This window comes from Pongo pygmaeus, chromosome 7 (genome assembly GCF_028885625.2).
Source record: "Pongo pygmaeus isolate AG05252 chromosome 7, NHGRI_mPonPyg2-v2.0_pri, whole genome shotgun sequence".
Classification (NCBI taxonomy): domain Eukaryota; kingdom Metazoa; phylum Chordata; class Mammalia; order Primates; family Hominidae; genus Pongo; species Pongo pygmaeus.
In genome coordinates, this window is record NC_072380.2 from 122136417 (window position 1) to 122280595 (window position 144179).

At 39.0% G+C, this 144179-nt stretch overlaps 1 protein-coding gene across 8 annotated transcripts; it reads right to left on the reverse strand.

Moving 5' to 3' along the window:
- Window positions 1-623: 623 nt before the first annotated feature.
- On the reverse strand, window positions 624-74388 carry SYBU (syntabulin). 8 transcript variants are annotated; one of them, XM_054499887.2, is made up of 8 exons: window positions 71492-71710; window positions 70222-70302; window positions 68311-68512; window positions 45251-45448; window positions 12662-12764; window positions 6436-6639; window positions 4508-4657; window positions 624-2648 (listed from the first exon to the last, which is right to left on the reverse strand). In XM_054499887.2, the coding sequence occupies exons 1-8, from the start codon at window positions 71708-71710 to the stop codon at window positions 1541-1543; spliced, it is 2265 nt and encodes a 754-aa protein (XP_054355862.1). In that variant the 3' UTR covers window positions 624-1540. The 8 variants fall into 8 exon arrangements, with proteins under 8 accessions (XP_054355862.1, XP_054355861.1, XP_054355866.1 ...); XM_054499886.2 differs by having other exon boundaries at window positions 68311-68515; XM_054499889.1 differs by lacking the exon at window positions 71492-71710 and adding an exon at window positions 74301-74388 and having other exon boundaries at window positions 817-2648; window positions 68311-68515.
- Window positions 74389-144179: the final 69791 nt, after the last annotated feature.

A 144179-nucleotide genomic window follows, 5' to 3' on the forward strand; every position in this document is an offset into this window, starting at 1 on the left:
CAATTAAATTATTATTGATTATAGGTTCCCTGTTGTGCTATCAAATTCTAAGTCTTATTCTTTCATTTGTTCTAGGTTGTCGACATACATCTGTGAACAAAACAGAACACAGATCCCTGCCCTCATGGAGCTAATATCTCAGTGGGAAAGATGGGTAATAACCAAGGCATTGTAAGTAAAAGGGTGGTATATTTAAAGGTGTTAAGTGCTATGGAAGAAGAGTTTCTGGATGAGAACTTAGGGTATTATCCAGCCTCTTTATCTTCCCTTTGTGTGGCAAAGTAGAAAAGGCATTTGCTTTTGCAAACACTTGAAATCGTGGCTTCTGGAGATGAGCTCTGAGATCCTGAACATTTTTCCTCTCTGAGGCTTAGTTCCCTTATATGTGTAAAATACTAATCTCAAAATTTTGGTGTAAGCACTAGATGAACATAGATCAAATACCTTCTCATCCCTTCCCAGCCACCCACCCTCATCCTATCATTCTGGGGAAGGAAGCTATATGGCACTACCATATTCTCCCTCTCCTGAACACCTAGCATGCTTAGATCAACCCAATGTTCCTGAAAACATTCAAGATGTACTTACTGCATAAACTTGTGGACAAAATAGTGTATGGGCAATTTAAAAGTAAACAGATAAAGCTACTTTTATTCAGAAATGATGTTTTTTAAGTAAGGGTAGGAAATCATCTTTCTTTAATAACTCTTTTTCCCTCTTCCTAATTTAATTCAATTTTTACAGACCCTATTAATAAAGATGTAAGATCTGCTATTCATTGTCTTCCTTATACATAGAAGTAAAATCACAGAAATAATTATTTTATAGGAGGATAAAACATTTATTTAAATGGAAACACTGATCTTTATTTTCATCATGCTGAAGTGTGTGGTTACAATTTCCAATAAAACACTATATATAATAAGCAAAATAAGTTAGTACATTGTAAACTTATGCACAGTTTCATCAATTAACAGTTTAAGAACAAACAAGCCATTTAAGACTTTGGAGCTACATTTAGTAAAAAATTGCAAACACTCAAATCTTATCAACCCCAAGTAAGACAGTAAAGAGCTATTCAAGACTTCTGCAAACCAATTACACAAATACATGTTTATTTTTGGTTACAGTCCCCTGCTATGCACAAGACCATTGGAATGCTGGAACAATTACACATTTTAAAACGGCACAAAGCAAAGCAAGGAGATAACATGCCAGCATTAGAGAAGCTGTCTTGAAAGTGCAAACTGCATTTTCTCTTCCTGAACCACTAGATAAGAACGGGTACCTCAGACGACACGGCAGGGTCATGAGCATGCTTTCTATACCCCACTGGTGGGACATTTACTGGAACCAGGTCTCCATGCCTTTGAAGATACCTCCGGTTTTAAACAGTGAACAGGCTTCAACTAAATATAGTGCAAATCAAATACCAAGGAGCAAAACGACAGAATAGAGACCGTCACAGATTGAATTCCTGTTTCTCTACCTGGCACAACCCACATGGGACACATTGGCACACGGTAACAACAACTTCTATTTAGGTTTTGATATGGAAGGCGGTGCGGCGGAGCGAATGCAGGGCAACCACGCAACAGCCTCTGAGCAAGGCCCCGATGTTATAGACAGGATCCGTTCCCCCTCGCTGAGTACTGAATGCCCACAGAACCGTGGGGACTACTGGGGCAGCCACAGCCAGGAGATCCACCAGGAAGCTGCTGCTCCAGTACTGCCTCACGACGCCCCCGCGAGCCAGTGGGATGACACCATCCAACCTCTCTTCCACGCAGGCTGCAAAATCCAGCTCTCTCATGAGGCGATTTGCATGAACTTCTGCATCCACATTGGCGTACGGGGTCTCCACGGGAGACAAAAGGATGGCTGAGTTTGGATTTCTTGGAGTTAAATCAACCACTAAGGCAGAGAGGGACTCTGGGAAGCTCTCCATCGAGTCTGCTTCAGACTCATCAGGGGACGCCAAGCTCGAGGGACAGGGGTCCTGGAGCTTCTGCAGCACATTCTGAATGAGCTCCGAGATGGCTGGGCTGTAGGGCACCACGTCGGTCTGAACGGCTCGCTCCACCACCACACTGCCCTCCTCCTGACCCATGACCATGGGCAGCAGCTCCAGGACGTTAGCCCCAGGGGTGGAATGCACAAGCTCCAGGTCACCAGATTCTGTGGTGGTGGCTGTCACTATCTCATCAAACAAATCTGTGCCGTCGGCTATGCTATCTCCTACCAGTAGCTCCCTGTCAGCCCCTTCCCCCATGACCTGCTCTTCCAGAGATAACCCATCTGCCATTGTGTCAAGAGGGGGGTTGAGGGTTAAGCTCTTCTCTGGGGAATCACATGGAAAGTCTAGGCACAGTTCGTCCCTCAGAGAGCCACTGTGTGCCATCTCCATGCTCTGAAGGAGAGACTCCAGCTTCTTGTTTTGGATGTTTATGTCCACAAAATATTTCTGAATGCCTTTATCTTTATCAGCCAAGCTACTCCGCATGGTTTCGATGACCTGTTTGAGCTGTTTAATCTCTTTCCTGGCTTCTTTGAGTGCCAACTGGGCCTCTACCCGGTGACACTCCTCCTCAATCCAGTCCTCTCGCATGCGGGCCAGCTGGGACTTAAGCTCCACAATTTCACTTTCCCTAGAGTGCCAAGACAAGCATGGTTAATTAAAAAAAAAACAAAAAGCAAAAAACAAAAAACTTTGAACTGGGCAACAGGCAGTTCTGGCACAGAGCCAAGAGCTCATACTCTTCCACTTGAAATACAGATGTGAAATCAGTTTTCAATGCGGGGAACTCAAGAAAACACAGAAAAACTTGAGAAAACACTCCAGCCTAAACTTAAAGAAGCAGTACATTTTCTCTTTGGCGGAGATTAGCTATGAACTTTCTCTTTACTTGTAAAATGGCTAAAGTAATAATAGTAATCAGAATCAGAATCAAAATAGCTACCACAATTTTTTCTGAGTACTCATTATGGGTCAGATATTGCAGTGTGTTACAAGTCTTATCTTCTACTCAATCCTTAATATTTGAAACTTTATTATTAGAACATCTTAGCATCTGTTAGCCTATCTCCATATCCTACCCTTTCCAAATGTCTATAGTTTGTGGAAGGCCAGTTCACTTTTAATTACCTATCAAAGACAGAAGGTAGACTGATAAGTTTTAGCCTTGCTAAATTGTTCGTATGGTATTCCAATGATAAACATTTTTGAAATCATAAAATGCTACACGTGGCAGGGACTTTACATGCTGACAAGCTGCTTATTCTATCTCCTCTCAGGCAGGATAATATTGAATTCATCCTACACTAAGGAGAATCTATCCTATTTTTCAGATCCTTCACAGGACAACCCTATTTCAAGATCTTGGTATATAAATTCTTTCTTACATATAATTTTTTCATATTCAGTCCTTACATTCTCAGTGGATATGAAGATAGGGTAGTCAGGATCCTCATATATATGAAGAGACATCAATATTGCTTATTTAAGTTTAGGCTAGAATATTTTCCCAAGTTTTGCTGCATTCCCATTCCTTCCTCCCTTGAGTGCTCCAATCCTCCCATGGACTCTGCAAATCACAGATCAAACACTTCCAGACATAAGGTCTGACTAACCCCAGAGGACAGTTTGGGTCTCAAATCTGTTTCAGACAGATGATGAGCCAGATTAATTCGGAAGATGAAAAATGTCCCTTCCTCACAGTCTGCACCCTTATCTGCCCACAGTTTTAGCAACCAAGGTCATTGAGTTTTCTCTATGTCTTTGTGGCAGCAGAAGAGGAGGTTTGGGCTGATCAGGTAGCCCAGACTCTTAGAGAATGCACATGCCACCCTCACCCTGAGCTCACAGCTACCCTGGTCAGAGCTTTCCTGGTCTGTTCCAAAATGTTCCAGGGGAAAATCATCAAGCAGAAAAACTGGCCTGCTGCCCAGATCAAAAGTCTTCTCCCTCAGATAAGATCTCTTAAGCATGGGCTTTTTTTTTTCAACCTTAACACTTGGCCAAGAACAATGAGCCCCTTCCTTCGGCACAGAAATAGCATGCAGGAATCACAATGCACACAGATATCCATTCGTGCACGGATATAAACAGGGCTTAATTGGTCCACGGTTGTGACCCATTCTGCTGGAAGTATGGGATTGTTCCCGCACGTGTTTTTGCCATTTAAAAATAGTCATGCACATGCCCAATTATTTCACATCAAAGCTGTATACACTGCAAAACAACAACAACAACAACAAAAAAACAAAAAACGACAATAACAACAAAATCAAAGGATCCCCTCTAACCTACGGGCCTCCCTGAACTCCTGAAACAGCCATATCACACAGAGTTATGAAATGACTCTTTTCAGAGGCTGACTTTAAAAATTTGACCAAAATTGAATACAATCATTTTTTCTTTTCTATCTTTCTATAGTTTGGGTTCATATTTCATTTTATGGAGAAAGAAGTTGTCCTACACCCCCCCGTGCAAGGAAGGCAGATTCACCTTTCATGGAGTCGGCGCTCAGATTCCTTCAGCTTGGTTTTGAGGTGTCTCACTGTCACCTCTTTCTGCTGCAGTGGAGTCAAATACTGCTCTGGGTTTGGGGGTCTGACACCATGATTTTCACCGCAAGACATGTACCTTCCAGAACGCCTGAAACAATCCAAGTAATGAAGTGTTACTTTTTGCCGTTTCCTTTTCTATAAAAAGAAGAGTAACACAGAGTGTTATCAACTGAATGTTTGTGTCTCTCCAGAATTCATATGTTGAAATTCTTACCCCAATATGATGGTATTAGGTGGTGACGACTTTGGGAATTAGCCCATAAAGGTGAAGCCTTCATAAATGGGATTAATGCTCTTATAAAAGGAACCCCAGAGAGCTTTCTAGCTTTCTTTTGCCACCCTGTGAGGATACACTAAAAGGTCAGCAGTCTGCAGCCCGGAAGACAGCCCTTCCCAGATCCAGACCTTGTTGGCACTCTGATCTCAGACCTAAACCTACAGTATGTAGCCCATGGTTCTCGAAAGATTTGGACCAACATCTAGAGTACTTTGTTATAGCCACCCACATTGACCCAGACATTGCTAACAGCTTGAGAAGGAATGGTAGCTGTGTGCTGGGGTCTTAAACCTCAATAATGGGTGACCTCACTTCAGAAGGTGAGCTGTAATAGAATTGCCAATCTTAGGACTGTTAATTAGTTTGAAGATTGAAGGGGGTATTGGTGTATTTATGGAGAGAATAGGGACCGTGGAGGAGGAGAATTTTCTATGGCTTAGGAATGTTCTCATACAAAGTAATGCACCATTGTCCAGGTGCCTGAGCTGTCAGTTCAGAGTAACATGGAGCACAATGGGTGAGGGTCAGGGGATGGGCCTGGGCAGAAGAGAAGGAAGCCAGCCAGAGGACCTAACTTTCTGCACAGTGTGCCACTGCCTAAAGATCCTGATGGCTATTTGCTGAATGCAAGTTGTTCTAAAATCAATCCCTGCTGTGAGTATGCCAGTTTGGAGGAAATGGAAAGATCCTTCTTCTGAAGGGAAGGAGTTTCTTCCTCTACTTAACTCTCCCCAGTGTGTTTTGTAAGACAGGCTCAATGTTTTACAAAACAGCCCTTGCTGGAATCTTGGCCCCTCTCAGGCCTGGCTGGGAGCTGGGAATCCCTGCTGTAAGAGAGCTGACTGACGAGAACAGGGATGCCCAGCAGGAAGAAGGCCGAAGGAGGAGGGCGGCCAGCAACTTCCCTGACTCTGGACCCAGTCCCAGCCACTGTGCTGCCAGCTCCCTGAGCACCTGCCTGCCTCCAAGATGACCTGTGTCCATGCCCACCATCCAGTCCTCGTGTCGTGGCCTCTTTGGAAATGCAGTTCCTTCTTTCTGCTCCACACTCCCTACAACCTCATATGAATTAACTTGTTGCTTGCTCTTCAGACCTCAATTCCATTTCACTTTCTCAGGGAGGCCTCCCCTGATCGCTCCAGACTGAGTTGGACACTCTCCCCACCTTTCACACACCCCTGTAGCAACAGGTGCCTACAGAATCATCTTAAGTTGTTTTTGTCTGTTTGTTTGAGATGGAGTCTTGCTCTGTTGCCCAGGCTGGAGTTCAGTGGCATGGTCTCGGTTCACTGGAACCTCTGCCTCCCAGGTTCAAGCAATTCTCCTGCCTCAGCCTCCTGCTGCCTCTGTGGCATTTTCTCTCCCTATTCAGGAACTGCTTAGATTGCTGTGCCTTGTTAGAAATTGTGGCTTGTGCTCTTTCTGCAGCAGCCCTTGAGGAATGAGTCAAATGTGGGAAAGAAAAATGCAGTGTCTTGTAGAATCAGGCAAGGGATCAAGAGTTGTATAACTTTTTTTTTTTCTTTTTTAAAGAAAAGCTTACCAAGTAGGACAAACTAAGATGCATGAATTAGGTGAGCAGGACTCACCTCATGATGGGGCTACAGTCGCTTCCTTTGTAGGAGCCTGAGTTGCTACTGCTTGGGGAAGAAGGTGCATAACTGGGATGGATATTGACAGGGCTCAGCTGATTCCTGCACAGCATGGACAGAAGGTCCTTTTCCCGCGGGGATGATGGGCTGCTGCCAGGCTTGTGCGACGAAGCTCCATTACTCCGCCCATGAGGACCTCGACTGGGAGAAAAGCATGAAAAATGTTAAAATTCTTGGGGCTACAGATGCCCAAGGGCTAATGTCTTACTCCTTAAATCTAAGGAAATCCAATTTATAGAGCTGAAAGGGGCAATACAATTATTCGTGTAGACTGTCCTTAGGAGTGGCCTTCTTCCCACCTGCCTGGTATTTTCTCTCCTTGTGTCATCAGCACAAGCAACCTCTCCCTCTGTTGTTCTTTCAAATAGTTTCTGACCATAAAGCTTGTTTTGGATTACACCCAATAGCCTGCTAAGAACATACACAATGTAGAATATTGATTTAGCTCAGGTTTATTTTGGAGGCTGTTTTCAAGAAGTGGTTTTTGTTCTAGTCCACCTAATGCGGTTCATTTGGAGGATGGGGGAAGGTGGTAGCCCATAAAGGAGGAGGAGAAAACAGGGCAGATAAACAGAGCACATATAAATGCATCATCGGTAATTTAGATTAGTTAAAATTTTTTTTCATTTTTTTCTAGCCCCAATGACTTAAGACAACCTTTGTCATTTAATTGCTGAAATACTGTAACAGCCCCATCTTGGTTCTCCTGCCTCTTGCCTCGCTCCCTCCAGTAGAAGGTTGGCTTGTGGCTGGAGTGGCCTTTCAAAACGGAATCTGATTCACTATCCTCCTCAAAGCCTTGCGATGGTTCCCCACTGCCTCCAGAACAAAGGCCAGCCTCCTTAAGATGGCTCACAAAGTCCAATCCCACTACTCCATCCAACCCCATCCTCCACCACTCCTCCCTTCTCCCTCTGTACTACAGCATTCCAAATCACCTACAGTTTCCTGAAGGATCCATTCTTGACCATCCTTAGGTTTTTGAACTCATAATCTCCTCTGCTTAGAATGTTCGCCTGCTCCCTTCTCTAAGCCCCTGGATACCAAGATACTTCCTACTTTGAGACTGATGGGAACCTACTCTAAAAAGCCTTCTCTATATTCTTCCTTCCCTAGGCCAGTGTAGGTGCACTCCTTAATGCTCCCTAAAACTCTGTGCAAACTTCTACCATTGGACTTATCACATGGCGTCACAACTGCATACTTATTTGTCCTTCCTGCTAGGCTAGGGCAACCTTGAGGGCAGAAACAGCCTGTTCTTTCTATCCTCCTACTTTTGATACATGGTAAGTGTTCCCTAAAGGACTGCTGAATAAATGAACCAGGTGTGAGTCATTGGCACTGCCACTTAGTAGGAACTTAGGCAAATGAGCCACTTAACATGGGGATCAAAACACACACACATGCACACACACGCCCCTTTCCTACCTTCCTCACAGAACTGATGTCAAAATCAAATCAAAGAATGCATGTGAGTACATTCCACAAGCTATTAAGGGTAACTCAAATGTAGAGTATTATTAGAGGATAAACTTGTTCAAACTTCACCATTAATCCTGACAGAGATTTGACACCCACTAGTGCAAGGAAGCATCTTGAGAATGTCGAAACTACTTAAACAGGATAAAGTTCTATGTCAGGAATATTACTTGATGGCAAAAAAAGAGAAAACAAGATAGCTTTCATATAGTAGTACTGCTTTCTGACAATCCTTTCTTTGCAATTTTAATTACAGCTGTATCCAACTGACATCTTAATGAGAAATGTGTGTAAATGTGAATGCAAGTGTGCGTGTGGGTATACTTGGCTTCAAAACCATGATTACTTATTTACAATCAAATATAATTTCAACTGTCAACCTTGCAAATCATACATAAATAAAATGTAACCAAGTTCTAAAGTTAAAGTTATTTCCTTTTGAAATCATCCAAATGAACGCCGCTCTTCTCTTCGTGAGAAGAGGACACTTTATACGGAACAGATGGGCTGATGGCTTTGTGACAAAACCAACTTCAGCAGCCCATGGTAGAAAGCACTTCATGAGTAGCTGAAAGGAACATGTACCCTGGTGTGCATTTTCTTTTCCATGCTTCACTTCTAAGTCTGGCATCAACCAGACTATTTCTTAATCTGATTATGAGAAATATGGAGGATTAGCCATTACATGTTAGGCGGGAATGTAAAGAGCTGTCCCATATTTTGACCTGGGGAATTTTATTACGAGTTAACTTCCACTGAGGACCTTCTGTGACCCTAGCGCTGTTTCAGATGCTTTCTGAATATTGATCAGGAAATAAATTATCAGACAGTTTGTAAGAGCTAACTTTTTAAAAAGAAGCAACATGCTTAAAAATATCAGTTCTCTTTATTTAGTAGTTCAAATGCTAACATATATAGGTGCAAACTCATTATAGGCATTGATAGGAAACATTTTCAAAGGAGACACTGAGATTCCATGTTTGTCATGGCCATGAACTGTCAAACCCAATGCTGTCCTCTTCAGCCCATCCCAGATCCTTCGGTCTGGTGGACAAGAAAAACACAGTCCACAAAGAGGAAAGAAAATTCTGCTGACCCTGAACCCTTGTACAAACCTGAATACATAACTAGAAGGTCAGAGACAGAGGAGTGAAGACGAAACCTCATGAGTGACTCAGGTGGATTTTGATTCCCTGACCATGGCTCTGGACTTCAGGTAATATCATTATCATTATCATCATCATCATCATCATCATCATCATCATCATCATCATCACCATCATCACCATGATCTAGGGTTGAACTGTGTCACCCCCTGCAAATTGATACGTTGAAGCCCTAACTCCCAGTACCACAGAATAACGGGGCTTTAAAAAAGTGATTAAGTTAAAATGAGGCAGTTAGGGTGGGCCCTAATCCAGTTTAACTGGTGTCCTTATACAAAGAAGGAATTTGAACAGACATAAGCAGAAGGAAGATGATGTAGAGACACAGGGAGAAGATGGCCACTACAAGCCAAGGAGAGGAGCCTCAGAAGAAGCCAACCCTGCAGACATCTTGGTATCAGACTTCCCTTTTCCAGAACTGTGAGTAAATACATTTCTGTTGTTTAGGCCATCCAGTCTATGGTACTGGGTTATGCAGCCCTAGCAGACTAATAATCACTACCACCATGATTACCACCATAACCACCACCAGCAGCAGCAGCAGCAACAGCAACAGTACCATGTCTCTTAGTATTACTTTCACCCCTACTGACGAAAACCACCTTTTACCAACACTTTCACTAAGTTCTGGGCATCATGTCAAGCACTCACACATATCATCTCATTTAACTCAGTGAAGTAAGATGCTATTATTATCCCATATCCCAAAACAGGAAACTGAGGCTTGGGGTCACACACCTGATAAATAATGGAGGCTAACCTCAATCCCAGGTCTGTCTGACTCCAAATCCTAAGGGGTTTCTTTTTCTGTCTAATTTTTATCTTCCAAACAGATTCATGTTTTAGTTTAAGAAAGATAATTCCTTAGAAATGTCAGCAGAGTTGCCCTTCTATGAGACAAGATAATCTATAAGCCTTTAAAGTTTTTGTTTTAAAAATAACTTGTCAAAAATATTCTCACCAACTCCACCTGTTCCTCACATTTCCCACTGATTGACCAATCTTCCTGTTAGGCTTCCCTCAGGGAGCTAATTCTCCACAGAGAAAATTCATTCACTACATGGGGAAGCAGCCAATTGAAAGGATCACAAGCTACTACAGTTTGGCAGAGATACCCAGCTACTCTAGAGGAGCCGCCCCCCCCTACGCATGGCCCTCCAGAACACAGAATTTATGTGAAATTCCTGAGATAGTCCATGACCAAAATCTACTGATGGTACTCTGTGCCTGGGTGAGATTCTTTTATTTATTTATTTATTTATTTATTTATTTATTTATTTATTTGAAACAGTCTTGTTCTGTTGCCCAGGTCTGGAGTGCAGTGGTGCGATCTTGATTCACTGCAACCTCTGCCTCTCAGGTTCAAGCAATTCTCCTGCTTCAACTTTCTGAGTAGCTGGGATAACAGGCACCCACCTACATGCCCGGCTAATTTTTTTTTTTTTTGTATTTTTAGTAGAGACAGGGTTTCACCATATTAGCCAGGCTGGTCTTGAACTCCTGAACTCAATTGATCCACCTGCCTCGGCCTCCTAAAAGTGCTGGGATTATAGGCGTGAGCCACTGCGCACAGCTGAGATTTTTAAAAACTGAGGATAATAGATAGAGCGCTGCCATTTTCAATTTTCCGTCTATTAATTTTTGTTAAACCTTTGAAGTCTATTATTGCTTGGCTATAACAGATACTAATATAAGCATTCATCTGATTTGCATATAATTATATTTGGCTATTTTATGTTTAATATATCAAATTTTGACCATGAATTCTAGACTAGAATATTTTCTCTTAGTCACTCTGTATTACTGACACAACCTTGGAATTTAACCACAAACACAAATTCCTTTGAAATATTTAAGTTGGCTTCATCTACAGGCCTTCCTTTTTTATCTTTTTGCTTTTCTATATTGTTTGATACTTTGTTCCATGTGTATGTCATAACTTCTTGAATGGGTTATATAAATGGTTTATTCTCAGAGCAAGCCACATCTGATTTACACAGAATGTTTACATTCATGTCCTATAATCCCAGAGGCACTTTATTGCCAAAATGGCGGTGGTGGGTGGGGGCTGGGGATAGAGCAATTGTGCTTTATTACTGTGGACTTCATTCTTTTGTTACAGGTTTGTCTGGCTTCAGCTGTATTTTTAATGATAAAACTGTGCCCTGGGGGTCTCAGGTTGCCTTATAAACATCTGCTAAATCTTCAGCTCACCCAAGAGAAATAGAAAATATTTGCTTGCTGAGTCCCGGAAAGGCAGGCTTTTGGAAACTAAATAGATTTTCTCCAGGAAGAGACCTTAAAAAGTCACACAGTCCAACTGTCTTTTGGACACCGTGGCCCAGGAGAATCAAGTGATGTGACAAAGTCGGAAGCCAGATCCCCTCACGTTCTGTGGCTCCCTCCATAACTTTCTTTAAGTCTCTGCTCAGAGCTCAGTTCATCACTGAGGTATCCTAGGACCCACCAAGCTAAAATACACCACAAACCACATTACTGTCTATCTCCTTCCCCTGAGTATTTTAAAAAATAATTATATTATTTTTCAATTTATTGTCCTTCTTGTCCTACTACGATGAATATAATTTTGTGGAGTTTTGTTTCCTCATAGTAGATGCTCAATAAATACTTGTTAAATGAGTAAACAAAGCCACTGGTGGCAAGCACAGAATCCTGGGGCTTACAGTCCCTCCCACTGAATGTGCATAGTGGCTCCCATGTCTCATAGTCCTCTCTACCAATTCAAATAACATCAATGGAGAGCATTGGTTGATGCTTGCTATGCTCCATGCTCTGACTCAGCATTTTACTTTTATTAACTTGTTTAATCCCAACAATAAACCCTCTGAGGTGGGTAGGTCTGTTTCACAGATAAGGTAAACAAGGCATGGAGTGGTTAAACAACTTGCTCAGAGCCGCACAGCCTGGAGTTGGTGGTGCTGGCATTTGAGCCAAGGCAGCCTGGCTTCAGAGCCCACACACCCAGCTAGTGTGCTCTATGGGGTGGCCACCATGCCTATGAACTTTCCTACACTTTCTTCACTCCTTCCCCAGGTAAATGCTGGGAGTGGTCAGGGAGTAGCTGCTTCCTTCACAGAGGTGAAAAATGGAAGTCCAGCTAGAAGAAAAAAAGGTGAAGTCAGAGGCTTCACAGCTAAGAGACTCATAGATTCACGGAGGGGAGGTAGGAGGGAAGTGGGAGACCACTAGCTTCCTATGCAGATGAGTACACAGGTGAGTGAGGGAAAGAGAGAAGGGACAGAAGGAGGAGTGGGCATAGAGTCAAGGGCTGGATGGGAGACAGCCATGGATGGACGAACACAGCTGAGCCATGTGACCACAGTTGGCAAGGCAGGAAAAACTACCAATTTAAAATCACCGTAAAAAAACAAAACAAAAAGCCTCACTGAATAATACAATATGAATGGACAGTAATCCGGGTGGTTCTGTGGATGCATAGGTGCAGGTGAGTCACCTGTGTAAAGCGTCTTAATTACAGAGCAGGAGTTGGTGCCTACTTGCGTGAAGAAGAAGACCGCTTGCTTCCCGCAGTCGACATATGGACCTCAGGAGCAGAAATGCTGCCTGTGCTGCTCGAGGAGCTAAAATCAGCTTCACTACCTGAAAAACAACAGGGGAGAGAGAAGCGTGAGGGAAAGGAAACCGGAGAACACACTGGCCAGTTCCCTGCCTTCCAGGTCCCTGCTCCCTGCGTTTGCACACTATTGGCAAGTGCCAAGATTCCAGAGCTTCCAGGCTCACAGCGTTTTCCTGAAAGCAGTCAAGAGAAGGCCCAGCACAAGGACATCATTTCATAAACACAGCTAAGATGCACAGTAAGGTTGGTTTCATAAAGAGGCCAGTCTTTCTGCAGACACTGTCAACAGTGACCCAAGTGCGTCAAGAAATGCACTGTTCTCCCGTATGTGAGGCTCTCACTCCACAACAATGGGCTCACCCTACTTCAAGCAAAAGAAAAATAAAATACTTATCAGTCCAAGAGTAGTTTTTCCAAGAGAGTTTATCTTTGGACTTCTGTAGTCAGCTACTCATACTTCAATTTGGCACGTTAGGTTTGGAGACAGTTAACCAGTGAGAGGCAGTCAGGAAAGAGCAAAGCCTGGGCTCCCAGACTGCTGCACTGGCACTATCTGAGGACTGACTTTCTCTGACTGTAGTTTTGGTTTTTCTTTAAAGAATAGATCCTTAACAGAAAAGCAGAAATTTAACAGTGATAGAACCTGTAAATTACACTGCAATTTGGAATTTTAGCTTCAGGGTGGGATTACAAGTAGCGATGTTCATTAGTTTGCAAAGATCACATGATACTTTGAGTACAGACTACAGGTGGGTGTGTAATTATAATATAAACATGCTGTGCAGTAAAATAATTTATATAAATTCATTCTAACAAAAATATGTAGTTCTGAAAGAGTAATAATGGAAACTTTCCCATACACTGCCTGGGGAAGTGAGGAGAGGTCGAAGAGGCAAGCTAGAACAATGAGAAGAAGAAAAATAATTTTTTAAAAACGTGAAGTACCATGTGCTTTTGAAAAATAAGTCTAGGTATACAGTTTAATTTGACCTTGTTGCTCAACCCCTACAAGACAATTTGTGCCTTTTATGGTCTAGAACCCAGAGCCAGCTCACATTTCTGAGCTGAAGAAAATATGAATAGCTTAAATCCTTGATTTTCTAACAAGCAGTGAACAATAATTATCATAATAATGACTATTTTTTGAGTGTTTACTAGGTCCCAGGTCCTGTTCACGATGCTTTCTATGCTATTTATTATTTAATATTGACATCTTTGTAAAATAGACATTAATCTCACTATTTTACTATTGAGAAAACTGAAGCTGTTTGCCTGAAGCTTATAGGTGATGATGAATCCTGTCCAGGACCAAATCTTCATGCTACTTCTCCCATACTATGTTTTGTCCTCAGAAAGGCAGTAGGAAGAAGCAGGGGAACAGGAGAAGTTCTTAAAGAAACTATACATTACCATCTCCCTAAAAGGCTAACATGAACCACAGGTACAAGATGTGGCCAGACTCTGGCCTACTAAGGAACAGATTTCTCTTTCTGATGGCCTCTATTAGTTTTGCTAGAGAGGAAGGTAGGTAATCACAAGGCAGAGAGAAAAAAAAAAAATCCTTCCCCTGGTTTCCAGGAGCTTTCAGGAACTCCAGCCTCTAGGAAGTCCAGGACTCTACGAAAGAGACCAAGAATGACCCATTAGCCAAATGACAGCAGTGACTCCCGGCTCCCAGTAGAATTCTGGGAAGATTAGCATGGCAGTTTATCAGAACTGAGACCAGCTATTCCTTCTGGATTGCAGAGACTTTGTCTAATGATGTAATGAGCTCCTAGAAGCTCCCCAAACTTAATCAGTTGACTCTAAGGAATGCACTGGTTAAACTGTAGTAGTTTACAATCTGAAGGATTCATGACTGGTAATGCAGTCCAGCAGCATGAGATTCCTGACAGCCTAACTCAACCAGCTTTGTTTGCTAGTAAATTGTCAGGTTGGTTATTAAATGATAAAGGTAGGCAATTTTCAAAAATAGATCCTGCAGTTGCAGCCATCAGGTTTAAGATATTATTTTCTAATGTGAAATTATTACTCTGAAAAACACTCGGCTTTCATTCCTTTCACAAAAGCCCATTGATTATAATTGAACTGCTTGCCTGAAAGCAGAAATTCTAGAACAGGAACAGATAATTGCGGAAAATCCATTGTTACCCCATGGTGCTTCTGATCTGTGGTAATTATGTTCTCTGAACTGAAAGGACAACTTTGTTCTATATTTTATTGCTACTGGAACTAAATATATTGACTTTTATGTATTTGCAGGGCCTAAGGTCACTTTGTTTCAGCACTTTCCTCTCTTACCTTCTGTACATCTGAAAGAGATTAGAAGGCACATTTGGGTCCCTGCAGCTGTATTCAGGCCCATTTGAATAGTACGATAGTGAAAAATGTATATACTACTTCACAACTATTTCAGTTCATGAATTTAAAAAACGTAACCTGGTTAATGCAGTGTAAAAATCAGTGAACTCTTTTTGAGGGATACACAGGAAAGCTAAATGTAATACATCATCTGATATACTTTCTTCATGTACTAAGCAAAATAACTAAGAGAAAAGCTGGAGACCTAATCACACCCCCGGCCCCCACCGCCATTTATCTATTAGTTGGCAACAAAGATACAAGGAAGGAGAGGCATTCTTTATTCATTTCCTTTAAACAGTGTATGCAACTAAGGTATTGTTTTCAGTGCTCTTTTGGGTTATTAAAATCACACAGAGTACCTAAACTAAAAACGTAGAAACTCAGCTGGGCATGGTGGCTCACGCTTGTAATCCCAGCAGTTTGGGAGGCCAAGGTGGGTGGATTACCTGAGGTCAGGAGTTCGAAACCAGCCTGGCCAACATGGCGAAACCCTGTCTCCACTAAAAATACAAAAATTAGCTGGGTGTGGTGGTGAGCACCTGTAATCCTAGCTACTTGGGAAGCTGAGGCAGGAGAATTGCTTGAACCAGGGAGTCGGAGGTTGCAGTGAGCCAAGATCATGCCACTGCACTCCAGCCTGGGTGACAGAGCAAGACTCCATCTCAAAAAACAAAACAAAACAAAACAAAAACAAAAACAAAAAACAAAACAAAAAGAAAAAACATAGGACCTCAGCTAGACAGCCTGGATTCAAAGCCTGCCCCTAACCCATATTAGGTGGAAAGTTTTAGCCAAGTTACTTCACTTCTCTGTGTCCCAGTTTCCAAATTGGTTAAATAAAGATGATACTCATAGCACCTGCTTCATGGGTTTCTTGTAAAGAATGAATGTCATCCTCATCAACAGTCTTTGTTCCTCATCAATATTGTTTTCGATCAGCTTCCAGGTTAGTGGAGTGTTAACCCAGGACTGAACAGACAGGATGAATTTGATGACCTTTAAGATAATGCTCTGATGCCAAACGCTTGGTGACTAAGCATCCTGCTGCAGAAGGCACTTTTCCAACTCTCAAGAAGCTATGCCCAGTGGCCTCCAGAAGTTCTGGAAGTTTTTTGTTTTCATAGCACTGCTGAACTCTTTTGAGAGATATTCCTTTTATTTATAACGTTAGGATAATAAGCGTTCTGTGCACGTATGCTAATGCCAGGGAATTAGAAAAGGAAGGAAAAATGAAAACAAAAAGAATACGTGCCCAAACTGATAACTAACTAGACTTATTTTTAAAGCACTGCCTGTAATCTGGTCTCTTAGGACATTATTAATTTTGCCTGTTTTCAAGATATGGAGCAGTCCTCATACATCAGAACATCACAGTATAGAGCAATCCTGAGATCTACTAAGCAGTATTAAGCCATTCTAAAACACTGATTTAAGTAACCCCAAGCCCTCTCTTATCTTTTATCACTGCAAAGCTATCAAATTAATTCAGGTTGGACCACCTCAAATAGAGGCAGTAAATTAAAAAAAAGAAAACCCACCTAGTTCCCACCCCTTCTCTCCCATCCTCCTTCTCCACCCATCCCCCCAAAATACACAAATTTTTAAATTTACAGGTCTCCAGGGAGGAGAAAGGAACCATTTTCACTGAAGCTAAGCACAGCTATTAAGGAGCAGCAGGAGCAATGGACACATGCAATTATAGAAGACACTATTAAAAGAAGCTGCTCTAAAGTACATTCAGTAGAACTGACTCTTAGCTGCTGAGGCTTGGGGGGCCCAGCCAAGGTATCCAAGAAACGCTTCACAGCCTAAACAGGGTTTTTGTTTTAGTTTTTGCAAATTACTTTCCTGAACCCCGTATAGGTATTTATCTCAGAAAGGGAATATTTGGTTAAATGATCAATACATTGATAAGATACATATACAGGTTTTTTTTTTGCATTTGAGAATAAAAGTATTCTTGAAAAGTTGTAAATGTAATTTCCATTTATATCATAGTTTCAGAAAATAGTTTTCTTCATTCTGATTGATGCTTAATTGACAGAGCTGCCATATACTTAAAATAACACACACACACACGTAAACAGCTAAACACAAAAGAAGAGAAGTTCAAACTTATTTAGAAGTGAATAATTTGTATTGATAAGTACAACTATATGAAATGAAACTGCTTATGGGAAAATAGCAAGGTCAAAGACAAATAGATACACTGAAAAAATATTTCCAACACATGATAAAAGGTTAATCTCCTTAATTTACCAAAAGCTCATAAAATTAGGAAAAAAAAAACTAACAGAAAAATGGGCCAAGGACATATTAGGCAGATGACAGAAAAAGAAAAACAAATGGCTGATATTCATGAAAAGCCATATAATCTATCAACGCCACTAAAAATATAAATGAAGGTAAGGAGACTTTTTTCATCTATCTGATAGGCAAAAAAGTCTGATAATACCAGCTCTGTTAAGGGTTTGTGAAAACAGAGTTAGTAAGAGTGTGAATTATGCTACATGCATAAAAAAGAAAACTGTACTGCTAGGAATTTATTCTGCACATAAGGATCCAAAAAGACAACCTAGTCGTCCATCAATAGTGACTGGTTAAATCCGGTGGTATAGCAGCAGCCTAAGAGAATACTCCACCATCGTGAAAAGGAGTGACATGATCCTGGGTGTGTCGAAGTGAAAAGATATCAAACACCTGTTAATAGATGAGAAAAATAAGATGCAGAAAAGTGGGTATTGCAAGTCTGCTTTTTTTTGTAAATAAATCTTTACATAATATGTAACCTGCCATATGCACAGAACATTTTTCTTGAGGGATAAAATGATCTGTTAATAGCGGTGTCTCTTGGGAACAGGAAGTGTGGATATAAAGAGACTCTTATTTTCATTTTATTATCTTTCTGAGCCATTTGGCTTCTCTAACCATGTGCACATTATTCGTATTATAAAATATACATAGGAGTGCACTGATGTATGAACAATCCATTTTTTCCTTTTAAAAAATGTAAATTTTTTAAGGAAAACCTTTTATAATAAGAGTAGTCACATCATATTATGTAGTATTAAAAGAGTTCTGGGGTTGAGACACCTGGGTTTGGATCTTGGCTCCTCTACTTGCTCTCTCTGGTGCCTTGAGGAATGAATTTACCCTCTCTCTGCCTTACCATCCTTATCTATAAAATAGGGATGAGGTTATTAATATTAAGTATTTCTAAAAGATTATGGAAATTCAGGTGAAACATGCAAAGAAATTAGAACAATGCCTGGTATACAGCAAGCCCTTAATAGTACCATTTTAGCTGAAACTACTGGTACAGTGGCCCAAAGGCGAGAAGATGGCTTCTCAAAAAAGGTCTTGATTACATCTATCCCTTAAAAAGACCTATAATAGGAAACGCTTTTTTCTACTCATACATTTTTATAATTACTCTTTACAAAAGGTGGTTTTCCTTTTGCCATTGTTCAGCAAAGAACATGTTTCTGTTTTTTAATTCTCTTTCTGTGTGTGTGTACAACAGGGTGTGTGTGTGTGTGCACAATAGGGTGTTTCCAAAGATCCTGATTCTAAAAGAGACTCCCCATGGATGCCTCCAAAAAGTTCTAGAGTCTCTCATGGTTTAGAACTCTGTCTTCTGAAAGTCCCAGGGGAAATACGAGTAGGTTTACTACAGCTCTCATCTTTGCAGGGCCCAGTCTCCTGAGCTAGGTAGTTTGGAAGGTCTGAGAAAGGGAGGAGGCCTTAAGTAGGCCAAGAGGGTCAGAGGCAACACCACCCAGTTCACTCCTGTACCTTGGGCTGGCTCAGCTACCTGTCTAAGCAGAAATACAGGCAACCCGTCTGCTGAACAAGAAGAGTGAATCAGAGGAATGATAAGCAAAGAGGGTGTAAAGAAACTTCAATAAACAAGAAGTGAAAGTTTCTGACCAGAAGTAGCTATAAAGCCCAGCTCCACCTGTCACTAGTTGTGTATCTTGACCAAGTTTTTTTAACTTATCTAATCCTTACTTATATATGTATACACATACATTTTAAAAGGTTAATTTATTATTTATTTAGCAAAAAGTTATTGAGCACCTGCCATGTGTCAGATCCTGTTTTAAGTGCAAAGATAATGATTCCCATCCCATTGGGTTGCTGTGAAAATGAATTGAGTTAATGCATAGAAAGTGCTTGACACACTCATAAATACGAATCTTAAAATTATTATTAATAATGCAGTGGTTCCTAAACCTAAGTGTGCATGAAGATTATCTGGGAAGTTTAATAATAGTGCAGATTTCTGGGAAACTCTCACAAAAATTCCAGTTCAGAAGATCTGGGAGAAGGGTGGCCCAGGCATCTGCATTTTTGATAATTACTATAGCTGATTGTGCAGCAGGTGGTCCATGAACCATATTGTGAGGAAGAGAGCTCCAAAGGTAAAAAAGTGCCTGGACTTTCTCTCCAAGTCCTGTCAAATTGCAAGAGCTTTCTTCAGTGTGATGTGAACAATGAGTGAGCAGAAATGAAGACAGACAGGCCAGCAAAAGGAAGAGGAAGAAATTCACGTGCAAAGTGCACAGGAGAGAAGAATTTAATTTACAGAATGATCTGTACCCCCACGGCTCTCCAGGAACACTTGCCTGGAGTGAATACATTATCAGAGGACTGGAGGGAAAGACGGAATGTACATAAGGCACAGGTTGTTTGAAACTGGGCCAGTTCCAGCCAAACTCATGTACACAAATGTTGGTTTGCAAAGCTAGTGGGATACTTAACAGTTGGTTCATGGTTCAAAGTCCTCATAATCCTGTTGTAAAAGAGAAGGGGCCAACCAGTGTGCTGTTGAATGTGTCAAATGCCATTCAACAGAGAAATAACATTTCACAATCCAGCATACACTGCATTGGGGTTATTCCATCAGTGCCAACCTGAATTTTCCGTGGCAGACATGCTTCACAGCATCAAAGGAACCACACACAGGCATTCATCATCTCCCACACTGACTCAGCTCAGGAACCACTCCAGTGGCAGGCATGTCCAACGGGCAGCCCTCCCCCAACTGCCTTTCACTCAACAGGCCTGGGAAAGGTTACATCCACCGTGGTCATAAACTTCATCCTAGCTCATTATGTTGGGGACCCAGTAATAACAGAGCAAATCCTCCCTGAAGTATTTTACAGACTTGTACATGTTACTTATCTTTGATTTCTTGTCAAATTTACTGAAGTGAACTGAATTTCTGCCCCTTTAAAAGAACTAGCTGGAAAGCCTGCTGCTTCTATTTAAGGAGAAGCATTTATCCAGTGTTTACCAAAATGAGATGCCTGCCCTCCTGTCTGGCAGGAAAACCTAAATCAGGAAGAGCAGCACTAATGGTGGTGCTGGGTGCGGAGCAGGGGTGTCATTGCAGGAGGCATTCATAGGGGAGGAAGGAGGTGACGAAGGACTGGGAGAGAAAAATGGGGAGTGAGACACCAGGAAAGACAGAAGGTCAGGACAGGGCTAGGATTTAAGTCTATGACTCAGTCCAGAATATAAGGGAGAAGGAAAAGATGAGAATGTTTTGGAGTCACCTCATTCTCCACTCTTCTTCATCTCAGTGAGGTGGAGCTGTCTGCTTGCAATTCTAGACCACAAATGGAATAAAACACCCACTTACTGGGAAACAGATGACATAATTCACAACTTGTTGCCAAGACATCCAGTGGGGCCCTAAAATAATTTTTTTTAAGACTCACTTCTGTACTTAAACATGGCTTTTCTTAATTGACTCTAAGACCTAACAACCTTGACCATTCAACCCCCATCTTCATCCCCACTGTGTGACAACTTCCAGGGCACACCATCTTCTCAACTCACAGGTTCCTTCCTTCCCTTGGCAGTGGCACTCAGAGTGTCAGGAAGGTTGCATCCGTCTCACACGTGGCTCACTCCCTGGATTTTCTCAGTAGCACTGACCTCCACCTCCACTGCATTTAAACAGAGCAGAGTTCTGACACTGGACTCAGCCATGCTCCCCTTCCAATATCTTGACGTGCTTTCACCCTCCTCTCTCTTTCTCACTTGTACTTTTCAGTCTCTATGAAGTTATTTCTCTTTGCCTTTTTAAAAATAATATGGTTTAGTAGTTTCAGTTACTAGCTGTGTGACCTTGGGAAAGACAAGCTCTCTGAGCTTCATTTTTTTCTATGAAAGGAGAATAATAATAGTATCTATTTCATAGAGTTGTTGTAAGGATGATGTAAGATAATATATGTAAAACATGTAAAAATAGTACTGGCACTCAGTAAGCACTTTAAAATTTCACTGTTCTTTTTATTTTTCTTCTTATGATTACCCTCTTTGAACCATATCTAGGTCCCAACACATGTGAGGCCAAAATCTGGAAGAACTTAGAAGAGGGACAAGGAATGAGGTGAGGCTGTTGTGTAGTGTGAGTGGCAAGTAAGGATTCAAAACAAGCATGAAAATAAAAAAAATAAAAGATGGTCCTTGCAGAGGATGGTAAAAATTCTTCTTTTAGATTATAAGTCAGTGAGTAAATCCTCCTTAGCTGTATTGACTGAATATCCCAATTTCACAGGAAGGCCTGCAGCACACTAAACTACAGGGAGCTAATGACCCAGCCCTTCTTATAGGGTCTGTGGCTCACAAATAACACATGGTGAGAGCTGTTATCTCCACATCAGTTCATATTTGTGTGTTCTCCAGCTCTTTGCTAGCATACGTGGGCTGAGACCATAGTCCTGCCTTCAGAGAGAGGCAAATGTCTTAAGAGGGACACAAGTTAGGTGCTAAGAGAGGTCAACAATGGGAAAGACTGTTTCCTGCTGGAAGCATGAAGACTTCATGGAGGAGGCACACTGAACTAGCCAGATTTTGAAGCCATTTACAACAATTCAGGACTGTAGCATGCAGAGCTGTGGAGACAGTACGGTGTGAAGGGAACAGCATAGAGACGGTAATGCTGAAAGAATTAGAAGCAACAGCAGGGAACGAGGCAATAAAGGGAATTTGGAGGCAGGCGAATTAAAAACCTTCCTTAGACACAGGTCCCAGTGGTTGCCACTGGTCAAGTTAAGAGTTGCTCATATTTGACACACAGGTCTTTTTTATTTTCTAAAATTCCCACTTTCACTTCTCTAATAAAATATGCAAACACCTTACTCAGAGAGGTGAAAATGAAAGAAAAGGAAGCACATATTTTTCCTATTCTAGTGATCCTACAGCCACAATTCTGTCTGAAGTGATTCCACTGACAACCCTTAATGGTCTACTGATCCGTGCTCTTCATGATCTCCATTTAGAGGCTGAACCTGCTGACATGTGCGAGGAGAGGAAGTGGCAGGTCAGAGAGTGCCGTACGAAACTAAGTATGGAACTATTTTTCTATATGTGAGTGACATTTCATTATTTTCTCTGTGACCTAGAAAGCTGTTCTCTCAATGTATTTTTTAAAAGAGTCTCAGATACAAAGAACTGGATGAATCACAATTCTTGGTTTTTGACATTCTCTCATCATTGGCCCATGCAAGGCTATCTTTATTTATTTACTGACTGCTCTGTTTAGGTATTTATGTTTTATGTTTAATATAATAAATGAAGAAACCACCAACCCATCACAAAAACTAGAACAGTGACACTAACTTACATGCATCTATGTGGTCTTCCTTTATCTTATCCCCTGTTCACCATTTCCTTGCATTCACTTTTACAAAGAATGATCACATCTATGTATTTTTAAAAGGTAGAATTTGAGGATTTTTGTTTTATTGGTTTTTAACTTTTTAAAATAAATAGGTTATCATGATGTACATAAAATCTTTTGGGACAATTTTCATTCAATATTATATTGTGAAAATTCTCCATGTAGTTGTAGTGCATTCATTTGACTGCTATATAATATTAGAGTGTGTGATTTTTATCCATAATTTATACTTCATTTTCCCGATAATGAGAAAATGAGTTGACTTTATTCCAGTTACTCATTTAGCTAGATTTTCCATTCTGATAAACATGTATTTGCATTTCCAGAGTCTAAGAAGAAAAATCAAGAGGAAATCTACTCTTAATAATATATTCCATAGGCAAAAAGTAATGCTCTGTGGATCACCTGTCCTTACAGATTTGTACTTATACCCTTCTTCCTGTCATTATGAATAATTAAAAGTAGTTATGAAGAGTAAAAGTAAAACTAGAATCTCTGTTTTACCTTATTCCAATTTTAGGGTCCAACATGCCTAAGGTGACCCATTGTCTCATGGTAGCTCCAACCCTGAATAGCCCTCAAAGATCAGGAATTACTTGATGCCCTGTTGAGTCTGGCTTAGGTCACTTCACAACCCTGTACTTAGCCTTGGCAAGGAGATGGGCCCATGAACATGAGAAGCTGACCCAGAGTTGCTGGATTACGCATACAACCTCATCGAGGGAGAAACCTCTTGTCCCAAAATGGGGAGGAAGAGTGATGGGGGAAAGCTTCCCTGACGGTACGTGCTGGTGTTTAATGCAGCCCAGAACTTGTTCCTAATTCCAAGGCCTAATTCCAAGTTGCAAGCGAAGAAAAGATCTTCATTTTAAGGCAAACCCCACTGTTTTGGAGAAGGAGAAGACACCATGTAAGTCTCTATATTAGAGCTGGGTGCAGTGGCTCCTGTCTGTAATCCCAGCACTTTAGGAGGCTGAGATAGGCAGATCAATTGAGCCCAGGGGTTCAAGACCAGCCTGGGTAAAATGGTAAAACCCCATCTCTGAAAAAAAATATATACAAAAACTAGCCAGGCATGCTGGCATGCACTTATAGTCCCACTACTCGGGAGGCTGAGGTGGGAAGATCAATTGAGCCTGGAGGTCGAGGCTGCAGTGAGCCATGAGCATGCCACTGCACTCCAGCCTGGGTGACAGAATAAGGCCCCGTCTCAAAAAAAATTTTTTTGAGTCTATATGAGGAAGTAACTGCTATGCTTTATAAATGTTACAGGCAAAGTAAAAATTTCTATCTTTTGATTTTTATCTAAGCATCTATGTGTTAGAGCTGATGACTTGTCACTTCAAAATGTCTTTGTGAAGTTAAATGTCTGTTGAGCGAGTCAGGCAATTATGGGATAGATTTTAAACCATCCTCAGTGAGTCAGAAACATGTTTCCCAGGTGGTGCTGATGCTGCTGGTTTGGAGCCACTCTTTGAGAGTCACTGTTTCAGAAGAACGAGAAGATGACTAATTTAGGAGCAGAGATGACATTTTGTAAGATTAAATAACTTATGGGTATAGGTGAGACCCAGTAATATAGGTTTTAATAAGCCATCCAGGAATATGGACACTAAAGTTTGAGGACCACTGCCCTAAGACAGGCCTATGCCTGAGATCCCCCAGCAGCTTCCTGAATGGCTGCCTCTGACAAAGTGAGAGCAGCCGGCTTGACTGTAATTTGACATACAGATACACACTGTAGTATATATTTTGGGAACATTTTTACATATTTCACATCCAAAATGAGTGAACTGCTTAATTTACTTGGCATAATACTGAGTGGTACTAACCATGCTGCATGTAATTGACAATATGTTTTTAACAGCTGTGGTTAAGAGCAGGTGCTAGCATCAGCAGATTCAGGGCTCAAATATCCACTCTTTCATTAACGACAGTGTGACCTCAGGCAATCACTTAACCTCTCTACGCCTCAGTTTACTCACTGTAAAAAGGGACTAAAAGAGTACCTATCACATGGAATTTTTGTGAGTATTAAATGCCATAATATGAACTACTATAAGTGCACAGTAAATATTCATCATCATCATCATCATTAGCCTACTTATCCATGTGTTTGGTATGTGTGCTGCTAAGCACTAAATTTTTCTAATAATTCTTGCATATGGGCACTGTAGACTATTTAAGTAATGTGATTTAAGAAGGAAAGGTATTTATTAAGTGACTAAACTCTAAATACAAGTGATAAGTTATAGATGACCTGGTTTCTCTCAGGAATAGTTAGAAATGGCTTGTTATGTTCACACCCTGTTCAAAGTGCCTTACAGGCATTCTCATTGAATCTTCATATCAAGCATATGAAACAGGTAAAATTATTATTCCTATTTCACAGGTGAGGAAAGTAGACAACAGGTAACTTGCTGAAGGTCACACAACCCTTATGTGGGGATCTGAAACATCACAATAAGATTCAAAATATGCCTTAAACACCAGGAAAGTATACCTGCATGGAACTTCAAGACTTGGGGCAATTTTGCCACCCTCACCCCCCATCCCACCCAAAGTGTTTGCTTGCTCTTGCAAGGGGCACACTGAAACCTTTGAAAATACATTTACAAACAGTCTGCAATAAAAAGTCTTAACAAAATCATCACTACTCTATTCTGTATCCCCTACCAGAGAGCAAACAATTAGTGAACACCGACTATACTAGCAAGGAGACTGCCCTTGCACAGTAAACCCTGGGGCTGAGTCATTCATCTACTTTCAACAAAGATGACAGGATTGAATCTTCATTCTTAAGCAAAAAGTTAACATAATAGAAATACATTTTAAAGAAGTGTTGCCATTTGAAACATCAAATAGATAGGGTTTTTTATGGTACAGTCTGAGGACCACCTGCATCAGTATCACCTGGCCTCTTTGTTAAAAATACAGATTCTTGACTCATACTCCAGATCCGCTGATTGAAATTTCTTTAAGTCAGCCTCATAATCCATTTTCACAAATTGCCCAGGTGATCTTCTATGCACAGTAATGTTGTGAAATCACTACAACAAATGCTTCTTGTTTTCAAATCTGTCTGTTTAGTAACTGTGTCATCTGTCTGCTCGTTCCCATCCTGAATGCTCCACCTGAGGCCACCATCATTTCTCACCCAGAATTACTGAAACAGCATCACACTGTGCCCAGCTGCTCCTTGTGGCCCTGAGCAGTTTGTCTTCCACACTACTCCAGAGAAGAAACCTCATTAGGCAATTCCCTTGTTGAAACTCCTCAATGGCACCCTGTATCCATAAAGTCCAAACTCTCTAGCATGATTTACAAACCCTCCATAATCTCTTCAGACTGTCATACTACAACCACTTCGAATGGAACCCTCCATAATCTCTTCAGACTGTCATACCACAACCACTTCGAAGGGAACCATTCACAGTTTCCTGAAGGAGGCACGATAGCCTCTAGACTCCCAGTTTTCACACATGCTGTTCCCTCTAGCTGGATTATTTTCCCGTCCCTCTGGGCTTGGCTAACTACTACCTGTTCTTCAGGTCTCAGTTTAGCCTTGAGCTTTACTTCCTTCAGAAAGGGGATTAGGTGGCCCTCCTTTATCTGACCCCACCCTGAATTTAACAAGTATTTATCACATTGCACTGCGATTGCCCGTTTGCTTTAACATATTTTCCAGTATGCTTGTCAGCTCCTTGAGGGTGTGTTCTTTTGTACCCCAGTGTGTCACGCAGAGTTTAGCACAGAGTAGGTGCTGTCATTTCAAAATGTTATTTCACAGCATTAAAAGTTTCTCCACCATTGGCATTTAGGGATAGCTCTTCTTTCTCCTATTTTGCCCTTTAGGATGGATTGACAGACTGGTGTTATTTCCAATTAGGACAAAAATACTCCCTTCCACTCCTACTTCCAGCCTGTATGCCCAAACCTCTTAAAAGTCAAGTTTTCAGCCCAGGAAACCAGCATGCAAAAACCATGCTAACTGCAAAGACCTCTGTCTTGTTCATCACTGCATCCCCAGAGCCAAGAGCACAGAGCCTGGTTTACAGGAGACTCAGAAGAATATTTAATGAATGAGGGAAGAAAGGTACCAAAAGAACTTACATATATGATTGCAGAAATGGTATCACTAACTTTTGAGAAACTGGAAAGGATGGGAGGTAGCAGATTGGAAATGGGCAAAAAGTCTGCACGTCATGAACATAGAGAAAAGATAAATTCTGAAAATCACAAACTGCTGTTTGGTGTTGATCTCCAGTAAAATTGTAGAGAAAGTCCTTTAATAAGGCAAGAAGGAGCCAGCAAGAGTTCACTGGGTCAGATGTGAAAAACAATCTGCACTTCCTTTTCTGACAGAGTTATCATGGCCACATACATCACATATTTGGAGTTCAGCAGACGTTTAATGCAAACACTTAGGATACTCTTATGAACAAGGTCGACATGTGTGCACTGGGTGATAGCACAGTCCAGTACCCATGGGATGTTGACAAATGGACTGTCTGTCAACCTCCAGGGAAATCTCTAGTAACATATCACCTGGCCCTGGTGTTGTCCATATCCTATTTAACATGCTTTATTAATGACATGAATGAAATCATGGATGGTATGGTGTTGACAGCAGACTCCTGATTACACAAAACCTTGAAGGGATAACTAATGCAACGGATGACAGCATCAGATAATAATGCCACTAGCCACTGTGGACTCAGAGCCTACTCTGTCAAGAACTCTACAGCTGCTATTTCCTTTAATACTTCCTCCCAAAGACATACAAGTAAAGACCAGAAAACCAAAGTTCTGAGTGATGCTGAGACTCACCCCAAATCACAGAGCTAGTAAGCAGCAGAGCTGGCTTGTCTGACATCACTCTGCTTGATCCTTGTGATCAGAATTCACAAAGATCTAAGAACAGGAAACCAAGACAACAATGTTCAATCTAGTCCATCTCAACTATGCGTTAAACACTTCCTAGGCTAAGGCACTGGATGGGGGAGGCATGGAGAAACACAGTTCCAATGCTCAAGGGTTTCCTAGGAGGAGTTAGGCTATACAGACAAACAACCAGGATATAAGGCAGAATACAATGAGTGCAAACAGAGAGGGAGGGCACCCAGAAAACACCGAGGAGGAAGAAATCTTCTTAGCTACGGTGAAGGGATGAGGGCGGGGAATATGTCATGGGAGAGATGACACTTGAGATGGCCCTGATACACCAGGAAGAATATAGTGTTGGGGGCGTGGACAGGAGTTGACCTTGGGTGAAAGAGATCACATGAACTAAAACACAGAGGAAGAAAAGCACAGGGCATGTTTAGTATATATATGGAGTCCCTTGTATGTCTAGAATATAGTGATCAAATGGGAAAATGCAGCCAAAAAGGTGAGTGTAACCAGAGAGTTGAAAAATGTAAAAACTATGCTATGGGCAAGAGGGAACTATGACATACTGAAGGCAAGAGAGAACCATAATGAGTTTTGTTTGGGGTGGTAACATGAACAGTGATGCTTTATGAAGACAGCATGACAGCAATATCTGAAGGAGAGACTGGAGGCTGGCAGGGAATTCAGGTGACTGTTACAGTTTGGAGATGGGTCATAAGGTAAGGGAAAAGGAACGCTGAAAAAAGAGACCCTTTCCAGGTAGCTCTTAGGTTCCACAAAATTAACTGTATGGGTTCAAAATCATTTGACACTCCAGGTGGACAAAATGATTAAAAAAAGAAAAAGGATAAAGTCAAGTTAAACATTAAAAAACACCTTTATCTTATGCCATATGCTTGACTGCAGTGCTACCCACATAAAAGAACAATTGAGTGGAGATACGTATGTTTGGAAAAGCAAACAAAATGGGAAATATCTCAATCAAATGAAAAGAACAATGTCTCTTATATACTGCCTGAAGAATTTGTGAAGAATTGGATAATCTGATAAGAATGGATTGAGGTACTCCAAGATCAATACTAGATATACCCTCTGGGTAATTTCTTTTTCTTTTTTGAGACAGGGTTTCACTCCCATTGTCCAGGCTGGAGTGTAGTGGCACAAACTCGGCTCTCTACAACCTCTGCCTCCCGGGCTCAGGTGATCCTTCTGCCTCAGCCTCCTGAGTAATTGTGACTACAGGAGCATGCCACCACACCCGGTTAATTTTTGCATTTTTGGTAGAGACAGGTTTCATCATGTTGACCAGGCTGGTCTCGAACTCCTGACCTCAAGCGATCCACCCTCTTTGGCCTCCCAAAGTGCTGGGATTACAGGTGTCTGTGTAATCTTTAATGTAAATTTCGTTTGCAAGCACAAATGTCAATACAATAAAACAAATAAGCTGGGTAAATTCTGGCAATTTCTGGCATCTGTAGGGAGTGTGAGAACAAAAGCAAATGGAGAAATGGAGGGCTTAGTGGCACTGGGGTTGTTTTTAACCCTGACATGTGTTCAAGGAACTCAAATGAGAAAGGGAGAAACAGAATAATGAAGTCACAATAAAATATTTCCAAGATAAGTCCTGGTAGCACAACAGAGAAATGCCTGGATCAGGTGATGTGGTCAGAGGAAAGCAGGTGGAAAGCAGGCGGAACAGCTCCTGCACGCCTGCCCTGGGACACCTGTGCAAGGACCACAGAGCCCAGTGTCCGTCCCAGGAGGGTACATGCACTTGGGATGCCTTGCTCCTACTTCTGTCTTCCTTCTCGAGCTGGGGCGGAAGCCAACAAGAGGCAAAGAGCTTGTCTCCAGCAGCAAGCAACAACATTTCACCTCATACTATTGTCTATCAATTGAAAATTATTCTAACTCTCAAGCTTCTGAACAAAATGTTTTTGAACTCCCACTCATCCTTCCAAAAACATTTTCTACGAATCCTGGTGTGGTTTATAGTACTTAAAATGAACGAAGCATACTCACAATTGGATTTTGCTCTGCTCACAAATTGTGCTCTGCATTTCCTTGGACTCCTTTAGTGGAACCTTCCCCGGGATCTCACTCTCAGTGACATCTGGCACAAAGCACATGTTCCCAGGCCAACCCTTTGCTTGCCCAGTTACTCTGCCCCACCTCCCTGCACAAGTTAACTTTTAAATTCAAGTGTACTCAGTGTTCTCTACTTTCTCCACCCCTTCCCTCTCCAGCCCACAATGTTCTGTGAAAAACCAAAATAAAATGGAAAAGCAAAGCAGAGTATTACAAAAAATAACTCAAGGCCACTCTTTCTAGGACCATCAAAGAGTGTTTGCATGGCAGTAAGAACAACAGGGGAATAAGCAGGCTTTGGAAACAGTCGTTTTGAAAATACCCCCCAACATATTGTAAAGGGCACATATCTAAGCTGGTAACATTATTTTTAAAGTGCAAGGAAATGTTAAAACACACATTTCAGTACAGTGGTTACCCCTGGGGGAGTCAGAGAATAGGATCTGGGAGGAACGTGCAGGCAGCTTCCCTGGTGGTAAATCTTAAAGTGGAAGGTGAAATCACAAGTTTTGCTTTATTATTATTCTAGCCAGCTCACGCATATGTCACATACATTCTCTTTATGCAGCACATTATATGTAGTATAAAATAGTATAAAAAAATTATATGTACTAAAAAGAAATAAGGGAAGCAGCAAAACTGAATTTAAAACAAAAGTTAATATAATGCTTATCAGAGAGAAATAAAGAAAGAGAGAAGGAAAGAAAAGGAGAAAGGAAAGAAAAAAGAAAACATGATCTTATTCCTAGAGAGGTTCACATTCTAGCGGAGAAAAGAGCCATCTAAAAAATTATTATTAAATATAACATGGTTACCATAACAATAGAATTTTATAAAAACACTGCCTCTAAGGGCATACATAGTATTTAAGTTAACAACGATTGCATGTAAAGTTCAAATCCCTAAGTGTCTTTGCCTTAAAGATACAGTTTTACCCTTTATAAGTATCAATATTGCATTACATTTCCTGGGACCCTTCCCAGACCCCAGAGTCTAGGTAACATGGTTATCCTCTGGGCTCCCACTGGACACTACGCTTCCTCCTGAAACATATCACAATGTACAGGGATCCCCTAGTTTATTGTTGTACCCAGTGCCTGGTCACTGCCTAGCACATTAATAAACATTCGTTTAAAAAAACAAATGAGTAGCATTACCAGGTTCAGTTCTTTTAAATGGTAGCTGAGACTGAGAAGAAAAGGAAGGGTGGAAATGCTGAGCTGGAGAATCTTATCCAAAACTTGAAAATGACCCAGTGGTGCATGGGAAAAATCCCTTTACTGTCCCTGGTTCTCTGGGCTGGGCAGTATAGGAGGCTATGGCGCAATCTGCAGATTCTAAACCATTGCCCTCTATGCACTAGTGCTTCTAAGCTCCCGGCTTGGATCTTTCACTTCTTCCTCTAACGATGAGGGAAAAGGCGTTGGATGTCAGGCAGTAACCCAGTATCGGATACAGGCATAGCCTTCCTCTTTCAAGAACAGTCAGGCCCGCCAGTAGTCTCGGCAGAAATCAGATCTTCCTGGCAGAGGCTCACAGAGTCTGCCTATCTCAACCTCAGAGGTGAGTACAAGAAGCCAAACACTCAGGAAGATCCAGTTTCCCTGAATAATGTTGCTGCCATGTAAGACAAGGAAGCATCCCTTCCTCTGAAAGTGCCACAAATTCTCCTGACGGAAAAGGATGCAACAAATAGAAACGTCAACTGAGATCTCAGAAAGCTCCCCAGATATGACCCGAATATCATGACAGAAGCACCAGGTACCAGCAAACAACTGATGAACTGTGCACCATCACAGCATGTGCATGCGTGACTAATAACAATGGAATAGAAAGTGGGGCATTATTTTGTTCACAGACTAGCAGAATATAAGTAAAAGGTCACCATGCTAGTGGGGATATTGCTAAGGATTTAATTGTTTCATTGCAACTTTAAAACAGAAGGCTTATTCTAGCTAGGCCATCTGAATGATATTGCATCTGAAATTATGTTTAGCTAAACATATTCAGCATGTATGAACACACATTGATTCCAAGTTCCCAGCCTCTCAAGACCTCATTTTAAACCACATCCTACAAATGCTACCCCCCTGCTCCTTTTTTTCATTCAGGTGACTTGGTATAGTCCTTGGTGCACATGCCACGTTCTTTCCAGGGAAAACAGAAGGAAAGAAGAGAATATGCCAGAAGAAGTGGAAATTAAAGTGGCATTAAAATAAAAATAAAGCTGCAAAATATAATCTGGGTCAACTCTTCATGCGTTTTAAAATAAGTACCAGCAGGCTCAGCACATATGGCACTGGTTTTATGTATTTTTTTGGCTCAGATGTCACACAGAATTAGTGCAAGAGGAAAAATCCCAGCATGGGGCCTATTTTTATACAGATTAATCAATCATTTCCCATCTCCTCCTCTCCCATCATTCCCCAAACTTTGAACCTAATGAAAAAATGAAATTGCTTTTTTTCAAACTACGTCATGGAAATCCTTTCAGGAAAAAAAGGAACTTAATATTTGAACCTAGATTTTAATCATCACATTTTAAATTCAAGTTATAAATATTAACTAGACTTATGCTATGGCTCAGACTCTTTTATATTACATATTTACTGTGGTATCTTACCCATTTTGTTAATAGCAAAACAATTTCATATATATACATACATACACATAGATATAGCTATTTAGCAAAACAACAAAGCCACACATTTGAAAAGGAACAAGAATCACTACTGTATATTTCACTTTTTGTTAGGTACATTCTCATGTACATAAAATCCCACAATTCCCATCAAAATGTTAAGCACATAGTAGATTCTTAGTAAGTACTTGATAAGAAATTTGATAGGCTGAATCAAATTGAAACAAAGAATTGTTCAAGCTATTAGCTAATGCCTCCCTTGACTGCCAGGCATTGTAAAAATGATGATAATGTTTATAGTAATCACAATACAATAGAAGTTAATTTTTTTGTATGCCATATGCTATTGATTATTTCACTGAATTTTCAAAGCAGCCTTATGTGAGGGGTACTCTTACTATCTCCACTACATAGATGAAAGAAAAGTTTTAGAGAAAAGAGTCAGATATTTTGAGGTTAAAAAGAAATCCTATACTATGCTGGTTTTTAGAGGTGGGCAGGGGACTTCATTGCAGATTCACTGAGAAAGGGATATGGGGCTTTATACTGTTAGTGCAGTAAAAGTTTGGAGAAAGTGTCATCCACATGGTTTCCAGGGCTCCAAAATCATGATCTCTATAGAATTTCTCACACACCCATGTTTGTCTGCTATTCCATCTACTGTAAGAAATTATACTTATGAAATATTAAGTTAATCACCTAAAGTTTGATGCCAGTGACAAAGCCAGGGACAGGGTAGTCCTTGGTACATTCACATTCTCAAAGGGTGGTATCTTTTCACTGTTCTGGGCAATTAAAATTGAGCCATGACTAACCGTTGGAAAAGATGACATAAAAACAGTATGTCCTTTGCCTAAGTAGTCATGAGCATAAAAAGTAAACAAAGTTAACAATCTAGCATAATGCTGTGTTCACTTTTTTATATGATTAAAGATGAATTTCTCTTATACTAATATAGTATATGTTTTGCTTTTTGTTTAGAGCTGCCAGATGTCAGCTATATATGTGAACAATCTAAATATCCTAATTTTACACAATTTTAAAGTTACCGAACTAAAGTTGGAGTTACCATAAACATAGTCTTTCTTTCGTTTCTACTAATTAATTTTACCACCACAGGCATTAATCATTTGCCCAGCAGATGAAAAGTACTTTAAGATGACTCATGTGTTTTACAACAATACAAACCCAACCTTTATGCTCTCGGAATGTACAGTAAAGAGGAAGTGTTAGGTCAAATCAGTTAGTAAAAATAAAAATGTTCCGCATCCCAATTCCATGAAGATTAACTGTTTCAGAATTTCTACTGGATGCCATGTGAGAAAAGTAAATTAAAACTGGCCAGAGAGATGTGCTCTGAGTAACTTTCATGGTAATCAGGCAGACATGGGTATTCCCTTTCCTAATCACACGAGCAGGCTCTCTCTTGATAATAAATACATCGTGTTTCAGCCTACACAGAGGCCCATTTCAAACTATGTGCAGTGCCAATTAGCGTTAATTGTAGCTGTGTTCATCTATTCCCTTACCACACCACTGGTAGGGCCAGGCTTTTCATTTACAAATGCAACATGCAATGCTCATGGTTAGAAGAGCATTCTAAATGTAATTGCCAATGGTCAGTCTTTTTCATTTTGGCATCAAATTGAGTTACAATTGCACAAATCGACTTATAAATGACAAAGAGTATTTAAAATAACACATGTGTATATTTTTAAAAGTTTAGTTATAAGACCATGCATTCAGAATATCTGAGAGGTGAAGATGAAAACTTGTTTTAGGCTCCATTTTGGCCTACCACAACTAACTTACACACACACACACACACACACACACACACACACAGCCTAGCCTCTGTGATCCAATATAATTATTTACTTACTGTGACTAATACTACTTACTTAGAAGGTAAGCTCCATAGACTTTCATGGCAAACATTGCCTCTGCAAACAGCCTCCCAGCACAGGCTGGGGTATATCTTTTGCAGAAATACAGTGTGTGCAGCTCATATCTCAGTAGAGTACAGTCTCAGAGTGGGGTATCCATGGAGACTGAGCCTTCTGCATGTGCAGGGCAAGGAAGTTACTCTGCTGGCACCATAGCAACAGGAGGCAGAGGGAAAGCCAGCCTATCAGGGAAGAGCACAGGGCCTTCTCCCTGGTGACTGCAGTGTTCCAATGAAACCATCGCCCTCATGAATGGACACAAAGGATTCGAAGAAATACCAAATTGTCAAATAGAAGTAAATGCCTACACAACAGTCAAGATGAATCCTTGGACAATATTGGAGCAAAACGTATAGAATCTTTCCACATTGATTATAATATCCCAATGGGCAAGCAAGAAATTATATCAAACCCCACACAGCCCTAAGTTTTATGGGAAACACAACACTTTGAGAAAAATGCTTGGTGTACTCCATGAATTCCAGCTATTTAAATATGCATGACAATTCACAACACTGCCCAGAAGAAAGGAACAGGGGAGCCTGATTATTCTGAGGAGAGAAAATGGAATGCACAGCTCTCTGGAACAATTTAAGGCAGATTCCCTCTAAATAGAAGTTTACTCAGAAAAAATGTTTAGTAAGCTTCCACCAAAGCTCTCTACTATTTCAGAATAAGTCTAACTAAGAAGGCATCTGTGACAGAATAAGACTAATGCAGATGAGATGCTGAGTGGACATTCAAATGCCTTAAAGTTGTGCTATTCATAAACTTTCCTTATTTCCCATTTTATAACAATAATAAAAGTGATCATTTATTGAGCACATACTGTATGCCAGGCAAATATTGTCACTACAAACACAGCTCACTGTCAAATGCCAACACCGATTTTTGCAAAGATAGAGGATGTGCGTGTTTACCTCTCAGTGTTGTGTAGTATTTAGGTAATGCATATATTCTGCTACATATCTAACACCTTTCATGATTTTCACAATAATGCAAAGAAGCTTCATATTAATTATCCCCTCATATTGCAGTTAAAGAAAAAGAGAGAATATTTCCTTATGTTACCAAATAAACTCCCCCCGACCCGCACTGCTCTGCAGGTGACCTGGTGCAACCTACCTCAGTGTCTAAATATAAGGTGAAGAACACCTCCTCCTGCAATTACCTCTCAGAAAAGAAGAAATCCCCTTACATTAGAGTCCTTCCAAAGCCTCTTATTACAGGGCTCTCTCCTAATTACCTTCTTTGAACAAAAAGTGCCATTTGCAAAAGACATATCCTGAACTGGCTGCAATCAGTGCTAATTTTGCTTCCCTTTGGAGATTCAACTGATGGAATTGTTTAAAATGGAAGAGACAAAGAAATTCAAAAACAGATTTTGTAATTATTCCTATGGTATGACTCCTCCAGCCTTTTAATGATCACTTTAAATAGAAATACTGTCAGTGGTTAAGCTGTAGCAATCACAAAAACCTATATTCCTTTTTTGCTCTCTGAATTCAGTGACTGAATAGCTTTTGATAATGAAGGATACTCATATATGTATACAAGAATATATGAATATACAGAAAAACCAGCTGTCCCATGCTACCCAGTGACAACCTGCTTGCTAGTTGTACACTAATGTCCCTCTCTATTCTCCTTTTCCATAATAAGCACCCATTTGACTCTGATGTCCTGGCTATAACTGGAAATGACATGTGCCATGGAGTTCAAGGCTACAGTGAGCTATGATCACACCACTGAACTCCAGCATGGGGGACAGGGCAAGACACTGTCTCTCTAAAATAATAAATAAATAAAACACCTAAAAATCTCATTAGGAAAATTAGGGGATCTTATATATTTACTGTCTCCCTATACTTTTCTGTATTTCCACCACCTCCATCCTAGGCTAAGCCATCCAAATTTAGTGTCTTGCTTCCAGTTTCACCTCGTGATAATCCAAGCTCTACAGAGTCGCCAGAGGGATCCCAAACATGTAAATCAAATCATTTCTCCCTTCTTAAAACCCTCTAATGTCTTCACATTACTCTAAGGATATAGACTTCAGCTGCTACCACTCTTCTCCTTTCCTAACTCACCGCTCTGCCCACCACCTGCCACCCCATCCCCAACCCTCCCTAAGCATGGAACAATAAGGTTAAAGTCTCAGCTCAAATGTCACCACCCCAGACACTCCCCTGACCATCCCCCATCACTCTCCAGTTACCTTGTTTTACTTGTCACCATCTAAACTTATCTTGTTTGTGTGCAGGCATCAGCCATCTCCCCCACGTTAAAGGTAGGCATCTTGTTTTTTCACTCCTCTATCCTTAATGCCTGGAACAATGGTGTCAGCATAGAGGAAACACTTAATAAATATTCATCAAATGAACAAATGAAAGCTAGTAAATGTACAGCCAGGAGTCAAACCTATGTTTAGCAGAAACCTCTTCTTGATTACGTGGTGAAATGAGGGTTCCCTTTCCTTTAGACTCCTTCAGAGCGATCACCTTCTTGCAATGTTACAAATATGCCAGTCTATGTATGTTGGAATACAAGCCTATTGCAGCTGTGTTGCTGAAGCATTACTCCACTTGACCACAGTCGGCATTCATATAGCTTACTTGGCTGCTCTCAGATACAGGTTTAGGTGATGGAAGAAATTAACTCATCGAATTGCCCAAGTGAACATACTATGCTGTTCAACAGGTAACTTTCTGTAAATAATCCTACAGTTCACCAAAATGCCATGCAACAGATTGTACCAGCAGACAGTGAGGTCCAGGTATTTATCCCTCTGGCTCCTTTTCTGCTGGTGGCTGCATTCCTCTGCCAAAGTCCATAGTTCCTTCACAGGTGGCCTTGAAGTTCTTTCTCTAGGTTGGTTAACTCTACCCTCCTGTTGCTCCTTCAGGATGCAGGAATGGCCCCAAGCTGTTGCCAGCACGCAGTATTTTACCATACTTTATCGAATCCCCTTAATCATGCACATACCTTTGCAGGCAGTCTCTTCAATAAATGCTCCTCAATTAGGGAGGTGGGGAAAGCCCAACCTAAAGCATATATCCGCATGATCTACCATGCTTGGTTTAGAAGTCTGTGTGTAAAAGAAGTTTCCAGATTTATTTCTGTTATGCTGACAGTTGATAAATATGTTGAATGGTGGGTATCTGGTCTGCTGGAGCTTCCACTACTTTTGAGAGACCTATAACGCTTCCTTCTCAACTCATTAGAATACTGAGTAAGCTTACTCATTAGAGTACTGAGTAAGCATTTGGCAGGCCCCCAAATCAGTGGCTAAGAACACTGTGCATGCAATAAATCCCAGCAGACCCAGGATCTGGATTTGGATGGCAGTCACCTTTGGAAAGAAGAGGATTATAATTCACTAATTCTTAGGGAAAAACCATTAAAGGGCCATTTGGCACCATTACATCAATTGGATGCATCCTCGAAAACACAGATGGGAGAAAGGCATGAGAGAAAATATGTAACCCTGCCATAAAGATAAACACGTAAGTCCACTTATCACATTTAAGCTTTATTTTATTGGTTTGGTCCCTGCTGGGAAGATGTGATAAACTATAAAACCGCCTGCCATAAAACGTGATCTGCTGTATCCTAGGGGAGCATTCTTTCTCTCAGGTGAAAGAAAGTTTTAGAGATTGATTTCAGTATAAATACAAAAGCTCTTGCTTAAGCTGACAAACTCTAATGATTTTCATTTAAGAAAATATTAATGATATGCAGGGTAGCACATAAAACATTTTGACATGTGAAGAAAGGACTAGCTCATGATTAAGTAGAAAACACTGAAGACCTTAACATTTTTTGCTATTCATATCTTTATGGTTTATTTTACTGATTTGCATCCAAATGGCCTTGTATGTCCAACTTTCTGTACTTCATTGCAGTTACATTGAGGCTCACTGATTTTGTTACTGGCAACTGTCAACATAATGTACATATGGACTGTATCAGCTAATTTATAAAAATTAGTAGGAATTTTTAGGGCTCTACAAACATTTTTAAAAACTGTGTTTTATATCAACACATCTTTCTTAATTTTAACACTCTCCTAGTGCAATTAAAATTACTCCTTTGAAGGTGGACTTTACTCCTAAGGCAGCGGTTAAGAGTTAGGAGCAAGGCTAACCTGTTTAAAATCCATTTACAAGCTGTGTGACCCTGGATGAGTTACTTAACCTCCTTGTGCCCCAGTTTTCCTATCTGTAAAATGAAGGATAATGATATCCATTTCTTGCACTGATATTAGGATGAAATGAGTTAAGTGCTTGGAATTTTGCTTGGGACAGGCAGTGCTCGATAACTATTCGTTTTAAAAAACTAATCAAATTTCAGAGTGTTATTCAAGCCCACAATTACATCTAATATATCCTTCCAAATATTTTCATAAGGCTCATAGTATCTGAAATAGCTTATAGCCTGTATTTGAGGACGGGGTTTGCTGCTGGAAGACCTTAGCTTATAACTGGCAAGCTATTAGAAAAATCATGCCTTGCCAAAGTATGCAGAATGTTTTCATATAACCAAAATCTTCCCTTTTAGCACTAAAATTTTAATTTTTTTCCACTCTATGGAGACATTGTTAAAATGCTTGACACATTTTTCTGCCTTCATATACATTGTGTTTTCCAACTTCACCATCACATTGATGCAATCTGCTTTTACATCAATTACTGCACTAAGCGCTACAAGTGATAAAAGCTGTCAATGGCCTAAAACACTTAAAAGGCCACCCAGGCCGAGTGTGGTGGCTCACGCCTGTAATCCTAGCACTTTGGGAGGCCAAGGCAGGCAGATCACCTGAGGTTTGGAGTTTGAGACCAGCCTGACCAACATGGTAAAACCCCGTCTCTACTAAAAATACAAAAATTAGCCAGGCGTGGTGGCAGGCACCTGTAATCTCAGCTACTTGGGAGGCTGAGGTGGGAGAATTGCTTGAACCTGGGAGGCAGAGGTTGCAGTGAGCTGAGACTGCGCCACTTCACTCCAGCCTGGGTGGAGAAAGACTCTTAAAAAAAAAAAAGAAGAAGAAGAAGGAAAGAAAAAAAAGAAAGAAAGAAAGAAAGAAAAAAAAAAGCACCACCCAGCTTTTTAGTGGTCTCTGTCTGCTCACTTATATTTTCCCATCTCTGTTCATTGCCAGCCATCAGCTGTAAACTCATACTCCTGTCTGTCCTCCTACAGCAAGTACTCCTCTCCTTTTATGTGAACTGGCATAACATAACCTGCTAGATTTTTGTTCCAATTACACGCAAATTGTGTGTGAGAGTTTTAGGAGTTTTCCTGTACATGAAGTGTACAGAATGTGTGGCATCTATTTTAAGAGCTACAAATGACCACCAGTAACATTTACTGAGGAATTACTTTCTGCCAGGTCCAACACAGAGCACTTGATATTCATTAATTTCACCTATTTAATATTTTCCACAACCTTTTTTACAGATGCAGAACACAGAGTCTCAAGAAGACAACAAGTAGCTAAAGATCACACAGCTACAAAACAGTGGTATAAAGGCTTGAACCTAGTAGGCTGGACTCTAGAGTCTGGTGGTTAGAAAGTCCTCCTCCACCCCCACCCAATAACACAAATGTACTTTTTTTCCCCCAAGATAGGACAAGTTGGGTAACCTGGGAGAGGCTGTGTAAATCTACGCTCTCAACTCCCCTCTAGGTTGTTCAAGTTATTACAAGAATGGCCTACTCTAGGTAAGTTGTCTAGCTGTTTTATTTCACAGAACCAACTTTGAAGTGAAAGTGATGCTCATGATGAGAACAGAAACATCTGTCTGCTTCACTGTGTGTGCATGAGCCTCTATTAAGGGAATCAGTGTTGATTAACCACTAATCTCGTTGGTGCCTTTTGAGTTTTCTAGCAAATGCTTCTGAATGTGGGAAATAAGGTTTTTTAAAGTAACCAATCCTCTGCTATTGTTGTAAGGTTATTAGAGTTCAGCTTAGCTAGGTCTCCAATTTCAGTAGCAGGGGTAGTGTCTGATGACAAGGGGATACTAACTTAGTTTGAATGCTAAGGAGATACAGTGACATCTTTCACATGCAGATTTTAACATTTCAATTTCTAAATGTGGATTCTTTTAAATTTTAGTGACCCTAACCATTTGCTCTTTACCAGTCTCCTTAATCGCCTCCAGTGCTTTTCTCCTTTCACACTTTCTACTTATTTGTTTAAATTGTGTAATGGTTTTCCCATCTCTCTAATTAACCTTGTGGACAAAAAGATTTAGTACTTTCCTTTGTAAAATAATGACATTAGATCTTTTTCTTCCTTGCTTTAAGATATTCCCCAAATAGGAAGTCAAGCCTTAAATGAGGCCCAGCACTGTCATTTAATGTTCTAAGGAAGTAATCCAATTAAGTAGGTCTTTCATTTCTGGGTAAAAACAGTTTCATCAGGAAACTGACTGCAGACTAAATACGGGAGGAGCACCTGGGAGAAGGAACACCTCAGATTCCTAAAACATTTCCCAGTTGTAAAGCCTTCATTTCTTTTCTTTTAATCTGTACAACAGTCCAAACTTATCATACAGTATTCTGCCTTAAATTACAAGCTCCCTAAAAGCAGGGATGCTGTGGAGGAGGTTCTTTGTCACAAGTTCCCCACGCTCCTCCCACACAAAACATAATCTCTTGCACAAAGTATAAGCTGTACTTCTCATTTAAGTATTTATTGGTCAGCTTTAATACTTTATGACAGACACAATATTAGGCTCTGCAGATTCAGCCTTGCGTGTTTTGCAGAGTTGTAGATGAAAGGGAAACATGAAAACACAAAGCCACCATCCAACTGGACTGTAGGACTGTTTTCTTTTGCTCCTTGCTGGCAATTTTTAATTAAATCTGCATAGGCATTAAGTGATAGAAGCCAAAATGACAGAAGGCTCACCGCCTCCAAGAAGTTTCCAGAACCAGTTCCTGCCTGGAAACAGGAAGGGCTTTCCTGCTGCGTGTGCTGCCGGGCCCTGTTGGCAAGGTACAGGCTTGCTCGGCTCACCTTTCCAAGCCCTTCCCCGATGTCCTGTGACATATTTCCCTTCTTCTTCTGCATCATACGCTCAGGGAACATTATTAGCTCTTTATCTTAATGACCAAAGGGGCATTTTAATAACTCCTTCCTCAGGTGAGCAGCAGTGTTCCAGAATCTAGAGCAAGAGAACTAAAATTAAATGGGCTTAGGTTACTTAATGTTACAGAGTCCCTGAGCCTCTGTATAAGAGCCACTAATTGCTTGCTATTTTAATAAATTGGTATTGTTATTAATGAGTTGACTTATTTTTTAAAAAGTAGAGCATGCATCAAGAGTTGAAGATCCATTTTAGCTGAGAGGAGATGGTCGCTTGGGACTATGGAGGAGGCAGGACATTTTGACCTGACAGCAGTATCCTCTTGTGTTTTAACAGATTATGTCTCTGGATTCTATAAATTTTAGAGTCATCCAGGGGCCTCGCTTCCAGGATTTCCTCTCTTCATATTTATGAGACTGACAGGTTTGTTCTGCTAAAAGTTCAGAGAATTAAAGGTCATGGTGCAGATTTTTGTCAAAGAACTTAATGTACAGAATTAGGTCACACTCAAAAAAGTTGTAGCAACGTTTTCAGTGATGACATTAGAAATTTTAGGCAACTAAAAAAAATTAAGCTTTAGGGACCCCTTTACCTTTAAATTTGAATAAATAAAAAGATCACCAGCTAAAAACTGCTCAGGTGATATTTATGCCTCTGAGCAATTACATTAGAAGCAGTTGACAAAGTTGACAAAAGTGGTTGTTTGAGGCTTTGGCTTTGAGGAAGGGTCATTGAACTAGGATTCATAAATGCTAACAAATGAGATCCATGAAACCTTTGAAATGGTATGTGATATTTTGTGCATATGGACACTCTTCTGGAGTATGGGTCCATAGTTTTAATGATTCTCAAGGATCCATGAATCAAAATAGCATTAAGAAAAACTGTTTTTGTTTTCCTCCCTTCCTTCCATCCTTTTATCCTTCCTTTATTCCCTGTAACTTCTTTTCTTTTCTTTCTTTCTTTTTTTTTTGAGACAGAGTCTCGCTCTGTTGCCCAGGCTGGAGTGCAGTGGCATGATCTCGGCTCATTGCAACCTCCGACTCCACGGTTCAAGCGATTCTCCTGCCTCAGCCTCCTGAGTAGCTGGGATTACAGGTGCACACCACCACGCCTGGCTAATTTTTGTATTTTCAGTAGAGATGGGGTTCCACCATGTTGGCCAGGCTGGTCTTGAACTCCTGACCTTGTGATCCACCCACCTCAGCCTCCCAAAGTACTGGGATTACAGGCATGAGCCACCACGCCCGGCCTATTCCCTGTGATTTCCTCATGAAGATGGAGAGCCATAATACTTCTCATCAAGAAGAGTGGCTGCTCTTTAGCAAATGAATATTTTCTACAGGATTAGGGAATTGCTCAGTGTGAATTCTGTATATATACGCAGAATTTTTAGTATTTTGTTAACATATAATTATTATGATTATTGAAACAAGGAAGGGCCATGATAATATTAACTCTCATATAAACTTAGTTTATTCTTACTGTGCCATACTTGTCTACTGTTTCACTGTTTCCTTGTATTGCCGTCACCATAAAATGTTTTGGGAATGAGGTGGTGGGGGTAGGATGAGGATAACAAAAATAAAATCATTACAGGTTATGTTCAAACCCTACAATAGCTTCATGATGAAACACTTTTTTTTCAATCTATGAAGCTGACATTCTTTCCTACATCATTTTATCTTCTGAATCCCACAGCCTACCTTTACTGTTGAGGTCGACAAATGTTGACTGAGTCTCTAATGTGCACTAGAGCCTGTGTTCTGGGAATGCAAAAAGAGGATGGTAGGGCCGGGCACAGTGGCTCATGCCTGTAATCCCAGCACTTTGGGAGGCTGAGGCAGGCAGATCATTTGAGGTCAGGAGTTTGAGACCAGCCTGACCAACATGGTGAAACCCCGTTTCTACTGGAAAAAAAAAAAGTTAGCCGGGCATGGTGGCGCTTGCCTGTAGTCCCCGCTACTTGGGAGGCTGAGGCAGGAGAATCCATTGAACCTGGGAGGTGGAGGTTGCAGTGAGCCGAGATCGCGCCACTGCACTCCAGTCTGGGCGACAGTGAGACTGTGTCTCAAAAAAAATAAATAATAAAATAAAATAAAAACGTATGAAGTACTGATGCACACCACATGGGTGAACATTGTAAACATTATTCTAAGGGAAAGAAGCCATGTACAAAAGCCCACATACTGTATAATTCTATTTGTTTGAGATGTCGACAATAGGCAAATAGAGGCGGAGAGTAGGTTAGTGCTTTTCAGGGACTGGGGAAAGGGGGAACAGAGTGCTGATGGACTTGGGGTTTCTTTTTGGGAGTGATACAAACTTTTTAGAATTAGTAAATGGTGATGTTTGTGCAACAGTTTGAATAGACTAAAAACTATTGAATTGTACACTTTATAGGGTGAATTTTATGGTGTATGAATCACATCTCAATTTTTCAATAAGGCAGTTGAGCTAAGGGAGACAGTCCTGGCCCTTGGGTATACAAGGTAATTGTTTTATTTCTTGGCTAAAATTTCATGACATTCTTTAACTCATTGCCTCTTTCTTAAATATCAAGGGTACTCAACACCCTTTGTATCATCCCCATTTTTCTCATTTATAGGCTGTCTTTCCTTCTTCATTGTGTAGCATTCCTTTTCTTTTACATATTATTCCAAAGTGGGAGACTGTTAATGAATTCATTATGACTAACATTTATCAGGCACCACTAGGAAATAGAGGATTTCTTTTTCACAGTTTAAGTTTTCCTTGGTGACAAAATGACCTAATCTTTGGTTGACAAGAGCAAGATGAAGAATAATCCATTATGATGTGTTGTGTACATCAATGACTCAGGAAGAACAAAAGCAGAAAGAGATGTTACCATCCTATGGAAGAGGACACAGGGCGAGGCCTTGGCCCCATCAAAATAAAACCATCTGTAGCTCCTTGCACAATAATGTCATCACCAAACAAAACTTAGAAGACAAATGTAAGAAACGAGGACTCATGCAAGCCAGTAATCTGTCTTTTCAGCTCATAAATACGGATAGCATAACTGTGAATGTTAAAGAGAATAATGCAATATACAGGATACCTCCCAATGACGATGAACACATCCTTTTAAAGTAAATATACTGCATGTATATTTCTGAGATACAAAATATTCATTTACATAGTGCAGATTCTGAGAATTTACCTTTTCTGATGCTGCTGGCATTTCATTCACTGCAGTAATCACCTCCATTTCATCTTATAGCTTTTAATATTTTGTAATTATTGAACATTTACATGTGTATACACATATCATATTCATATTTAAATCTCTAAAAGAAAAGACTATAACTAAGTTAGCAAGTATGCCCAGCTCTACATATTTGCATCAAGATAATGCCCAGCTCTACAGAGATTTGCATTGAGAAAACCTGTTCTCTTCAGAGTTTGTGGTCACTTATGATAGTACTAACTAATTGCTTAGTATAATTGAATCTAGAATTACTCATATAGTGTAAATGTTTGTTAAAACATCTGGCTTATATTTCTTCAACTTTTGTTTCTTTTTTTAAAAAGCTCTTTATAATGAATACACATGTCACTATAGGTCACTATAGTTACTCAGTTATTAAAAACCACTTCAGAAAATAGTCCACTTTCCACCCTGCCTCCTTTAAAAATGATGCTTTAGATGCTGGGTGCAGTATTTGTGATCCCCGACTCGATATACAGGTGTTTCGTTTCAAACATGAAACTACTCCCATCACATTGTTCTGATGAAAACATGACGAGTAAGTTCACTGACCTGGTTTCACAAGGCCTGACTTTGATTCCTTCTTATATCGAGAGGACTGAATGCTTCCTTCACCAACCATTCCAATCGTGCATTTCTTTCTGGTGAAGTCTTCATCACTTCCAGGGCAAAAGCCAATGGGACTGTTTCCAGCGTCTGACGGTGTCTTCACAGGAGACACTGACTGGCTGCTAGGACAGCCTGTGTCATCTAGAAGACAGGAATCAATAAGTGTTTAATGATGAGGAGGAAATCAATGATGGTGGTGAGAAGCCAGGCGGTGCACCACACACACGCACACGTGCACTCGCACACGTCCACTCTGCTTATGAAGCCCAGGTTAACTGCTGTGGACTCTCCTCTCATGACGCTCCTTTCATTTTTCCATATTTTAATGCAAAACCTTTTTTTTTTTTTTTTTGAGACAGTCTCACTGTGTCACCCAGGCTGAAGTGCAGCGGTGTGATCTCAGTTCATTGCAACCTCCACATCCCAGGTTCAAGCAATTCTCGTGTCTCAGCCTCCCAAGTAGCTGGGACTACAGACGTATGCCACCAGGCCCAGGTATTTTTTTTGTGTGTATTTTAGTACAGACAGAGTTTCACCATGTTGGCCAGGCTGGTCTCAAACTCCTGGCCTCAAGCGATCCACCTACCTTAGCCTCCCAAAGTGCTGGGATTACAATCATGAGCTACCATGCCCGGTCCCTTGTAAGCTTTTTGACACAAATATTTCTGTAACACTCATTTTGTCAAAACATAAAGACATGTCTGTTTCAACACTTTATATAGTGTATTTTTGGGTCTTATGTGTCCATAGATTTTTGGATGTGTTTAGCAATAAGAAGTTCACCAGAACAATTCAGGATCTTTAGGGTGAACTCTTCAGAGTTTACATCTGGAAAATAAAATTACTTGAATATTATGGACCACATCCAGTTTTGGATCACTTGACCCATCAATTGGTTAACAGAGTTTGAAAGATAAGTCATCTGACTTTAGGGTTCAAAGAATCAGAGTGAAGTGATCCTGTTTTATCATACACACACAACCAAAAATACATAAATCAGATATATTGCTGTCTGGAGTAAACTGGTAAGATGAAAATTATTTTCAGACTAGAAAAGTTCCTTTAACTTTCAAGTAACAGAATATTACCAGGGTGATTATATTAAGTTAATATACACGATATGAAGTGACCTATGTAGATGCTTATTATGGAAACAGGAAAGTCATACTGCTGACTCCTATAAATGCTTTCCATATTTATTAAAGTACTTATGATGGTTGATTAATTTATTTATATTTTGATGAGCAGAACAGTATTGGACCTCAAAGCCAAATCAATATTACTTAAAAGTACATCTACTCAAACTGATCAATTAGTGGTAAATTTACATTACTAAATAATCTTTACTATATGAAGATGTTTTGATGCCAGAGTTACTTTAGTAACTAATTAGACAAAGAACAAATAAAGACATTCAGTACTAATAACTTTTCAGACATCTTGTGAATATTAAGGGAACTAAAATAATGTGCCATCTACCAAAGGCTATCTTAAAACTCTACAGCTTGAATAAAGATAGAAACAGAACTAGGCCTGAATAAAACATGCTGATTGCTAGAATCCATCTAAAGAAAGAATTACCATCGCTTCATTTTTTGGCCTTTATTTCATTTTTCAACTACAAAATATCCCAATTCCTGGAACAGAGTGAACTTGGCACTAATAAAATGACTTATTTCTCTTGATAGTCGTGTTTTGACTTTTCAGTGTATTAGCATACGCAGGACCTCTGTGGTCTGTTTCTGGAAGTGAATGGTTTTTAGTGTGCTGCTCATGCCTGCAGTCTTTGGGCTCTTTTAAATACACTGTATTCTTCCTGAACTCCTGAAGAAACTCTGGCCCTGAATGACAGGGTGATGAGAACCCCTCTTGGTGGCTGTTGCTCAGCTCTTTCATCATTCACTGCCCTTGCCTTTCCCTTACACTTACACACCCCAGGCTTCAACCCAAAGATATTTGAGCTCCTTTTTAAAGGTGCAAAGTTGCTAATTACTCAGACACAGATTCCAGCAATTTTACAAGGCACAACAGCTCTGCACAATGCCTCAGGAGAGCCTCTCTTAATTCCTATCCCAAAGCAGATAAATGAATGAAATCTAATCATTCAACATTCCCTGCTGTCTTTAACATTATTTCCTTAAGAGTCAGTTCCATAAATCACTTCTTTTGAAAGAGAGATGTCCCCACAAAATAAAAATCTATGCTTCAGAGTGTCTACTCTAAAAAACTCAGTTTTCCTGAAAACTCTCAGACTCACTGGGATAAAATTAAACAATTTCCAGCATTGAGAAATGCTGTCAAAATTATACCTTGGGTTCTATTACATTTTTCTGCAATTAAACGAGAAAGAATATGTGCACACCATGTTTTCAGTGCTAGTACTTTCAAGGATTGAGTGCTGGGGTCTGGTTAAAATTTGAGAACTGAAATTATTTAGAGTGGTGGCAGTGTGTAAGAGGCAATAGCAATTTTTAACCTGGAGTGTGATGCCTCACCTGCCATCAGTATTTACAGCCAGGATCTCCAGAAGCAGGAAATGAGAAGATTAAAACCTAAATAAATCCTGAACTTTGGATCCATTTTACGAGATTTAAATCACTACAAAAAGATCTCTTAACTGTCTACTTTTGTGCTTCATATGGTGTGTGTGTGTGGGGAATAATAGGAATATAAGACGTGGTCTTTCATTGGTTAAATGAATATGTATCAAGTCCTGGCACTGAACCAGCCCACAGGCATTGTACCCAGTCCCCACCCTGGTGGAGTTTATAAACAAGCCAAAAGGATCTGGGTATATGTCACTTACAATGCATAGTTATTGTAAACTGGCAAGTCTGATAAAGTTAATCCATATCCAAGAAAATCTGTGGGTTGTGAGAGAAGCCTGGGGCATTTGCCTGTTTTGTCTAATGCACCCGACACTAACAAAGGAATCTAGTTTCAGAAAGGGCAGGGCCATGAATTTTCCTACTACAGAGGGCACACTTTATCTATGCAAAGTAAGACCCCAGCAAAGGCACAGAGCTTCATGTGCTAGGGAGTAACCTGAGGTATTTTTGTTTGTACAGCACTGAAGAAGAAGTTATCCTTACAAGTCTTGTTTAGGGCTCCTTCTCTGCTCTCCCTCCTCCTCTCTTCCTCTTCATGGCCGGTTGGAAGCTGACCACCATTCAAATGAAGATGAAGATAATACTCCTTCTCAAAATTCTATCAAAAATATTCTTAGTTCCCATTTATTTGAGATTCCCTTTTTTCAAGACTTAAATGACTTCTGCTTCATTAAACAATGAAATAATTTGAGTATCTATCTATCTATCTATCTATCTATCTATCTATCTATCTATCTATCTATCTTTTTAAGACAGAGTCTTGCTCTGTCGCCTAGGCTGGAGTGCAGTGGTGTAATCTTGGCTCACTGCAGCTTCCACCTCCTGGGTTCAAGTGATTCTCCTGCCTCAGCCTCTTGAGTAGCTGAGATTACAAGCGTGTGCCACCCACACTCAGCTAATTTTTGTATTTTTAGTAGAGATGGGGTTTCTCCATGTTGGCCAGGCTGGTCTTGAACTCCTGGCCTCAAGTGATCTGCCTGCCTCAGCCTCTCAACGTGCTGGGATTATAGGTGTGAGCCAGCATGCCTGGCCACATTTACTCTGAGATTCTAAGAATAGTAAAGCCAAGCTGATGTTCTTTGGTTGTTTATATCTAATCTTACCATACTAAACTACATGTGGACCAAGCACATATTAAAGAGATTTATTTATTAAACCTGCTTCAGTTAAACTATGTGAATGTGCCTTCTGTTTTCTGCTGCTACCTGACTGCTGAATTTTCCTGTACAATCTATAGATTTATAAAGATATATTTATAATTTTAGCTTTTATAAGTTATGTTAATATAAAGAAATTATCAGTGACAAAGATTTCTAATATAAGAAAACCGTTTCTGGGCAGGAAATTGCAGAAATACTGAATAATCTGCCCCCAAAGTGTGGGATGTTTCAAATTTCCAGAAGAATACCTGACAAAACTATGAACATTTTAGTCTGGTTTTGCCATAGGGAAGCTTTGCTCCAAGGTTTTAGGGAAGAAGATGTAGAAGACTGTTGGTCTATTACAGAGAGAGGAATTTACATCACAGGCGCGTGTGCACACACACACACACACACACACACACACACAAGCACACAACGCTCTTACATAGTTGAGTTTTTACATTTCTTTCTCCATTATTCGAAGTAAGTATAACTTTACCTAAAAAACATGGGATCACTTTACATGCTTTATACAGTGTGATCCATTTGAAAATATGAGACAATTTCCTTCCAGGGGCTGCTATTTTAAATCCTCCTTAGATGAGTCCAAGATAGCCTCTGGTGGAACTCAGGTAAACATTACCCTCCTCAAGGCCACATCTAAATGATCACCTTCTAAGTGAAGGAGACTAATTTACATGTCCTCCTTGATTTTATTAGAAATCAGTTCTTTAGTTGTTGTTCTTGTTCATTTGCTTAAAATTCGTGAACACACAGGATTAAGGGTAGTAGAAAGAATACTCACAGATCCAGGAACCTCAGAGGTTGTGGGCTATCTAAAGTACTGTTAAAAATATATGCCTATGGAATGGAATAGTTTCCAGATTGTCATCAAGAAAATAAAAAACATGCTAAGGTCTATAAAGACAGATGGGAAAAACCAGCAACTATTACAATTTTGTAGCCTAGATGTTGTTAAAAAATGATTTTAAAAATCTATATTTCCTCTCTCTTTACATTATAAGGTCTTTGAAATATAGGATATAGTTAATAATTATGTAATTACTTAAAATTCTGAAAAATATGTGCCTGAGTTCTTTAAAAATACTTTGAATCTCATTTTAAATGTACTTGCTAAATTAAATTAAATCTGTTGAGGTTGTTAAAATTTTAGCTTAACTTTTTAATTATAAACCAATAATTCTTATTGTGTGAAATCTGAAATACAGAAGAGTATAAAGAAGTAAAGAATAAAATAAAGACATACTATTCTCCTATAATTGTGTTACCCAGAAAAATATTTTGTGAATACAGTTTACTTGCCTGTTTTCTTTTTGTTTTATCAAATTTTCAACATATATTTTAGACAGTTTCATTATCTGTCATTGAAAATTTCTCCCTGGAACTTGCTACGCTAGAAAGAAAGAAGCTATTAAAGACTAATGGGAACCAATGCAAAGGAGGCCCCACCGGTCAACAATGAAATAATTTGAGTACCAAAAAGAATAATAAATGCAAGTGACTGATAATCACTGGATATATAAAAAAACTGAGTTCATGGTCATATAAGAAAACACATTACAGAGATAGAGAAAGGCCCCTTTCACCCCTAAAATGCCCAACTCCCTGGAAATCACTGGAAATGATCCACGAACAATTCTTTATATTGAAAACTGGCAATTAAAAGGAAAGAAAGAATTAGCATATATTTTTATTGTAAAAAGTGTTCCTATATAAACTGTATCTCAGTGTAACTGAAATCCCTCATTGTTACTGGAAAGTTTGTCCTTACAAAAGCATTCTGGTTAATGAAAGCAGATGGAATAACAGAAATAGAAAATTGCTATTTTGCAACCTCGAATGAAATAATTGATTTAGGCAACAGATGTAATAGATAAAACCACTAGACAAAGTCTAATACAGAGTTTACAGTGAAGGGATCAGGCCTTACCCAAATGCACCCATCGAGTCTTCTTCCCATCGCCAACAGTGGGAAAACCCCTCTGATGGGATGTGAGATGAGGCATGCAGCACTCCCTATGAAGAATTCTTGCCACACACAAGCACACAATTGCCCCCAAATCCAATCAAGGCTTTAAAGCTAATGTTCACCTTATGAAATATATAGAAAACAGAATAATGAGTTAAATTAGAGATTGGCAAACTGCAGCCTGCAGGGCAAATTTGGTCCACTGCCTGTTTTTTGTAAATAAATTGTTATTGGAACACAGCCATGCCCAATCCATTAGATATTGTGTATGGTGGCTTTCAAGGCTACAATGGCAGAGAGTTGAATAATTGCATCAGAGGCCGTCTAGCCAATGAAATAAAAAATATTTGCTATCTGGCCCCTTATAGAAAAAGTTTGTTGATTTCTGGGTTAAATGATACCAGGGAAGCAAATAGGCACTTTTGAGAAAATCTGGGATATTTCATCATTCTCTGTCATACCAAGGAATTATGTTAATCATGTTAGAAATTAAAAGGGCACTGTGATTATGTAAGAAAATGTGCTTTTTTTAAAAAAAAAGTTATGCATGCTGAGGTATGTTGGTAGACAAGAAGTGACATGATGTCTGGAGATTTGCTTTAAAATGCTTCCACAAAGAAAAGAGAGACATAACAAATGCAGGAATATCCTGCTATCATTTAATCTAGATAAGTGGGTAATAAGCACATGAGAGTTCACTGCACTATTCTCTGTTTTTGAGTATGCTTTTTAAAAGTTTCAAAGTATTTTATTTGATTTCTTGAAAACATTATTTTAAAGGAGTACTGATTTAAAATAGATATAAACATCACTTTTAAAATGTGTTTGTTTATTTTCAGACAGAGTCTCACTCTGTTGCCCAGGCTGGAGTGCAGTGGAACAATCATACCTCACTGCAGACTGCAACTCCTGGCTCACATGATTATTCCCCTTCAGCCTCCCTAGCAGCTGGAACTACAGGCTCAGGTCACTGTGTTCAGCTTATTTTTAATTTTTTTTTTAAAGAGACAGAATGTTGCTTTGTTGGACAGGCTGGTCTCAAACTCCTGAACTTAAGTGGTCCTCCCACCTTGGCGCCCAAAACGCTGGGATTACGGGTGTGAGTCACTGCGCCCAGCCAAACATAGCATTGTTAAAGACCAATCCTTCTTGTAGGAAGAATGAGTTTGTTTTAATTTTTCTCACTATTATTAAAATTGCTTTACTACACATTTTATAGATACGTCCTTGGTCAAATCTTTGATGAACTCATAAAATGTATGTCTAGTGGAATTACTAAAACTTCCAAGAAGTTTGAGACAACTTATATTCCTATTATTGTATGAACATACTCCACTTATTAAATACCTGCCAGTACTGAATATTATTTGGTTTACATTTCTTAAAGTTAATTAAAAACAAATTTTGATGTCTTAATTTACATATATTTGTTTGTGAAGCTCAATGTCTTTGTATGTTCATTGACCTTTTAAATTTATTCTAAGAATTGTTCAAGTCCTTGATAATTTTTCTGTTTGGATGTTCAGGTTTTCTTACTGATCTGTAAGAACTCTTTATATGTTAAAAGCATCAACCCTTTTGTTTGCTTTTGACTTGATAATGTTTTTGACATTCAAACCTTGCTCTATTCTGTCAAATCTCTCCATACGTTCCTTTGTGATTTCTTCCAATACTTTTGTGCTTAGAATGTTCTTTTATTATTCAAAGATCAACTAAATATTTGCCTATACTTTCTCCTAGATATGTATAGTTTCACTTTCATTTAAATTAAATCTATCTGGAATCCATTTTAAAATGTGGTATGAGGGTTATATGCTAAATTTATTATTATTATTGCAATTTTAAGGAAGTCTACCACATTACTTTGCAATGCTTTTATGATGAAAATTTGAAAGCAATACTTTTTGCATAATTCATTTATATATTTCAAAATATTAGATTGCCCAAAGTGTGCATGTGCTTATCATAAACTTTCCTGATAATTAAACAAAAATGCCTAAAAACCAGTGCCATCAAACAAATTTGGTGGCAATTATGATGACCAAGTCCCTACTAAAATCTTCTAGCTGAGGCTGGCAGATCCCTTGAACCCAGGAGTTCGAGACCAGCCTAGGAAACATGGTGAAACCTAGTCTCTACAAAAACTACAAAAATTAGCTGGGCATGATAGTGCATACCTGTAGTCCCAGCGGAGGTTGCAGTGAGCCACGACTGCACCACTGCACTCCAGCCTGGGTGTCTGAGTAAGACCCTGTCTCAAAAATAATCTTCTTACACCAATTACAGGTAAGAATAAAACACCAAGTTCTAAAAATTACAGCCATTAATAAAATATTTCTTCAAAGTCCAAGAAGCATCTCTAAAACTGCTGGCTCCTTTTTGAATTTAGATCTCAGAGCCCACTGGCTTTCAAAAATGTTGAACTAAACAATTCCAGAAGACACTTAAAAACAACATTAATGGAGGAAAATATGATTTTTGTGCCATAATGTCTTGAAACATTCAGTTATGGTTTGATTCTGTTCGATGTTCAGTTGTATAATTTTTTTTGGGGGGGAAGTTATTGCTAGCTTAAAGAAACATTATTTTAAACTATATGGAAATCTAGTTGATTCTCATGAACAATGGAAGCATTTACTGACTACTTATTTATCCATTCAACAAATATTTATTGAATATCTACTATGTGTCAGACACTAATATAACTCTTATTATGCTTATTGCTCCAGATACTGGCATTTTTGAAGATAGTCTAATGGAGACAGATAAAGTGTCACAGCTTAAACTCATGATTAATATAAACCAGGTGAAATTCTTACCACAAACCTTTCAGTGCATTTATAAGGCAAGAAAACTAACATTTATTAAGTACTTATCATGTGGCAAATACATTAATTATTATCATATAATTTTAATAATATGTTATTGTTGGGAAAATGGAGGCTCAGAGAGGTTAAAAATTTCATGGGCACAGAGCTGCTGGGCAATTGACTCAGGATTCAAAGTAAGGTTTGTCTGACAAAGTGCATGTTTTACTCACCACCATAAGCTAGCTGTTTTCTAAAATTTTCAACTTATGTTTGTTCCAAGAGGAAACATCAGCAATTCTGGGAATGCCCAAATTAAAAACAGACAAAGGAAGCTGTTAGAAAGAAGCCATCCCGTAATAAACAGACCACAGAAATTGGAGGCAAGAAACTCTTTCTAGTAGTTTCCAGTATTCCTGCCTCAACACATGTAGCCAATGTATGCCATTTTGATAATTTTGAATTCTAGGTTTTCAATAGCAAACCTTGCATTTCTATTCCTTCACCCAATTTTAGCATCTTTTTGTAGTGAGAACTCAGAGATCTACAGAGCTCTAAAATCTGCTTCAGTATTATACAATATATCACTAACCAGTAGCTGATGTTGAAGTGTGTAAATCTCATCCATTCATCCACTTATTTTTTTCTACAAATAATTATTGATTTCCTACGTGTGTCAGGTATTGTTCTAGATATTAGGGAGGTAATGATGAGTGAGACACTAAGATCCTTGTTCTTAACAAGTTCACATTCTAGTGATGAGGAGAAACAGTTCATAAGTTAAAAAATACATAAAAAGATGTTTTGGGGCCAGGTGTTGTAGTGACAGCTCATGCCTGTAATCCCAACACTTTTGGGAGGCCAAGGTGGGAGGGTAGCTTGAGCCCAGGAGTTTGAGATCAGACTGGGAAATATGGGGAAACCACATCTCTCTCTTTTTTTTTTTTTTTTTTTTTTTTTGAGACAGGGTCTCACTCTGTCACCCAGGCTGGAGTGTAGCGATCAGGGATCACTGCAGCCTCCACCTCCTGGGCTCAGGTGATTCTCCCACCTCAGGCTCCCATGTAACTGGGACCAAAGGTGTGTGCCACAACAGCTGGCTAATTTTTACTTTTTCTTTTTCTTATTTTTTAAATGGGATCTCACTATGTTGCCCAGGCTGGTCTCCAACTCCTGGGCTCAAGTGATTCTTCCACCTCGGCCTTTAAAAGTCCTGGGATTATAGGCATGAGCCGCTGCACCCAGCCAGAGACCCTCATATCTACAAAAAAGTTTTTTTTAAAAAAGTTAGCTGGTCATGTCTATAGTCCCGGCTATGCAGGAGCCTGAAGTGGGAGGATTGCTCAAACCCAGGAGGTCAAGGCTGTAGTGAGCTGAGCTCGTGCCACTGCACTCCAGTCTGGGTGACAGAGTGACATCCATCTCAAAAAAAAAAAAAAAGATATTTGGGATTTACTGTTAATGAAGTATACCCGATGATATTATGTAGACTAGGTGTGAGGTGGGAAGCTACTTCATTAGATATATTGTCATAGAAGGCTCCTGAAGAGGTCATTTGACCCTAAATCAAAAACATGAGAAGGAAATAATCACGCAAAAGGCAGAGAAAACAAGGAAAAGAATTCCAGACACAGAGAATAAGTACAAAAAGCTCTGAGATAGGCAGGAATATGGTGCATTATGGAAACCAAAAAGAGGAAGGGTGATGGGGAGAGAATGATGATGAGGGCAAAGGGATGCAGAAGCCCAAGTAGTGAAGAATTTTAAGTCAGGAATCTTGACATTTATTGGAAGTGCAACAGAAACTGCAGTGTGCACTACGCATGAGATAACAAAAATTTAGCCTGTGCTTATAACGGAGAACAAACCGCATCAGTGATAATATATCTAGCTAATATTTACTGAGTGCCTATTAACTACCAAGCACTGTTCTAAACACTTTACTTCACTTCTAAACACTGTTCTTAAACACAAGTCTTAACTAACTTAATCTAATGTCCCTCTGAGATAGGCACTGTTGTCATCCTGATTGGCAGGGGTCATACAAAACTAGCACTAGTGTTTACGCCACCTGCCCAAGCTTGTAATCAGTAAGTGGCAGAGTTGTAGTATGAATCCAGACAAGCTAACACCAGAGCCTCTTTGTTAACCACTATGTTGCATGGCTCCTTTAAGAATGAAAGGATAGAAGCAAATAAACCCATTTGGAGGCCATACCACAGTAGAAACGAGAGGTAACAGTGGTTTGACTCAAGTGGTAGCAGTGAACATTAAGAAAAGTACATACATTTGAGATAAATTTGGAAAAATAAAGCATTTATTTACAGTAATGAAAAATGGGAAAGGATCAATCATGTCTTCTAGGTTTTTTTTTTAAACAAGTGGGTATATGGCAGTCATTTCTGAATTGGAGAAAAATGGGTTTATGAATGTGTAGGGGGTGAAATCAAGAATTCTGATTTTGCTATGCTACATTTGAGACACAAATTAAACATGACCTTGGAGATAGCAAGTAGGCACTTGGATAAGTGAGCCTGGGGCCCGCGGTGGGGGAGGTCTGGAGCATCATCACCCTACAGGTGAGACATTGAAAGACACAGGCCTGGATACAAGCCCTTGGGGAGGACAGGAGAAGAGACCAACAAGGTGACTTGAACGGCAGGAGGAACGCTCAGCAGGGCGGTTCACAGAAGCCACGGAGGAAAATCTTTCCTAGGAGGGGGGCTTGTTCAATTACGTTGAATGCTGCTGACAGGTCAAGGAAAATGAGGGCAGACAAGGAGAATATTAGATTTGCCAACGTGGTCACTCACGTGCTTGCCAGGACACATTATGGAGCCAGGATTTTGGAGAGGTTTTGCTATGAAGAGGAGCAGAGAAACAGGATGGCAGTTGCAAAGAAATGGGGGGTCTTTTGCAAATGAAGGTAGTTGTAAAGAAGGAAGGGAGCTCTTTTTTCTTTATAGATGGGGAGTGTGTATGTGCTAATGGAAATTAGCTTGTCAGAGTGACTGAAATGAACACCTCACACTAAGACATGTAACTTACATCTACAAAAGCAAAGTGGAGAGTGGAGTAATTATTTACTAAGTGCCTTCCTTGTTTCTTGGAGACAAAATAATCACTTCACGGATAAACATTCCCAGGATTTCTGAGCTATTTTGGAGCTTCGAGTGCTCCCATAAAAGTCACTCTGGTGAAGCCCTGGGCAGTAAAGGAGGATGCAGGGCCAGGTGAGGTAAGCTCCATTTCTGCAGAAGATTCTGTGCTCTCTGTCTCTGGAACACGGGCTGAGTACTTGGTTTCTACCAAGCATCAGGTTGTTTGATTTGCACTAGCAGCCCCTGAAGAAGGAATTTGGAGGAGAAAATATTTGGTCCAAATATTTAATGTAGAATGAGTAATGAATCTACCTAGAGGTTTTGGCAAGGGAGGAGTTGGTGTTGAAATTGGGAAACAGAGGGTGACTCTATCACTGACAGAAGAAAGGTGAGCGCTGGCACGGGGGTGGTGAATTTGTCTTTCAGGAGAACTTTATCTTATTTTTTCTTTCATACGGTTATGATCTTTCCAAAATAGGCATGTTACAAATCTTTCTGACCTTCCCTCTCCTTAGCATTATGGGTTTATTTACAGTTTCTAGGCCATGCCTTTTTAAAGGCTCAGGTTTTTTTTTTAAGTTTCCTTGGTAGGAGAAGATAAAGGAAAGGGAGAAGAAAGAGAACTAAAAAGACAGCAAGGGAAGAAGAGAGGAAGACAGAGAGATAGAGCCCAAGAAGCTATTCTTTTATTTTTTTGAGACAGAGTTTCGCTCTTCTCACCCAGGCTGGAGTACAGTGGCGCGATCTCCACTCACTGTAACCTCCCCCTCCAGGGTTCAAGCGATTCTCCTGCCTAAGCCTCCTGAATAGCTGGAATTACAGGCACCCGCCACCATGCCTGGTTAATTTTAGTAAAGTCGGGGTTTTGCCATGTTGGCCAGGCTGGTCTCGAACTCCTGACCTCAGGTGACCTGCGCGCCTTGGCCTCCCAAAGTGCTGGGATTACAGGCATGAGCCAACGTGCCCAGCCCCAAGAAGCTAGTTCTTATTCTCTTGAAAAACTTATAATAAAATAACTACAAACCACTTTAAGGACATCTGAATTAAAGTGAGTTGTCTTGTAGCAATGTGAGTATCTTTTCGTTTCCTTTCCATTTTTCTTCACAATAAGAATCTGAACATGGTAATGGTCAAGATAGAGTAAGGGATAAAAATGGAAAAAAATAAAGAAAAAGCAATGTTCATCATACTGTTTATGTAATTGTTACATCTGAGTTTTTTCTATTTTGAAAAAAGGAATTGTTTTAGATAACATTTATATCATGGAAATTACTTCTTTTTAAAAAAAAGAACAAAAGAAGAAAATAGAGTCAAAGAAAAAATATACTCATAGTCTAATTCCAGTGACATTCATAATACGAAATTCTAAATTATGAAATTTAGTCTCATAGACAAAATGTCCATCCACAGAAGAATGTTTGAATAAATTATGGTCCTCTGTAGAGTGACACGCCACGCTGTCATTACCATGAATGAGGGGGACTTCCTTGTGCTGACAAGCAATGACAGGTACAGGTACTGCCTGGAATATGCATTCCTTGAGGGCAGGAATAGCCATGCCGGTAGTGTTTATCGCTCTAGCTCAGCAACTAGAAAACTGCCTTGCACACAATAAATATTCAATAAATATTTGCTTCATGAACAGAAAGGATCACAGATCAATATAGCATGATTTCACTTTGGCAAAAAGCAAAACAAAATACATCATATAAATGTGATTAGCTCCGGTCTGATGTATGTGTTTGTATATTTTATAACAAATAAGTTTTTGTTACTTCTGAATTTAAAAATAAAAATATAATTAGCATTAAAGAAAATATAATCCTCACAAACACTCCAGAATCAATAGAAGGGTAGCCTAAGATCCAGAGGGTCTGAAGAATTCTGAGAGTTAGGTCAGTCTCTAACCATGATCCTAACTGCCTGGTCACCCACACACAGAAAGAATAAAGGCTGAGCCAGCTGGTAAAGAGGCAGAGCCCAGAGAAAATCCACACTAAGCAGGGAACAGTTGAAGGATATGATTTCTAGTGGGATGGGTGAATGCTGTGTGATCTCAATGATAGCACAGCTGTGCATTTGAAAACTTGGTTTGGGTTCCCTAAAAAGAGGGAACAGTCAACCTGAAATAACAGGTCTCCTTCTGGAACCAGAGGAACCTAGCAGCTGGCAGGGAAGCTTCGGAGCATGAAGACTGTATCCAGCAGTGGCCGGGGCACCAGGTTAGGAGACACTTTCTGCTCTAGTCAGTGGGAAGAGACTGGGGCTTTCTCAGAATAAAAACCACCCGGAGGGTGGGGTAGGGTGGTGACTAGTGTCAAATCAGACTCCTGGAAAACATGTAAATGTGGCCTGTACTAATTATCTTTTTTTATTATTATTTTTGAGACAAAGTCTTGCTCTGTCACCCAGGCTGGAGTGTAGTGGTGCAATCTTGGCTCACTGCAGCCTCCACCTCCTGGGCTCAAGTGATTCTCATGCCTCAGCCTCCCAAGTAGCTGGAATTACAGGTGTGTGCCACCACACCCAGCTAATTTTTGCATTTTTTGTAGAGATGGAGTTTCACGGTGTTGGCCAGGCTGATCTCTAACTCCTGGCCTCAAGTGACCTGCCAGCCTCGGCTTCCCAAAGTGCTGGGATTACAAGTATAAGCCACTGCAACTCGATATAATTACCTTTTAGATTGTAATCTAGGATGCTCGTTTTTCTGATGGTTTTTGTGACTGAAAAATAACAATTAGAGAAGACAGTACTCCTCACTGCTCCCTAAATATTCCCTGCACTTTTAAGACTCTGCTTTTACCCACCTTGAACTCTCTTTTTGCCATTTTATGCTTTGCTTCTCAAACTCCTACACAACCTTCAAAACCTTGCTTATGTGCCAGCTCTTGAGTGGGGCATTTTCTGGTTTTCTTAGCAAAGAGATCTCTCTTCTAGATGCCCACAACACTGGAGTCATGGTTCTATTGTGGAGCTTACTCTTTTTGACATTTAGAGATGCTAAACTCCTCAGGACAGGAATGTTTTCTTCGTCTAACCAAGCTATTTAATAGAGTACTGAGTACTTTTCTAGTTGTTTTATTTCTCCAACTACTAAGATAGTGCCATGCTCTCAATGTATTTTATAAATGAGAGAATTATTCACTTGTTCTGTTCTCATAATTATAATTTCTACCAAATTCCAACAAATGCTTACTAAGCAACTGCTAGGAGTGCAGGGGACTATATTGTTCCTGCCTTCATAGGGTTTACAGTCTTGGGGAGTCAGGTAACCAAATAAGAAATTTTAAAACTAGGCTGGGCATGGTGGCTCGTGCCTGTAATCCCAGCACTTTGGGAGGCTGAAGCAAGCAAGCAAGCAAGCAAGAAATTTTAAAACCAGATAATGTGGAAAGCATAAAGATGGGGCCACCTAACCTGGACACTGAAATTAATCCTTCAGCTTCTTACTCTGATCTATAAATATACTTATTTGTAGTCACATCCAGTCTTACTTCTTTTCTTCTAATTTAGGTATCTTTTTTGGTCTACCTCGGCCTTGTTAATACTTCTCCACTATTGTTATTGTCTTTCTCTCCCTCAATCTCTCTCTCTCTCTGTTTTATTCTTTACTGTTTACTTCTCAGTTCGAAAACTTTATCAAATACCTGCCACTTGATAAACACCTAATTTTCACTGTAAATGCAATATTTGTTTTTATTCTATTATCTGTTCCCTATCCCAGTTAAACCCTTTAAAAAAGTTGTCTATACTTTGTTACCTCTCACTCATGTCCCAGTTGATGAGAGGTTGATACATCCCATCTCTTGCTCACCACCAATTTGCTGCAACTGTTTCTGCTGCAGCTGTTTCTGCTGAAGATGACTAATAACCTAATGGTCTGATCCTTGAGCACTATTTAATGCACATTTTACTTAATCTTGCGGTGATATCTAAACCTCTTGGCTACTTCTTGAAACTCTTTTCCTTTGGAAGTGGAGACATTGTCACAACTGGGTCTCGTGCTTTATTCCCGAATGCTCATTCTCAGGTGACTTGATTTCCTTTTCCTGCCTCCTCTTGCTATACCTCAGAGTCCTTCTCCCAGTCCTCTAATTTTCTTCCCCATGCACTCCCCACTAGTAATATTATCAAAACCCTCCACTTCTGCTGGTCACCATCTTAGAATTTTCTTTAGGGCTCCAGACTTTTGTCTAAAATTCAACAAAGCCTAAAATGAACTAATTAACTTGACTCCCTGCCCTTCACCCCAATCCTGCTATTCCATATTATTCATCCAGTGCAGATTTAGACACAATCCTTCCCCTTCACCTTCCATTTGCAATTGGTGTCTAGACCCATCTGTTCTAGCCCCAAATCTCACACATGTCATTTATCAGTTCTTCACTTAGACTGCAGCAGTGTCCTTAAAAGCAGGCAGACTCCAGTCACTCCTTCCCCCTCCCTGTCCAACACAGAAATAGGAAGACTTTCTAAATTATAAATTTGATCATAACACTTCCTTGCTGAAAACCCTCCACTGGCTCTGCAAGATCTTTAGAAATTGCAAAATGGTAGCCCATGATCCATATTCACCTATGTACACATGCTATTTGTCCCACAGAGTTTAAAAGCTGAATTTTTAAAATTCAGAATATGTTTCGTGATGGCACACATATCCAGTTCTAGAGTTCTCTCTATTGTCTTCTATCCAGGTGGCCTCACTCTTTACATTACTTGCCTAGTTCCTGCATGGACCCTTGAGCTCATGGAATAAGTTCTGAGCATGGCATAGGAAGTCTTGCATAACCTGACCTGCCTGCCTTTCTGTCTCATTTCATGCTTTTAACTCAAATTTGCTGATGCCAAGGCTCATGTTTATCTACTACACCACACTAGTTAACGTTACTTCTTTTCTTCCTTGGGCTTATGAAATGTGAGAAGCCAATGCAAATAACACATGGAACAACAAACTCAAATTACAAGGTAGGAGTGTATGTGGGGTGGGTGTGAATGAAAGGGACTGCGACACAGGTGAGTAAAAGTAGTACTGTGGGAATCCCATCCAGATGGGATAATTTGTTACCTCATTTATTTCAGTGTCAAGGTTAAGGCTGTAAAACAATTTATTTTTCTAATCCCTGTGTATCATTCATTTTTGTAGCCTAAGCACAGTTCCTGATCCTTTGTAGGCATTTAAAGATGCTTACTGAATAAACATGTTTTGGTGAAGGCTTGCAAAAGGCTGAATGTCCTATCACTTCCAGGCCTCAGCTTCTTTTCTTTCTGCCTCCTTCAGTGTATCTACTGGGTGTTCAGGGTACACTCTTGGTATCAGTATATCCCTTTTTGGCGTAACCCCAAATCATCCCAATATCACAAAAAGAATATGCAAAATAGTAAAAAGTATAGATATAGGAAATTCAGAAGGAGGATAAATAGGAAAATAAAAAAGGAAATTCTTTCTCCTCCTCCTTACTTTGCTACCATCTGAACACAAGTTAAACCTATTATGTAGACATAAATAATATTATGGCTAAGACTAATGACATGGGACCAGTAAATATAGAGTCAGAAGCTATAATTTCCGGGGACTGTGGAGGAATCCTTCCACATCCACCTTGCCCCATGGTCATTGGTTTAAACAGCCTGGCTGGCCACCATTTCTACCATCTTTGATCCTTATTCATCTTGTGATGCTACTTTGGGCATACCCCTCATACTCTTCATACCAAATCCCCAAATACACACAGACCACAAAGAAGGGAGGCTCAGCCTTCAGTGTGCACAAGGGTTATCTGGAAAGCCTGTAAAATGCAGATTCCTGAGCCCTTTCATTTCAAGACAATAGTTTTGGGGTAAGGCCATTGTATCTGAATTTTAAACAAGTTTTACTGAGGATTCAAAAGTAGGCAAACACCATACTCTAAAATTGGAAAACATTCTCATAAAGACAGGTGTTTTAGAACCTGAAAGAATTTCGGGTTAAGTACCTTAATTTGCTTTCAGACATAGTCCAATTCCATCATGTTTAGCTTTCACCATTCCTACTGCTAAGAATTGTTGATTAAATGGCAAAAATTTTGCTCTTGGCAAATTGCAGTTACCACATTCTCAAAGAAATACTGCCTATATGCCTTTCGTTTATAATCTATTTCATTAGGTACATGCTTCTGTGGTGAGGCTGCTAAGCATTTGAAATATTTATTATACAACATTTCCTAGGTCTCATACTCATTAAAGTGATACTAAATTGATAGGGTCTTTTTTTTTTAATTCACAGCAGGGTAACAGTCATTCAACTGTAGTATAATTTGGAATTGCAGCTCACTTCACTTTAAGCAGTTCATCTCAGTTCTAATCATTATGTTCAAAGCTTCACTCTATCCAGATGCCAAGTTTCCCCAACTGTACAAAAGCACAGGAGAAATATTTCTGTTTGGCAAGGCCTGGAAAATTTTTGGAGGTGTTGTCATGCCTCAACAGGGCACCAGTCAGGTTATAATTTGCCTTAATTGCTTGTGCCACAAACAGCAAAAATGATTACCTTTAGGTCATTGGCACTCAAAGAAAGATTTCTTCCCAGCTACTGTAAATAACAAAATACTTTCTGCAAACACCTTACTTGGGATTAGACTGCAAAGAATCTCAGATTTTGACCATTTAAAAAAATTGACCTGGTACATGTTTTTAATGTGTTAAGTCGCACACTTGCCTGTGTATCTGTGTGTGCACATTAGAAACATGAAAATAACTCAGATAAATTACTGTTCTCCCATAAAACAACTAGTCTTCTATCTGCATAATTTGTTCCACCTGCCATGTTTACAAGGCGCCCCAAGGAGAACTAGCTTAAAAGCCAGCAATCCATCTGCCTCTCAGTTCTAAGGGGGTAATTATTGCCTCAACTAAGCAAAGAGGAATGCACAGCATGCTGCTAACCATGTCAGGTGACTGATGTATGTGCCTGACACACTCACCCAGCTCATCGGCTTTTCTAATCGTGGCTGGGGTCATGGTACAGTAACAAACACAATTCACTACTTACAGAAAAGGGGGAGAAAAATGGATAGAGGCTACATTCAATGGGCCAAACTCAGAACACAAACCAACAATGTGGGCTTTATCACTTCTTGTGTTAAAAACAAGAAACTTGGGGGAGAAAAGACAGGTTGACTTTATGCCAAAACACTGGTTTAAACAAACAAACAAACAAAAAACTTTTTTTTTTTTTTAAAGGGGACAGGAAAGGAGGTGTTTTGTTTCTATTAACTTCCTATTAACTGTACTTCCTTACGTATTTTTAAAATAAAGCATTAATTAATATTTGTTAATAATGTACAATGTTCTACCTGTTGTGCATATAAAATAGGGCCTGGCCTCTAATACTGTGTAAACTTAACTGTCTCCAACTAAGGTCATAGTGACCAAGACTGAGTATAAACTGTGAGGAATACTGTTTGAAGACTAGAACGATGTCCAAGCACAAAAACACTCATGTGCCGATGAAATGCACAAAACACATGCAGATCTTCAAAGAAATTCCACTAAGAAGAAGTGATTAAAAAAAAAAAAAAAGAGCTCTTTGGGGACACACCCCAAATGAATTGCAAAAGGTCACACACAACTTCTTCCCTCTGAAATGAGGTAGAGACAACATACAAATTAGCATATAGAATATCAAGTCATTAAATGTTCCGTGCCAAAGCTCCCATGGGAAAGTAAGAGGGAGGCAGTGGAGTGCGGAGAGAAAACAGAAAGTGGGTAAAAACGGACAGATCACTTTGGAAACAGTTCCATTCTTTTCATTTCACAGGCTGGTAAAATTATAAGAAAAACTTGCGGGTGGAGTAGAGAAAACATCAACATTGAGCTGATATTTATTTTGCCGAAGTATAGCTACCATCAACTATCATGAATTTTCGTTTCATTACAAATGATAGAAAAGCCAGATTCTCAAAATAAAGGATAATTCTTTGTATTTAATAAATGTTTATGAAGCTCCTTATATTATCTTTTTTTTAAAAAATAAAAATTTTAGAACATATGACGCTCTTCGTAATTAATGCTTTTGATATAGATTTGAGGATAGAATCTCCAGTTTGCAGTTCTGAAAATGTAATTTTCAAATTAAATTTCATTGCATTTGAGGTGACACCTTCCTCTATAATTTCATTACCAGATTGTAAGAATTCCCTTAAGTAGGCATGGCCCCTTTTACATGAGTGAATGTGATGATTTATAAAGAAGATAAGCTAATACAGGAGGATTACTGGAAGGTTGCGAAGCTATGATGACAATAGATCCCTCTAAATTATTTTAGCTTTGTTCTAGTAAAGGATGGTATTTTTTAATATTTGTATGCACCTTGTTCTCTGACTTAACTGCCATGATTAAACAACGAACACACATTCTGGCCTCAGTGTTGGAGAGACTGGATTAAAACGAGCGATTTCCCCCTGCTGGTTGGACATGTCTTACATTCTCTATCTCACTGCCTGCAGCATTAACACTCCCCATAGTACCAAACCCATTTATTTTCCACCCACCAACCGGCCTCCTAAAGCATCATTAACATGCCCCCAAAGGCCTTGCTGCTGTCAATTTTAGCCTACACAGCACTCAAAAGCCTTTGTGGGGTTTATCGGAGTTCTGTAGGAAAGGAAGGGAAAGGCATTAGACTCAAACCTTGGGGAACTGACAACACAGGAAGATGAAGAGAGATGAGGGAGAGGCCCAGGAATGGAGGAAATCCTATCTGCAGGCAGGGTGCAAGGCTCAAGATTGAAAGGTTGTTCAGAGACACCCATAATTATATGCTTCTGCCACTCAATTTTCATCTAGTTAATGGCAAAAAGATCAATATCTACTTTCGATTTTCATGTATAGCATTATAGCCTTAGTCAGAGACAGGTCTCCTAGGAAGGAGGATGATTCAGGAAGTGGATCCGGGGAAGAATAATTCATAACCAAAATCAATAATCATATTGGTTTCCCTTCATATTTTCTAAAATATATTTGGGGTTTTCCTTTTCTTTGCTGTTTTGAACAACTTTTTCTTTTTTTCTGATAACACTATTCACCCTGAAATCCCTCACAGAGGAATTGATTACAAGGAGAGAATACCAGGAATAAATGTGGAACTGAGTTATGTACACAAACCTCTGTCAGTTTGAAACGATGTGCCCAGAGTTCATCCACACTCACCAGAGTGAGCTCTGGGCTCCAAAACAGAGTTAAAGTAAACAGCATTACATTCTGCAAATATGACTCTAGATTCTAGGAATACTAACTGTGATAGCTTCTCAGTTATCCTTTTGTTTTCTTCTTGGGGGAATAGTAAGCAAAGCAGCAGTGGGTTTCCATCTTAAACTAGATTCATGTGATTCAAATATAAAGAAATAAGTTTTAAAACAATATTTTGATAGGGTTTTTTTCAGAATCAAGCAGACGATTTGAGTTAGTTAGAAAAAAAAAAAAAAAGTAGGCAGTGCAGAATTTCCAACATACAACTTATGCAGAGGACAGAATAACTTTGTGGAAGTATGTAATAAATCCAAAGCTGCATTTATAAAACCCTTGAAAAATGTAGCTGTGAGCCCTAAATGCAGTGGAATGTTAGGTCCTGCTAAATTAGAGCATTAATCATAGCATCTTGATTCACGTGTTTCTTCTCATACATGTGTTAATCTTCAAGTTCCATGTTCCCTAAATAAGTTCTAAAACGTTATCCACTGTGAAACATTCTTCACTAGTCATAAGACAGTCACTCCTTTAAATTTTACCCAAATTCCTAATACTTCTCAAGGAATGTAAGTCCTTCTAAGTCATGTGCTTCAATGGGAATAAAAAGCTCTGTCAAGTGATAATGGTGGCACCTTCAGGAACTATCAAGAGATTTGTGCCCTTACCAAACATGCTCACAACTTTAAGGAAACTTTCTTAATCACATGCCCAAACTGGCATCCATAGTTCATTGTATTAAGAACCATCTTTTATTAAGGACTTCTGTAAGCCAGGTACCGTGCTAGGTGAACATTTAGGTACTGGTCTCATTCAGCTTCACAGCCACTCTACAAGGCGAGTATTATAATCTCATTTTATGGATGTAACAACTGAGGCTTAAGGAGGTTAAGCAACTTGCTGAGGGTCACACAGTATGTAAGTGGTGAAAGGGCCAGGGATTCCAGCCCTTCAGGCTTGACAGATCACAAAGCCTGGGCTCTTCCCTACTAAACCATAAGGCCAGGCCAGCCTTGGGCTATAACTCTCCTTGATCTTGACCTCACTTATTAGGAATTGCTTTATCTTTGGGGAATTTTATAATTAGAGGTACACAGGCTTCTAGAGGTTGCTAGTATAAAATTCAATCCAATATTTTTTCTACATTTAACAAAGGAATGCATTTTTAAAAACAGTCATAGAATGGCGGTCATTAAAAGGTCAGGAAAGGACAGATGCTGGAGAGGATGTGGAGAAATAGGAAAGTTTTTACACTGTTGGTGGGAGTGTAAATTAGTTCAGCCATCGTGGAAGACAGTGTGGCGATTCCTCAAGGATCTAGAACCAGAAATACCATTTGACCCAGCAATCCCATTACTGGGTATACATCCAAAGAATTATAAATCATTCCACTATAAAGACACATGGACGCGTATGTTTATTGCAGCACTGTTCACAATAGCAAGGACTTGGAACCAACCCAAATGCCCATCAATGATAGGCTGGATAAAGAAAATGTGGCACATATACACCATGGAATACTATGCAGCCATAGAAAAGGATGAATTCATGTCCTTTGCAGGGACATGGATGAAGATGGAAACCATCATTCTCAGCAAACTAAACACAGGAACAGAAAACCAAATACCGCATGTTCTCACTCATATGTGGAAGTTGAACACATGGACACAGGGAGGGGAACATCACATATCAGGGCCTGTCAGGGGGTGGGGGGCTGGGAGAGGGATAGCATTAGGAGAAATACCTAATGTAGATGATGGGTTGACGGGTGCAGCAAACCACCATGGCATGTGTATACCTATGTAACAAATCTGCACATTCTGCAAGTGTATCCCAGAACTTAAAGTATAATAAAACAAAGGAAAAAAAAGTCATAGAAACAAGAAGTTAGATTTTATAAATTATAAGCTAGAATAACATATGAAAATTCAGGTGTGAGATTCCAATAAACTGAACTATATGAAACTGCTGTGTTTGTAGGTCACAACAGCCAGAAATGTACCGGCTTCTACAATTCATCCTAATAGTAGAAGTGTAGTTCTAGGCTATAAGGGACCCAGTATGGGCCCATTCACAATGCACCTGCAGTGCACACGCTTCACGCCTCTGGTGGCCTCCCGAGGGTACTGTACCTGAGCAGAAGCTGTTGCTGCTAACGGTCCTCGCTGAGCGCCCAGAGCTGCTGGGGTTGAACTCTCTGCTCTCTTCCTCAGAGAAAGGAGACTCAGAGGCTGGGGACACTTTGTGCTGTTGTTGGGGCATATGGGGCCGAAGAATCAACCGGGGAATTCGGCTTCGAGAAATCTCCTTGTCATGATGCTGCACTCTGTGCTCCTTCTCAAAATTGGACATCAAAAAAGAAAACAAAAGGAAACGCGTTTCCCTCTCTTAACTCCTGTCGGTTCCTTCAAGGATCAATTTCTAAGAAATCACATTTCTGAGTATTGAGTCTTCACAGAGTAGTCCTTATCTCAGTTGCTGAAATGAGCTTCAAAACTCTTCCACTGAGCTAACCTTTCTAATCTACTGAATAGCACATGTCTGTGTGGCACATACACACATACACACACACCACACATATACACACCTCCACTCACTAGCTGGAAGGTCATCCTACTTCCCTATGCCAGTCCTGACTCACCTTCCCACCCTGACTTCTATCACATTCAAGCTTCTGCCTCCCAAAGGCTCTTTATTAACACCACATTCTGGCTTACTTGATAGCCTTCAGACTTCCATTTTGCTTTCCCTAAATTAGCTGTGACAATCTGACTTCTGTTTTCTTGTCTCCTCACAAAGTCAAACCCTATACCTGGAACAGTTATTTCCTGATAGCTCACACACAATCATCTTTAAATTCCCTCCTCTTCTGGACAGGATCTTAATTATTTGTTAATATCCTGGTACACAAGGCTTGTTGCCAACAGAAAAGCAAACACAAATCCGATACTCGGGAAGATGGCTCCACCTTTTACATCATCTTTAATTTTTGTTTTCCTTACAGGACATCCATAAGAAGAGATTTTTCTCTCTCCTTAAAAATGCAGCATGAAGTACCCTGCCATGTCTTGGTTTTAAAAATGCATAACAGTAATATTTTCACAATGTTTTCCAACTTATAAAGTGCTTTTCCAACCATTTTCTCATTTGATCTTTACACACCAGACTGTACATAGAGAGGACACCAATGAATGTCCCTATTTTCAGATGAGGAAACAGGCTAAGTGGGGTAGAGATGCTTAGGCAATTCTGCACACCATGCCAGAAGTAGAACGAAATTCAAATCCAGTGCTTTGCAGGGTCACCACCACCCTGCCTTATTAAAATGGATTCCTAGGAGGAGCGTTTTGCAAAAATTCCACTGCTTCCTCCAACCTCTGCCACTGAAAGGGACTCTTTGGCTTAGGTAACAAACAGCCTTTCGAAACATGACCTACTGTTCCTTCCACCGGCTTACCAGGAAGGGTCACGGCCAAAATAAACACCTCTGGGAGGCCGGCACATGGCATAAATTGAAGGGTAAACCTCAGCAATGGGGAACTTCGGAGGGCCCCTCAGGCATCCACTCTACCCGGGGGCCTCCAGCCGCACCCAGCCTCGGATTCGCCCTGCACATCTGCCGCCCAGTAGGTACCACGCGCCAGCCACTCCGCCGGGCACACCGCAGACCCTGAGCTAAGGCAGGGTCACTGACACGCGGGAGTCCTCATTTCCCAGTCGCGAATGCATCAAATTCCTTTCATTCACATCACACACACAGGACATCAACTGAAAACTACACGCCACAGTCCCAGTTTCAGGAGGTGGGATTAACCCTCCAATCATGTCATTCTCCAAAATCTATTCCTCCAGTACCACCTCCCCATCTCCTGGATCTCAACTCCTAAGCAATGCCTCCTGCCTTCTCCGGACCCCACCACCACCTCTTCCACCTTTCCCCAGACTCTAAACGTCACCCCTCCAGCTCTCATCCCGCCCGCTTCTCGCCCCGCAGTGCCCGTCTTCCCCGCCCTCCAGTGCCCGCACTGCCCCGCGCTTCTTACCTTGCTCTCGCGGAGGGGCCCCATCGCGCCGCTGCCTGCCGGCTCCTCGCGCCGCCGCTGCCGCCGTCCAGGAGGAGGCACCTGCGAGCACCGAGCGAGGAGACTGCGCTGAGCCGGCGCGGGCTGCGGGCGGCGGCTCTTGGTGAGGCTCCAACGCGCCGCCGCCGCCACTGCCGCCGATTGCGCTGGGCTCCGAGGGCGCGCCCGGCCCCGCCCCGGCCGGACACGTGGTGCCGCAGTCGCTAGAGGCCGCTCCTGGGGCGCCTCCCACGCCCTCCCTCACCTGCGGCCTTCGGGGCAACTCGACCGCGCCTGGGCGCGCCCCACCCGCCCGATTTCGCCACGGCACTCCGCGTCCCCCCAGCCAGAGCCCGTGTCCCTCCCTCTCCAAGGAGCTCGGCCCGGTATAGGCAGGCTGCGGCTAGCGGCATCTCCAGCCCAGGGGTGTCCCCACCCTCTTTTTTTTTTTTTTTTTTTTTTTTTTGCACTTGATCTCAGGTTTGAAGGGGATGGCGTTGGATGGAGTGACTGAGAAAAGCTGCGACATCACAGAGAGACAAAATAGAGAAAGTTTTCCCCTGGCGACCCCTCCTTGGCCTCCAGGTCTTAAGTCAGCCTACAGCTCCCCACAACTGCCTCGCCCGAGAGCTGCAGAGATCCCTCTCATACCGGAGCCCAGCCAAGCCAGTGCGGCAGGAGTGACACAGCCTCTGGGTTCCGGGATCTCAAAGGCTGCGATGGATTCTACTTGGAAGGGGTTGCATCAGAAAGGCCTTCAGTGGTCAGCGCAGCTCCCTCCGGCTTGGAGAAGCCAGGCTGCTATGTAGCCAGAGAACAGCCTTTCCCCAGCGCTGCCCTGCAGCTGCCCGGCTCCAGGAAGGAGCTCCAGCACACTGCTAAGGGAAGAGCACTGGAATTGAACTCAGAAAACCGAGTTCAAGCCAGCACTCCAATCGGTCCCTTCAGCCTGAGTGCCTTTATGCCTAAAGTTTTTGTTTTTGTTTTTGTTTTGTTTTTGTTTTTTTTCTTTTTTCCGTTGTTGTTGAAACGGCATCTCGTTCTGCGGCCCAGGCTGTAGTACAGTGGCGCGATCAGGGCTCACTGCAACCTCTAACTCCTGGGATCAAGGGATCGTCCCGTCTAGGCCTCTCAAAGTACTCGAATTACATGCGGATGCCTTTGCATGCGTGGCCTACGCCTACGGTTCTTGACCCTTCTGAACTTCAAATTTACCCTTGTTAAATTGAGGGATAATAATAGTGATACCTACCTCTAGGATAGTTGTGAGGATTAGGTGAGGAAAACAAACAGCTCTATCCAGCTTATTGAACAGAACTTTCCAAAGGGCAGCTAAGTCGGGTCCAGATGATCCAGTCAATATTTGTTGATGCCTTTTACATGACAGGCAGAAAAAGCATTCGTGATGCACACAAATCTGTTTAAGAAAGCTCGAAAATCTATCCAACTGCGGAGTTAGAATAGGGTACATCAGATGGGCCAAGGACCTTGATTTATTACAATTGCTACCCTTAAATCTTATCTGGTGGTGGAATTCACCATGTATAATGACTTATATACCCTTTATTCAGAATTGGAGAATATTCCAAGCAGCAGTGCGACAGGTGAACACTCTGATTCTTATGCACCAGCGTCCTACATGGGAGGACTGTGCTCCTCGAAAACTGAGGGTCATTGTCCCCTTTTGTCCATCCTCCAAACAGCATTTCTCTGAGTCCTCAACTCTCAAACCTAAGAATGTATGTTGTGAGTCTAGAGAGAGCCTGAAGCCAGAGGATTAGTGGAATCAATTTCCCTTCTTCCTATAACTCCAAAAGAGAGCTTCCTCTGTAAATCTTCATGCCTTTTCAATCTACTTAGCTCTCTCAAGCAGTGAGGTTGGTAATTTTAGGATTCTTTATTTGGGAAGAAGAGGTGATTAATTCATACTTTCTACACCCACAGCTGTTTCAAATATGGACCTCAGGAAAGTGATGGTCCAGGATGATTCATACAACTTATTATTCCTAAAATTATGAGCCTGGGATCATATACTGTGAGATAAGAACAAACTTTTAAAGTTAATGGATGCTTCTGAGTTCCCTACTTAGAATTGAGAATTGACACTGGGGACCTAATAGCAGAAACACCCTCCACTGAGTTAGCCAAGTCAGAACCTCAGTGTCATTGTGGACTTTTTTCTCTCACTCACCTGACCCACACATAGCATAAACCACCGAGTGATCTCCATGCCACCCAAGTAATAACCGTCTTGAATCTGATTACTTCTGTCCACTATTTGTCTCCATTATCTTCACGTAGAGTGTAAACCACAGTCACCCTAAATTATTGCAATAGTGGTCTAACTCAAGGTCTCTTGCTTTCAGCCTTGCCTCTTATTCCTTTCTCTCCAATCAGTGTTTCCATTTTTCCACAAGCCTTTATGAAAAGCTAAATCAACTCATGCTTCTGCATGAAAACTCATTAATGATTTCCTGATTGTCCTCTGGGTAATACTGAAACTCCTTAATGTGGCACACAAGGCTTTCCTGATCTGGCCACCTTGTTTACCTCTCCGATCTCATTTCTTGCCACTCCTCTCTTTTATAGATACTCCCCCACCTCCCTAACCTGCCCCTATGGTCCCTGCCACTCTTCCCCTACATACAAATGGATACTGCTCAAACTGTAGCACTTTCAGTTCTCGGAGGTGGAGGTTTTGTGTTCTCTTTTTCCTCGAGACTGCTGCACCTGCCTCTGTTTAGAACATTTCTTGCACTACATCCGACTATCCTCCTCAACTCTTAAAGATACATTAAGTTTCGTTTTAGACAGCTTCTTCCAGGAAACCTCCCCTGATGATTCCAGGACACTTATTTTTACCCCCAAGAGAGCTGTTATGATCTCCTCAGAATTCCCCATTTACTTGTTTGTTTTCACTGAAGCTTGTAGGCAGTGCCTAGTATAATTCCTGTTATACAGTAGACACTCAATACATAACTGTCAAATGAATTAATGCCTGAACGAGTGAATTCTGTAACCCCATAAGGGGCTCATCAGTGCAAGATAAAGAACATAGATACAACTTGTTTTGAAAATGATTCAGATAAAGCTGCCTCCACAATGTATTTGTATCTGATGATTGGGTGTGTGCCTAAAAAATCCAACATGTGTTCAGTGACAGCTTTTACTGCAGAAGTGCAGGCACTGAGAGGCTGTGCAGTAGCCTTGCTGTCGCCATAGCAACCTAGCAGAGGGAAAGGCTGATGATTTAGTGTTCAGATGCCTCTCAGCTCTGTACTTTTGGAACCCAAGCCTGTTTTTCCACTGTTCTAAAAGGCAAGTTTCACCAATGATAATATCTATGCCGCTTTAATTTCATTCAAGTGTTTCTCATGTCATTAGAAGAAATGACTTGTAACATTTGGATTATACCATCAAAGAGATATAATCTAGTACAGCATAATATGGTCTTCTTTCCCCTGCTTTAAAATAGTCTTATGCATCATTTTCATTTTTTACTTAAAGACTTATTTTATGGTCTTGTTTTATCACCTTTTGGCTTCTTTAAAAATTAATGTATTTCTGGCTTTTAGAAAATATCAATTGCTTTAGGATTTAACCTAACCTTGAAAGATTATAAATAATATATATATTATTTATATATATAAATAGATATATATATCTCCTGGCAAAGCACAGGAGAGATAGGGTATTGTAGACTGGGAAGGAAGGTAATGTCTTTATATAATTATTCCCTCAAATCCGGGATAAGTTATTTGATTGTTTATGTGAAATTTGTAATTAAATGATTCCTACCTTTCTTATGCACAAAACTTTATATTTTCAGAACTCTTCACATATATAATTTTATTTGAGCCTCACAAAAATCCTGTGAGGTACATGTGGCCAATCTCTGAGACCAGATAGCTGAAAAAGCATAGATTTTTATTAATAGGAATCCCCTAGACTGCAAACTTCACAGAGAAGACAATACAAATGCACTGCCGAAAAGAAAACGCCTGCACCAAACAACCCAGACACATCACGGTCCCTCACATTCACTCTTCCTCGCATCTCACCTGTGTATGTTGGGGGCTTTCTTGGGCTCAATCAAGGCTGACAAAGCACCATCTCCTAATCCTATCAGCTGTGTGAGCAAGAGCTGCCGTCTCTCTCGGTGACCTAATGTTGGGTGATCTGCACAGCAACAAGGAGCAGCTGACGTGCTTCACAACACGTCATGAAGGAAAGAAACTGCATTCTGGGGCATCGTGAGATTTTTGTGTGTGTGTGTGTAGTGGGGTGGGGTGGAGACCCATATTTTTCTTACCAGGGAGAGAGCTGCCTGTTTTCCCATAAGAGCATGTGTGATTGATCAACCCTCCTCCTTTTTTTTTTTTTTTTTGGAGACAGAGTCTAACTCTGTCGCCAGGCTGGAGTGCAGTGTGGTGCGATCTCGGCTCACTGCAACCTCCGCCTCCTGGGTTCAAGCTATTCTCCTGCCTTAGTCTCCTGAGTAGCTGGGACTACAGGCGCGTACCACCACACCTGCTAATTTTCGTTATTTTAAGTAGAGATGGGGGTTTCACCATGTTGGCCAGGATGGTCTCCGTCTCCTGACCTCGTGATCTGCCCGCCTCGGCCTCCCAAAGTGCTGGGGTTACAGGCATTAGCCACCGCGCCCAGCCCAACCCTCGTCTTAATGTATGTGTGTTATCGTTACTATAGGTTGAGGTACTTTGATGCTGTAAAACTGAAATGACTAGAATTGCACAAGATCAGTCCCCCAGGAGGTGGCCTAGAGGTGCTTGGGGCAGAGAAGGCAGTGGGTAACCTGAGGCAGGGCATGCTTGAACATTCATTGGGCTCAGAATATGTCAATTATCTCTGCCCAACAAACGAGTGTTCAGTCAGAGTATTCTCTCAGTGAAGAACAGAAATTAAGGGCAAGTCCAGGGGAAGAGGCAGAGGTTGGGGGTTTGGAACGTTGAAGGATGGTAAGGGTCTAATCCTCTGCTTGCCTTATAGGGGAGCAGACATGAGATAGCCTCCCCCAAAATGGCTTTTTTTTGTGGCCTTTGGTTCATCTTTGAAAATAGGGTAAGATATTTGTCAAACACACAGGCACGGTGATTGCATTAAACAAAATGGGGACACATTGTTGGACAAGTAGGTGTATACTTATTGGACAATGAATCAGAATGATTGAAATTAAGAGGCTCTGGAAAGTATGCGTGTAAAGGTTGCCATCTAAGTAGGGGAAACTGAGACTTGACATTTACCTAGTGAAATGCTTCATATGATTGGACAATCTGTGGGTCTCACAGATGTACAGAAAAGGCAAAGGATGTTATCTGTAAGACATGAAAAGGAAAGCCTAAATCCAGTAGATGAATTCTGGGGCTAATAGAGAAGCACCTTCCTTCCCCAAGAAACCAGAAGGTGTGGGAAAAGCAGCTGAAAGTTGCCTGAACCCAGCAGGGCAGCTGTAGAGAGAGGATGCTCCTCAGACATGCCAGACACAGAGCAGATACACAGGCTGGAGGCTCTGAGGGGTTCACTCAGCATCCATAGCAGTCTAGGCTTAAAAAAAAAAATTGTAATCTGGGCTCCTGGAAAGCAGATCAATGGTAGATTTGAGTTACATTAAAAACAATATGTTCTCCATAATACACTTTATTTCCATGATTTTATATTTTTTGCTTCCACTTTCTAGTAAACATCTTAAAAAATAACTTTGTCTTTATTTCTGCTAAGAAAATGAGAGCAGGAGCAAAAGAGGAAGATTTTGAGTGTCTCTTCTCAAAGAGCAAGAACACTATTGCCAAATGGAGCCAAGCACCCCCAGAGGCCAACCAACTACTATGATGGCAGCTACAGCAGGGAGTGGTTGGGCTGTTGGTGTGGGGGACACTTGTGCAGTTGTAGAGCTGAGGATAGTTTTGATTGCTGCTTTATTCCCACTTCCTAGGCTATTTCTGTGAACCACTTTCCTTTATACCTGAAATCTTGTGACCTTGTGAGTAAAGCTGGCCTTTGCTGTGTACTCCCAGCTCCTCTCTAATCCACTGCAGAAGAATTTGTAGGAAAATAAATCTAGAATCTGGGAATCTGGCCTATGTAGTTTCATCTGCCCATGTGTCCTCTTTAGCTACTTCTGCTTCTCAAGAGAAAAAATATGCCTTTTAAAAATGATAACTATTTTTTTCTTAGAAAAGGATACTAAACCATGTTATCAAAATTTTAGAAAAGAAAAAAAATACTCATTATCTCATTGCCTTAACATCAATTATCCATATTCCTTCTGTTAGCAGTTTCATGTATTTACTTTCAGGCTTATCTACTGTGCATCGAAACCAGCATGTTAAAATAAGAGTGAAATTCTAAGTGACATATGGTGAGTGAAGTTACTACTCCCCTCTGTCTTTTCTCGGATTATCAGGGACTGATCTGAGATACAGGGATCTCAGGCCTCCTTATCACTACTGACAAACAGCTGAGGCTGCTGCTGGAAGCCTAGAAGTTTCAGGATGGCTTCCTAGATATCTGGTCCTCGTGGAGACTGGACCCATCTGAAGCTTCAGAAAAAGTTGCTGGTGGGGAATTAGCAAAGCTAAGGCTGGAGAAATGACCTTAACTCAGAGGCTGGTAGAAAAGTACCTGTGTCCCTTTCTAATCAGAAGTCCAGCTACTAGCTTGCCATTATGTGAAGCTAATTCAGGGAAGCACTGGAAAGTGAAATGAGTTTCCCAAGTCTGGAAAAAGATCTGTGACGAGAAAATGTAGTTTAATAAAGGACATGAATTCTTGAGTCTCATAGGCCTGAAATTGAGACTTTTTTTTTTTTTTTTTTTTTTTGCTCTGACAGTGCTACTCCAGTCAAGTTATTTAACCCCTGTAGTTCAGTATGTGCACATTAGCTAAAAAGGAAAGAAGAACCAGTTGCACTAGTTAATGTCTTTGGGCAAATTAACTTTTCTGTGCCTCATTTTCACACCTAGAAAATAAACTTAATAACAGTAATTAGTTCATAATACGGTTATAGGGATTAGATAAGAACAGACGCAAAGCCTAGCATTTATATCTGGCACATGGTTAGAGCTTAATAGATATCCTCTGTCCCTCACGATCAAATGGCTCCAACCACCATTGCTGTGTCCTGCTTGCTTGTTTCACATTCACCTCATCCTAAAAAGTTTCATCTTAATTTTTATTAAAGGGAAGCAATAAGTTTTCTCTCAATGACTTATGGCATATAAAGAAGGACACTGAATTTCTCATTAGGAAAGATATTGTCAGGACTTTTCCTCCAGAAGGTAGAGTAGAAGGCATGATGAATGCACAGACACCTATCACTCACTCATTCATTCATTCATTCATCCATCCATCACTTCTTACTTCATTCCTTTTCTGAGCCATGCATTGCCTCAGCCCCTAGTTCCGAAGTATTCAAAGATGAACAATGATTGCTGCCTCAAGTGTCCCAAGGTCTAATAGAGACATGGACATGACCATCAGCTGGTAAACTATTCAGTGTGTTTGCATGAAATCTGGACACCCAGAGGGCTTGCCAGTATCTAAATTAGACTGGGGTCTGAGATGTTCAGGGGTGAGTTTTAAGATGAATTTTGAAGCATTGAATACATCCTATTATAATCTGGTTTCTTCAGAGTTCCTTTCTCTTTATTGTTCCTCTCCTCTCTTCCTCCTCTTCTTCCTTTTTCTCCTCCTCCTCCTTCTTCTTTTTCTACTCTCTCTCTCTCTCCCTTTTTTTCCCTACTTTGAGATACTTCTGCCACCGTCCAGGCCCCAAGGATTGATGCAGAGGAAAACAGCTTTTGGGCTTCCCCTTCAATCTTTACTGCCTGGATGTGACCTTCTAGAAGAAAGGGATTTTTCTCAAATCTTGACCACCTAGGACAGCATCAAGACAATACCTGGTGTTTTGTTAATTAGCAATAGTTGACATTTTAAGAACACCATGTTATACTGCCACCTATGGGTTTGTTCATGAAATTTTCTTTTGACAGGTAAAGTCTCTTGGCCTGAAATGTAATAAGGGTTAATAATGCCTTTATTCTAACTTTCAGGGAGATTTCAGAAAACTTTCAAAATATACGGCTATACAAAACTGGATGTCAATAAAAAGAACATTATTTAGTGGTTGTGAAATAATGAGCAGGTGCTTTGATAGACAATGGTTCCAAACTCCTTTCTTCTGTTTACCTGCTGAACCACTTTAGGCAAGCTAGGTAACATCTCTGTATCTTGGTATTCTTATTTGTAAAATACATGCGTGGTTCTACTTCATAGGTCTATTTTGAGGATTAAGTTCTATAACACTTGTAATAAGCCCAGCATAGTCCCTTGTACAAACTGGGGATTTAACAATAGATTTCTTGCTCTCCTTTCTTCTTCCCTTCCTCAATTCACAATGACCCAGAGGAGGATAAACTATGTAATTCCATTTTAGCTGAACAGTCAGGTAAATCCCTCTAAAACAATAATGATAAATGAAGTTCATATGGTCACTACATTATGTATTCCTAGGCATCTATTTTCTTTTTTTAAAAAATACTAATCTTTATATTTTTGAGCAGTTTTAGGTTTACAAAAAAAATTAAACAAAAGGTACAGAGAGTTCCCATATACCCCCTTACTGAGCTCTATCCCAATATACCTGATTAGTTAGGTATAATTATGCTCTGGCTTTTGAAGAAGGTGTAAATAAGTGCCCATCAAATGGATCTATATCTCCCATCTTCCCCTGCCCTTTGCCTGCCTACTACCTTTGGATTTGCCTCCAAGGTCTTCTCTGTCTCCCATGGTGGATTCAATGCCAAGACTCCTGGAAATTTCCCAAAAGTCTTAACAGCACTGCCTCTCCTATGACCTGAAGCTGAGCACGGTGGGAAAACCCCACAACCCTGTGGATGAATGACACTGCGTGCTCTTGCTTTTCACCTGCAGTGGGCCTCAGTGCTGCCTGGCAATCATTTTGGGCTTCTAGTGCGTGTTCTGTCCTATTCTCCACAATGTCTATTTTAAATCTCCTCCATACTTCAAATCTACCAGCCTACCACCCCTGCCCTCATGTTGTACAGATGGCCATTTCTCCTGATTGATAGACAAAAATAGGAGGTATTAAGAGAACTCTCTCAATCTCCTGCCTTCAAACCTATAAATTCACCTGCCTCCACCCCATCCTTCCCATTTCTGGTTCTTTAGGATGGAAGCTGTGTTTCTTCCTACACAAGGAAAATTCATTTACCTGAGCTCTGGATCCCATTCTTTCCCACCTCTTAAGGCATATTATCCTATCAGTTAGTCTCTCATAGGATTATTGAGAATATCAGAGGAGTTAATAACCATAAAGAACATGGAAGAGCACCCTGCACACACTAAGCACTCAATGAACATTAGCTATTTTTTTTTGATAACTTTAATCCATTTTTTTTTACTGGACATTTCACATCAGCATTTAAACATGCCAAAAACTTTCCCAGTGAAATAAATGACCGTCCAAAGCTCTCATATATTTCTAGTACAACCTGATTTCTTATCCCATTCATCACCAAACGTCTGAAAAAGTTACTTGTCTAGAGTATATGTCTCACATCTCCCTGCTCCTTGAACCAATCCCTACTCCACTCATGTACCCACTACTCTACCAAATAGCTCTTGCTCAAAGTCACAAATTCTTCCATTTGGTTTAATCTGATGGCTAGTTTTTATCTTAATCTTGGCTTCTCATCAGCCTTTGGCATAGTGAAATACTCGCACATTTTTGAAAAGCACTTTCGTTTTTTCTGGAACATTGCCCTCCTGATCTTCCCCTACTTCTTGGTATCCTTTTAGCTCCTTTCTTAAATGTTGCTTTTGCTCACTTTCAAGCCCTCACCCTTTTATTCTTTCATCCATCCTTCCCTCTTGGGGCAATATCTTTCTTTCCAATTGCTTCAATTGCTATTTATAGGCAGATCTTATAGAAATTATATAACTGCTTACCTCTATTCCATGATTATCCCATAGTTTATTTGGATATCTCAACTTTTGTATCTCACAGGGTCCACAAACTCACTACATTCCAAATTGAATTCATCATACTTCCTCTAAAAGCTGATTTTACTTCTGTGTTCCCTAAGTTGATAAACGATATCATCATGAAGACCCTGACACCTGGGTGACATTCTTAACTTTTCTGTCTCCCCTTAACCATTACAACTAATTGGAACCTAAGTCCTATCTGTTCTACTTCCTAATTATCTTTAAAATGTGTTCATTTCTCTACCACCTCTTCCTGCCTACATTTCTAACCTGCCCCCCACACTTGTCCCGTTCAGTTCATTTTTGAGCAGTGGCCACAATATTCTCTTTAAAGTGCAGATCTGATCATTCCTTCCCCACCCCATCTCTCTAGCCTCAAATGAAATCTTTCAATGCTCACTACTGGTCTCAAGATAAACTTCATCCACTAATGCATAGCTTACAAGATCCCTCATGATTTAATCCTTGCATTCTACCTTTGACTTTCACAAATGTTCCCTCTACCTTGAACACACCTCCCAATCTTCAACCTCCATCTCCCAGCACCGTCCAGTTCCTTTTGCCTTTCGGGTATATTCACTGGATAATTTGATTTGCCAAAGTCATGGCATTTGCTCCTGTCTTGAGTGTGAAATAGGACAAAATGATTTTCAGCTTTGAAAATACTTTTTGGGGAACTATATGGGTGTATTGTATAATGGAAAGTTAAAGTTACATTAAAGCCATGATGAACATAGAAGCCATGTTTGCTTTTGGGCTTGTAACATGAGTTGAATAGCAATTCAAAAGAATTTTTAAGTGACAAAGTGAAATAATGACTTCCAAATTGTTATAACTTGAAAGGCTTTTGCCAAAGAAAATACATACATCTCATCCTATGTATTATAAAATATTAATCTTAGCTTCATTATTTTAATGGACTCATTTCTCTTGAGTGAGAATTCAAAGAATACTCTTTGAAAAAGTATCCCCATGATTCCTTGTTATAGTTTTTCCTCCTGCTTTCTTCTATCACTTATTGGACTTTTAGTATTAAAATAGAAAACAATTCTAAGTAAGAATTTATTTTACAAGACACTGTCATTTATATTTTCACATATTCATATAGTTGCATTGCTATATTTTTCTTGTTATAACAAACTCAGGATAATGTGTAGTTTCAAATGTATATGTGATCTAGGCTGGGTGTGGTGGCTCATGCCTGTAATCCCAGCACTTTGGGAGGCCGAGGTGGGCAGATCACTTGAGGTCAGGAGTTTGAGAACAGCCTGGCCAACATGGGGAAACCCCATCTCTACTAAAAATATAAAAAATTAGCCAGGCGTGGTGACATGTGCCTGTAATCTAAGCTACTCTGGAGGCTGAGGCAGGAGAATCGCTTGAACCCAGGAAGCGGAGGTTACAGTGAGATGAGATCATGCCACTGCACTCCAGACTGGGCAACAGAGCGAGACTCCGTCTCAAAAAAAAAAAAATACACACCATCTAGGTAGACATATTTTTAAACTTGAAAATGGTTACTTTGGCAAGAGAGTATTAGAAAACTTCATACTGCAAACCTGCTTTAAATATACTTTGAGAATAGCCAATTTCCTAATGCTTGAGACACTAAGTATAGAACTGTAAGTTTGTTAAAACCAATGTGCTTATATTTCCCTTAGTGAACACCTGGAATTTTTGCATATATTTTTTTCTGTGTACACTAATGTCAGCAGTCCTCTCTGCAGAGTTCTAAATTCAGAAATACCTCTATAGGAATGGAAATGTTGAGTATGGGGAATAAATATAGAATTAAGAATCTTCTGTTTGTCATTTTTGTCTTTTAATTATGTAATGTGTATCTGAAAATATTATCTTAAAATGTGAAGATTATTCATTGCTAAAAACCAGGAAATGAAGCAAACAATAATTGGGCAGGTTTCCTAATGCTCACTTAAGAATTGCCTTACAGACTTACACTTTTACTAATTGTAAATCCTACTCCTTGAATTCAGGCTTTTTATACATAAGTGATGTTACTTATTCAACAAATATTAATTGAGCCCTTGCTGTGTACCAAGAACTCTGGTGAATGTTGGGAGACATTTAAATAGTTTACCTTGGTAGTACAGATAGGTGTGATGTCTTATTTTGGAATAAGCAATGTTTGAACTGCTATATGGCCATGGAGAATAAAGGTAGAATAATGACCTTCATCCAAATACTATTATTTATTTTAAATAATAAAACAAAATATTATTTTGACACTTAAGGTAAACCCATGACTCATTTAATATTAATATAGAGAAATTATATTTCTAGCTTTAAACTATATTTTAAGATAAACCAAGAATAAAAACACATAAAGACATGGCAAAAGAATCCTATTTATTAATACAGGACAAGATACATGTGTATCTTTTTCTTTATAATTAAGAAATATGGTTAAATGAAAATTAAGCATCTCTTTTTTTCTCCCTTGGTTGAATCCTTTGAATCTTTTCCACAGAGTACTGCTGTTTTTATAAACATTAAAAACTAAGTAGACATACAAAATTTTCTTAACGGTAGAAAATATACTCATTTCTTCACTTCATTTTGCCGCAGTGGCTCTATTATTGCCCTTTATTATAGACCAGTCACTGTCCCATAATTTAAAAATATAGCAAAAGATCATTTACAGAGGAGATTTGAGAAGAAAATTCTAAGTTTTTTTTTCTCTTCATTTTAAATCAGAAAGAATATGACACCCCTTTAACACCAAGGTTTTCTGGTAGTCTTTTGCCCAAATGAAATTTGTTTGTTCTAGAGAACTTTAATTTAAAAAGGCTGACAGCAGGTCTGTAGTTATATACTTCTGGCATTGGGCCTTCCATAGAAATGCACATTAGATATTCAATTCCTTTCTTAAGCATTCTATTCCTGTAACCTGACTTCATCCTTTCCTTTCCACTGTTGCCACTGAAACTGGAAATGACTGCAGAATACAAATCATATGATAAATATTTGGGAATTTGTCTTTGTAGTTTTTCAGAATCACTGCCAAACTTCTTGCCTAGAGAGCTGTGTGAGGCTTTTCAATCTGAAACCTTTGAGCAATCCCCTTCTGTAGCCAACTGGGAAGCATCCACATGATTTAATTGTAGCAGCCCTTTAAAGTGTTTAATAAACATTTCATGTTCTTTGACTCCATATTTTTCTAAGGATGCTCATTTGTTGGCCATATATTTATACTCAATAATTGCAAACACTGGGATGCATCTTCTTTACGGAGATGCTCAAAGGTGATGCACATGATTTGAATAGCATTAGCATAACTAAAGACTCTTTCCCTAAAATTTTTATTACAATACTGTCCTCCAATTAGTCTGATCCTACTGAAAGACGCTATCTGTGGGTTTCTTTCTTCATTCACCAGTAAACTACTAAGTGCACCATACAAGATCCCTTTCTTGATCCTCTTGAAGGTACTGTAGCAAACACATTGTCCTTCTGGAAGACAGTGCCAGATCTACTATCTTAACTATGAGTAGAATGGGTAGGACAAGTTTTAGGTTAATTAAGCATGTTCAGGTGGCTCTGGATTCTCACTTTTAGGCCTTTTGTGATTTTCTAACTGACTACTTTTAAGCTGAGGCACTAATATATATAAAGGAGGAAATATATAAAGGAGGGTTTTGCCTGTCCTATTTTTCTGCTATAATTAATGCATTCCATCTGCTTCCTTTGGTGTTGTTAAAGTTTCTTCTACAAACTTCTCAATTCACGAAGACAAACTGGGGATGTTCAATATAAGTTATAAGGAGAAATAAATGTGGCAAAAATGTAAACAAAGCCAGTGTTTTAAATGTGTTCATAGTTGGTAGCTCTAGAAATGATGACTAAGACAAGGTATGTGAATGAAGGACCTTTCCTGCTTGAGTAGGTCAGAAGCTTCTCTCTTCATTTAGATATTGGGGCCAATGCTCTCATCCATTAAGCTAATATGCTTGTTATTTACATCCACTCCTAGCTCTGAGACTGTATTACGAATTATATTCATGGCCGGGCATGGTGGCTCATGCCTGTAATCCCAGCACTTTAGGAGGCCAAGGTGGGCGGATCACCTGAGGTCAGGAGTTTGAGACTAGCTTGACCAACGGGTGAAACCCCATCTCTATGAAAAGTACAAAAAATTAGCTGGGCATGGTGGCGCGCGCCTGTAATCCCAGCTACCCAGGAGACTGAGGCAGGAGAATCGCTTGAACCGGAAAGGCGGAGGTTGCAGTGAGCAGAGATTGCGCCACACTGCACTCAAGCCTGGGAGACAGAGCGAGACTCTGTCTAAAAAAAACAAAAACAAAAACAAAAACAAAAACAAAAACAAAAAACAAAAATAAACAAACAAAAACCTTCTGCATTCACCTGCTTGGCCTCTTTAAAACTCAATAATTTAACATTTTTAAAAGCGATCTCACTCACGTAGAACTTATGTATCATTTCAAGAACATTAGCATTGGTGGTTTTGGACCCTCGTGTTTTCCAGTAGCGATGAAAAAGAACTGGGCTTGCTGAACAGTAGCCATTAGAAGATGTGTGATGACTTTTCCAGTAATGTGGCTCAGCTTACATTTACTTTCAGAAAGACAGTCTTGCTCCAATTCCATTCTAAGATGAGCTTCTAGTATGGCAATGTGAGAAAATTAGCCAAAGGGAATTTCTGGTTTAGCCAATGTGTAGGCAATATCAAACAATTTGACAATCTGATGCTCCTTCTTGGCCTCAGCACCTACAAAACTTCTATTCATAATGATCAAATTGAAGTTCTCCAATGTTGCAGGGGTAGAGATTTTTCAAAGCTGATGGCTTTTTGTTGCATTTCACTGTCTAAATGTTTATTTACATTGTTCATTTTTAATGAGAAGCCCATGATGCCATTGACAAAAGCATTATATTTCACATTGGTCCAATTTGAAGTTTTTCTTTTGTACATAGAGAACAATAAATTTTACTCATCACAACTCCATCACCACATTCATAAGAGCACTTCAGTTCTGCCTGCCATTTAAAACCCTCCCACACTAAGAACAATTCGGTTGTTCCCTTCTACTACTGTTTTTCCACTTAGTCTTTTTGTGTGCCTTTCCCCCCAAATCTTATAGGTCTTTTGCAGTTTTCTGTAAATAGGCACACTTTAATGAATTGAGTATTAGTAGGGGAAAATATATATTTACTATTATTAATTAGTTTTAGAAATAGAGGTGGGTATTTTTGTAAAATTGTTGCTTAAGGCAGTTTTTTTTTAAATTTATTGACCCGATCCTAAGTAAATTTATTATGTGCAAATATAAATGTTGCATTAAAAAGAACAAAAATATTTGCCTTTATATCAACCTTAATATTTATGAGTCAAGCAGCCAATTAGCCAAATAGCACTAATGAAATGACTCTAAAATATTTCTAATTTTGAGCCATCTTCTGACAGTGTCTATTTAGCTTAATTTATTTTAATAGCAAATATCTAGAAAGACATCTTTCCACATTGATTTCAAATTTAAAATAAAACTAGAACCATAGTTTTTGTTTACAAATCAAAAGTAAAAGTCCTTTTACTTGTTAACCTAGGAAGGAAGTTGGTTCACAGCTATTCATAAGTTCTTTAAATTGTTTACATTTACAGTTTTAACCAATGGCTTCCATCAGTACTAAGTTGACAAGTTACAAGTTATTTTAACATTTATTTCATTATTTATACATATTGGAGACTTAAGTTTAAACTTTTGAACTGTGCATTTAACTACGTTAGTATTGTATCTTATCTCACATAATAAAAATCGGAGTTCACAGCTGTTGTCTGATATCTTAATAGTCACACTGGCCATTTTTCAAAGCTAAGGTTTATTTTCTATGGCTCACATGAAAATTTATTTCCAAGTGTAGTGTAGCTAGCCTGCCTAACTGTTTACCAGATTACTATCTATCCGAACATAGGGAAACCTTTAATTCAGGCTAAGGAAAAGAATAAAGTGGTTAACAAGAAAATATGGGAGCTGAAAGAAGTAAATGACAATATTCTAAATAAAAAACAAACACATCTATTAATACTATTTTCTACTCATTTGACAATTATAAATAAATATTTTTGACATTTCTCTTTGACTTTACTATCTACATTATTTCTCACTAAGCAAATATTTATTGGGTATTTATTCTGACTCTGGTATCTTTTTTTACTTATGACAAATAAAAAGGAGGTCCTCATTACACAGTGAGTGGAGCCAGAAAATACATGAATTGCTGAATATTATCCAAAAAGATTTTGGAAACATGAATTTGTCCACCTACAAATCCATAGTGGCTTACTCTGGAAATACTAAGAAATTCTCAATGTCATACCCAAGAATTATAAGATAAGCAGGAGAAGGTTGAGGCCACAGTGATTAAAAGGAACAAGGGAAACTAAAATGATCAAAAAGAAGAGAGGTCCTGAGAAGTCTAAAATTGTAAGGATTCAAATCTGGAAAGGCAAAGGCTGAATAGATTTTGGACAGAAGTTTGTGCACCATACAGTGTGTAAATACAGTAATCTCACACTTGCCCACTCAGTAAATGCTGGAATATGAGCATGAGAGAGTGCCTTCTGACTCCTGAGGAACTTAAGATGAAGTCTGTGGTCTCCAAATTTCAGAGAAGCTCCCTATCAGGGTGAGGAGCAGCTAAAGAAACTATTGGACATGGAAAAGAAATGCTAGGATTGAACTTTGTAAATGAAAAAAATTATGATGTTTAATATGTAGAATGATACCTGTAACCTCCTTTAGCTTCTAACTTGAGATACCTAGTGTCATCTGTGTAAATGCAATGAGAATGAGAGACCCATTATGCAGGCTTAGACAGGGATGTCCCTCTTTCATTCACAGGGTATTGTAGCAGAGTGCAGTTTGCATGTGCCTGGACCATACAGAATAGTTTTAACTCAACAAAATGGAGAAATGGCTTTAAAAAGTGCTCAGCAAAGGAAACGCAGATTGAAGTTAATGCCAATAGTGCAAGAAGAAGCAAACCAGAAAATTATGAAGCTGCCTCTTTACCCAGTATGAACTCTTCACTAGCAAAATTATCAAGTAGAAACAATGGAGAATAAGCCACATGTATTAAATATTAAGGGTGTGCATTCAACAATTCTGTTATTATAGAGACGTGTGATCAAAGAAGTTGGTAGAGCACTGGTCTAGGGTCACATAACATGAAATATCAACATGCATGTTTACCAACTTTATTACCTCCAAGAAATATTTAAAATTGACATCTTCTGTACCTCTGTTAAGTTCTCTTTCCTTCAGTGCTTTTAACTTCTTTCTCATGCTTACTGTGGTATTTAGATCTCCAGCTTGTCCAAGCTGAGGTCTTTTATTTTCAAATCTCACCTGGATGCTGTTGTCCCAAACCCAAACTATATTTCAAATTATATGTCATTTTTTAAATTCTCCCCCAATTAGCTCATCATCCCAAATTTATCCATGTTACCATTATTCCTTTAGGAAGTGAGACAGAGAATAGCACAGACGTTAAGACCATTGGATCTAGACTGCCTAAATTAAAATTTCTGCTCAGCTATGACTTTGTAACATTTACGTTTCCTCCATGAATTTTAGTTTTCTTATAAAATGGGGGCACTATTGTTACTTACATCAATAAATGCAACCTGAAACTTGGGAAAATCCAGTAAAAGCACACAAAACACTGCACAGAGCAAATGTTCAAAATAATTAGCTATTGTTACTTTTTCATCAGCGCTCAAAACCCTGGGGTCATTTTTGACCATCTCATCCATACTTTTTTACCTCCTGTTTCCAGTAAGTCACCAGGTCCTGTCTGCTCCTCTCAAAAACTACTGGTCTAGTCCCATGGCCACTGCTCTAGTCCCACGGCCACTGCCCACTCATCTTTCCAACGTAGGCTAAAGCCAAGAATCTCTGACATGGTCTTCTCTCTGCAGACTTTCCCAGACTCTAACCTATTTCCACACTGGACCATATGAATCTAATTTTAGTGTAGGATTTATCTTGTAGACCCTCTCCTCGAAAATTTTCATGGGTTCTGTAGCATCTATCAGGACATAATGTAAACCATGCCTTGGGCTTCAATAGCTTTTCAAAATTGGCTTTCTTTTACAAAATTCCTTGGTTATTCCAGCTTGCCTTCTGTGCCACTTTTCTGAACTAGAGTATAGGTTCCACAAAATTTAGCATTCACTCTCCATTTGTTTTCAAATTATATGTTTGTCTTTTATTCCTAACCAGATCATGATCCTGAAGGCAAAGAAAGTATATGTCTCACTTTCTTTTTGTTCTCCCTAAGACCTGGCCCCAAACACAGTAAACATATTGTAGATGCACATCGTTGATCAATTGATTAAGACATTTTATGATGTCACAAAGTCATGAATGATATTTAAATGGGTCATTAAGAGAAACCTGGATCCTAAGATATACTCTTGATTTTTGAGGTGGAAATCAGGAAGATATCTACTTCTTTCTTCAATATGATGTTTAGTTTAATGCCATTGTCAGAGATTTCACAAATATTGAGTGAATTATATCAAGCACAAGAAACATAAAGAGACATAAAACATAGGCTCTCTCAGTCATATCTTATGTGTGTGGAAGGGTCAGTTTAATAAAAATATAGATAGATAGATAGATAGATAGATAGATAGATAGATACCAATAGAATAAATGCTGCAGTAGGACTGATTTTGATCAGGACAATAAAAGATACAATGGGTCAATACAAGATAGATTCTGGGTCAGAATTCACATCATATTTCCTAGGTAATATCTTTCATTTTTGTCTCATAACCTGCATAAGTATTCCAATTTTGGTTAGTCAGTGCAGTGTGTATAATGGTAATGAATCAATTAGGCTTTGGAAACTGGTCGGTAAGTGCATATTTTTGAAAAAATAAATTATAGTTAACATACAACCATGCCAATATTTGATAGAAGTGGGCATTTTTTGTTTCACAATGAAAATATTTCTGGTGGTACTTTATTATTCCTTTTAGTCTTTCCTTACCCCTAGTGCATTTTTTAAAAATGTTAAGTTCTCTTTTTTTTCATTTTCTCATTTTCTAATAATCTATTTGACCCTGACCTGTATTTTACACCTTTTGCCCGCAAAAAACATGCCAGTGGTATTTTTGGCTTTGCTTATTGTTTCTGTTGCTATTTCATACTAAACAAGTTACAGGTTGTCCTAAACTTCTGATTTAAAATTTAAATCAGTGTTAAAACTTAAAAGTATTGTGCAGCAGCAAGAACCATAGGTTCAGCTTACTGTATATGTCCAATTAGTGTTGCTATTACTATTAACAGGACTCATACAAATGTGGTATGATCATTTGATATATTAAGCTTAATAAACAGGTAATGACTAGTTTTTCACAATGCTAATTATGATAATTTCTGGCTTCAGTAAATCACATACAATGTATTTAGGAAATAAAAAAAACTGAAAGTTTAAGTAAATGAGTAAGATTTATATAATGGCTCCAACAGAGAGGAAAAAAAGGTCACAAAAGAAGTATGTGCTGATTAATGGCCTATGACATGATTTCTCCAAGTGTGTTGCCAGAAACTCAGTCCTGTAACATGCTTGGAGAAACAAATGTGCTCTGTTATGTGGGGGAGGGTGTAGGTCGTTTTATGAGGTGGGGAAGAATGAGCCTGGGATATATAGAAGAATGAGAGGGTTTTTAAATGAATAAACACACAAATAAATAAATGGAACAAAAACAGCAAGAAAAGACTAAGAAATGCTCTATACCATATGGCTCAATTCAGATTAAGCTATTAACAGCCTTAAGAAATCCTCCAGTAGAGACCAATTTGACTACATTTAACTCAGTATTTATCTAACTCATTTAACCACAAAGCTATTTTTTTTTTCCTCAGAAAATGTAACACCTGGCAGTCCCAGTGTTAGAAGAAACACACTTTGAGAAACGCAGGGATTGATTAAGTACTAAAGAGATTAGAAGAGGGAGAGTCCACTTGCAATTGGAAAAAACCATTCTGAAGAAGGAAAAATTTGAGTGAGACCTGGAAGCTTGAAGAAAGATGAGCAGGTGAGGCATCCCAAACAGGGAACACTGTGACCGAAAACATAGAAAAGAGAGTACTGGGTATTGGGAGGAATGGTTTGGAAGAACCTGCTAGGGAAGTAGAAGGTTCCTGGAGGGCAGAAGAACCATTCTGATAATAAAACCCTCCTTCTGGGGAAGCAGAAGTTTCCTATAGGGCATAAGTGAGGAAAAGGGGCTTTAACACTGTGAAATCTATGCCACCAGTGAAGTGATTAGCAAATGATATATTCTAATTTCCCTTCATTGATATCCTTTTTTAAATGCTTATTTGATCAGGAAAGTTATTGGTTAATTAACACTTGAATGGTCTAGGCCAATGCTGTCCAACAGAAATATAATGAGCCAACTATAAGTCTATAATATAATATACAATGCACTTTTAAACTTCCTACCAGTAATATCAAAAAAGTAAAAAGCAACAAGTAAAATTAATTTAACAATGTATTTTATTTAACTTAATATATTGAAAATATTATTTCGGTATGTAATCAATATAAAAATTAAAATTAGTTGGCTTTTTTCGGCCAAGCCTTCAACCTCCAGTTTGTATTTTACACTTACAACACATCTCAGTTTAGGCTAGCCCTATTTCAAGTGCTTGATAACCGTGTGCCTCGTACTACCGTATTGGACAGCACAGGTCTACCAGTTAGCATAAATCAGCTGGGTAGAGCAGAGTTGATTTGGGTAGTTTTCTAATAGCTTTCACCATGATCAAAAGTTTTAAATTATTTAAAATTAAGTGGGTAAGGCACACTTGCTTTGCCAGTTTCTGAAATTTATGTTTCCATTTTTTGGGTTGGATTAAAAATAGGCAAATTATAGGGTAAAAGTGAAAAGCTTCACTTTTGACTTCAAATCAGCTAATTAATGTAAATGAATGACCATGAAGCTCTCTTTGGCCTATTAATGAGTTAATGGTCAGTGCATTTGTGACACTGAAACAAGAAGGCTCTATTGCAGATTTCAGTTGACTGGTAACCATGTACATGTTCTAAGAAACTATTTTTTAGATTTTTAAAATTTTAAATGATTCCTCCTGCTGGTACAGTCTCTTCACACTTCATCACATTTCTAAATAAGCAATCATATAACAAGTGAAGATTTCATGTCCTGAAGGCATTATACCAATACTTACCAAATGCTTCTATTTAAAATATAAAGCAGTTTTATTCACACTTCCCATTTTTGAATCCACTAAGGCCATTTTGGGAGAGGAGAAACTAGAAGCCTGCTGTTCAGTTTTTGTTTTCTACAACTTTTCTTTACTGAGAGCTTGCACGTTTTTTGTTAAGTTTCCAAAGCATATTTAAAATACATTAGAATCTGAGTAAATATGGCACATTCTGTAAATGGACGCTGTGGAAAATTGCTTTTTTCAGATGGAAGAGAACACCATAGCAACTGCCGTGCTTCTGAGTAGGAAGCTCTACTTCACCAGCGTGAATGTGGATTAGGAATGGAAAATATCCAACAACACAATATATTCTTTGAAAGTTCATGGCTTTATTCCTGAGTTTCTGAACCTCGACACTATTAACTTATTGGGCTGGATAATTCTTGTAGTAGGGGCTGTCCTTTGCATTGTAGGATGTTTAGCAGCTTCTCCAGCCTCCACCCACTAGATGCCAGTAGCAGCTCCCCCTACCCTTGACCCAGGTCATTACAAATAAAAAATGTCTCCCAGACATTGCCAGACATTGCCAGACATCTCCTAGGAGACAAGATCATCCTCAATTGGGAACCGCTGCTCATGCCTGTAATCCCAGAACTTTGGGAGGCCGAGGCGGAGGATCACTTGAGGTCAGGAGTTTGAGACCAACCTGGCCAACATGGTGAAACCCCGTCTCTACTAATAATACAAAAATTAGCCAGGCATGGTGATGCATGCCTGTAATCCCTGCTATTTGGGAGACCAAGGCTTGATCACTTGCGTGCCAGTGGTGGGGGTTGGCAGAGGTTGCAGTGAATGGAGATCATGCCATTGCACCCCAGCCTAGGCAACAGAAACTCCATTTCAGAAAAAAAAGAAATCTGGAAAATATTTATTTAAAATTATAGTATGAGCTTTAATCTCAGAGCACAAATGTATTAATAATAAACTACACTACATTTATTTTTTAAAAGAACTTATAGCCTTAGGAAAATGTATTAGATTCATATGAGATTCTCTTGTATCCCACCTTCTCCATCTTAATGATCTTGTTTTAACTTATCCTCTAATTTAAATATCCCATCTCATTTTTACATGGAATTGGCATACCATAATAAAATGCCAACTTTCATACAAAATTAATTATTACATATAACAGAGTGAAAAGATGTAGCAGCTTGAACTAACTTAGATATATTTCAAGGATGTTTACTAAAATTATTATTATTACTATTGTTATTATTTTTTTTTTTTTGAGATGGAGTCTTGCTCTGTCGCCCAGGCTGGAGTGCAGTGGTGTGATCTCGGCTCACTGAAACCTCCACCTCCCGGGTTCAGGCCATTCTCCTGCCTCAGCCTCCCGAGTAGCTGGGACTACAGGTGCCCACCACCACGCCCGGCTAATTTTTTGTATTTTTAGTAGAGACGGGGTTTCACCGTGTTAGCCAAGATGGTCTCGATCTTCTCGTGATCCGCCCACCTCGGCCTCCTAAAGTGCTGGGATTACCAGTGTGAGCCACTGCGCCTGGCCCCTACTAAAATTATTTTTATAATGACTGTACTCTCTAGAAATAAACAAGAATATTAAAACATCACTGCCATCAATTTGGTATTTTTCAGTAGTGCCACAAAAAAAAAAATGCAGTAATCTGTGTTTTAAATAGTATCTAAAACCTCTCTTACCACATAAAATACTGTGCATAAATAAAATGCTTCAAAGCAAATTTTACATTTCTTGTTTATTTTTTATTGTTCTGTTGTTGGTGGTTGTTTGAGACAGAGTCTTGCTCTGTTGCCCAGAGTGCAGTGGCACAATCACAGCTCATTTCAGCCTTGACCTCCTGGTCTCAAGCAATCCTCCCACCTCAGCATCCCAAAGTGTTGGGATTACAGGCTTTTTTGTTGTTGTTGTTGTTTATGTATTTTGTTTTTTAAAACCAGACCAGATAAAAAAATCCTTAGCCCAGCCTATTCATTGTCATATGAAAAATTTGAACAGTTTAAGTAGAAGCATATTCCATATTTTAAAGCTTATTAGCTTATTTTAAAATGACAGAAGTCAAGTTCATTCTGTATGTTTTACTGCTTCCTGGGCAACTCTTAGTGAGAGCCGCGTGACACCACAACAAAGCTTGTAATTACAGGAGGCTAATGGACTTTTTGGCAAAAAAGTAGAGTCTTGTCATATTTTCTTTAAATTAAGCAAACACAAGTCACAAGTATTCAAGTTTAGAATAAGGGAATAAGGGAGGGAGGGGGGAAGGAAGAAGAGGCAGGGGGGAGAGGGGGAGAGAGAATGAGAGAGAGAAAGGAGAGAGAGAGAGACTTTTAATAGTGTAGGCATTTCCAGTTAAGGCCTGAGATTTAAAGTGAAATGCGAGGTGTAGATCTGCTCTCTCCTTGGTTCTCACATCTTACTGAACCATTTTGTTGCTAGTGTTTTAAGATCCAACTATTTTTACATTAAGATTCTAATTATACATCAACAACTTCATCTGGTATTTTTAAAAAATTGACCTGTTCTGATGCTAGAAGGAAACTGGCTAGGTAACTTAGTAGGCAATTTAAAATATTTCAAAGGTATTTTAACTATATTACTATGACTTGCTTTCCTTAAAACCTAAACCAACATGTAATATGATTCTTCCACCTTTGTCTGTCTGTATGTATGTATGTGTGCTATGGAGAGTAGGGGGTAAGGAATGATTTTGAGGGGATGTCAACACACAATTTTCCAACAAGAAAAATGAAACCTGAAAACATATTATTCATGGTATTACTAAAAATAGCAAAATAGTATCCTGCTATTTCAGATCGTTGCTGTCAAAGACAGAGCATCTCGGGGTGAACACTGGATGGCAAAAGTTTTATTTTCAAACTTGACAGTCCTTCAGAGGAGTCTCAGTGAAAAATATTGGGCTAGTAACTCAAGCTCAATAACTTATAACTTAAAATTCCTCTTAATTTGTATGATGAATATTTTATGAAAATTAGTGAACACAAGTATTGAATTCAATCATGTTAAATTTTACATACAAATAGATTGAAATTCATCCACATGTCAAATTTTTAAGTGTCTATGAAAGGGGAGACATTGAAAACAGCAAAAATTTTACTAGACTGAAAATTTAGGTTTATTTCTCTGACACTGAATTACTTTAAAAAGCAACTGATTGGCCGGGCTTGGCGGCTCACGCCTGTAATCCCAGCACTTTGGGAGGCCGAGGCGGGCGGATCACGAGGTCAGGAGATTGAGACCATCCTGGCTAACACGGTGAAACCCCGTCTCTACTAAAAATACAAAAAATTAGCCAGGCATGGTGGCGGGCACCTGTAGTCCCAGCTACTCGGGAGGCTGAGGCAGGAGAATGGCGTGAACCCGGGAGGCGGAGCTTGCAGTGAGCGGAGATTGCGTCACTGCACTCTAGCCTGGGCGACAGAGTGAGACTCTGCCAAAAAAAAAAAAAAAAAAAGCAACTGATCTGTGAGTTTGAAGATATTTATTGTCTGCGTCACAAATACTTGTAAAATCTGATTGAATAGATTACATGTATGAGGTATTAAAATATAAAACATATCAACGTGTTGAAGTTTAGCTGGTAAAGCATCTTTTTGTCATTTCTGATTTAAGCCTATGTCAGGTTTGGTTCAAACACTCTGTGTTTTAATATCTGGAGTGCAAATAAGAAAAATGTGAATTCACTTATACCAATTAAATGCTTCTTTGGGTTGATTCTCTCCTTTCCCCACGTCTCTTCCCCAACTTGTCCAAGGAAAATTTGTTGCAGCCAGAGGCTATTTCATAATAGAGAAGAATGTGTCCATTGATTTTATAATTCCCATACGATGAACATTTATTTGTGAGTTTAAATAAATGTTTATTCCTTGATTACAATTGTCTTTGTTCAAGCAATATTGACATAACCTGGATCCTAGCTACCTATGTAAAACAAAAAATCCATACATGTGTGAGCAATCGAGGCACTTTAGTCTTTCAAAAACTGATGAATGCTCATCATAGTCACATTTATTTTCAGTATAAATGTAGAGGTTTTAGCAGGCTTAGTCAAACAAAAAAAGGTCGGTAATGGTAACAGAATTATGAGCAGAACTCTAATAAATTCATTTTCATGATGTAGAAATTAGCTTCTGTTTTATTATTCTGTTATTAGCTGTTTCCAACACATGTATGTATGCATCCACATAGCAAGCTGAATACTAAGCAGTTTAAATTCTACTTTAAAACTTCTTTTTAATTTTTTTTTATTATGATACTTTAAGTTCTAGGGTACCTGTGTGCAACGTGCAGGTTTGTTACATATGTATACATGCGCCATGTTGGTGTGCTGCACCCATTAACTCATCATTTACATTAGGTATATCTTAAAAAATAAATAAATAAATAAATAAAAAATAAAACTTTAAAAATGACTTTTCATATTTACAAAAAAGTTTAGAAAAATAAATTTTTAATACTATTACCTTATATATTTTAGTTTTACAAATAATTTTCATGTATACTAGCTCATTGAATTTCTAAATGCCTCCTGACCTTTACTGTGATGTTTTTCCCATAGGACTATTTTGATAAGGCTATTGTGTAATAATTTATGTTTTTGTGAATACTACTGAATGAAGATATAAATGGTCATTCACTTCTATAATTTATCTTTCATTATTGTTTAAACATAAGATCTTTAAATAAAATTTTAAATTAAAGAGGATTTGCTTTATTTCTGCCAGCATATCAGTTTTTACCAAACAATCCTGATTCCTTTCTTTCTTTTCTTCCCTCTCCATCTCCCTTCATTTCTTCCATTTATAATAGAATTCTAGGAGTATAATTTAATTGTTTTCTCTAAAGAAACAAGAGGGAAGGAGGGAGGGAGGGAGAGGTAGAAATAGAGTTAGACTGGAAGAGAGAGAGAGAGAGACTTTGCTTTATGTGGGCATCAAAGGGAACCTTAATATAGAATTTTTCCTCTTTGTGCTAAACGGATAAAAAATTGGTTCTTTTTAAAAGACAGAGTCAACACCTCTCAAATTATGTATCTTCTAGATGAAGTTACTTGTTTTTTCTAATTTATAGCATAGTAATTGGGTATGAAAATGCTGATTTCAAATGTGTAATGTTGGTTTCCTATCCCCATAATAATTCTTTCAGAAAGAATGAACTCAAATTTCCATGCAAAAAAATTATGTCAAAATAATTAAATTCAAGACAAATCTTATTTCAGCATTTCCAGTTTTTTTTTATTTACTATAGGTGTGGCATAGTGTTTTCTTAAAAAGAGAGGAAGGCTATTTGAGTGCATATTTCATAAGCATCTTATTCATTATTCATGCCATTAGAGATAGAAGGAGTATACACACATGGGGCATTTTCTCAGATGTGTCCTCTGAGAAGTACACTCAGCCTAAACCTCAAAGAGTCTTTTTCAGTGGGGGCTGGAGGGAAGCTCATTGAGGATGGCAGATGGCCCTCCTCAGATGTATTCCTATAGTAATGCTCTTGTGGGTTCTAAGTTCCATTGCAATTTAATTTTTGGCCACATGAATTAGGCCAACAGCACCTTACCCTAAAATACTTAGAGTGATTAAAGCATTTGAAAGGTTTCAAACTAGTTTTGTTCAATTTGTTTCAGAAATATTATTTTCTGAAATATGAAAATAAGCCAATCTCTAATTCAATTTTCATAGAGTTCATATCATTTATTTAAATTGGATTTAGGCTTCTTGCAAGAAGGTACAACTGATTTAGGCCTATGACTTAATATGCACAAAAGATGCTATGGGTACTTTATAAATATTTAGTTATAAAAATGAGGATGGCATGTTTCTCTCTACTTGAATTAAAAATGAGTTATTAGTGTAAACCTTTTTGAAAAACTCATTTATGAAATCAAAATGAATTTTTTTTGTTTTGTTTTTGAGATGGAGTTTTGCTCTTGTTGCCCAGGCTGGAGGGCAATGGCATGATCTCAGCTCATTGCAATCTCTGCCTCCCAGTTTCAAGAGATTCTCCTGCCTCAGCCTCCTGAGTAACTAGGATTATATGCATGTGCCACCATACCCAGCTAATTTTGTATTTTTAGTAGAGATGGAGTTTCTCCATGTTTCTCAGACTGGTCTTGAAATCCCGACCTCAGGTGATCCACCTAGCATGGCCTCCCGAAGTGCTGGGATTACAGGTGTGAGCCACCAAGCCCAGCCAAAATACATTATGTAATTTAAAAGTTGGGGGTGGCTGGCAAGATGATGGAATAGGAACAGCTCCGGTCTGCAGCTCCCAGCGAGATCAATGCGGAAGGTGGGTGATTTCTGCATTTCTAACTGAGGTACCCAGCTCATCTCATTGGGACTGGTTAGACAGTGGGTGCAGCCCACAGAGGGCACGCTAAAGCAAGGTGGAGCATTGCCTCACTTGGGAAGCACAATGGGTTGTGGAACTCCCTGCCCTAGCTAAGGGAAGCTGTGAGGGACTGTGCCATGAGGAATGGTGCATTGAGGCCCAGATACTATGCTTTTCCCATGGTCTTCACAACCCACAGACCAGGAGATTCCCTCGGAAGCCTACACCACCAGGGCTTTAGGTTTCAAGCACAAAACTGGGTGGCTGTTTGGGGAGACAGCGAGCTAGCTGGAGGAGTCATTTTTTCAAACCCAGTGGCTCCTGGAATGCCAGTGAGACAGAACCGTTCCCTCCCCTGGAAAGGGGGCTGAAGCCAGGGACCCAAGTGGTCTAGCTCAGCAGATCCCACCGCCACGGAGCCCAGCAAGCTAAGATCCACTGGCTTTAAATTCTCGCTGCCAGCACAGCAGTCTGAAGTCAACCTAGGATGCTGGAGCTTGGTGGGGGGAGGGGCATCTGCCATTACTGAGGCTTGAGTAGGTGATTTTCCCCACACAGTGTAAACAAAGCCACTGGGAAGTTTGGACTGGGTGGAGCCCACCACAGCACCAAAAAGCTGCTGTAGCCAGACTGCCTCTCTGGGTTCCTCCTCTCTGGACAGGGCATCTCTGAAAGAAAAGCAGCAGCCCCAGTTAGGGGCTTATAGATAAAACTCCCAACTCCCTGGGACAGAGCACCTGGGGGAAGGGGGGTCTGTGGACACAGCTTCAGCAGACTTAAATGTTCCTGCCTGCTGGCTCTGAAGAGAGCAATGGATCTCCCAGCACAGCACTCGAGCTCTGCTAAGGGACAGACTGCCTCCTCAAGTGGGTTCCTGACCCCCGTGCCTCCTGACTGGGAGACACCTCCCAGCGGGGTCAACAGACACCTCATACAGGTGAGCTCCGGCTGGCATTTGGCGGGTGCCCCTCTGGGATGAAGCTTCCAGGGGAAGGAACAGGCAGCAATCTTTGCTGTTCTGCAGCCTCCGCTGGTGATACCCACGCAAACAGAGTCTGGAGTAGACCTCCAGCAAACTCCAGCAGACCTGCAACAGAGGGGCCTGACTGTTAGAAGGAAAACTAACAAACAGAAAGAAATAGCATCAACATCAACATAAAGAACGTCCACACAAAAATACCATACAAGAATCACCAACATCAAAGACCAAAGGTAGATAAATCTACCAAGATGAGGAAAAAGTGCAAAAAGGCTGAAAATTCCAAAAACCAGATTGCCTTTTCTTCTCTAAAGGATCACAACTCCTCGCCAGCAAGGGAACAAAACTGAACAGAGAATGTGTTTGACGAATTGACAGAAATAGGCTTCAGAAGGCGGGTAATAAGAAACTCCTCCGAGCTAAAGGAGCATGTTCTAACCCAATGCAAGGAAGCTAAGAACCTTAAAAAAAAGTTAGAGGAATTGCTAACTAGAATAACCAGTTTAGAGAAGAACATGAATGACATGATGGAGCTGAAAACACAGCACAAGAACTTTGTGAAGCATACACAAGTATCAATAGCCAAATTGACATAGCAGAAGAGATATCAGAGATTGAAGATCAACTTAATGTAATAAAGCATGAAGACAAGATTAGGGAAAAAGGAATGAAAAGGAACGAACAAAGCCTCCAAGAAATATGGGACTATGTGAAAAGATCAAACCTACTTTTGATTGGTGTACCTGAAACTGATGGGGATAATGGAACCAAGTTGGAAAACACTCTTCAGGATATTATCCAGGAGAACTTCCCCAACCTAGCAAGACAGGCAAACATTCAAATTCAGGAAATACAGAGAACACCACAAAGATATTCCTCGAGAAGAGCAACCCCAAGACACATAATCATCAGATTCACCAAGGTTGAAATGAAAAAAAAAAAAAATGTTAAGGGCAGCCCGAGAGAAAGGTCAGGTTACTCACAAAGGGAAGCCCATCAGACTAACAGTGGATCTCTCTGCAGAAACCCTACAAGCCAGAAGAGAGTGGGGGCCAATATTCAACATTCTTAAAGAAAAGATTTTTCAATCTAGAATTTCATATCCAGCCAAACTAAGCTTCATAAGCAAAGGAGAAATAAAATCCTTTACAGACAAGCAAATGCTGAGATTTTGTCATCACCAGGCCTGCCTTACAAGAGCTCCTGAAGGAAGCACTAAATATGGAAAGGAAAAACCAGTACCAGCCACTATAAAAACATACCGAATTGTAAAGAACATCGACACTGTGAAGAAATTGCATCAACTAATGAGCAAAATAAAGCAAGTTCTTAGAGACCTACAAAGGGACTTAGACTCCCACACAATAATAGTGGGAGACTTTAACACTCCACTTTCAATATTATAGAGATCAACGAGACAGAAAATTAACAAGGATATTCAGGACTTGAACTCAGCTCTGGACCAAGCAGACATAATAGACATCTACAGAACTCTCTACCCCAAATCAACAGGATATACATTCTTCTCAGCACCATATCACACTTATTATAAAATAGACCACGTAATTGGAAGTAAAACACTCCTCAGCAAATGCAAAATAACTGAAATCATAACAGTCTCTCAGACCACAGTGCAATCAAATTAGACCTCAGGATTAAGAAACTCATTAAAAACTGCACAACTACATGGAAACTGAACAACCTGCTCCTGAATGACCACTGGGTAAATAACGAAATTAAGGCAGAAATAAATAAGTTCTTTGAAACCAACAAGAACAAAGACACAATGTATCAGAATCTCTGCGACATAGCTAAAGCAGTGTGTAGAGGGAAATTTATAGCACTAAATGCCCACAGGAGAAAGCAGGACAGATCTAAAATTGACACCCTAACATCACAATGAAAAGAACTAGAGAAGCAAGAGCAAACAAATTTAAAAGCTAGCAGAAGACAAGAAATAACTAAGATCAGAGCAGAACTGAAGTAGATAGAGACAAGAAAAGCCCTTCAAAAAATCAATGAATTCCGGAGCTGGTTTTTTGAAAAGATTAACAAAACAGATAGACTGCTAGCCAGACTAATAAAGAAGAAAAGAGAGGAATCAAATAGACACAATAAAAAATGATAAAGGGGAGATCACCACTGATCCCACAGAACTACAGACTACCATCAGAGAATACTATAAACACTTCTACACAAATAAACTAGAAAATATAGAAGAAATGGATAAATTCCTGGACACATACACCCTCCCAAGACTAAGCCAGGAAGAATTCGAATCCTTGAATAGACAAATAACATGTTCTGAAATTGAGGCAGTAATTAATAGCCTAAAACAAACAAAAATCCAAGGACCAGAAGGATTCACAGCTGAATTCTACCAGAGGTACAAAGAGGAGCTGGTACTGTTCCTTCTGAAATTATTCCAAACAATAGAAAAACAGGGACTCCTCCCTAACTCATTTTATGAGGCCAGCATAATCCTGATACCAAAACCTGGCAGAGACACAACAAAAAAAGAAAATTTCAGGCCAATATCCCTGATGAACATTGATGCAAAAATCCTCAATAAAATACGGTCAAACCAAATCTAGCAGCACATCGAAAAGCTTATCCACCATGATCAAGTCGATTTCATCCCTGGGATGCAAGGCTCGTTTAACATATGCAAATCAATAAACGTAATCCATCACATAAACAGAGCCAACGACAAAAACCACTTGATTATCTTAACAGATGCAGAAAAGGCCTTCGATAAAATTCAACACCCCTTCATGCTAAAAACTCTCAATAAACTAGGTAATGATGGAACGTATCTCAAAATAATAAGAGCTATTTATGACAAACCCACAGCCAATATACTGAATGGGGAAAACCTGGAAGCATTTCATTTGAAAACTAGCACAAGACCAGGATACCCTCTGTCATCATTCCTATTCAACATAGTGTTGGAAGTTATGGCTGGGGCAATCAGGCAAGAGAAAGAAATAAAGGTATTCAAATAGGAAGAGAGGAAGTCAAATTGTCTCTGTTTGCAGATGACATGACTGTATATTTAGAAAACCCCATCGTCTCAGCCCAAAATCTCCTTAAGCTGATAAGAAACTTCCTCAAAGTCTCAGGATACAAAATCAATGTGCAAAAATCACAAGCATTCTTATCTCAGGAAAACACTGTCATTATTAAATTAAGTTATTGTGTAGTTGGTTATCATTATTAGAAAGAATATAGCAAATGTAAGTCATTTGAAGGCTGCTGTGCATTTAATCAACTGTAGTCAAGCAATCTGGAATCCAGAGTTTCATTATAAATCGCAGTTGCTTAACTCCAATTTCACAGTATAGCATCAGGTTTCTTGTATACAAATATAAATTATTGAGAATTCAACTGGAATAGAAAAAGTACTAGAAATTTCTGGATTGAGATTCAGAGTCTGATGTCCAGAAGTTGTATGATTAAAAATGACTTAAATATTGTCTTCAGAAATTGAGCTATGGACATGGCACCCAAGAGGGAATGGGATTCTCTGCATAATGAAGAGCACGTCACTTTGGTATTTATTGGATTGCTTTGGCAGTAGTCAGTTGTGATCAACATTTATGTTGGCTAAGATCTTGGAATATATGTTGTGGAAAAATCTCTCACTCACTCTTCGTCTCTTTGTCTCTGAGTCTCCATTTCTCTCTCTTTTCTCTGTCTTTCAGTGTGTGCGTGCGTGTGTGTGTGTGTGTGTGTGTGAAGGAAGATACAGGAAAAAAAGAGCTAGAAATCTGTAGTTGGTTTGTTGGATAGAGGCGAGTGTTTTGCACATGGGTTAAGATTTGTGAGAGGCCTCTAAAGAACTTGTGCCAATAAGTGACAATAGTCATTTACAAAACTGAAAAAAAATTTAAGACACTCTAAAAGTAATACATACAAGTTAACCCCTCGTACCTTTTCAATTAAAAAATATGAACACACACAAGTAATTTGAAATGCATTCTGCAGTATATTTGCCAATGACCAAAATAAGGACATATTTTAGTTATTTCTTTTCTTTAATATTTAGACAAATTAATAAACTTTGCATTTTCTGCATGATTTTTTTAATGACTTTGAATTTCTTTAATTATTTGAAGTAAATTGCAAAAAATACACGTCATGTTCCAGGCAAAGGTTTGAATTAATCCTCTTTCAAAAACAACAGATGAACCATCATAATATATGGGAAATAATAGTTTTTCTCTACTCATTGCCTTAAGGTTAACCTGAGACACTTTAATGTTAAAATTAAAAAGCTGAGGAAGGAAGGTGAAAACTAACATATTAAATACCCATTGTATGTCAGGCACTATGCTAGACTTTTATCATGCATTATATCTTCAATTCTTTCAGCAACCCTATAAATGCAGTATTCTAGTCACTTTTTCTACCTGAGCAAACTGGCTGGAGTGAGTGTTTTCCAAACTTCAGACTAAGATGGGTCTCAGACACAGAAGTGTGATAAACATTGCTGAATAACTCAAACACAACTTTATTACATTTAGATATGGAAAAGTAAGTCCGGGAGCAGTGGCTCACACCTGTAATCCCAGCACTTTGGCAGGCCAAGGTGGGTGGATCACCTGAGGTCAGGAGTTCGAGACCAGCCTTACCAACATGGAAAAACCCCATCTCTACTAAAAATACAAAATTAGCTGGTTGTGGTGGTGCATGCCTGTAATCCCAGCTATTTGGGAGGCTGAGGCAGGAGAATCACTTGAACCTGGGAGGCGGGGGTTGCAGTGAGCTGAGATTGTGCCATTGCACTCCAGCCTGGGCAAGAGAGCGAAACTCCACCTCAAAAAAAAAAAAAAAAAAAAAAAAAAAAGGAAAAGGAAAAGTAACATTTAACGTAAAAAGAGTAGAAGTCAACTTTAAAAGTCATACCCTTTTAAAATTTACTTTTCCAGAGTTGACCTCAAGTATATTAGCATTTAGATAAAGCATCACATTTGCACCCCCATGAATTTTATGTCATGTCCCATAACTCAAGATTGTTAAGTTAAGTTTGAGACTCCACTTCTCACTTTGTCTTATAAGTAGATAAATAATGTACTATTTGATATTGCTGTCTGGGGGTGGGGTGGAAGAGCAGTTTCAAATAACTTTTTTTTTTTTTTTGAGACAGAGTCTTGCTCTGAAGCCCAAGCTGGAATGCAGTGACGTGATCTCTGCTCACTGCCACCTCCGCCTCCGGAGTTCAAGCATTTCTCCTGACTCAGCCTCCTGAGTAGCTGGGACTACAGGTGTGCTCCACCACGCCCAGCTAATTTTTGTATTTTTAGTAGAGACAGGGTTTCACCATGTTGGCCAGGATGGTCTCGATCTCCTGACCTTGTGATCCGCCCACCTCGGCCTCCCAAAATGCTGGGATTATAGGCGTGAGCTACCGCGCCCAGCCTCAAATAACTTAAAATCATGCAGGAAGACAATTCTTACTAAGGCAGAGGTTCTCAACCTTGATAAATCTTAGAATTATAAGAAGACCTTTAAAAAATACTGATGCATGGAGCCCACCATGTGATTCTGTCAGAGGTGTTTGAACTAGAGCAACACCATTTTGAACAGGGGTTAGGTAAAATAAAGCTGAGACCTATTGGGCTCTATTCCCAGGAGGTTAGACATTCTAAGTCACAGGATGGAGGTTGGCACAAGGTACAGGTCAAAAAGACCTTGCTGATAAAACAGGATGCGGTAAAGAAGCTGGCCTAAACCCACCAAAACCAAGATGGCCATGAAAGTGACTTCTGGTCATCCTTACTGCTCATTATATGCTAATTATAATTCATTAGCATGCTAAAAGACACTCCTACCAGTGCCATGACAGTTTATAAATGCCATGGCAATATAAGGAAATCAACCTATATGGTCTAAAAAGAGGGAGGAACCCTAAATTCCGGGAATCGCTTATGCCTTTCCCAGAAAACTCATGAATAATCTACCCCTTGTTATGTAATCAAGAAATAGCCATAAAAATAGCCAATGAGTAGCTCATGCTGCTGCTCTGCCTATGGAGTAGCCATTCCTTTGTTTCTTTACTTCTCTAATAAACTTGCTTTCATTTTACTCTATGAATTTGCCTTGAATTCTTTCTTGTGCAAGATCCAAGAACTCTCCCTTGGGGTCTGGATCGGGACCCCTTTCCGGTAACATCTTCCAATGTGCAGTTAAGGTTGGAAAACATTGCTCTTAGTTTGTCCACACAATAATGGCACTATTCTTATGTAATTGCTTTGCTATTACACCTAAGTGACCTCAGACAAGGTGAGGTTTGGGACATCAGGTAGGTGTGAGGAATTAAGGACAGCACAAGTAAGACAGCTCTCTATGTTATTAGGAACGAGATGACTCTGACAGTAACAATAATTACCACCATTTCAGGATAGATTTCTGAATGCCTGCAAAAATATTATAAGTCTTGCTAGAGATAAAACTGCCTTTAGAGCACTGGCCAACAATCTTTCCCCTCTTGCTGAGGTGGGAGTTTAACTGGTACCCACTTAATGCCAAATGGTATTGCAGCCAATAAGAAAAATAGCTGTATTTAAATCCAGTTTCACCTGCAAGAGTCTCCAAGTTTTAAACTAAACCATTTCCTTCATGGTAGCTATTTTTGAAAATGTACACATTTGATAGTTTAACAATAAATAATACAACACATTTACTTAAGAGCAGATATGGCACTTCAACCCTAACCTGTGAAAGCTCCCAACCAGGAGAACATGTATAAACTCTCATATACTACAGACATATTCAATTTGTACAACTACAAAACAACTAGCATATCACATTCAAATTAATTCAATTTAAAATGTTTCTAGATCAAGAGCATTAATTTTCACTTACATTCTAGAGCAAAGCCTGCAGTACAAAATTATTATATAATCTGGGATAAACTCTAAAAAGAAACTAATTTAAACTCCTTTGCTCAACTACTGTCAACCTGCCAAGTGTAGGAATGGCAGCATGCTACTATAGTTAGCAGCTCTCTCCTGGTCAATCAGATCAGACAGACTCAGAGGGAAGAACCCAAAGAAATTAGTTTTGTACAGTTTGATAAAAGGAAAACAGCTTTCTAAACTAATGACAAATTAGGAACAATTTTATAATACATGATTTACAATTTCTTTGCAGGAAATTGTAAAGTCAGACTGTACAAATTCTTTGCTATTTAAATGCTCACTTGAAAATTTCTTTGCAGGAAAATTTCTTTGCAGGAAATTGTACAGTCAGACTGTACAAATTCTTTGCTATTTAAATGCTCACTTGAAAACTTAAATTTTCTCCCTCCAAAACTAGGCTTATTTGGAATATCAGCAACATTTTATGAAATGTGATTTAGTTAACCACATCTTCCTTAATACTTTTACAACAAATCTTTGACAAGAATATAACCCCTTAGCAAAACAAATATACCTCCCTTACCACAGCAAGCAAACTTACCTCTTGGGAAGAAGAAGTGATCAATAATTACTGGCTCAGCCAAACAGAAAGAACATATAAGGCTTTAGTTCTGGAGTCAAGGACTGGTGACTTGTTTAAATAAGCTCAAGAGTCAAATGGCTGTGCCTTCTCTTTAAAGGGAAACCAGAAAACTCTGCACTAATGTGTACTGCTTCCGGGCACCTCCCTTTGTTCTAAGTAGAATGCTAATGCTAAAATTGCAGTTTGCATTCCTGCTTACTCAGGGAACACTGACGCAGTCTGACAAAGCTTCCAGCTTAAATATCCTGATGGGGGGAAGAAAAGTCCCAGAAGATGGTATTTCCCTTGTGCACTAGTAAAACAAGCAACACGATGAATGTGTAAATTTGAATAGCTGGAAGTTTGTGATCACATTAATGTTAACCTGATCTCAGTTGTAACATATATTAGAGACACTGAGAAAAGAAATGTTTCACTTCTTATGAATGTCCATTAAGGAAGTCAAGAGTGTGTGTCTGAATGTTTTCACCTCTTCTCCATGGCGTGCAAAATTTTCATTAACGTACATAAAAGCAGTTAGTATAAAAGGAGAAAGAAATTCCTTAGGGCAGTGAAATATAGATTAAGCTTAGTATAATGGGATGAAAAATAATGTAAAAAAGTTAAGGCCATAAAGAGTAAAAGAAAACCTAGCAGTGCAATTTATTCATGTGTTAACATGATATATTTTAAAGTATAGGAAAAATTTAATTTCAAATTATGTTTAATATTGTTTTTCATTGTACAGAGGGAATGTAAAGCAGGGATTGCTATGTAATGTCAAATTTTTAAGAAGAAATTTAAGATGTGTTATGTGCTATCTCATCCCTTCTCCTAGGATCTTTATAAATGATGAAGTTTATTTTCTTCTTTTTATATACAATAATTGGATAACAGCATCCATAATTCAATAACTGGGAAAAAAATATTCTGGAGCAAGCGATCACACATTTAATTTACAAGCCTCTAGATATTTACTGATATATACAGGACTGGAAAGCATATCAAAAATATGTCAGTCACTTCATGCTATGGTTTGGCTATGTCCCTACCCAAATCTCATCTTGAATTGTAGTTCCCATAAACTGCACGTGTCATGGGAGGGGCCTGGTGGGAGGTAATTGAATCATGGTGTCTGTTACCTCCATGCTGTTCTTGTGATAGTGAGTGAGTTCTCATGAGATCTGATGTTTTATAAGGGGCTTCTCCCCTTTTTGCTTGGCACTTCTTATTGCTGCTTTGTGAAGAAGGACATGTTTACTTCCCCTTCCATCATGATTGTAAGTTTCCTGAGGTTTCCCAAGCCATCCGAAACTGTGAGTCAATTAAACCTCTTTCCTTTATAAATTACCTAGTGTTAGACATGTCTTTATTAGCAGCATGAGAATAGACTAATACAGTAAATTGGTACCAGTAGTGGGGTGCTGCTATGAGGATACCTGAAAACGTGAAAGCAACTTTGGAAATTGGTAGCAGGCAGAGGTTAAAACAGTTTGGAGGGCTCAGAAGAAGATAGGAAAACGTGGAAAAGTTTGGAACTTTCTAGAGACTTGGAGGTCTCAGAAGACAGGAAGATGTGGGAAAGTTTGCAACTTCCTAGAGACTTGTTGAATGGCTTTGGCCAAAATGCTGATAGTGATATAGACAATTAAGTGCAGGCTGAGGTGGTTTCAGATGGAGATGAGGAACTTGTTGGGGCCTAGAGTAAAGGTCACTCTTGCCATGTTTTAGCAAAGAGACTGGTGGGATTTTGTCCCTGCCCTAGAGATCTGTCAAACTTTGAACTTGAGAGTGATGATTTAGGGTATCAGGTGGAAGAAATTTCTAAGTGGCAAAGCGTTCAAGGGGAAGCAGAGCATAAAAGTTTTGAACATTTGCAGCCTAATGATGCAATAGAAAAGAAAAACCCATTTTCTGGGGAGATATTCAAGCCAGCTGCAGAAATTTGCACAAATAACAAAGAGCCCAGTGTTAATCACCAAGACAGTGGGGAAAATGTCTCCAGGGCATATCAGAGATCTTTGCAGCAGTCCCTCCCATCACAGACCCAGAGGCCTAGTAGGAAAAAATGGTTTCGTGGGCCAGGCCCAGGGCTCCCCTTCTGTGTTCAGCCTCAGGACATGGTGCCCTGCATCCCAGCTGTTCTAAGCCATGGCTAAAACGGGCCAAGGTACAGCTCTGGGCATGACTTCAGAAGGTGCAAGCCCCAAGTCTTGGCACTTTGTATGTGGTGTTGAGCCTGTGGGTGCACAGAACTGAGGTTTGGGAACCTCCACATAGATTTCAGAGGATGTATGGAATCACCTGGATGTCCAGGGAGAAGTTTGCTGCTGGGGCAGAACATTCATGGAAAACCTCTGTTAGGGCAGTGTGGAAGAGAAATGTGGGGTCGGGGGCACTGCCTAGTAGAGCTCTGAGAAGAGGGCCACTGTCCTCCAGATCACAGAATGGTAGATCTGCTGACGGCTTGTACTGTGTGCCTGGAAAAGCCACAGACAACACCAGCCTGTGAAAGCAGCCAGGAGTTGGGCTGTCTCATGCAAAGCCACAGGGGCAGAGCTGCCCAAGGTCATGGGAGCCCACCTCTTGCATCAACATGACCTGGATGTGAGACATGAAGTCAAAGGAGAGCATTTTGGAACTTTAAGGTTTAATGACTGCCATATTGGATTTTGAACTTGGATGGGAATTGTAACCCCTTTGTTTTGGCCAATTTCTCCCACTTGGAATGGTTCTATTTGTCCAATGCCTGTACCTCCATTGTATCTGGGAAGTAACTTACTTGCTTTTAATTTTGCAGGCTCATAGGCAGAAGGGACTTGCTTTGTTTCAGATGAGACTTTGGACTTGGACTTTTGGGTTAATGCTGCAATGAGTTAAGACTTTGGGGGACTGTTGGAAAGGCATGATTGTGTTTTGAAATGTGAGGACATGAGATTCAGGAGGGGCCAGGGGCAGAATGATAGGGTTTGGTTCTGTGTCCATCGCTCAAATCCTAACTTAAATTGTAGTTCCCATAATCTCAACGTGTCATGGGAGTTACCCGGTAGGAGGTAATTGAATCATGGGAGCAGTTACCTCCATGCTGTTCTCATGATAGTGAGTGTGTTCTCACAAGATCTGATGGTTTTATAAGGAGTATCCCCCCTTTTTCTTTGCACTTCTCCTTACTGCCACCATGTGAAGAAGGATGTGTTTGCCTTCTCTTCCACTATGATTATAAGTTTCCTGATGCCTCCCCAGCCATGCGGAACTGTGAGTCAATTAAACCTCTTTCCTTTATAAATTACCGTGTCTCAGATATGTCTTTATTACTAGTGTGAGAACAAACTAATACACTTCACTTAATGCATAACTTTATTATTATTTCAGCAAGGAAAATCAGATTGTCTTTGGTGTTTTCCAATAAGGAAAATAAGTGTTTAGGTATTGTCAGTATGTGGAATGTTTTCAGAACGACTGGGCTTAGTTAACTTTAATTTTTAAGTTTCTAGCTGGATGTCCAGATGCACATTTAAGAATGGTAAGAATTTTATGTGATTAACACAGCTAAGATACTAAATCTGTTCTTTTTGTACTTCTTTATGAAAAGTGATCATAAGTGAGTTAAGTTCAAGATGATTGATAAGTTTTCTGGACAAACTTCAGTAATGATTAGTGGTGACGGCTGAATAATAGATGCTGGATTTAAGTTTTGGTTTCAAAAATGTGGCATAAAGATAAGAAATATCAGACTGGGAAATGCTGTGAGGAAATTATATAATGGGCTTATTAAACATCTGTACATAAGTTTAATATAATTGTATAAACATTATCAATCTAGCTCAGGGTGTTTGATATTGGTCTTGTTGGAAACTGAAAAATAAGCCTCTGTCTGGAACATTGTTTCAAAAGTCTTTGGCTGAACCTCATGCCACAGCTACTTCCCTTCAAAAAGAAGTAGCAGAGAACATTCTAGTTGTTAGAGAATAATCACTGGAGTCCCCACAAAACCTTTCCAACTTAGGGTAGAGGGTAGAGAGGACTATCTATTCTTTTCCCATTCTGTCATTTTTCTTCCTCTGCTTTCTACATAAACCCAAAGAATGGCTCTGGCTCTGGCTCTGGGATTTTATGCTTTTCCCCATGAATAAAGTTTCCTTTTGCCTGTTTTGAAGAGGGAGGAAAGTGACTTCTCTACTGTTAATTAGAAAAGCAAGGTTGCCTAGGTAACAGATCTTCCATAAACAGATCAAGAGAAAGATTTCTAAAGAGCTAGAATTCACATGGTGGCACAAAAATTACAAAAGCTCTTTAATGCTCAAGGATAGTTTGCGGTTTTGGCGTAGTAATAGTTAAAAACTCAGAATTAGACAGGCTGAGTTTTATTCTGAATTTCTAATTACCGACTGGGTTACTTAAGACAGTCTCTTAACTTTCCTCATTTGTAAAGAGGAAATTGTAATAATTGTAGTGAACAATAAGTGAAGTGGCATGTGTAAAACACTTAAAAAATACCTAACATTTAATATACATGAAAACGTGTTAGACTTATTTTTGCTTTTCATAATTTAATGCATGGAGGAAAACAGATAAATGTATATCAATTTCTGTAACATAATAATTAGACAATGCATACCCCTTCTTAAGTGGGTAGCTGTAAATCAGCATCATCTGATTCATGCCACCAATCCTAGCTCTTTTTGCACTTATTCATTCACTAATGTTCTATGGCATTTAACAAATACTTTTTGTGCACTCACTATGAGTTAGGAACTGTGTTACATACTTGAGATAAATCTATAAAATATCAAACAGTTCCAGTCCCTCAATAACCTTAAATTCTAGTAATATACACTGCTTTGTGTTGTTATTTTATTTTTTATGCAAATGCAGTAATTATTATATTTAAGGTTTCTCAGGGGCAAGGGCCATATATAAAAATTCTTAATAATCCTCACAATTATATGCATTAAACATTTCTTGACAATTTGTTATGGATAATAAATATTCTACAAACATATAAATAGTAATGGAAATAATGGCTCATTATTTGAGGAGGCATAATTTTTCTTATTTAAAATTATATGAAAACTGTCCAAAGTATCTATTGTAATAAAAGTCAGAGAGAAAGCAATACTATGGGACTAAAAAATTACGAAATGAAGAGTTTTTAGAAAAGAAATAGAAATTGACAACCATTAAATATTATTAATTTAATGAATCAAGAAATTGTAGGAGTAAAGTGATAAAAATTTCCAAGCTGTACTTCAAATAGGTTAAAAACAAATATTTGTCAATTCGTCCTACAAGCACATCACTCAAATATACAAGCTAGTAATGTCTGCAAATTCTCTTTCCATGCTGATTATAAAACTGAAGAATACATAATTTTTAAAGTCAATATTTTTATTCTTGTAAGTCATTAACTGGAAAAAATGCCTTTTTTTTTTCTTTCTCTCTGTACCTAATTCTGTAGTGAGGTCACTGAGGAAGAGCCCGTTTCAGCACCATGGACAAAGCATCCCCTGACAGCCTTACTCTTGGGAGAGACAGGAAATGTTCCCCTTTGATTAAAATTTAAAAATAACTTTATTATAGCCACCTTCCATTTTAATATGTTTTAAGAACCAAATGGATACTAAAGAATGTTCATATAGATAATATAAAGTTTACACTTTCAAACTCCTTCTCTCTTGTGGAAAAACATAATGGCCCTTTAAAAGACATGCATCAATGTGGTGAATACATTTAAGTGTCATTAGGTTTAATGGCTCCTACTCACTTAGACTATCATTCCATACCATTTAAAGTTAATTTGGTGTGTATTAATGGTGCAAAATTGATGAAATTATGAATTGAGTTTCCCCAGGCACAAGTTAAATCAAGAAAGAAGGAAGAGAACTGGTTAATATTACCTTCCACCCATTCTTCATTTATACTACAAAAGACATCAGTTCTGCCCTTGGGAAGAAAATTCTCACAGTTAGTAAGTAGAACCTAAATTGATTTTTAAGGTTTTCAGTCAGGAAACTGTCTTTAGTTGGGTCACCAAAGGTTCACAGTTTTCTTTAGGGAATAAGAAAATATGTACTCTTCTGAGATTAAATTCATATTTCATTCCTTATTTTCAGAGAAATAGATAATTTCTTACTTCTTTCTCTTTCTGTATTCAACTTGCACATCTTTACATAGAAGGTCATGTGGAATATTCTTATTTTGTAATCTCTCTCACATCCCACCATTTTCAGATAAAATAATGAGGTTTGGTTAATTTAAAAGCTGAATTAAATATTATGATAATAAATACCATTACTATTAATGCAAAAAACTGAAAAATCTAAGGTTCTGGTCCCAAGAACATTTGATATGGTAAAACTTCAGTTCACAGTTTCAAGAAGACTGAACTCTAATTTTGAACTATGGCTTACCATAAGAAATAGAAAAATATTCACTTTATGTTTTAAATAAGAAGCAAACGAAAGGTATATACTCACTAATTGTTACAGTTCATTTAATACTGATGAATATCTAAGGGAACACATAACTTTCTAGTGACTCGTTTGCTTCTCTGTCAAGTAAAAATTATTTCCAAACTAAAAAGGAAAAAATAAAACTTGGCAAAAGAGAATAAAGCTCAGGTCAAGTCATGTCACTAGCTTCTCTTAAGACATTTAACAAGTTATGAACTGAGCTTTACAATCTCATCTCATACAAATAGAATTATGGCACCACTGTTAATGTCTATGAAGAACCCTGAGCATGAGATTCCAAGATATTAGAAATATAGAAGCCAAGTATATAGTTCTGATTTTCAAAAGCCAGAGAGAAGGGAAAGCCTGTAAAACACTGATTGACGAGGCTGAAATGAAATATTGGGCAATATTTTGGCACAAGTTAATAAAATGTTGGTTTCTGGGTGCTTAGAAAAGAAAAAAGTGACAGAGATCGTGTGGGCTTCTAAGAATTACTTGGACCAAGTCTAGACTATTTTTCTTATTACAGATAGGGTTAGAACTGGCAGAGCATATGGACTTTGATGAGGCATCTGGCAAAATGTCACATGGTATTATTATAGAGAATTTTTGGTTGGGTGACAGTAGAGATACAGTAGAGGTAATTAGGTGAGTTCACATCTACTCTCAATATAAGGATAAATGGATCTTCCCAATAATTAAATGGACTGCTCTAACAATAGAAGTATTCATTCTAACCACATTTTGACAATTCACAAGACCATATAGGAAAAATAATCTAGAGGTAAATTTTTAATTTAATATTTTCTCTACTTACTCTGTATAGCTAGGCTTCTCCTCATCATCATGTCCTGGAGCACCTCCCAAGGTTGTGTCATTGTACAGTGTTTCCTGATACATCAGGTGGCACACAGATAACTTTAGGTGGTTCATGGATGTCTTTTGTAAAGCCATAATATATATTTATTTGTACATATTAGGAGAAATGTAACTAACACATGAAACATGTTATTTCATAAGTGGGCATTATTCCTTTGATAAAGTCTGAGTAAAAAATAACGTGTTAAGTAAGAATAAGTAAATAGTAGTATGATTCATATTCAGAGATGATAAAAATTATGAAGTATACTAGAAAAACTGAAGTTCTGGAAATACTGCCTTCTCCCATGCAAAAGAACATTTCTTTCATCAGAAGTGTGTACACGGGAACCTTTCTTTCCTTTGCCAGCACCTGCTGTCAATCTACAAGACCACAGAAGCTTTAGCTCCCTGTTTTCTTTGGGGATACATTTAAGTATTCTGGGACTTCTGCCATTGGTGGCCAACCCCAAAGAAAAAAACACCCTGATGTTGGTGAGGGTGGCTCTGAACATCCACAAAAGACTTTTCAGATATTTCAAATAACTTAATTTACTTTCCTAATTTCTTTCAATGAGAGATCTTTATGAACATCAGTTTTGTTCTTTTTTTTTCTCTATCCTATCCCCTCTATCATGTCTGCTTGGTGATATCTCTGGATTCTGTCACCTGAACCACAGAAAACATCCTGCTAAGAAGAAGGATGTAGACTCAAAACCTCAGTATTTTTACACGGACAAAAAAAAAAAAAGAGAGAGAAGAAAATAAAAACACCAGCTGTTATTTTCACACAAGTACTATTTAAATAAAACACTTTCTCTTTGTTTTCCAAAATTTTAAATAAACAGAAATTGACTAAAATGAAATTAATACCTATTGCTAAGATGCTATTTGATACTCCAGCATGATTAGTTACATCTTAACGGTGTGTATGGTCTTTTAAATATCAATAAAGTTACATGCAGGTGTTAGTTTGTACCACAAGTATTTTAAGTATGTATTACATACTTAAAATAGCATATATAGTAAAAGGAAATATTTTGTATACATTCAGATTTAGAAAAATGGCCAGTGTTGGAATTTGATGTACTTACAAAATGACTGTAAAAAAGGTTTCTTTATTTTGAAATTATTATAGACTCACAGGAAGTTGTAAAGATAGTACAGAGAGATCCCATGCACCCTTCACCCAGTTTTCCCCAGCGGTTATATCATATAACTACAGTATCATGTCAAAGCCAGGAAACTGACATTGGTGCAATGCCTGTTTACAGCTCTATGATTTTTTAAAATTTTCTTTAATTAATTAATTAATTTATTTTTGAGACAAGGTTTTGATCTGTGACCCAAGCTGGAGGGCAGTGGTGCTATCACAGCTACCTGCACCCTGGGCTCAAGCAATCCTCCTGCCTCAGCCTCCTCAGTAGCTGGAACTACAGGCACCTACTGCCATGTCCACCTATTTTTTTTTTTAAATATTTTGTATTTTTAGTGGAGATGGGGTCCCACCATGTTGTCCAGGCTGGTCTCAAACTACTGGACTCAAGCAACCCATCCTTCTCAGGCTCCCAAAGTGCTGGGATTACAGGCACGAGCCACCATGCCAGGCCTGTTATTTTATCTTATATGTAGATTTGTGTAACCGCAATAATCAAGATACATAGCTATGCCATCCTCACAAAGATCTCTTTCATGCTACACTTTTAGTGTCACATACTTCTCACCCTCATCCCATCTCCAAACCTTGTCAACCACTAGTTTGTAGTATTACTCTTTTGTGCTTATCTTTTACCTACTGTTACTACAATATGAAAAAAAAAAAACCAAAAACACATGACTATTAGAGACGGCTGGTTCTAAGTGCGCCACTGGCTAAATTACTCACTTACTCTCTGCAAGCCTCAGTAGATCATCTGTAAAAATAAAGTTTTGGACCCATTTTTTGTTTTTTTGTTCAGTGCATCAGCATTTAAGAATGCATACAATTACTTAGTTTCAATTATGATATCACCTTAAAGACTATTAAATAAAAATCAAGTGAATGAAATATTATTTAAATATGTACAGATCATTATGAATTGAACAGCGTATTTTAAATATATCCTGCATTAAAATAGTGCTATTGTAAAATAAATTAAGCAATCAAAATCTACACTATGATAATGTATTGCTGCTCTAAAATCTGAAGCGTATAAAAAAATGATTTCACTTGGGCTCATCTCTCAGAGACAGGTGCTACTGCTCTCCAAAATGTACAAGTGGAGAAAACTTGGCATACAGAAAGCTGACTCCTTTTGCCCCAAGGGCGCCCTATGGGGAGGAAAAGGCAAACATTCCTAAAATGTGCCTACTGAAGAATCTGATCTGGCAGAAACTTTAAGTTGAAGATTCTGATCTGTAGGGTTCAAATGTGGCCCTTTTCTGAGAAGAGATATCCAGATGTTACAGCTGCCCTTTGCTTCTGCTGCAGAGGCTCTGGGATCAGGGCCAGAGGTGGCAAGAGGAACCTAGCAGTAGAGTCTCCTGTTTTCCTTGATAGCACTACCTGCTGGACACTGGGGAAGACAAAAGCAACGATTTCCCCAGTAGCTTCTTTAATTTAAAAAGCTTTCAGAATCTCTTTCCACATACTAAATTAAGCTTACAGATATCTTTTACTGTACAATTTACCTCTATTTTAAATCCAAACCTGTTGATACCACCCACCATGAGGTGGTTTTGAGCTCATCAACGTAGCCCTTCAACAGCACATTAATGGAAAATGGGTCATCCTTTCTCACCTGGAATAGTCTTTACGAAAGTTTCTCCAGGAAGCAGAAACTTGAAAAGTGTTCTCTGGGGACTTGGGACTGTCTCCCTCTTTGGAGAGCTCAATGGAGGCTTCCTGGAGAAGACCTATTCTTAATGAACCTTCCTTATCAAAAGCCACCATTTCCAAACCCACTCCTGAGAACAACCAGTAAAGGGAGATTCAAAACCGACGGCCTATACATTGGCCTGGCCAATCTTGCTCGTTGCAACAAGGAGTCTAGCCCGACCATCTCAACAACAAATCAAACCAATCAAACAGGAGTGCCTTTCCCTTGGCCTCCATGTGCTGAGAGTGCCCTTGATTCCCCATTTTCCACGACCTTCTTCTGTGCATCGCCGAGCACCCTGGATACCTCCCGCATTGGAAAGGGTGGTCCTGGGGTCCGGAGCGCTCCATCACTGCCCTCATTGGACCGAAGACCATCAGTCGCCCTCCCGCGTCCGCGGGCACTGACAGCAGAGCCCGCATAAGCGCCCCGGTCTTACCCTTTCTCGACCAGAAGGGTCCCATCGCGCTGTCCAGAAGGAGGCACCTACGTGCGCCCGGGAGACCGGGCCCCGGCTGGGCCGGGTGCCGGTGCGGACGGGACCCCGCGTCGCTGCTGGTTTGCGCTCAGGCCCGGGGAGCCGGGCCCGGCCCGCTCCGCCCGCCTTAGCCCGCCTCGGACACGTGGTGCCGCGGAATCCCTTGCGCTCCGGTGCCCTTGGTCCCTCGGCCTCTGCAGCCAGCCCGGCGGCTGCTGGGGCTGAGGACGAAATGGAGAGAAGGGCGGGGGACCAAAGGGCAGGCACCGCTGGGTGGGGCGCAGCGGCGTGAGCTCGGTGAGGGCCGCGTGCCGGGGGCGCCAGGATTCTGCTTCCTGGGCTCGCTGCCTGAAGGACCGGTTCCTGTTGCCAGGGCCCTGGCAGATTATGCTGCAAGATCTGTTTCTTGAAGAAGCCGCTCTCAGCGGGGGTGGCGCGCTGCAGAGCCTCTGGGCTCCTGCCAGATGAGGGAGCCCCAGCGGAGGCCGGGAGGGCTTGCGTTGCACAATGTGGCGCGGATCACCGGGGGCGGCTGAGGGCCTGGGACCCCAGTCTCCCTCGAAGTCTTTACTCACCCTCCTGATAAGGAGCACCCTTGTCCTCACGCTGGAGAGGAAGAGCCCTGAACACTGACTTCAGCGTGAACCTAAGGTGCCCTTTAGGACAGTCTCCCTCGGAAAATTTATCTCGCGACCACAGCCTGCCTGTCTGGGGACAGCTAAGGAGGTGCGGCTCAAAACTAGGGGGCGAAGACTTACCTGCAGCTTCAAGCTCTTTCTAACTTCACCAGTGACCTTGGGCGCCTCATCTGAACAGTGTGTCTTTGTCTAAGTTTCCTGATCTTTGATCTGGGGATAAATGTGGCTGTTCACTTTCTAGTTCTCAGGAGATAACAGCAATTGGGTTTAACAAAAATACTCCAGACTTCTTTAATAGCAAGTGCAATCGAGATATAATTTGTTTTGACTTTAGGTAGGGCTAACAGGAACCCCTGACTGGAAAGGATACTGTGTTCTAATTTCTTAGTCCAAATGCAAACTTAATAATCAACCCCACTACCTGCTTTTCTCGGAAAATAGGTTTCTGAAGAGACTGTTGCAAAGAGGCTTTCTTCCCTCAGAATTGCCAGAGTCCCAGCCAGGTAGCCCCATAAAAAACGCCTAGCTTTCCTAAGGCTCTTCATGGTGAATCCAGTTACATCGTCCTATCATAGCTAAGGGTGAAAGAGTCGCTACCACAGTTTGGATAAAGACTCTTCTAGGTGAGATTCTTGTGATGTTGTTTGCTTACTCTGAGATTACTCTTCATTTTTACCCCTGAAGGAAGTTTCTGCACAAAAGGAAGGGATGCTTCTGCATCCTACCCCTTCTGCTTTCCCTGCCTCCCTTCCTTCCTGTATTCACTAGCCTTTAGCACACAGTTAGCTTTAAGTCCAACCTACTTACATTCATGTGTGAGGAAACTTGGCAGCGCAAGTTTATGCAATGGAAACCCGACAATCTCATATTCCTATAACTTGGCACATGTTAAATGCATTAAGCATTTCATTTTTAGTTCCAGTTCATTTTTGCTATCTGGTCATCTCTTCTACTTCTCACTGTAAGACTTAGACATGAAGATTTCTTCTCTGTGGTGTTTTCTAAGCCCTAGAAATCCCTCCCCCATTGAAAATACATATTCATAACACAATGCAACCCATCCCAACAGTTTTTTTCTTTTCTCCTTTCTTTCCCCTCCCCTCCCCTCCCCTTCCCTCCTCATCCCTTCCCTTCCCTCTTTGCCAACCTGTGACATAGGAGGTCTTAGTATGTTCCTTCCCTCCCTCCCCACCTTTCCCCTTCTACCTCTATTCAAAATCCAACCATTGAGTTTAATCCTCCTTTGGACTTAAAGGGATATAAGTGCCCTCCCTTGGCTTTTGGTCAAAACTGCCCTCTACCCAATATTTCCTTCACTAGATTAGCTTATGTTCTCTTCGAACTATGCTCTAGGAACTTGGCTTTCTGTCTTCCTTCTGTCCATAATCCAGGCTTCCAGCACCTCTGCATCAGGTATTCCTGGATTATTTTTATTGAATTCCAACTAGTTATTTATAAGATCATTTGTGAAGCTAAAAAAGAAGTGTACACAAGTGCTATGAAAGTGTAAGACTATTAGGTTGAAGACAACCAGTCTCATGCCCTTGCACATGAACAGTTTCCTTTAGAATGGGGATTGCTACCTATCTGGAAGGAAATGCCATTCTATTTTTATTCTGAAGACTTAAGGGCACCGAGAGTGTATATGTGAGAGAGGTGGGAGGGGTGGGGGTGAGGGTGGTAAAGTAGAGAAGAGGAAAGGGCAGACATGGAGTTCCTGAGCGGGAATGGTCAAGTGGACTAGAACATAGAAAGAGCAAAGGGAAAAATCTTGTTTTTGGTTTTCATCAGACTGGCCACAGTCCTGACTGTACTGTGGAATAAAAGAAGGAGGCTCATATGTAGGCGCTTTCTTCCTTGCTCTTTGTCTACATACTTCCTCCACGATGTATGTTCTATAAGAGGACCTTCTGAAACCGAGAATATAGCAAATACCTCTCAATGAATATCAAAGCACAAATAATCGAACTCAAATTTTGCTGGAATTCCAAGAATACAATGTAATTGAAGAAACAGTTGTAGAAATCATTTAGGAGGAAGGTTTAAATCGGGGAGTTTATGCAATTGGAGATTGCAGAGTGGAGTGGAGATTGCAGGACTTTAAAAGATGATCTAATCCAGGTTTTTAGATGTTATATCAGTCATGCTTCCTTAGTTTTGGGTTTCAGTTTTTTCTCCTTTTTGACTCCCAACTTCTTCCCAAAACTCATATGTTTTCAAACCAGGACTTATTCCTCATGGCTATCAATACAACTCAACACAACACAACAGTACACAACACAACACAACACAACAACAACAACTACAAACCTTCCCCATACCTACTTGTTTTCCCCTAGATTTTAGATTTGAATTAGACTAAAGAAAATCCCTCTTTTAACTTCCTAAGACCTGAGAAGGTTGCTAAATAAGCAGCTCACAAGTTGGAGGGGTCAAATGATGCCCAGAAGCCACATGCTCATATAAGAAATCCAAAGTTAAAGGAAAACAAATTCAGTCAAAGTGATCGCAAAGAAATGCTAGCCTTTCTTATCTAGAGTTAAAGTGTAATTTTCTTGTTCTAAAAATACTTAAAGTTCAGTTTTCATTGCTTCTATCAAAAATATGAATATTAATAATTATTGATATTATTAGTCATATATAATTAATATAATAAATAATGATATTATTAATATTCTATTAATAATTAATAGAATTAATATTTAAGATCTATCTATAATTTACTTATTCAGTAATCTATATCCAGTACCATACTCCAAGCCTATCTTATCTTTCTTTTCTCTCTCTGTATTTCCTTAAGACTTGTTCACTAAAGTGTGAATAGATTGATATGTTACTCCTCCAAGGTAACAGAGTGGAGAGGAATTCACATTTGCTGAGTATATACTGTAAACTAAGCACGAATTTACATTGTCTAATTTAATTATTACATTTTTCTTAAGAAGTACTTATTCCTATACACTTTGCTGATGCAAAAAAGGAGACCATGACTTGTTGACAATCACAAAGCTATTAAATTGTCCAATGGGGATTTGAAGCTAAATACTTATGATTATTTTGTATTCCTACCCACTGTAGAGGCTTTCTGGAGGCAATGTTTTCTCTCAAAGGAATAAGTCGAATGGGAGAAATATTAGATGCTACTGCAGGATGTAGGGGGAGTAGATTTGGTCATGTGCTAGGAATACAGTAGGTCTTTTGTGTATTAGACATGCAGTAGTGTTAGACTCCCTTAAACCACACATATGTTGACTAATATTTATTGAAAACATATTTTGGAAAAAGATTATTTATTAAAATTCCTGGGTCTACATCGTGATTTTACAAGTATTAAAATATTAGTCAACAACGTTTTTTTTTCTTTTCTGAGACGGAGTCTCGTGCTTTGGCCAGGCTGGAGTGCAGTGGCACGATCTTGGCTCACTGCAACCTCCGCCTCCTGGGTTCGAGCAATTCTCCTGCCTCGGCCTCCGGGTAGCTGGGATTACAGGCTCGCGCCACCACGCCCAGCTAATTTTTGTATTTTTAGTAGAGACAAGGTTTCACCATGTTGGCCAGGATGGTCTCGATCTCCTGACCTCGATATCCACCTGCCTCAGCCTCCCAAAGTGCTGAGATTACAGGCGTGAGCCACTGCGCCCCGCCCAAACAACTTTTATTCATAACAGACACATTTCGTGAAATAAGATGCACGCTGAAGTCATATACCCTCTCTGAGCTTATAATCCTTATCCAGAAAACAGAAATAGTAAGTACTATCATGCTTCGGGAATTTGAAATAAGTGTCAAAGGAAATAATGGAAACAAAAGTGCTTTGTGAGCTGTAACTATGTATATATTATTGTACATGAAAATAAGAAAAGAGCTCATTAGAAACACAGTGAATGAAGTGGAAAATGAATATTTTACAATTCAAGTAAGCTTTGCACACAGAGTCATGAAATTTTAGCATACATAAGAAATGTATAGATTAGTTAATTTCCCGTTTTATAAATGAGGAAACAAATGCCCAGAGAAAGTAAACTGTCTACAATCACATTACATTCTTAAGAATATTGTTGAAAATTCTAAAATAAGAAAGTGGGGCTGGGGATGTTGGCTCATGCCTGTAATTTCGGCCTTTCTGGAGGCCGAGGCGGGCAGATCACCTGAGGTAAGGAATTCGAGACCAGCTGGACCAACATGCAGAAATCCTGTCTCTACTAAAAATACAAAAAATTAGCTGGGCGCGGTGGTGCATGCCTGTAGTCCCAGCTACTCGGGAGGCTGAGGCAGGAGAATCGCTTGAACCCGGGAGGCGAAGGTTGCAGTGAACCAAGATCGCACCACTGCACTCCAGCCTCGTCGACAAGAGTGAAAACTCCGTCTCAAAAAAAAAAAAAAAGCCTGGCACCTGGCATGTGCCTTTAGTCTCAGCTACTCCAGAAGCCAAAGCAGGAGGATCAGTGGAGCCCAGGAGGGTGAGGCTGCATTGAGCTATGATTGTGTCACTACACTCCAGCGTGGGTGACAGAACTGGATCCTGTCTCAAAAAAAAAAAAAAAAAAATCGTATCATGAGAACAGACAGCGTCACTCAATTAAAATTTACTGAGTGGTTATTATATGTCAGGCACAGTTTTAGATGCTAGGACTATAGTGATGAACAAAATAGCATATTTGCCTTCAAATAAATGATATTCTAATAGAGAGAGTTAAATAAAAGGAGTGCGAGAAAACAGGGTCATTTCAGGCACTAATCACTGTTTTAAAGAAGTTAAAATGGGAGATGAAGTTGTTGAGTGGAAGCCTAGAGCTCAGAAATTTCCACGCTGGAGGTAAACATTTCAGTCTTCATCACTTAGAAAATTTTACAGCAATGAAATTTTTAAGTGAATAATTCATTTCTAAATGTAATCGATTTTCTTTTGTCCGGTTGCTGTGTAAGCAAGGTGGTTCAAACATGACCTAGCTTGTCTTCCAAAACTGAAGCCACCTGAAGCCGCTCAGCCAGGGCCGAGCAGACCATCACCATAGCAACGGATCTTGTCAAAGAGGAGAGTGAATCTTTTCCCGTTTTGAGGCTTTAATCATATGTCTGCCATCATAAAATGAAGGTGTTTATGGCCACACTTCTATTCCTTGTGTTAAGGCCCACAAATGGGCCTCAAATCCATTTCAGTGATTGCTGATGAGACGTGACTCGCGGCTCCTCTGGAGGAACGTGCTTTTATTAGTGTGTTATGTGTCCAAATAACCCCAACTTCTGAGCTGAACTTGATAATGGCTTCTTCATATGTCTATTTTTTAAGATATGTGTACAAACCATCACTCAATTTAGATTTTCTCATCAAAATTATCTAGAGTGGCTATTTTTGCTTATCGTGTAAATTTTATGGCATGTTAGAAAATATAATTCCCATAATCTTTATTTAGTGCTGTGGTAGCAGTTACTGTAAGTTCTTCTCAGGTAAAAATAACTTTGAATTTAGAGAGGAAATAATGAAGCCAAAGATTACAGATTTTTGGTATTGTCTTCCTCAAGGTATAGTCTATGATCAAAAAGGCCCTCTAATGCCCCGGAACACCCAGGTTTCACGACGACTTTATGTTCTACCTTTAGAGAATAATTTCTATCAATTGGCACTGAGTTTGCCTTATAGTTCTATTTGATTTTTCTAAAGTAAAGAAAAACAAGTACATTATGGAAAGTTTTAAAATGCAGAGAAGCATAAAGAAGAAAAAATCGTTTGTAATCTCTCACTTAAAGAGAAACACTAATAATATGTATCTTTTCCATGTAACTTTTTTTGGGGGGTGGTGTGGGTAGGGAAGTCTCACTCTATCACCCAGGCTGGAGCACCGTGGCCAATCTCAGCTCACTGCAACCTCTTCCTCCTGGGCTCAAGCGATTTTCCTGCCTCAGCCTCCCAAGTAGCTGGGATTACGGGTGCCCACCACTACGCCTGGCTAATTTTTGTATTTTTAGTAGAGACGGGGTTTTACCGTGTTGGTCAGGCTGGTCTTGAACTCCTAACCTCAAGTGATCTGCCCACCTCCGCCTCCCAAAGCGCTGGGATTACAGGTGTGAGCCACCGTGCCCAGTCTTTTTCATATAACTTTTAAAGTAAAATGGAAAGTTACTGAATATACTATGGTAAATAATATTTTTCGTCACAAGACTATATACATTATAGAAAGCATAGAAAATGTATGATAAAAAATACAAAATAAAAATCACATTCTCTGCAGTAACCATAATTATAATTTTTTTCTACATTTTTCTATGAATATAAATTTTGTATATATGACATGTATATATTCTAATGACATACATATATTTTTAAATGAGATTCCCTGTTTTGCAGCTTGATTTTCCTACTGAACATTACATGTAATTATATCTATTAGTGGCTATTCTGCTACACATTATTTTTACGGCTTCATAATAACGAGGCCATACTATACAGCTTCTGTCACAATGTAGATGCTCTTAGACAGTGTCATGTCTTCATGCAAAGGAGTAAGTTCATATCAAATTGAAATGAATGTCTTTAACAATTTTATGCACAGCAAATCAATGTAACAATGCGCAATAAATCAAGGCTATTAAGGCAATTGTTAAGGGAAAACTCAGTAGCAAATTAGTGAGTTTGAAATTTATGGATATGAAAGGCTTAGGGCAGCCCCCCACCCCCAGTTTGTTGATGACGCATATATGTGTGTAGAGCTGTGATCAGGGCATTATATGGTAGGTCATCTATAGTTATAAAGGTTATGCAAAAGGTATTGAACAATGTTAAAGCACCAGTGTATTTTTTCACAGTGTGATTATACACATATAAAGAAAGATATAGAGGATATAAATATTATAGGTAAAGATATGGAGAGATGAATGGCAACCACGAAAAGAAGGCCAGCTGTGGCTTTTCTTTAACTTGATATAACCATGTTAAACTTGGTGGCCCTCCTAGCTACCTGGTTCCAAAATGTGCTTGGTGATTTGATTTTTATAACTGTAAAAGTTACCGCTGTAGGACAGCATCACAAATGGTTGAGTTTTAGGAGACTAATGCTTTGAGTTTACACACTGGCACTGAATATTGAGGACTAGACTGGAGACCAGCAAATCATGAACCAGTAAATCAGTTCCTACATTTTATCCAACCAGTGTGGCTCTTTGAATGAGTTCATAATGTATTTTACAGTGAGGGTCATAGAACAATACCATGCGCATTAGATAAATTTTGGAGCCTACCCTCCATCAAATAAATCAAATCCTCAGTTTCAACACACTTCCCAGGTGATTGTATGGACACCAAATTATTGAAAAGACTGAGAATTAGGTAATTAATTCAGAGAATTAAGAAAAAATTTCTGTGAGCTCCTTAGCATTAGGCATTTTGTTTTTTTCTTCTTTATATCTCTGTCACTGCCTGGCCCATGGAAAGTAATGGTTGTATTTGTTATTGTCTGTTTGTTTTGATATTTCTAATGTTTTAATAAGTTCTTGCCTTGTATTTTTCTCCAAAACATCTTGTAAAAACTTTGAAACAAGTCTCATAATCTCTGTGATTATTTCTTGCATACAGTAGGCACTTAATGAATGTAGTAGGCACTCAATGAATATTGACTACATGAATGTGTTAAAAAATATGTGATGAAACCTAATCACTCTTAGCTCACAGCAGTGAGCTACCTCCAATTCCTGGGAGACTGTCTTCTGTCCCTTAAGGACAGAAGTCACATTTAGGAGTCAGAACCTCTGTGTTTTATCTCTGTCAAGAATTCCACATAATCACAGATGAGTTACTAAGCCCCACTGACTTCACTAAGCCCTACTGACTTCAGCTTTGTAATCTGTAGAATAGAGAAAGTTGCAGAGATTCAGTGAGATAAAACCCATGAGGATACTTTGAAATTAATGAAGTGCTTTTCAAACCTAAGTTATTATTACTCTTATCCTCTTCATCAAGGTGGTAAACATCACAAACTTTTTCACCTGCCTCAGTTCTTAGGAGAGCTAATCACTGTCTTGTGATAAGCTTGGGGCAAAAGTATATTACATTTAAGAAATCTGTCAATGTGTGATATCCTTAAGGAATGAGATGGCAAATAAGTGGACTGATGTCCACCATTTCACCTCTGGTATCCAAAGCAAACATCAATAGTGAATTATAGTTTTAGTTCTTATGCAATCAAAGGTGGCCTCACAAGCTTTCTCAACACAGCACCACAGGCAACACCTGTAACTAATTGGCATTGACCCTTCTATGATACCCTATCTGCCATCTCTGACGAATAAATCTAGAAGTTTGCATGTATTAGATTTGAGTTATATACATATTTCTTAAAAATATGAGACTACAGATGACCCTCGAACGACATGGGTTTGAACTGTGCAGGTCCACTTATACATGTTTTTCTTCTGCCTCTGCCACCCCTGAGATAGCAAGACCAATCCCTCCACCTCCTTCTCAGCCAACTAAGTGTGAAGATGACGAAGATGAAGACCTTTGTAATGATCTACTTCCACATAATGAATAGTAAATGTATTTTGTCTTCTTTATGATTTTACTAGTAACATTTTCTTTTCTGTAGCTTACTTCTTTGTAAAATACAGTATGTAATACATATTACATAAAAAATATGTGTTAATCAACTATTTATGTTACTTATAAGGCTCCTAACCAACAGTAGGCTATTAGTAGTTAAGTCTAGGGGAGCCAAAAGTTATACATACATTTTTGACTGCACGGGGGGCTGGCACCCCTAACATCCTAGTTGTTGAAGGATCAACTGTATATTATACGTGTGAAGGAAATATGGGATCTGTATATATATATGGATGTACATGTTATATGTTAGATGATATAGGCCATAAAATGTGTGTGTGGAGGTGGGTGGGTAGATGTATTTGTAAAATAAAGAGAAACAAAGGGGGTTTCAAGGTCATATTTTTAGGATAGACTTTAACATAAAAATTCACAATAAAAGCTTCTCAAAGGATTTTAAAGAACAATATGAAGATTATGTAGGTCTTCCAGCTGTCAACAAGTGTTAAAGTTGCCCTCTCTGGTCCAGGCACCAGAACAAGAGTTCCCACTGGGAGACCCAAGATGGGTCTTATTTATTTGGAACAGCACACAAACCTGAAATATCTGGATGACTTAGCTTTACAATGAACTGTTTGTTATAATTAAATGAGATCCTAATTTTGTTCCCTTGTGGTAGAAATACTAACAGTTTTTTGGAATGGTGTCCCATCATCTCCCTTAGCATCTTAGTCAAGTATTTCATGTCCTAAGTGAACTTTCCCATTTGAAAAAAATTGGTCCACTTATAAAGCATCTAGTAATATGCTAGACAGTGCTAGATGCTAGGAACACATCTGATATCCCAAAGTGTAGATTAAGTTCTTCTCCTATATGCTACCATAGCACTTTATTTTCCACTACCAAAATACATGTCATGTTATGTTATAACTGCTGGTGGTTTCTTTTGAGTCATTATTATATCTTTATTGGTTAAACCATGAATTGTAAAACTTCTTCTGTAAAGGGTCAGATGGTAAACATTTTAGGATCTAAGCATACAGTCTCTGTAACAAATACTCACCTCATAATTGCAGGGTAAAAGTAGCCATAGACAATATGAAAATGAATAGGCGTGACTGTGTTCCACTAAAACTTTATTTATAAAAACAGGTCATGGGTTGAAATTTTCCCACCATTGCTTGGCATATGATAAATGCTCAATAGGTTTTTGTAATTAAGAATAGTGATACATCAGTTTTGTTAAATGAATAAATGAAAACATAATGAAACACAGCACAGTATTCGCTTTCATGAATCTTAGATTCCAGTGGAGATGGAAACAATTACAATATAGTATAAAAAGTCCTGTGATGGACCATGTGCAATGTATTCTGAAAGCCCAGAGAACAGACATCCTAATTTAACTGGGAGAGAGAATTAGAAAGGCTTCCTGGAAGAGGTAGATTCTGAGTTCTATTTTGAAGAAAGAGTAGGAGTTATATGGTGACATGACAGGGAGAAAGGTGTCCTAGACAGAGGATATAGCACCATGTACAAAGGCAGAGCGGTAGGCATGGGACCCCATGATACATTTGGAGGGCTGCAGGTAGTTTGGTATGGGAATTTTAACTATGGAAGATGGTTTTGCAGTTTAGTTCTTCTAGCTGTGCTATAACTTCTTTGTCTATTTTCCTCTGGGGCCTACTCAATTATTCTTTTTCTCGATTCTGTCTCTCTTACTGGCTCTTTTACCTTAGTGGATAAACATACTCAAGAGTTTCCTATATTTTAAACTATTATTTTCATTTCTACTATCATTACTACAATCACCACTACCACCATCACCTCCGCCTTTACTATTTCCATTACCTTTGCCTTAACTGTCATCACTTTGACCACCTTCATCATCATTTAAACCATCACCTCCCCGTGACCATTGTACCTCCACCACCTCCACCATGTTCATTCCCACTACCTTTATCAACTCCAAGACCACCACTGCTGCTACCATCTCCACCTATACCACCTCCACTATCACCTCCAACGTGAACTCTGCTATCTCCTTCACCAGCTTTACCACAATCACCACCATTGCCATATCCATAACCTTCCTTTAGTTCTCCATTCCTCTCATCAGTCATGACATCACCTTGTTTCACAACCACCTTCTTGAAAGAGTAGTATCACGTTGCCTTTCCTCTTTTGTTACTCTTATTTGTTGCTTAGCCAACTAAAAACTGGTTTCTATTCTTATCACTCAGTTGAAATTATTTAAAATAAATTCACTACTTTCCATGATCACAACATTGCCACATTCGGTGAACACTTTTGGCTCTTAACTCACTTGATCTCATTGCAGCCTTTGGTTCTGCTTTCTACTTCTTTCTTAAAAATATTCTTTTTCCTTTGGTTTTGTAATAATAAAATTTCTGGTTACCTTCTATTTTCTATCCTCTCCTTTTTCAGTCTTTTCTAAGGGCAAACCACCATCCAGTTATTCCTTAAATGTGGTTTTCCCTGGCTGTCTGCTGTTCTCGCAGTCTTTAGGTGACTACAGATGTAACCTCTCACACTCATTTCCTACATCCAGTGAATAAGAGCAAGGCAATTTGATGCAAATGAATAAAAAGACTTGGGTAAAGAGGTGAAAGTTTGGCAAAGCTGCTGAGGGAAGTAAGAAAGGGAGCTGACTAAGACATTCTGGTCAGGGCATGGAGCCTAGCCCAGCTGAGGCTGCATATCGTAAACGTGTGGTGTTTTGAAACCACTCAGTTGTAGATTTTTTTCTAGCATCCTAAGAATATGAAAAAAATTAAATACGTGGAAATGTGGCTAGAAAAAGGGATAGAATATTTACATGTTTTTCCTTACAATCTTCACTATGACTATTCCCTTAACCAGGAATCATATAATCAAATAGTTACAGGGCATGGTTAATAAAGGATAGTCATCCCTAATTATTTTGTAGTGAAAGCAAAATACTGTTCCTGTTTAGTGTGGTAATTCTTTATTTTACTCATCCATGACTTTAAAAGATTTATAGGTTTTACTTGTATTGTTTTAAATTAATGTGGTATAGAGTTAGATTTGTCTAAATCCCTTAATGTGATCTTTGTAGACTTTCTTGAGATGATTTATTAAAAACAACTCCTGCAACAGACAAAATAAATTTGATGTAAACATTTGGAGTTATATCTGCCCTATCAGTAAGAGGTCTCCTATATTTTCAGGATTGGGTCTAAACCAGTTTATTTTTAACCAGAATCTTTGATAGTATATGGACAAACATGAGGCTGAATTCATATGAGTTATTTGGCATTCTATGTCATGTTGCATTTTCTGCTGCAGATTCTTGGATGTAGCACTTGAAATTATTTGAAGTCAGAGAAATTTATATTTTGAATAAAATCCAGACATTTTAACATGGATTTTCACTAGTTTTCTTGTCTATCTCACCAGGCTCAACGTTCCATTCTTCCTAACCTCACAATGTACGCTCCAGCTATATTGAATTACTTCCAAATCCTCAGCCATGCCACATCTTCTCTCACAAAATGGTGAGAGAACTCTTATGAATTCTTCAAGATTTCATCTTCTTTAGGAAGTCTTCCTTGACATCCTGATGTTAACTGTATCATAGGACTTAGTGCATCATATTGCAATAATTCTATCTTTGCCATCTCTACTAGACAATAAGATTTTTGGGGACTTTGTTTTTATCCTGGTATACCCACTGTCTAGCACAAGGCTTGACAATCAAAGACATTCAAACATTGTTATTCGGTTGAGTTAATCAATGAGTGGATGAAATTACTCTCCAAGTTTCATTATTCTTTTAAAATCATATTATCTGACATATTTTTCAGTCATGTTTCAGTTTCCGTAGTCCCTGATGATGATCTGAAACAGGAGCTTCCAAAGAGGGAGTGGATAACTTCCCCTACACTTTTCACATGCAGTTTTCTCTGCCACGAATGGCCTTGTCTGCCTTCACCAACAGTTCCAGTGTTGCTTCTTGGAAATCTTTCTGATTTCTATTATACCTTTTTAATAATATTTTTAAATAATATACTTATCCCACACATATTCATGCATTTGTATGCCACTCACTTCCAGTGACTGTGAGCTTTTCTGAAGCAGGACCCCTCAGTTTTTGTATTCCAGTGCTAAGCACAGTGCATGAACTTTGTGTTCCTGCCTCTCAGGCCTTAAGAGTGCCCCTCCAAGGCATGATGACTCCAAGTTGCCCTGCCCCTATAGAAGGTACCTACAGCTATTCAGTGGCTTTATCTGTGACTAGCACAGTGCCTGAAACATCACATAATAAAATCCGAGTAAATGATGTAGTTACAGCAGATGACTTCATATGATGTTTATAGACTACCATTTTGTTTCAAGGTATTGGACTAAACTCACAGTAGAAAATATATACTTTAAGAATGGACCAAACATGGGTAAAATCAATGAAATGTTACCAATAGAACAAATAGAACCACTCTAATATCCAGTAAAAGGTACAGAATTGGGAATCTGAAATTCCATGGGTTTTACAGGATTTATCTTGTAAAATATATTCATATACTTTTGAAAGTGTCATTTAAAATGCTATAAAACTTGCAAATTGTCACATTTTTTGAAACCCACTCAGGGGAGATTTATGCATTTGTAAAACCCACTTTTTATTAAATGGAAGACTTATACTTTTCTTTGAAATACTTATGCCATATTATCATCTTCATAGTCATGTTTTACAGCTTTCCTCATATTTCTTTTTTTCTGCCTTTTTTTCAACTTTCATTTTAGATTTGGGGGTGTATGTGCAGGTTTATTACCTGAGTATATTACATGATGCTGAGATTTGTGGTGTGATTGATCCTGTCACCAAGGTATTGACCATAGTACCCAAGAGTTAGTTTTTCAACCCTTGCTCCCTTCCATTCCTCCCCCATCTAGTAGTCCACAGTGTCTATTTTTCCATTTTTATGTCTATGAGAACCCAAGGTTTAGCTCCCACTTATAAGTGAGAACATGCTTACTTGCTTCTTCATTTCTGCATTAATTCACTTATTTCCTCATATTTCTTTCAGCATGATATTTTATTTGAAAAGTTGAAATTCGTTGAATTTTGGGAAATAAGCTTTGACTAGTACACTGTTCCTTTTAGGTGTTGTGATGTGAAATAATCAAATTAAAACAAATATTGGAATGGAATTTACAGTTATATAATATTCCTGTGTCTGTAAGTCAATTTAATTCATCATCTGATCCCCTGAACTGGTTAATGGAATCACTGAAGATAGAAGGCTGTTGTGCTGCATTTTACATTTGCATTTCACGTTGCCCTTCAGGAGGCAAATTTCTTTTCTTTTCTCCAGTAAATTTTATTATATTTTCCTTCATATAATATTAAATGTTTTAAGGAGAAAGTAAGCATGACATTAAAAATATATTTTTCTTGAAGTTATTAAATATGAGAGACTGCCAGTAATGTACACAGTAAGGTACAATGCCCAGTACCTAGGTGACACAATAAATTATCATCGTTTTAACCAACAAATTATTGTAGCTGCACTACAGACATGTCTTCAAATTTTTAGTTCTATAAGCTCTTAGAGGCTAATAACCATGTCTTATTAACCTTTGAGTTGCTTGCATCACCTAGAACAATTCCCTGCATATATTCCTGCAGTTACTAAATTTTGGGATATGAATGAGTGAATTAATAAATTAAAGAGATAACTGAATGGGATAGCATGTACAAAAACAGCTTGTAAAGATAAAATGCTGCCCTAATAAGAGATTAATATTACATTTACTGTCATGAATAATTTAAAAAATGTTTTTGAAGTATGACTACATTCAGAAAAGTACAATATCATAAGTGTGATTAAACTCATGTAACCAGCCCCCAAATCAAAGACAAAATATTACCACATCCTAGAAGTCCCGCTTATGTCCCTTTCAGTCACTGCTTCTCCCAAAGTTAACCACTATTCTGACTTCCAACGCTGTGGCTTCATTTTGCCTGTTTTTGAATTTCATAAAATGGAATCATACAGAATGTACTTTCTGTGTCTCACTATTTCTGCTCAATATCAAGTTTGTGCAATCCATTCATGTTTTAGGATGTAGCTATCACTTGTTCATTCTCATTGCTGTATAGTATCCCTCTGTATGAATATACCGAAGTGTATTTATCCTTTCTACTACTGAGGGACATTTGGGTTGCTTCCAGTTTGGGGCTATGATGAAAGTAAAATGAATATTCTTCTACATGTCTTTTGGTGAACATATGCACATATTTCCGATGCAGACATACCTAGGAGGGAGATTGCTGATGAGTATAGATATATTCAGCTTTAATTAGTATACTGCCAATCTTCCCAAGAATTTATACTTAGTTTTATTATCATCGGCAACATATGAGAGTTCAGTTGCTCTTCATTCTAGACAACACTTGGTTTCATTTCAGCCGTTCTGGATGGGTATGGTGGTGTTACAGTGTGTTTTAATTTGCATTCCTATGACGACTACTGAAAAAGAGCTTTTTTGTCTTGTTTTGTTTTTACTGGTCATTGCTTTTATGAAGTGCCTGTCCAAGATTTTGCACTTTTAGGGGGTGGGTAGATTTATTTCCTTTTATGTTGTAAGAGTTCTTTATATATTCTGGATATGGCTTCTTTGTCAAGTATGTGTATTACAAATATTCTCTGTGTGAATAATTTTAACCTGCAGTCCATTCAGAGTACAGATACTCCACGTGGGCCAACTACTGGTTGTGTCAAGCTGGTGTACTATAGAATGCCGAGGTAATTTTCAAAAACACCAATGTCAGTGCATCGTTCCTGAACAATTGAATCTGAATCTCTGGGGATTGGGACTGGTGCTACATATTGTTCATTATTGGATCCCCAGTGCCTAGTAAGTAGTATTCTTGACATTAAAACAGGTATTCAAAATTTATTCTTTAGCTCACGATCCATTCTTTCACCAAACCACATAAACTATAATTTGAATATATTCTCTTACATGATTAAACACATTTAATAGAACTTGATAAATAGAAGAAAACAAAAATTTATCTTCAGATATTTTCTCTGTATTCACAATTATAACAAAATAAACGTTCTAATAGAATGCTTAATAATATCCTCATATAAAACAAAAAAAACATTAAAAAATTTTTAAATCTTAATCCTCACAAAACGATGACATGATTTAAACATTTTTAAGGGAGATTTCTGAGATTTTATATTTTAGTGGAAGAGGTTTATTGTTCAAAATCAGCCGGAGTATAGTGCTCTGGGAGGAAAGTGGAGGATGAAATTAAAAGGCTGCAGGTTGTGGCTCATGACTAAGAAGAATATGGGGACAGAGTTATCCAACAATGCAAAGACTTGCTTCCTGAGGCTGCAAGTGGCCCATTATTAAGGGTAATCACATGGAGTTTGAATTTCCATCTGGATGGAAATTTCCACAGTAGGTCAGATTTTCTGACTTCTAACAGTGTCTTACAACTTTAAATTCTATACCTTTTCTGCAATGTAAGGCGTTTCATATAGTGCAGACACAATTCTTCCCCTGGAAGTGAAATCTTCCTACCCCTACTCCTCTTGATATTCTTGCCATGGATACAGAGCAAAAATTCACCTTAGGGTTTTAGAAGTCACTCTTTGAAGGAGTATTGCCAAAAGGATACTTTCCTGTCATTGATTTAGCAGAAAGGTTCTTATTAGTCTTCCCTCTTCCTTTTGGACTTATTCTTGCTCTGTATTTTTAGGGACCACTACCTCCCTCAGCTAAATTCAAGATGTTCTGTGAAATGGAAATGTAGCTGAGTACAAGGCAAGATTGACAGTGAGAGTCTTCAGTTTTCCATTTACAAAAGATAATCTCTTCAACATTAAATATAAAAAGCTCTGCCTGATGGTCGCATTATAACCAGTGGGGTGTCTTGTCAACCAGCATGCTGGGAAACAGGTTTATACAGCTAACTCTTTTTGGTAATTATTGCCTTTAAGGGACAGCATCCAACCATATTAAATGAGACTTAGTTCATAATTGTCAGATATTAGTATAATGGATTCAGCTAAAAGGATTTTAGACATTTGGGCCAATTAGGCCCTCTGTTCTAGAAGCTGCACATGGCATGGAATGAACCTACCCCTTGAAATTGGAGAGAGGATGTTGTGAATAACCAGATGCCTGGCTTTAGTTACTAACATTTCCTGACACATGTGCCACCCTAGACATTGCTAGCTTTTGTGTGCAGGACTTAGGTCAGGTCTACCTCTAACAAACAAAATGATCTGTAGGAAGTTACTGACTTCCTACTAAATCCAGAGCTTAATTGTCAGACTGAAAATCCGCAATCAAGACTACTTTCATTTGGTTTCTTAGTTCACATTTCCAAATGTTGTCATTTCCAAGTAAGATTTGTTAGGCAGTTTTTAGTCTTATGTTAGGAAGTGAGCTGTGCCTGAATTCCCACATGTCCTCAACTGTTCAGCATATTGTGTTAGTACAGGATTGTAAAAGTTTCAGTATAAGAAACATGACATTTCTGAGTTCCTTTTTCCTAAAGTCTCTAATGCAGAGAGTGTATATGCACAACGGGGAAATTACACCAACTCTACTAGTAACTTAATCAGCATGTCAAGTTTGGGCCACAATTTTCACAGCTTGCTAGGGTTGGCATATTATTTGAGGATCTCTTTTAGTATGGCCTCCAGAACATTTTGGGAGATTCCAGGGGAAAAATGATTATTTTGATAAAACAAGTGGTCTTTAAGCACTATAGGCCTTACATTACTGACCCTTTGGAGGAGACACATACCTCATTGGTGAGTTTTTATTTTAGATTTCCCTTGATTATAGCTGTATCCGGGAGCCCCTGAGTCTAGGATGCAATTTTATTCCACAGCCAATCCCAGTACGGTCATGAACTAACCACGGTTTTTCATCTTTTAAAAAGTACTCATTAGCTTATACAGGCAACACATGAATACATGCTTGTGGAAACTTTTCCAACAATGAAATATTTTTGGAAAATGATATTTGGGATTAAAGAGTTAGCCATCCTTCATTCCTGCCTGTAACCCCACTCCAGATGATTCACCTGTAAAAGTAGCCATTATTCGTAGCAGAAAATCTTTTTTCTGATCTTTTCAATGCATTGATATTCATATAAATGCATTGAAATATAAATGCATTTATATATGAATGTATACAAATATATAGTTTAGCAAATATTAAATAAATCATAGAGTATGCATTTTTTGCTATTTGCACTTTTATTTAAAAATATAAATTAACTATATTCAAGTCAGAAATTATTAGGGTTTGGGAATGCATCCCTGTCTGCAAACTCAGATTTGAAGAAGTTTTCTAAAGGCCTCCCTCAGACTCCCTCCTTTCTGTACTATTTGATTTCACTCCCACTACCATTCCCATTGTCTCACAGTTCAGCTGCATCAAGCGGAAAGACATTCTAATAAGTGCAACAATTTAGAAAGCCTTGCTTGTGTCTTCAGATTAAAGTGTACATGCAATTTTTGAACCAACAGGGTGAGAAAATGGAAATGCTAACAAATATTTTAATTAAGAGCTAAATACTCTATATAGATTGGCTGCATAGACAGCAAGGAAGTATTTCTTGTAGCCTCAGAGATGGAAATGGGATAATTGCTGAGAAAAGTAGATCCCTCTGACCTATTATCCCTTATTTATACCAAATTCTAGCAGCTTTCTTAACCTTTCCTTTATGACCACTTGAAAAGGAGCAGAGGGCAGTGGCTCTTCCCTGCAACAGTTGAGCTTGATTGCTTACAATCTTCCACACCCAGGGGTTTGCATCCCCCCTTGATTTGGAGAAATGGCCCCCTGCTCATCCTGTCAAGACTGCCGGGCTGCACAGTGAATAGGGGAGAAATCTCATTTTGGAGACAAGCGTTTTCTGTGAACTCTATTAAGCAACAAAGAAGCAAGGCTTTCATGGGGTCACATTTCCAGGATATAATCACCAACTTCTTGGGTGCAATATAAGGCCCTGCCGGAGTCCACTCTTTCCATATTCGTCAATGTGATTATTTCACGATAACAGCTTTCTCGAGGGAGTCGGGAATGCTTTCTGCACATTTTAATGAGCCTGTCATCCTTTCTCAATTTTTTCCCATAGTCTTTATTTCATTTCTGATTCCTTTTTTCATGTTGTGAGCCACATTTATTTGGAAGGCAGAGAGGACACAGAGATTTTAAATGTCATCCAATGTAGATGAAAATTCATTGTCTTCCCTTCCTGAGATTTAGCGATATTGCACTTTTTGGTTTAGTTGGGTTAAAAATATTCTGTATCTGTGTTCTCAGAAAAAAATATATAATTGGACATGGAATTCAATATGTTCCTGGATTTAAAAAAAATCTTTCTTTTCATGAAGATTTGAAACATGAGTTAAGTGCAGTTATAATAAGGAGCAAATACAACAAACATCTCTATGTAATAAAAGATTTCAGGGTCCTATCCAATGACCCAGAAACTACAAGATTCCATAGTTCTGATTTTACTAGACTCTACTAAAAGAGGCCAGATAATTTATGAATAAACACAGTTCTAACATTAACGTTTTTATATTTAGGTATTAATTTAAAAGCAAATACTAAAATTGAGATTCATAAAAAAGTGGTTTTTATTTTTAGAAATAGAAAAAAACAGACAGAATATTTGATTTTATTTCTGTTACCTATTCTACTTTATTTTTACTAAATTTGACCTTAATTTTAAATATGCTTAATATTTTTTCTCCTACTAGAGTTTGATTTTATAACTACATTTACTCTGGGATTTAGTATAAAAGGATAGTAGCACAGGATTTGATTTCATAAATAAATTTACCTTGGGATTTATTATGTAAAGACTGTAGATTAGGGTATATTTTAATGAATTTCAACTACCCCTCGACAACGGTTTATTCTAATTTTTCAGATGGCTTTTGTTAATGAATGATGTCTGTGACTAATGCTCCCTGTAGCTTCACCTATTTAAATTAATCTGGCTCTTTATCCTTTGTAAACATATGTATGATCTGCTTCAATCAGATTTTCTGAAAACAAAGAAAAGTACTCCCCATCCTATCCCAGGAGGTTTACAAATGATATGCATTGAACTAATCCAATTGGACTAATATGATTATTTTTTGTGTGTATGCAGAAGTGCATAGATTGCTCAATAATATATGAGAAAAGAGAGATGACTATGCTCCTGCCAGCTTCTTTACATACGCATCTGGAGGAGAAAGTGTCTCTGGGCTAAAAACCCATGTGGCTGCTAAGACTTCCTTACAAACAGTGCTCCTGCTTTCTCTGGAAACAAGGATGCATTCTCCAACACAAAGAGGACACATAAGTTCGCTTTCACTCACACCTCTTTTTCCAGTAGTGATGAGGGGATGTAGGCACAGACTCAGACTCCCATCTGGCCACTACTGTGACAAAGCTGAGGCCTGGGTATCCAGACCAGCTGGCAGAGGGGGAGATAGGCCCTCTGTCTGAGCCTGGGTGTGCATCCACGAGGCTGCCCCTCAAACTCTTTCTTGGTGTGCTTCCTTCCTCTGCTCTCCTTTTACATGCTGGTGTTCCCAAAGCTCTTCCTTTGTTCTTCTCTCTTTTTATGCTACATACTCCCTGGTACTTTTACCAAATCCATGATTCTCATCATCTCCTAATGACTCTGAAAATATATTATTAGCCCAGACCCTCTCCTGAGACCCAGATCAAAATACTCACCTTATTCAGCACCTTGCTGGATATCTTAATTTGGATATATCTTTGGTTCCTCAAACCCATCAGGTCCCAAAATTAACTATTATATTTATTCCCAAATGTGTCTTCTTTTGCGTTTCTGATCTATGAGAATGACACATCCAATTGCCAAAAATGAAGTCACAACGACTTCTTCCCTCTTGTCACCTCTTGCATTCCAGGTCACTAAATTCTACAAATTTCATCTTCTAAATACATCTCAGATTTCTCCCCTCTTTTCCATGACTACTTCCACAACATCAGTTAAGGTAGGGGATGTCTTTAATATTTTGTAGAGGAGGGAAGTGAGTGGACAGGGAGATAAGTGTTTTCATTGACGTGGTGCACACTCTGTCAGGATAGGATGGAAACTGAATGTACTAACATCCCAAGTTTTTCCCTTCTTATATTGCTTTGTGAATATAATTTTAAAAGGTTGTAGATTAGTTTAAGTTTAAAGACAAGCCATAATGATGGTTTACCTGATGATGACATGTCCTTTGCATCAATTTGTAATTCCACTAGTTTATACTTCCATGAACATTATATGAAAGTCCTTTCATACACATTCTTGCCAACTCTAAATATTATCTGTTTTTAACAATCTGATGGGCAAAAGGTGTATTTTATTCTCTTTTAAGTTATATTTTTATGACTATTAACATGTTTGAGCATTTTTGTATCTTTTTTTTTAAATGTGAATTACCTATTATTCTCATGAATTTTCATAATCATCATCATCATAAACTTTAAATAACATTTCTATTGACTCGGAGGACCTCTTTATGCAATAAGCATATTAACCTTTCTAGGGTATTGGTGCATGTGTAGTACTTTTTCCCTTTCACTCTGCTACTTGCCTTTTGATAATGTTTATGTTACTTTTTGTGATTCAGAAATATTTTTCATGTAGTCTCAACTCCTGGTCTTTTCCTGTATGTCTCTGCAACATAGTTCTTACTAGTCTCTCTCCCATGGTCTCCTCACCCTTCCTCTGCACTCCAATTTGTCACAGAGTTAACTTTTCACAACATAAATCAGCCCTGTTTCTTACTGCTTCCAACCTTTCCATGTCTTCCCATTGTCTACATTGATTTCAGCACGGCAAAGGTTTTCAGAGATCTAGTACCTTGATGCCAATCCAACACATAGTCTATCATTTGCCCCACCATCTAATTATCCAGCCGTATTATCCCAACAGGGATCAGATACACCATAGGTGCAATTCATGTTAAGAGTTTTTGTATGTGGTCCCCCTTTGTCTGGAATGACTTTCCTCTTTCCTTGACCTGTTAGGAATTTCTATTTATTTTTCTAGGCTTGGGTGCATTGATTATTCTTTGTTTAAAATATGATGACACAGTAAATATTCCTCTTTTGCACTGTGTTACCAATTTTTGCTGTACCAATGTTCCTGTAGTCTTATTTACATAAAGGCTTTTTTAAATACATACCATTCTTAATTTAAATATAACTACTAAAATTGTATATCTCTACTGTAAATGGAGATACCATGTTACTTGCAACAGATAGGAGAAAACCACTAAAATGGAAACAGAGTGTGGAATGATAGACAATGGAGACTTGGAAGGTTGCAGGGGTGGGAAGGGAGTGGGAGATAAGAAATCACTTAGTGGGTACAATGTACGTTATTCAGGTGATGGATGCACAAAAACCCTGACTTCGCCACTATACAGTAATATATGCATGTAACAAAATAACACCTGGATTCCAAAATTTATACCAAAAGCCTTCACAAAAGCATAACTACTACAAAAATCTACCTGTGCTCCACCCAAAATCATCTTGCACATCAACACTTACGCACCTGCTACCTTGCAAAGCACTACTCAATTTTGCCGTTTATTAAATTATCAAAAGGCAGACTTTTAAGAGAGATATTTTCTGTGGTATATTTATAGATCATTATACAATCATAGCTTATAAAAAGACATAAATTGGTAAGAGTTTGAACAGATCTGTGGATACTCACATTTATTTCTAGTTGTTTATCATCCTAAAAGGTGTTAATCTTTACCACGTGCAAATGGAGCAAGCCTTGGTTCACCATGCACTGACTGAATTACAAACAAACGGACAGTGATGGAAAGCTTTAAAAGTGTTTCTTAGTCCATCTATTCCATGGCATTTGTCTTAATTCAGGAGAGAAAGTATTAAATACAGATAAAGGAAAATGAAATCAGCAGGGCAATGAAAACGGGATGTTGGGTCTCAGGGGGCAGATGTTGTTACAGAAAACTCTGTCCGTCAGGCTTAATTTGTTAGATTCTGTGGTGGAATGAATGTGACTTAGAAGAAAACACAATATTATATTTAGATTTGGGAATGGTTAAGGACTATTGCCAGGCTAGATTTAATTACATGTGTCATTTGACTCTGTGGTACTCTATATTCTTAAAAATCTCAAAAGGAACCATTATTTTTCCTAAAAGTTTAAATATGCAATTCATATTACTTTCTATTATTCTCTCCTTATTTTTTTTATCTCTAGGTACTGATTTGTACATTTGCAATGGAAATAGTCTGCTTCCAAATATTTCTTATTATTTTATTTTCTAAGAATGAGTCAACATAGAAGCTGAACATTTAATAAGGTGAAAGCTAAAAAAGGTATTATTTTAAACTTTACAAATTTGTTACACCTCTCATCCCAGGATTATAAAGTACCAATTTCTACTAAATGCACGAAAATGTTGCCAATCTTTAACATTTTCAAGAGAACGGTAAACATTAAATAGTAGTATAAAAATAGAACGTTGTACCCAGTAATGAAGTGGTGTTTATTTCTTACATTACTCTGAAATGTATAATTTTAGTTGTTCCTTTTCAAATTACAACCAAATACAAAAACCTCTTTTCACTCAGAAAGGATGTTATTAAGCTTTCCTTAAAAAAAGAAAAAAAATACAGCTGTGTGCAGGCAGGTCTCAAAAATAGCCCCAAAGTTGAACGCAATAGCTTATTAACAAGGTTCAGTATTTTAATGAGATGAAGTCATATCGTTTAATTCTTTATCCTTCATGTTAACTTTATTATCATTCACCATTTGTGATCTCAGGCTGCGAGAAAGGCATTCAGCTTAAGCAAAGCTGAAATTGCATCCATGAGTTCATAAGTGTTTGGCCTGATAATGGTTGTCTCATTTGTTCTATTATCTAACTTGGGATTTTAGTGTTTTCTCCGGGCCTTTAGCTGAAGTTGGAGATCATATGCAACTGAGATTCTCCTTCCTTTGATGAGAGCCCTCTGACATCCTCAACAGCTGTCCATAGACTTGAATCTCACAATACCACTGCTCTCTGAATCAGAGGTCAATGGGGAGTCTTCAGAGTGCCACAATCCTTGTCCTCCTGTTTGTAACAACATTGTACATGATTATGGGTTATCTCCTTTCACTTTGAGAGAGATTCCATAGCTTCCAGAAAATTCCTTAAAGATCCATTAATTTTTTAAAAAAGGTTTTTGCGGTACCTCATTGTGTTGTAATATATAGTCCTAGAGCAACTGAGAACACCTTACGTAAACTCCAAATATTTTTAGGGTGAAACCTGAAAGACTTCTTTTAAAAAATATTGTGGTAGAATATATATCATATTTATCATTCCAACCATTTGTAAGTGTACAATTTTGTGGTATTAAATACATTCACAACATTGTGTAACCATTACCAGTATGTATATCTACAACTTTTCATCATCCCCAACAAAGACTCTGTAGCCATTAAATAACAATCCCCCTTTTTCTCCTCCACCCCCATCCTCTCAGCCCCTGATAACTGCTATTTCATTTTCTGACTCTGAATTTGCCTAGGTGTATATGATTCCACTTATATGGAATATATATTTGTCCTGTGTCTGGCTTATTTCACTAAGCATAATAGTTACAAGGACCATTCATGTTGTAGGCATGTCAAAATTTTATTCCCTTTATGGCTAAATGATAATCTATTGCATGTATATTCTACATTGTGTTCATCCACTCATTTATGGATAGATGCTTGATTATTTCCACCTTTTGGCTACTGTGAATAATGCTGCTATGAACATGGGCTGACAAATACCTGTTTGAATCCCTGCTTTCAATTATTTTGGATATATATCCAGGAGTGAAATTGCTGGGCAAGATCTATCTTTATTAGATTAAAAATTTTAAATCAGTTTCTTCTTTTCATCATCAAGAAAAGTTTTTGCTATAGAACTATTCAAGTTGGTCCCTAGTCAGTTTGATGTATGTAATTCCTCTGATATGAATCCACCTAAGTGGTCTCTGTAATTACCCTGTTTCCATATTGTAAGAACTTTTCTCATATTATTGTCTTGTAAAGCACTTGGAAACAAAATCCATCCAAGAACAATATAGTTATTTACAATTGATCTTAAGTATAGATCCTGCTCTCTTCTTTTTCAACATTCATGCCACATAAAGAATGTTTTACTTCATGAAAAATATATTCTAGGCATTATTCCCATGCAATCTTCAGAATTTATTTGGCAAATTGCTTGAAATGGCACTTGTCACCAGTGAACAGGGATGGAAAATAAGGACATGTCGTTCTCCTTGTAGAAATGATTATTCTGGACACGGTGCTAATTTGCCAACCCTCAAAAAGTCAGTTTTGTTTATAAAGACCTTGACATATTCACAGAATTGAGAATTTTAAGTAAATATCATGGGCCGATCCCTGGGGTAATTGCTTAATACAAGATCCTCAGAGCTCTTTATCCTCAGAAATCATATTAAAACGATGACATTATCAAGGTGTTGGAAGATGGGAGAGAAAAAAATAAGATGGGTTTACAGTGGGAGCTCAGACTTAAGGGTTCATTTTCATAGAGATATTTTGTCATTTCTCCTAAAGTCATTTTTATGTCCATCAGGGAGACAGGAGAGAGGGAATGGGCATATTCCTTTGAGGCTCATAGATAATTATCCTAAATAATGTGGTAGATGCTGCCAGTTAATGGGAATGGAAATAAAGTAATGTCAGGAAACTGCAGTGCCCACAACACTGCTTTCACTCCCTGCTGTCAGGTTTGGTCTGGATTAGCTTTGGTTCTGTAGGTTTGCCTCTATTTTGAAGAACAATGGAATTATAAAATTGAAAGCTTTGATGGTGTTTGTACTCATCTGCCTGAATTTCATTTGTATCTCTGCTAAGTGGACTTCTGAATCTCAAATGAATTGTTCAGAGACAGTGAACAATATGGTGTGATGGTTCAGAGAGCTCTGATTTGGGGATCAGACCAAATTGTATCTGATTTCAGACTCTGCCACTTACTAGCTGTGAGTCCTTAGATAAGTCACTTAACTCCCTGAGCCTCAGTGTCCTCATCAATAGTCTAAGCTTAACAATACTTCACATAATTTTTATGAGAACAAAATAGAATAAGATTTGTACACTGTGATCCTTATTGAATGTCTTCTTTGTTCTTACCACAATAGAAAATGCTTTACATACATATTGTCTCTAGTTGGTGCAATGGGAGTGTCAGGTGAGTATTACCTATGCCTCCAGCTATCGTTAACAGCATCAAATCTCACCCTACCAGCACCTTCAATTTATTCTCCAGAATATGATTGTGGTAATCACTGTCAAATGGAAATTTGATCATATTATTTCCCTACTGGAAATATGTCAGTCTCATTTTATCACCATCCAGACTACGTTTAGATTTCTTAGTATGACATTCTGGTGAGTTTTGACTTCTGCTAGCTTTTAGTCTTTTCTCTGCTCCTCCCATGTATTTGTCCTTGGGCACAATTAAATAGCCAAAGTTTCACAATGCCCCATTCTCTTTCACAATCTTCCCCCTTTTCTTTTGCAGAATAACACATACTCTGCTTTGATGGCCACTCGCAAATGTCATTTTTTCTGGAAGACTTTCTTGGTACTTCACATAATATCATTGTAAGTTTACTTGACTGCAGTGGGCACAGAGCTCCGGCTTCCTGAGAGCAAGAACTGTCTTTCATTTCCCTTATGAAAATATTAAGCATCATTTCTGGCCTTTTGTAGGTCTTAACTAATGTTTACTGAATTGATGAATAAATGAACACCAATCCTTTGAAGATAATTAGCCTGTGTTCTGATTTTTTCTTCTTGACACTAAACCAGCGACGCAAATCTAGTTACCCTTATTAATATCCCTCAGTGGACTCAGTTGCCCAAAGGGTGAGTCCAAGCTTGGCTGATGTTTTAGGTAGAGATTAACACATTG

Bases quoted from the DNA above. Each gene is read 5' to 3' on its own strand.
- SYBU (XM_054499886.2), bottom strand. From the start codon at position 71,710: ATGTACCCTATTCTAACTCCGCAGTTGGATAGATTTTCGAGCTTTCTT. The intron at 45,449-68,310 runs GTACAGTACCCT...CCTGTCTTCTAG, and splicing joins CAGCAACAGCTTCTGCTCAG to ATGACACAGGCTGTCCTAGC. The intron at 12,765-45,250 runs GTCAGTGAACTT...GTTGTTTTTCAG, and splicing joins GTCAGGCCTTGTGAAACCAG to GTAGTGAAGCTGATTTTAGC.